The following is a 133700-nucleotide window of genomic DNA, read 5'->3' on the forward strand; positions in this document are numbered from 1 at the left end:
ATTGGGGACTAGGTTAATTGATAACTCTAATTTGTCCGTAGGTGTGAATGTGAGTGTGAATGGTTGTCTGTCTCTATGTGTCAGCCCTGCGATAGTCTGGCGACCTGTCCAGGGTGTACCCTGCCTCTCGCCCGATGTCAGCTGGGATAGGCTCCAGCCCCCGACCCGACCCTCAAGAGGATGAAGCGGTTAGAAGATGAATGAATGAATGAGTTTATTAAATGGCCATTTAACACAGCTCACTGACAAACAAGAAGCTCTTTTGCTTTTGGCCATACAAGATAAAAACAAAACGTCAATAATTTTAACAGGTTAATTGCAGCAAAGTTTCAGCTGCTTTAAAATGACTACACTAAAACACATACAACACAGCTTTGCAACAAGAACATTTAACAAAAGTGTACAAATTGGCTTAATAATAACTGTCAAGGTTCATATAGAGGAAACAATTGTTTTTTGCTAGTCACCATTGTTAGCTTAAGCACTTTTACAGTACATAAAATAGACTAGCAGTTAGCGGACTTTTCCTCCACTTACAGCTCAACAAATCACATGTATTTGTACATTAATTGTATTATGCTTTTTCTTACTTGCCATTGGTTTGAGTCGATGCATCTCCTGACAAAACCATAAGGTTGAACTTCAGTCTAGATGTAAGTTGTATTTCAGCCTTACGTTGGTAAAACAGAGCAGCAATGTTGCTGTAGCAAGACCAACAAGTTAGCAGAGTGAGATGCCCGACCAGGTTCGTTGTGTTTCTTGAGTACTAATTACAGCATTGTTTGCATGTGGCATGTTCTTTGTCTGTCGACTCGTCTTTTCTCCAAAATCCAAAATATCTCCACACTGCTGATTTATTCCAGAGGGAGGAGCACATATCCTCATTGTCTTTTTCTTGGCTGCATGCCATATCTGCACTGTTTGATGGTGACACAGACGTGTTTCAAAATAAAGTTGTATCTAAAAGATGGTAATGTGGATCAATGTTGTTACTTTGCAATGATGAACAGGATAGCTGATTATTGAATTGATGGATTGACCCTAATGGATGTATAGTTACACCCCGACAAATGACCAAAGGTGTCGTTCTTTAAGGGAAGACAGTTTTGCTCAAAAACAGGTAGAGGGATAAACACAGTTGATTGTTGGCCTGTTTCACAGACAGAAAGAAAGATGTTGGTTCTGATGTTTTTGTGCATCAGGCAGACGGAGACACTTTGAGTGTAGAATGGAAGCTGGAGTCTCACTTGGACTAGGAGGATACACGTGTGTTTCTGTGTGCTCACAGTATTTGGCTGCAGCAGAGAAAATGAACATTGACTGAATGGAAATCATGTGCGCACAAACACACACACACACACACACAGTCACAGTCACAGTCACAGTCACACTAACACACAGCTCTACTGTTGACATCTATCATGTCTGCCCTGTCTGTCCACGTTTGATGAGGTTACACCCCAGTCCAGCCCAAAGCCCTCCCCTTTTCTCTGTCCCTGCTTGATGAGGTCACTCCTTTCACTCTTTGATGAGGTGCGGTCCAGCCAACCTTCAATCTGACCACTGACAGGATGGTGACCGCAACTGACCCAGTCCCGTAGCAACAGGCAACTTCTTAGGCATAGGATCCCAATTACCCCCTCTTTTACAATGGGCCCAACTGACCTAGTGTATGTGCGAGTGTTATTGTTTTGTGAAATAAATCTTCTGTCCTTTTTGTAATTAATTAAATTTGATGTGAGTTGTACCACATACCACATTTACCTGTAACATAATTTCTGAAGGACACAGAAAATATGGTGTATGTACAGTATATACCGGTGCTTTTCTGTAAGTCTAAATACATTTCTATGTAACACTCAAATAGTGAAACGATATGATAGTTTAGAGGAAGTTAATGATTCCTTTCTATAAACGCCAAGGTCACCTTCTCCATATGACTCTTCCTCACCCTCTTTTTGTCACCTTATTATACACACATCTCTGTCTTCCGCCCTCTCTGTATAGTATCTGTCTGTATCTCCGGGTGTCGCACATACCTCTGTGTCTTCGAAGCTGTGAATCCTGCCTGACCTTTGTATGGAATAACTGGGCTGTCACACGGCACTCTGTTCTAAAGAAATCACAACATACATCCCCTAAGACTATAAGCATCTGAGTGCACGTGTGCTAGTGTGTGCCAGATCGCTTGTCTATGCAGTTAAATAGTGTTTACATTCATTTCTTTAACTGCATCTGCCTTTTTATAAAACTGCACACACACACCGCAACATGAATCTGTCACACTGCACTGTATACAGTGCGTCGTGAAATGAGATTTGATTGTTGATGCGTGATTGCATAAGCTTTGGTTTGCTATGCAAGCGTGTGTGTGTGTGTGTGTGTGTGTGTGTGTGTGTGTAACTTCCATGTACCCTCCTGCAAAGGTTACCCAGACAGAGTTTTGGTGACAGGCTCCAGAAAGCCCCCTAAACCCAGCAGCTTTTCCCAGCAGCTGGTGTTCTCTCCTTGGCCTGGATCACCATCACTGCCCCCTCCCTCCCTCGAGGTTCCTGGGTGGACACACACGCACACTTGCACACACGCACACAAACACATGCACAGATTTAAGTAGGTAGGTGTAGCAATTAAAGCCATGATATCTCAAAATGTTTTCCAGTGTGACCACTCCTCTTTATTGTACCAGCATGTGGCATCTGTATTATGTAGGTGTGTTGTTGTAAGCCTTCAAAATGTTGATAATCTCACCAGACTGAATGGTTCCACCTGTGTTTTATGCTCATTTACCATCTATGCGTACCATCTATAAATATGTTCCGCAATGCAAAACAACAGTCCCCAGCCTCGGAGTCTGTCACTCTCTGTGATTGTGGAAGATAAAACACTCAAAACCTCAATTCAGCTGCTACTTAGCTACTTAGTGTGTGAGCATGTGTTAACTGAGTATATGCATAATGTAAGCTAGCTATGGTTTAATGGACATTATACAGTATACAGTGCCTTCAGGTGTGCAATGTGTGCCTGACTTACGACGTGGCACGATGTGTGAATGTATGTACTCTCATCTTTGTGAGGACCAAATGTCCACAAGTGAGTGTAAAGCAAGGCAAACTCTTCACCCAAGGGTTGTTTTTTTTTTGTTGTTTTTTTATAAAATAATACTTTTAAAATTAAAAGGGTGCCAATACTTACTTATTTAATTTATATAAACAACATTTTTTAATCACAAAGGCAAATTTAAACTTGAAATTGAACATCAGGCCTAACTCTTAACAGTTTACAATATACTTAGATATATAAATATGAATAAACACAAAACACTATTAACAAATTCACCTACTAAAAAAGAAACAACCCAGCCACAGTAATTTAACACTAAATAACAGTTACAGTACTACAAACAGTAGAATGAATTTTGGGTTTGGATGTGAGACATTGCTTCAATATCTGTTTGGAGAATGTTACTAAAATTAGAATAGCTGGTCCACCCTTAGATACATTTAGATACATTTACAACATTTGAAACAGACGTATCTTGTTTTGTACATAAAGGGTACTTGAGTGTAAATGTAAATGTAAGTGTAAGTGTAAATGAGCCATAACAGTTCACCTTAAGAAAGCCTGGTCAGGTTCTGATGGGGGATGAGATTATAATTTAGAAATCTAATTCTAAATTTGGAAATTTAGAATTGTTTGCTTGTTTGTTTTTAGTATTGAAAATGGGTGAAATCTTGTTTCAACACGCTTAGAGTATTGCTTCACTTAGCGCCTCCTTGCCCCTATTGCGCTCTGTCTGTCTCTCTCTGTGACACTACTGCTACGGGAGTGTAAGCTCTCCGTTGGGGATGTTGAGAGTCCCCCCCGCCCTGTATACACGCACACATGGTGACTGGGTTAACTGTTAGCATCACACGGCTAATGTTACCCAACGGATTTAACAACACAACAATGGAGTCAAGCCCTTTCATTGTTGGTGCGAGTCTGTTGGGACTGTTTAACTGCTTGGTGTTTATGTTAGCCACTGTGGTTGTGTTATCCTGTGCTAACTGGGCAGAAGTTGAACTGGCCGCTCTCATATAAGTGTCCACCTCTGCCTCAGGGTCATAAGCTTGTTGAGGGGTGCTTGTCTCCCAGGAGCAACATCATGGTGTTGACCTGGCGGCGGTGTACGACTCCAGCCTGGGCAGCAGCACTCTGCTATCATTATCTACCCCCATAGCACCAGTATATTATATTTAAAAAAAAACATTTTTGAGCTGTTTAACTGATAGTATTAATTGGTCAAAATTCTTATTATTGGTTAACAGTTAAAAAGTTAATTATTAACAGCCCCAAGTCCTAATGTTGCAATGTGACATACTCTAAAACATAGACATACACACTCTCTGGCTAAGTCACACACAGCCTGAAATGAACTGCAGCTAAAGTGTAGTGTTTACCTAATAACAGCTTGTGACTGTAAAGCCTCTCACTGCCATTACCCCAATTGGACAGTTTGGTGACAGAGATGCCTCTTCAGGTCTCTATCTCACTTTCTCCTCCCTGCTTTGAGATTCTTGCTATGTCCTGCTCTCTCTCCCACACACACACACACACACACACTCTGTTTCCCTTTTTACCTTCTTTTTGTCTTTCTGGGTTCAGTGGGGAGCTGGTTGGAGGGCCGGGTGGGGGGTCTGTGGTAAAATTGGCCGTTTCCACACTGTGTTCTGCTGTACCTGCTGACAGAGCTATCAGATAACTTAGCTCCATCTCTTCCGTTCCTGCTGGCAATGTAACTGTGTGTGTGTGTGTGTGTGTGTGTGTGTGTGTGTTTAGGTGGGTGGGTGGGTGGGTAGGTGGATGTGTAAGTGTGAGTATGTGAGAGGATTTTAGTTTTTATGATGTAATTGGATGCTATATGTGATTTTTTTTATTAGTATGATTTTTTAAATTTATGATGATTTAATCTTACACGCTATGTAAAAACACACACTCCTGCACACACACAACTATGTGTCTGTGTGCTGCAGTTGGCTGTAAAGTGACCAGAGTCCATAGCTCCCTCTGTTGGCTAGTAGTGAACTATAATCCCTCCCCCTCTCTGTCTTTCCCTCCTGCGTTGGCAGCTCTCTTTCCCTTTCCAAAAGCCAAGTTCAGCATTATGTGCTTTGTTACATTTCCAAATGGCTCCTTTTTAGTTTTCTTTCAGCTTTACTTTGTTGAAATGATTTATTGTAACCTAATTATCATTAAATGTCAGGAAGAAAAAACACCAGGTGCAATTTAATTTTCAGCATCATATTTCTATTAGTCAGTCCAGGAGCTTTGTTTACAGTTGTGGCCTCGGTCAAGTGATGTGTGTGTGTGTGTAACTGGCATTCATGTCGATGGGTGGCCTAAGGTCGGCTGCTTAAGTGACCGCCTCCTGAATTTGTTAAAGACTGTTTTGACCAGAACAGACACACACATGCACACACACATAAACGTGCACACACTGCCCTGAATGAACTTGCTGTGGCCTATCGAGTGCTGTGATTGATGTCAGTGAGAGTTGCAATGGATAATTCTTCCACAGATGTCAACAGGCTGCCACCACAGGGTCAAAACAGACACACACACACACACACACACACACACACAATCACAGACAATAGACAAGAGTGAGAGATCAGTGGTGTACAACAGCCTTCAAATAGTAATTGAGTGGGAAGACGGTGCAAACAAGCCTGTTCACACGCACGTATAACGTAATAATTATGATTGTATTCTGCATTTTGACTGGGTTGATATTTTATCCACAGTTGTACAAATCATGGGAACCTGATTGCAAGGTAGCCGGCACACACGAGTACACACACACACACGAACACACAGGGTATTTCCCTGGCCTTTACTGTAATAGCTTTGTCTTTAAGAGGTTTGCGTGGCACTCAGGTTTGTCCAGCGAGACAGAGCAGTGGCCTAAAGGGGTCACTGTCAACATACACACTGACTGAGAACCAATCAATAGTCACGGGGGTGGGGTGGGTGGCGATGGGGGTCAGAGAGGAAAAAGAGGAGGCAGAAGGAGAGATGGAGCTAAGGTTGTTTGAGGCTTCGGATAAAATAGCTGAGATTTTGGGACAGTATCGATTTCAAATAGAAAATTCAGACGCCTCAGGAACATATGTGGAACATATGTGTTGACAAGTTTTAAAGAGCACAGTCTCGGACTCTAGTGTCTCCATAACAATGCCTCCCCATTTACATAACAGAGAAAAGCTTTTTAAAGCATCTCTCAGCACACGTATGCAGAGTGAAACCTGATCCTTAGATTTCACTTTAATGCCTTTGTTTTATCAAACACACTGCTGCTTGTACTTAAACTGGTGTCCTGGTCGGTGTCCTAAAAATCATTTTCTAACAGACTGCATACATTCATAAATTACAAAATTCTACTAAGAAAAGTGTTATTGAATATTTTCTAAAGTAAACTGCAACAAAGACTCATCGCATTTTTTTTTTAGATATTTTTGTTTGTAGTGCAGTCGCCGAAATGTGTGAATTTGGATTTGCATCTCTGCTGAAACTCCTGTCATTGTTTAACAATTTTTTATGTGATAGTTTTTGTGTATTTCATAATTAATTTCCCACAAGCAGATTCACTATTTTTCAATACATATTATGTTGAGCATTACATCTATGCATCTTTCTACACAGATATAGAGATTGCAGATGTTTGTGTTTCTATCTGTGTGTGTGTGTGTGTGTGTGTGTGTGTGTGTGTGTGTGTGGGTGTGTTAGAGACAGAGGTTTTGGTAAAGGATTTGTTTGCCCAGTAGTGACGGCAGCATTGATTCACACTCATCTTTGTCGATGCTTATAAGCCCCTGGATACATCATAAGTCTGTGTGTGTGTGTGTGTGCGTGCGCTTGTGGACATGAACCTCATAGCATCTGTGTATACATGTGTTTGAATACATGCACCTCTGTACAAATGGCAAATGTACGTATGCCCAAGTAGAGCTCGTCAGTGAGTGTGTGTTTTGTGTGCTTGCAAATGTCACATAAGCCCCTGTCTTTGTCGTCTGCATCGCTCCTAAAAAGGATTTCCTGTATTGTGCATATTTGTAAACTGCTGCAAAGACCCTAAAAAGCAAGTCATCATCCTCTTATGATGCACACGCTAAAACAAGTTCTAGTATCACAGCTGGTTTGAATTAATATAGCAACTTAAATGTGCAGTAAAGTTATTAGCCCTGGTTATGTTGTCATCGATACATGTCTATCTATGTTATCAGTGTATTTCAGTGCTGCACACTCTCTGAGTCAAAACCATTAGGTAATAACCACACTCACTGACATGTGTGGAACGTGACATTGGAGGAAAGAGCCTTTTGACTTCTCCATGTAGCTCCACATGGATGCTTTATCAGCATACAACACCAATATGAATATCCTCATTTTGCGTTGTTGCGTCATTAGAGAACAAGGGGTATTTTAGCGAAGTAATATAGAGGTGTGAAACATTTGACTTGTTTGTGGATGTGTGTGTGAGGGAAAGAGAGAGCAAGGAAGAGGGAAAGAGGTTGTAGTTACTGTTGTACACACACACACACACACACACACACACACACACGCGTACATCAAAGCAGAGATTGGTTTCAGGAAATGTTTTATTATCTGTTCTCTTCCAAAGCTGCTAATCACAACCACTCTCTTTCATCTTTGCATCCCCCCTTTCCACCCCTCCGATTTCTTTCTATCTCCCTCTCTCCTCCACACTTCTCTCTCCCCCCTCCATCCTGTGTGGAGGGGTCTCTGAGCATTGGAAAAGTCAGGTTGAAAAAATGGACATTTTGGAAAGAAAGAAAGAAAGAACGAAAGAGGCGAAGCCGATCTGAGTCTCCCTGTGGGTTTCCCATTTTCCCCCTTTTTCGAGAAAAGACACTTCCGTCTCTCCTCACGCTCTCTTTTCTCATTCCTCTGTCTCCTCCTCTCTCGGAGACCGCGGAGCGGTGAGATAATTCTCCTGGAGAATCCTTCTCGCACTGACAATACCCCACATTCCAAGTTGTTAGAAATATCGGAAATACTGGGAACGCACAACCTGCAGGTGACAAGACGGCGGGGAGCTCGACAAAACAGCGAGCACCAGGGGAAACCTCGTCCCAATCATTCCCAAATCATTCCACAACAAAGGACAAGGGCCTCGGAATTGCCATAATCCCGTATTTTACTGCTGAGCTGTGATGGGCTCGGCTGTACCGTGTGTGTGTGTGTGTGTGAGTGTGTGTGTGTGTGTGTGTGACACATTATTTAGGGTTTAGGGTCAAGCTTACACTTTTTCCTTTGATCTTGCAATTCTCTCGATTTGATTCGGTCAATTTTGTGTTTTACGGCTGAGCTAACACACATCTGTGATTTCTATGTGAAATATGCTTTGAAACATGATATAACTCAAATGTTTAGCCTTTGCTTGACAGATTTGTATTTCTTAAACTTTGTTCAAAAAAAGAAATAATGTTTTTATCCCCCTTTTCTTTCCTTAACGTGGCAGGTGCATGATGAGAGAAACAGAGGCCAGTGGAGAAAGACTTTAGAGGAAGACTTGATGTGAGAGGCAGAAACAGAAAGGCTGGCTGATAAAGAGACAAAGAATGAAAGAAAGAAAGAAAGCGGGATGTCTTGCTTTAAATCTTTCCCTCACCTGTCTCTTTCTCCTCTCCTCTCCACTCCCTCCTTTCCTTCCTCCCTCCCTCTCTCTTCGCTTCTATCGCTCTTTGTCTGATCCCTCCCTCTCCACCTGCTCTTCTCCCTCTCTCCCTTGCTCTCCCTCCTTGTCTCCACCCCTTACTCCGCCTCTCCCCGCAGCCATTGGCCAAGCGTCCACCAATCACAGCAGAAGCGGGGCCTGAGGGACTGCATATGCAAAGCGCTGCTTAATATTCATGAGCTGCTATCGGGGCTTTAAGTCGTTGATTAGGACAGCAGCACAGCTTTCCGTCCCAACTGCCTGGCTGGCTGGCTGTGTGTGTACCTATAGCCCCCTCTCCCTGGCGCACACACACACACACACGCTTCCTCACATCTACACACACACACGCAGAGCTGATCAGTGCAGGCAGCGCAGAGCCTGGTAATTGTATTGCTCCCTCCAAGCGGAAGGAAGGACCGAGAGAGAGGGACACCGGAGAAAGAAGAGGAGGAGAGAGAGGAGAGATATAAAAACTTTGATTTTTTAATTTTTTTTAATTTTCTTGTTTTTTCCCTGGAGGAGGTTGACATGACAATGACCCGGTATCGCCGATGGAGTCGGTAGGACACCCGTTATCCGAGTGTTTTTTAATGCACTCTGAACAAGAGTAGGTAAATTTTACCTTTTAATCTTATCCTGCTCTCCATCCTTCAACTTGTCATCTTCATTGTCTGTCATTGTGTGTGAGTGTGTGTGTGTGAGTGTTTGTGTGTTAGTGTGCTGGTATGCAGCGGAGGTGGCCGGCACCATGTCAAGGTTGTTTCTGCTGTCAGGTAGCACGCGTTCACTGTCTGTGTGAGTGTGTGAGTGTGTTTGTGTTTGTGTTTATGTGTGGCTGCAGTATCCGGACAGCAGCTCTTACTCAGTGGGTAGAAGAGCGGAATTTCTGTCCCTCCACCTGAGAGCGAGACATACACACACACTGACACACCTGCACGCACACACACACTTGCACACACACTCACACACACACTCATTGATAACATAGAGATACAGTTTCTCCTTCACTTTCTCTCTTTTTAAGACATTGTTTTACTTTTAGTCAAATTCTTCTCAGGACAAATCAGCACCTCAGTCAGAGTTGGTCTACTTGTGTGTACCCCTGTGCACGTGTTTATGCTTGTGTGCTTGTGTTTTTTATGTGTGTGTTCATCCAAGCAGAGAATCAGAGAGGTAACAGGGCATTGAGGTTACAGGAATAACGTGGAGAGACGGGAGGACAAGGGCCCATAAGAGAGGAGGGAGGAGGAAAGGGGGAGAGCTGCGCTCTTAAATGCCAGAGGAGGTAGAATTTCAGACAGGCAGCTCAGCGTGTGGCCCCGCACAGGAATTAGAGACAGTTACACACACACGCACACACACACAAACAAGCGAGTGCCACTGAGCTGCTCCTTTAGCCAGCGCTTTGCTCTTTTAGGTGAATGTTGAAGACGCTGTTCAAAATGCAGATTAACTGATTGGCGGAACGGACAGCGGTGTGTGTGTGTGTGTGTGTGTGTTATTGTGCGCGTACCGTGAAAGGTGCGTTTCATGAAAATGCACAAAAGGACAAACAAAGTCTTAGATTAAACTGTAGTAAATATACACGTTACCCCTTTTCAAACAGTACAATGACATGGATTTTTCTAAAGTGAAGAGTGTAATCCAGCAGATGGACTGCACTCTCTCTGCATGTAGGTATGAATTCACTAATGGCATTCATACTGTCAGATCTGCATTGCTGTTAATTAATCCCAGGATTTTATGTGAATATATATAGAAATAAATACAACATGTTGAGTGTATTTTTGTTCTAAGCGGTCTTGGCTTTATAGTAAATAAATCAAAATGAGTTACACCGAATCACAGCCTCAGTTAAAGTGTCCTCACAGTAGAAAGTCGGAGATAGGAAACTGAAAGGACAAAGTCAAAGCAGGAGCTGATGCAGGATGATTTTCTGATGTGTTTTCTCAAACACATTATTGACATTTTTAAAGAAAACATGACATTTTTTTGGTGTACTTTGAAGCCGTCTTACCTTTGTATCTCTGTATATGTGTGTGTTACATGCAGACTCTCACCTACACAGTGTGTGGAATAGAGAGGAACATTTTTAAGTAAAGACGGCAGCTGTTGAAATAACACCACTTTAACTTGTCTTTCATCATTTAAAGAAACTGATTTTTGATAGTTTGTTTCAGTTATGATTGAATTTGTTACAGATAATTTGCGAATGCCTAAAGAGCGATTCCTTTTGCACAATTTTACATTTATTGAAACATTAATAATAATTTTAAAACCAACACCGTAACGTTTTTTAATCATTATTTTTGGAAGAGAAATGCAATGTCGTAAATCAGGCTTTTGGTGAGGTTTGGTGAGTCTTCAGAGCAGCCTTTCATATTGAGCATTTCTTCTTGTGAATCAAATGACTGGATTTCCAGAGCAAACTCTGGATTCAGAACATTTTAGACTGGACTCAACCCTGCACACTGTATCTGAGCAGAGTCTGTGCGCTGGTCTTTCAACTGCAGAACAGTGTGGTGTATTTTAAGAACTTACAGCAATTCAGGTTAGAAACATTTAACTCTTGTTTTTGATTCTGAATTAGACAGTAATAAAAGTGACCACTTTTGACCAGGTTTTGGTGAAGAGCTGCAAAGCATGAGAGCAAACACACAGACGGAAAAACACACTTTCATGTCAGACAATCAGCAGTGGAATGTGCTGCTTTACCTGTGTGTGTTTTCCTCAAGTGCACGTAAGCTGGAACCGCACTCACATATTTTAGAAATCCTCTAGATCCATTCATGCAACTGTCCGTCTGTGCGCTCCTTCATCCATCCACCGTTCTCTTTCCTCTGCTCAGACATCCTTTCCTTTGCTCTCAGGCTCTGCTTTCCTGCACTAATTAAAATATTAGGGATAATGATCATACCGATAATAATAATAACAACAAGTACCGCTTAAGCTGTTAACATAATTGCATTCCCCTCATGCCACCATATACATACCATTTGCATATCATTAAGATATATTTCCTGCAGTGACTTTAGTGAATTTGGTGGTTTTTGTCAGTGGGTGTGAAGGAGACGGGTGGTGGGAACTGCACAGCGGCCGTGCTGATCGTTCAGTCAAAGGCTTGCAGTGTGAGAGATAGCAGCACAAATTATTTCGGTCAGTTATTTTCAATCCTGATTTTTTTTTCTTTTTTTTTAAGTACACGGAAAAGTCATGCAAATAAATTATTTGTGATCGTGAGTAAATCTAAATTTAAATTTCTGTTCAGTCAGAAGAAGGCTGAATAAAACAGTTTGGTGCATGTTTGAAACTGCACGCTGCCAAGGTGTGCCCTTGACAAGAAATTTAAATTCATCACACTAAATTCATACATGCCAGAAAAAATGTAATCAAAATCATTTAGTTCTAGGGAATTATTTTTGCCTTTTGTACAGATTTAACGATTAATCGGGTGAAAACGATGACGCTCAATTTCCACCCTTCAAGAGTGTTTCATCTTGTAGAGTCAAGACAGCAGTGAAAGCATTGTTTAATTTTTGGAGCTATACCATGACCTTAAAGATATAATAATATTTAGGGGTTTTTCTGTTTATCCTGGTGACATAGCGTAATTTAGATAAATTAACGGGCAAATATGAAATTCCTCAAACTTAAAGGCCGACCGTTCTGCTTGTACTCTGTTAGTTCAAAATATCAGCAACTGCTGTTTAACTCAAACTGAAATAGTGCTGCTTTGTACTGATGTCGTAGTGTTAAAAAAAGGTAATGATCATATGCCTCTGCAGCTGTTTAAAATTGTGGTGAGGAAAAGATCAGCAAAGGATTAATGAGAGTAAAAAGAAAACGTCTAAGAAAATTAAGAAAATGTGTTAATGTGTTGTATTTTTTCTTTTAGTCAGTCTCTTGTGCACTCCTCTTCTCAGGCCATGAGGGAGAGAAAGCAGTAGGGAGGAAGAGAGAGAAAGAGGGAGAGAGGTAAAGCTGACTGGAGGGAGGGACGGGGGGGGACCAAAGAGAGATTGCGTAAATTAAAATCCTTTTAATCTCCTTATAAAATCATTTACTTAATTCATCTGTCAAAGCATGTCAATATGTGCCGCACTGATTTGTTGGCTGTGTGTGTGTGTGTGTGTTTGAGTGTGTGAGCGTGTGTGTGTGTGTGTGTGTGTGTGCGTGTGTGTGTGCATTTGCATCTGTTTGTTGTCATGCATGGGTTCGTGCATGCCTGCGTGATTGTGTGTTTGTATGTGTAAGTGTGTGTGTGACCTATTGGTGGCCTGTATGAGGAGGTGTTCTTCTTTTTGTGTGTCTGTTTGCCTGTCCGTCTGTCCCTACGGCACTCGTTGTCTGTCAGTTTTAGCATTGTCTCAGCCTACACACACGTGCACACGCACTAACACAGCAGAAACCCCCACACGCACGCACACACTCATGCATACGGCCGCCTCTCTCTCATGTGAAGGGTCCCGGGCATTCCAGTGGTAATTCAGTCCCGTAAAGAGAGAGAGATGCAATGAGAGGGACAGACCGAGTGAGAGGTGGGAAGGAGGGGGGTTGCTTTTGTCTGACACCAGCACTTAGGGGTCCGCTGGACACACATGTACGCATGAACGCACACATGCATGCACACACGTGCAAAGAAACACACCCTCACACACATATTTTTTGTGCATTTGTAGCTGAAAAGTAACCAAACTGTGGCAAAAATGCAATTACACATTCATGTAGATGTTGAAGACACACCATCACACACATTGGTAAAGCCTTGATGATGTGAAAGTCTCTGATTTATGCTCAGTCCATCACTTCTCTCTCTCCCCCCTATGCATGTGTGTGTGTGTATGTGTGTGTGAGAGAGAGTCTGTCATGGGTCAGTGCCGGCCTTTATGTGTTGAAAGAGCAGTAAGAGAGACTGTACCAGCTGTGACACACACACACACTTACTGCAATTAGCCATTACACCACACTGGCCGTGAAGCTAAACGTGTGTGTGTGTATGTGTGTGTGTGATTGAATGCCAAAGCGCTGATTGAAAGAAGAGAGGGAGTGATATATAGTGAGGGGCAACGCCGCTCATCTCTTCTCATCTCTTATCCTTCCCTCTCTCCTCACACTGCTCATCCGCTCATTCCTTTAGTTCCGTCATCCATACATCAAAATGTGCATTCATTTATTATTACTCTTATCACAATCTATCAAATTATTTATGCTTTGACTGAGAATTACTCGTCTTACTGCTGCGTACTGACTTTTTCTGTCTCATTCAGTCTTTGCCACTGAGCAGATTTGAGCTTTTAGTGTCCAAAGTATGTGGTATTTTCCCTCTTTAGTGAAATTTTAGCTTGTGTTTTTACAGATCTGTCTGTTTTGATATTAGGGGTTATTAACTTTTCATATTTAATGTCTTATGTAGGGTTCTTATCATCACTGCTGTGGAATTATTAGTTTTAGAGAAGGAGTTACTAAAATGTGATTTCAGCTGTTCACTGGGTAAATTATTGAGCTGCGCTTCAGAACAGGACACCGGCGTATGTATACGCATCCGTGTGTGTGTGTGTGTGTGTGTGTGTGTGTGTGTGTGTGTGTGTGTGTGTGTGTGTGTGTGTGAATGATGCAGGTTCAAACGTCTTGTCTGTTTTTTTGCACTTTTTTTCTGTCTTGCTGTTCCTGGCTCTCTTCCTGTGTGTCCGTGGGGAGAGCCCTATAGATTGGCTGCTTGGATAGTTCTCCCCCTCTACATGCCCAGGCCGTGTATAGTATGATTAAATTGTCATTGTTTCGACAGTGTGTGTAAGGGGGGTTCAAAAACACAAAAGGGGAAAGATACAGTAGAAAGGGACATGGATAGAGACTCGTGGAGGGAGAGGGAGAGAAATGAATGACCATGCCGCCTTCCGACTGACAGTGAAATATTCCTCCTCTCATCCTCCCATCATGCTTCATGTGTGTGCCTGATGGGGAGAGAATGACAAGCCAGCCCACCACCCCACCTCTCTCTTTAGTATTTTTTTAGTCTGCCTCTCTCTTCCTTTATTTATTTATTTTTTTCATCTTTTTTGTCTTGTCCATACACTTGGCAATCGTTTGGTGTCATTTACAAACTTTATCAAGTGCACATGACAAATAAAGCCAACTCTAGTTATAAATCCTAACTAAATTTACTGTATATTCAGACATCCTGGCGCTTAACAAAGCACATCTATTCTAAATCGGAGAATTGTGATTCTGTAACACATGAGAGGCCTTCAGCATATAGTGTATGAGTTTTGTGATAAAGGAAAAGAAGAAGAATTCTTAAAAAAAAAAGGGGTTTTAGATTTTCCTCTAGTTGCTCTGTGACAACTTATAGCCCCCGAACTTTATTTTTTTCAACACTAGTTTATCAACATAAGATGGAAACAGTCAAAAGGACATGTAAACTTTAAACAGCAATACATATTTTATCGTAGTAGTGATTGCAAGACTGAATTTTTCTCAACCTTGGTAAACGATTTTGTTTTTTTCTTTCTTGTCTGATGTTATAAAGTAGTGTGTGAGCGAAACTTACCCACTCAATATAAAATAAATTAAGACATACTGTGAGCCTATTTGTGTAATGCACAATAAGAAGTGTATAAATAAAAGTTTATTGTATCATTCATATTCCGTGGTTGTGTGTTTTAGGAAAAGAAACGTTCCCTTACAAATCTTTTTAGGATACAAACAGACTCTGCAGATTTGTTTCGACACAATAGAACGAACAGCCAGACAGTGTTCCTGTTTCTTTGCCCCTCAAATTGTCATAGCGATTAACGTCAGTCACATGTCCAGATGCATTGTTTTGCACATGTGCAACACGGCGTCTGTATGTGACCGTAAAAGGAAAATACGTCTATGGGTATGTTTTGTTGTGTGTTTTGACTCTGTGTCTGCACATGTGCGGACTTAAATGACTTGATTTGTTCTTATGAGATTGTCAAAACTAGCAGCGCATTTCAATTTCATACGTTAATACAAGTTGAATTTAATAATTTACAGAAGTCTTCCATTTTTAGAAATATACTGGTTTCAGATAGGTGCGCCACATTTGGCCTTTACGGTAAACAAACTAAAGAATATATCCAACATGATGAAACAGAACAAACATTTTATATATTTAAAAGTGCGGAAATGCACATAGCTTCTTTAACTGTTTTCAAACCTTTTCAGGTGTTTCGTGGCACTTCTCTTCCTCAGTAGGTGCGTTCCTCTACGCAGCTGATACGCACTTTTCCTGACCTCTGCAGATAATTCATTTCCCCTTTATCCCCATCTTCCTCCACCATTCACCCCACACACACACACACACACACACACACACACACTCACTCTCCTCCTCTCCCTCCCCACACACCCCTCCCTCGTGGAGCTGTCACCTTTCTGCACCCGCTCAGTCCCTATTAAGGCCGACAGCCCATCTGCCGCCTGCCCCGCTAACAGCTCCCGTCGCTAACGCTAACGCGCACACACATCCACATCCACTCAGACACACAAAGGGCTGCAGCTCCGAACCCCACCTGCCCCGATGCACGTGCAGACCCGCGCAGAGAAGCATAGTCACACACATTTGTATATGAATATGTTTATGCACTCAGTATTGGTGATTATCTAATGATGATTTTAATGTCACGCTGACACACACACACACACACACACACACACACACACACACACAAATACATGTCCTTGTAAGACTATTTATGAGACAAATTTGTCATTATTATATCACACATGCAGATATTAGATTTACATTTTTATCTCTTATTTGACAATATGATCAGGAGTCACTAACGGTATATTGTGTGCAGTCAAATCTCAACACCTTCAACCACCTGGAGCCAAGTAGCGAGTAAAAGAGCCACAGTTTTGTTGTCAAGATGCAAGAAAGTGAACAGAATAAAAGACAGTTTGGTTTTCATATATTTTTCTATTTCACTTTGCTTTTTGTTTTTTGTTATTTGATATTATTGTAGGTGAAAGTGTGTATTTATGGTTTGAATTTCCGTGTTCTTTTGCGTTATCCTGCAAATAAATTTGTCATTTTAGTTTTTTGTTCGGGCATATATCAGTGTCCACACGTGTTTATGTCACCTACGCAACTGCGTTTGTTTATTAAACTATGTTTATGTGGATATTTATGGTATATGTGACTGGAAGACATCACACTGCCCTGACTAGAGGGGTAATTAGGTTGGGCAGTTGCAGCCCCAGTGTGTGTGTGTGTGTGTGTGTGTGTGTTGTGGCATTTGCTCCCTTCAGGGATAGGTGCGTTTTGCATTAGCAAGAATGGCAACTGTCTCATCAATCACTGCATCACCATGTCACACACACACAGGCGCACACACACCCACGTACGCACACACGCATACATCGCACACGCACACATACTGTGTCATGGTCATTCTGTTCACAGATGGGCCAGCAACACATGAGCGAGTCACTGAGCATCAGAAAGACACCCACGATCTCCCTACTTTTACACACACACACCTCACATCCACAATGTGAGCGCGTGTGTTTGTGTGTGTGTGTGTGTATGTGTGTGTGTGTGTGTGTGTGCTGGTGCCGCTTACATGTAGTGACAGGAGCGTGAAATAGGTCAGGTAGAATCACATAGGTTAATACTCTTCCTTTTTATTCTCTCCTTTTATTTTGTACACACATATAAACATTTATGACCTGAGCTGTTTATTTTGTTGAATTTTAAATACTTTTATGGTTTGAATGCCTAAAACTAAAGCTTTAAATAATCTGAATCCATTTAGGTAGAGATTAAAGTTGATTTTAATTTCTATTTTATATTTAGTACCGTACCAATAGATTTCCCCGCAATGAATAGAATAACAAAGCGCTGTTGGCGTCTGATTTAAATCATTGTCTGCTGATTTTAAGACGCCTTTTAGCCCAAATTTAATCTTCTGAGATGAATAAAGACATGAAAAAATATCCGATTACCTTGCCATAAGGTATAATGTAATACAACAGAACCTGCCTTTGTAATCCCTCACAGTTTTAGTGTGTGGGTTAATGCAAGTGGCAGACTGGAGGAGATTTGCTGTTTTGCTAAAACATTGTAATCGTGATTTATCCCAGAAATGGTAAACTCAGATGCTCTTTCTAAAACTGCATTCCAGTGTTTGTGGTAATGAGGATGTAAAGCCAAATAAGTAAGTTACTTCACACTTCCAGGGTTAATTGAATCCCTCCCTTTTTTCTGTCTCTTTATTAATCTCTACTTCACATTTACTTTGTAATGTTGGCCGGTGGAAGGTTGCACAATTCACCTAACAGCTTGTATGCGACTGGAAAGGGCAGGGAGAGGGGTTCAAACTAACAGCACCATGTATACACGGTACTGGGTGTACCTTAGTCCAGTGTGACACCGGGACACTCCCCCAATAAAAAAAGAAGTATTAAGTGTTGCCTGTCTATATAGCATTGTGACACCGCAACCAAAGCCAATAAGTGTCTGAAGCAGCAGCAGCAGCAGCGAGATATCGATTCCTCCTATTCACCAGAGTGGAACTAAAACCTACATATTACACACCCTGGCCCCTCCACCTCTCGCTGAGCCGACCCAGCTCTGCATGGAGGGAGAGGTGGCTGTCAGACGAGTGATTGGTCTGTCTACCTGTCTGCCTACGTGGCCCTCACCTAAACAGCAACCCGCAGCAGGACGGCACACACACATGTACACACAAATGTCTGGTGTGTGTTTGTGTGGTAAACATGTGTCTATCAGTTTGTGACACATACCGACATCCTGCTCTGTTTACTGATACACAACGGCAGAGACAACACACACAAGCAGGAGGGTGGTAATGACAGGACAAATCCAGCAAAACCAAAACAACAGTAACTGAAAATAAATAAGTTTATTTTGTGTAATATCTATTTAGCGCCTTGCTTTGCTTAAAGAGCTGCGGGCGTGTTTTGATTTGACGTATTTGCCTTGAAAAGAATAGTTCGTATATCATAAACCAATATAAGTTTTAACTTCTAGACATTTTTCAGTAAAAAGTTTCAAAATTAAATAGAAATAATAAAGGTTTTTCCTCTTTTTAGGCCCATTTTTGAATGAGCTAGCATAATTATTTTGCAAAAAAAGATACAAATGCTCAAAATGCAAAGCACAGGGAGGCCTCAGGCGTCGCCAGCAGGCACCTCTTATGCATTATTTTAGAAGGATCACTTTATTACCAGCTGTGTTTTGACATCTGTTCTCCACTCTGAATTGGTCTTTGTATTTTCTATATTTTTTTCCACCTGTAATAAAGTGCTTTTCTTCCCAGCAGCCCCGCTCCACTCTCCCCTGATAGTTATGTTTAAATGTAGGCCACCCAGCCAATTTTATTATCAACTCTGCCCTCTCTCCTCCTCTTTGACGTCAGCTATAAGCACTGTCCCTCTTTCCTGGCACTGCGTGTTGTTTAATTTATTTATTTTTTGCAGTGGATGATTTTGATTCTGTTGCCCGCGGTGACCTTATCACCCCAGCGACAGCTCCTCCCCTGACGACAGTGCTGAGTTTGATTGACGGATAGCGGTCCCTCCTCCGGTGCTTTTTACTTTTATGCTCCCTCAGACTGAAAGCCTTTTCGCAAGGCTAAAACTGGTAAAACTCCTCTGACGTTGGACGCAGCCGGGGTGTGCTTCAGTTAGCAGCCTGACCCGTCCGCCGATGTGCGCACAGACGGACATATCTGACAGAAATTTGTTAACACGTTCCAAGACAAAAGTCTCATGTACAGGTTTAAAGTCACAACCCTTCGTCTGTACATCTGTCTGTCTGGCTGACAGCTGTCTGTCTGTCTGCCTCTTGGTGCTCTCAGCGTGTCAGCCTGTGCGTCAGTCGTCTTCGAACATGACCGTCCACATTACTACCCGTCTCTGTCCTGCCTGTGCTAAGTAGTTGCATACTCGTATAACTTTTTTCATCTCCCATAGCTGTTTGATAAATCTTCTGCAGACACACAGACTAGCAGATAGTGTATGTTTGAATGTGTGTGTGTTGTGTGCATTACTGCAGTTGTAACACGACATTGTCCCCAGTCCATTTGCCTCACACTGCATTTACTCAACTTTTTGTTTTGTTTTCCTGTCTATGAGCTTTTTTTCTGCATTTTCTATTCATGTTGCTGTCCATACCTGTTGTAAAGAAAATTCTCTATGTTTATTCAAGTTGCATTACATGATTTGCATTATTTTAACGTCTCCTGTTTACATTTTAATAATTTTATAGTGTTTTTTTAACAGATTTTGTATCTTTAAGACGATAGTAAAATATTTTGCTAGGAATTTAAACACTGCAAAGTGATATTAGAGAGGCCATGTCTCAGCTGCTCTTTCTCATCTCATCTTTTTTCCTGCTGCACTGGCTGTATTTTCACCCCTCCTTCTCTCACTTTGTTCCCGCCTACAGAATGAACTTATCGAAGGGGCCATTGGTGAACAGCAGCAGTGACGATAACTCCAAGTCAACCTATAGTAAATGCGGTGCTGGCGCCTGGAGGATGCACCAGAGCTACGATCCACTAGAGGCCAACCACATGAGAGACGCACATGCCCTCTACAACCCCAGGTAAGACAAAACGACGAGCGGACTGAAGACGCACGGAAAGAAAGGGAAAGAGCGACAAGCGTAAAAGGAGAAGAATCTATGAATCAGTTAGGTTCAGTTTTTACACAAAAGCCACACTTGACCTCTATAAACCGCAGATGAAAGAGAAAGAAAAGGCAAGCACTTTGAGACATCAAAAGACAGTTTTTAGTGGCTCATGTGTGTGTGTGTGAGAGAGAGAGAGAGAGAGAGAGGAGAGAGGCATAGCGCTAAGAGAGCTAGCTCCTCTCCACAATTTCTCAAAAAGGGGGTTTTACATTTGTCTCCTCCTAATTTTCATCAATTTATTTTATTTTATTCATTTACGTCAGATATTTATCTATTTTTCCTTATTCCATGACAGCAGGCTGTAGTTTTTATGAGAACAGTATTTGAAATATGCTGCTTTGCTTTTGTGTCACCACATGCAAAAGGCAAAATTACTTTATGTAATAAGCAGATTTATCTCCTTAAAGGTAAAGCCAGGAGCAAAGCAGGTTCAGCAGTCTGTATTTTATTAGATTTTTTAAAAATTAATTTATGTATTCAGTTTTAAAAATCCCCGACCACGAGTTCCAAGAGTGACCGCTAAGTTTCCACATTATTACACACCCTAATCAGTTATTTCTGGTGTGGAGATGGGGTTGTCCATGAAGTGGCCCAGTCTAAAATTTAAGGCTCCCCTCTATGTTTGATTCACTTTTTGAAAAACATTTGATGAGACTAAAAAGATTTCAAAAACACATGGGAAACAAAGTGAGGAGAAAGGGCTTTTTTTTGTTGCCTTATTATAATAGTTTCCTTGTGAGTGTGCGTGTGTGTACGCGAGATACGTTCGCTACCATTTCTTTCTAACATGTTTCCCTGAGTGTCCAAAGGCAAGTATTTTATTTTTAAAATAATGCACTGATACTGCTGCATGTGTTTTTTCTTTACCTGCAGCGCTTTCTTTGTTTTGCCATATTTTACAGTATATATGGAATATCACAAGAAAGTGGGATTCAACTTCTGGCTCAAGGACACTTCAGTAGTGCAAATGCGTCGCAGCACAGAGGCTTTAAATCATATCATTCAGTTGAAGGACAGTCACTGTTACCATTACAGTAATCCCCCATGCCATCTGCATGTGCAATAAAGCATGAAACGCTTTAACCAAAGTGAAATTTTACTTTAAAGCTCTCCAGCGGAAACCAGTTCTGGGTTTGTGTTGACTGAGGCAGGTGAAACTGAGGGCTGCTGTGGTCCATTTTTAGAACATAAACTGTAAATATGCTGCTTGTTTCATGTTAAAACACAGCAAGTGTGTGACGCATGAGACACAGACAGACTTTGTCTCTCTTCGTATTCGTTCTCCCTCTCTGCCACTTCCTCTGTCTGTCTTTTAATCAGTCAGTTTCTCCGGATAAGAGACACAGCCACATGCCCAGATTGCAAAACTGTAATTGTAAGTGTGTTTTGTACATAATGAGCATGATGCCGGCTTATTGCACATTATATGCAAATGAGTATGTGACAGTTGAGCTTACAGCTAATTGTTTGTATTTTATTATATATTTTCTCTCTTGAGAACGTCGTGACCGAGCACTGCCAATGATATGACAATATTAGATGCCATTGGAGCTCAAATAAGCCTTCCAAAAACTTTCTCTATCGATCTGTGCTGATGAGTTTCAAATTATTTGGTGTGTTTAGACAGTCACTCTGTTTGTTTGTGACCAAACAACATTATGCTGCATGATGTCACATGATCACCTTAATGAACATTACTATCATATTGTGTTGTTGTTGTTGTTGTTGTGTTATTGTAGCCCATTAGAACACTATTGATTTGTGCATTGTTAGGCTTTTGCAGAACCCTGTGATTTTACGTGTGTGTGTGTGTGTGTGTGTGTGTGTGTGTGTGTGTGTGTGTGCGCGCACAATAGACTGGGGAGTCTTAGTCCAATAGGATTTCAGGGTTAGTCTGGGTCAAGCCAATTAGAGGTCTGGCAAGCCATTCTCACGCAGTCTCTCAACCAATCACCAAGAGGAGTTTACTAGCACAATGTGAGTGTGTGTGTGTGTATGTTGGCAAACAGTGAAGTCTGGTGATGAGAGGTGTAAAGGTTTGCCAGGGGCTAGGGAGTCACGCCATGGCTTGAAGTCACACAGTTCCATTTGCACACACAAACACACACACACTCCACTCCACATTGGGGAACATGATTTGAGCTGCTGAGTTAAAACAAACTACAGTTGGTATTGTAATAGCGAATTCAACTGCCAAAATTAGACCTGACCTCAGATGTGACACGACATCACTCAATTTAAGAATTTATGTGGTTCAGGTGAAACCCTGAATGGCTCTGTCCCATTCAGGTGACAGAGAAACAGTATGCAGTGTACCAGGAACCTGAAACCAAACCAGCTAAATGGAATTCAGACATCACCGATTTAATTTATTTACACCAGATCTTTTCCTACTGTGACATGACAACATGTCATAATCAATAAAAAAGGGCCCATACTATTAAAAAACTACTAAAAAGGGCATAAAAACAAAATAGATAATCAGGCACTAAATGATAAAGATGAAGGTAAATACCAGTCACCTCATCTCAACTCACCGTCTCACACAAATACGCACACACACGCACACACACACACACACACACACACACACACACACACACACACACACACACACACACACACAGTTTAAGATCACATGAACATCCCTTCCAGGATATCTGATCTCAGACTGTGTTGATTGGATTTGGTCACATAATAAACATAAACACTCTGTCACACACATGCACGCACTCAAAGGAAAAACTCCCAACATCAGTATTAATGTAATCGACAGGAAGGCAATCCAGACGCTCCGAAAAAAATCTAGAAAAACAACCAAGGAATTATTAAAAAAGCTTTTATTGTAGTGGCTAAATCATTAAAAGAGCCAACATGTTTCCACCACTACAGGTCTTCAGGGCTTTCAAAACATACAACACAGGAATGGCCCCACCTGTATAGTGGCAGGAACCAAACAAAGGCCGTCACATGACCTATATAACGACATGACAGGTGAAACAAAGAGACAATAATGAAAAAACAATTAACAGAACCCAGGAAAAAAAAAAAAAAAAATATATATATATATATATATATAGATAGATAGCTATCTTAAAAAGCCTTTTGAATATTTCCTTCCTCGTTTTTCTGTATTTTTTCGGAGTGCCTGGATTGCCTTCCTGTTGATCGTGTTGTTACCCGTTCTCCATGAGCACCTGACACAAGAATTTGATCTACATTTGTATATACAGAGCAACCAGTCGTCTCTCTCTTTTGACAGTATTTATGTACTTACGGACAAAATATTAAGATATTTAAAAATGCAGCTAAGCTAATATTTTTTAATAACCATATTTTAATTTTAAATTTTTACCATTGAAAATGGCATTGTCTTGTAACATCCAACAAAAAGTTGAATTGTTTTACATAAGAAATAATATAAAAAGCTTTTTTTCTGGAGCTTTTGCTCAAATTAAAACTTTTTTTTTTTTTTTTTTTTTTTTCCCAGTTCTGAAGAAATTCCTAATTTGTTTTTGGAGATCTGCAGTTTTCATTGGACAGCAACAATATTATTCCTCTTTTTATTTAGGCCATCAAACCATGGGAATGTGATTAATGTCGGGCAGCCAGGGTGCGCTTGAAACACACACACACACACACACACACACACACTCACACATTGCTGTAAACTGAGCCCAATGTAATCATAATGATAAAGCAGATTGCCTTAACACACAGATGGGCCTCCCAACAGCTCTGTGTGTGTGTGTGTGTGTGTGTGTGTAAGTGTGGACAACGCTGATTGGATTGCAGATTTATAGAAGAGGATTACTGCTGGAGCAGGGAGAGAGAGCGAAAGAGAAAAAGAGAGAGAGAGAGAGAGAGGGTTTCAGACACTCACCTCTCATTAACTTCCACCCCCTTCGCCTTAACTCGCCTTATTCTCAGTCATGGATAAACACACACACACACACACACTCAAACATGTACAGTGGAGATGCTGTGTCGATACACCTCCTTATTTTCCATGCAATGTCAAGTTGATGCTTATAATTCAGTTTTGCCATTAAATGCTGACGGGGTATTTAAATTCATGTAATTTGCGATTGTGACTTTTTAGGAAAGAAGAAATTAAAACCAGTGAACAGTTCATGTCAGTGGGTTAAACTATAATAAACCAAATTCTTTTAACAATTCACTCAATGGCAAGATGAGATACATTTGGTATATCATTGTCACAAGTTCATGCACTGGTGCCATTTTTTTTAACTGTGTGCAAAGAGAGGAAAATAAAGAGGAAAATGTAATGTCCAAATACACTTTATTGAATTAAGACAGGCTGATGTCGACGCTGTTGACAATGGAAAGAAAGACAGACAGTCAAAACCAGAATGTAAAATAGACAGGAAGAAGCAGGTAGGCGAGAAAGAGACAGAGACAGACAGAGAGGGAGAGACAGTGGGCACTCCAGCAAACCTGATTATGACTGGATGTGAATTAGATTCCCTAACAGATGGTCCAGGAGCGAGGCTGTAAGGTGCATCAGCCAGCAGTGAGGGGAGGGAGAGGGGGAGGAAGGAGGGCAGGAGGAAGGAGAGGGAAGATCAGGCGACGAGGCAGAGGGGACGAGTGTCAACAGCAGCTGGTGACAATACAGATCAATTCAGCTTGTTTTTTAATACATTTGTGTAACGTGGGAGGAAATTTAGTATTTCAAGACATCATTCACGACATTCACTTTGTTCTTTTGACCCACAGTACCTGACTGACACATGATGTCATCGTACAGTAAAGTAATGAGCTGCACTTTTATCAGTAATTCCCAAATGTTAAGTTTTTTCTTTGTGTTTTTAAATGTGTTATATACAGAGTATTGTAGCCTGAATTGAAAAGTAAGCTGTGAACTCAGCCCTCTTAGGATGGATTTCCTCCATTTTTACAGATGCCGTGCATTATTGTACATACTCGGGCTCTGCTTCTCCCCCTCTCCTCCTGTGATGGATAGGTGTAAATCATCACAATCCTGTAGTGACAGCCCAATTTCCCCAAATCTGATCTGCTTAAAGAATGCAGCTTTGACGCTCTGCTCGCTTATGTCTCCTCTCCTCTCCTCTGCTACATTTCTTTCTCTCCTTTATTCCACTTTTCCCCTCATTTTCTCAGATCCAACATTACTTCACCCTCTCTCTCTATCTCTCCCTTTCTGTCTCTCCTCTCTTTTGCAGTATTGCGCTCTCTGTTTCCATTCCTTCCTTGTCTGTTTCCCTCTTCCTCCCCTCCCCTCGCTCTCTGCCTCCGTCCCGTGTCACATTTGAAAGCCCTGTCATATTTACTAGAGTGGAAATCCTCTTTCACCATCTGCTTAATAAAATGTGTTTTTAATCCGTTGGGGGGTTATTTTGTTTTTTTAAACACTTTTTTTTTTTATTATACTTCTGCGCAATTTCATTTGATGCAGCACCTTGCCCAGGTCTCTATCAGTCTGAGTGTGAGAGAGAGGAGCATAGGAGAGCTCTCACTGTACACGTATGGATGAATGTGTGCGTTTCGGTGTGTGTGTGAATGCATGTGTGTCAGCCACAATGGCACACAAAAGTGTCAGTAAGTGTTTGGAAGGGCTGTTGCACCCCTAATGCTTAGCGATAACACTGCTAATCCACACACACACACACACACACACACACACGTAGAAAGAGAGACGAACACTAACCTTGATCAATGACCTTTCTTTTATAAAGGAAGCAGCCTACACAGTGTATATCCCTTATACCCCTGCACACACGCTACCTGCCAACGTCATGTGAATACACAGCGGGAATGTGTTCAGTCACATCAAATTTATCGTTCATAACAAATTAAATATTTATGATTAATTTGTTCGTCATGTTTTCATAAAAAGGAGGATTGGTAATTTCACATTTGCCACATGCTTCTATAAAAGGTTTACCTAACAAGAGGATGCATTCAATAATTTCATTGATTTCCACTCTTCAGCCTTTTACAGTAAAAGGCTCGAGGTCACGACAAGTACATGGTGTGCAATTTAGTCTGCCAAGTCCCAAAATAGAGCCGAATTAGACCTCTAATTTGCGGTAATTTATTTATTTGATTATTCAGTGGATAAATACCTGAGCACAGCCAACAGACTGACTGTACTTGTGATGTGCAGGGTGCCGGACGGTGCTGTTTTAGAGGTTTGAAGCACTGTTCTTACAGTAGACACCCACCCTTACAAACACAATGACACACGGCAGATAAAGGAGACAGAAAGAGAGAGGGGGCAAAGAGAGAGGGAGACAAAGAGAGAGGTAAGGAGAGAGAGAGACATGGTGACAAAGATAGTGCCTGGCAGCAACACACTTATCAGCTACTGCTCCGCAAGAAAATGACCTAAATCATCAAGATTCCCATCTGACACACACACTCACACACCTACACGCACACACACACAGGGTTAGCAGTGCACTGCCTTCACGTTTTTTCCCTGAACAAGCTCAACCTCTTCATATCTTTCCACTTAAATAACTACACAAACGCAGTCAGACTCTCAAATCTAAATCATCCTTTATACAGACCAGGGGAGACTTTGAGAGGAATTCCCTTAAAAATTTGGGATATAATCACCTTTTATGAGAAGAAAAAAGACTGACGGGAAAAAAGGAACGAGAAGAAGATGAAACAGTTTTAGCAGCAGCACTGTGTGATGATTGAAGACATATGAAATGTATTGATGTCACCAGACTCAACATGATATTCCTGAATACTTTGCAGTCTGCAGTTTGGAAAGCACATAATTCTTAATCAATCGTGTTTGGCCGAGCCTGCCCTGTGTGTGCCATCTCCCACTGTTTATCCATTCACATCTAGAGAGTGTGTGGTTGTGTTCCTGTGTGTGTGCGTGTGTGTGTGTGTGTGTGTGTGTGTGTGTGTGTGTTAACTTTAGAAACCCCAGGATGCATCATAACAGCTTTAGCCCCACTGGTGTGTCTCTGTTAGTCCTACCCAATTCATTTCACACCTGTGTATGTGTTTGCGGATAGTTGTGCACAGCGAAGGTGTGCGCAGGTCTGTTTGTTACATTCAAATTCATACCTAGAAGGAGTCGTAGTGTCTAAACACACACACAGACACACACACTCAGGAATATAGACACACACGCTCACGTTTCCTCTCCTCTGCCGGTCTTTACAGCCCGACAGCCCATTGGGCAGAATGTGTTTTAGCCATTATCACATTGATTGTATGTAATCAGGGGTTTATTCTGCAGCCAATGAAGTGAATTACAGGTTTCCTGCCCGACTAACACTGTAACAATTGATCTGCTCCCTGGTGTGTGTGTGTGCGTGTGTGTGTGTATTTGTGCGGGGTGTAAGGTGTGTGTGTGACAGGGTGCGGATGCACGAGAAAAGAGGGAGAAGCAATGATAGAGTGTGTTTGTGTGTGTGAGAAGTAGAAACGGCGAGAGAGAAAGAGAGACTGAGACCCAAAGAGAGCAGGAAAGAGGGCGAGAGGGAGCTCAGTAGGAGGGAGAGTGGTTTAGATTGACTGTCGCTGCGTGAGTTTTTATTTTTTATTTTATTCATTTTTGTCCCTGAAAACAACTATAATCATCGACACACTGTGAGTTTATGGAGCTCAACTCGAACACACACACTTCCACAAACACATGGCAGCACACAGATTGTTTTCCCTGTGTTTCTCAGGCTTTAGCTGCGCAAACACCTTACAGAGTGCACATTTAAAAACACAGATTCAATTACTACTTACTCAGGAAATGGCACACATAATGACACACATGAAAAAGATTTTTTTAACGTGCATTTTTACACGTTTGTTTGAGTTTTTCTCTGCTCTGATCCAACACTTCAGCCCCCAGGAAACAGTATATGTGTCCCCACTGTTATTCTTAAACAAAACCAGCTTTAAATTACTCATTTTGAACCTACGTGTGTAACGTGTTAGTGTTTTCGTGCGTGTGTGCACACTCACCAGTGCATGTATCGAACTAACAAGCTGACAAGCAGTTCAACAACCCTCCACAGATAGCAGCATGTTGAAAGCGGAGTAGAATAGAGAGAGAACTAGAGCAAAGAAAGAAAAATAAACACACGAGTGTGAGGGCCTGAAAAAGCAATTCAGTCTATTGATGAAATCGTTCTATTCATTTGACTATGGAAATGTAAATGCATTTTTTGCCTCCTGTTCCCCCTCTTACCCCATTCTGTAATTCAATGTATTTTCCTTTCTGTCTTCCATCCTTCCTTTACTTTCCCTCCCTCCCTCCCCAAAGCACTGCCGGTATCATCTAGATAGAATTGTGTAAGGTTTTCACTCTCTCTCTTTCTCCTTTTTTTTTTTTCTTTTTTCTTTTTGCTTATTGGACTGTGTGTTCTTATCAGCATCGAGAGCACAATGCTCGGTGTGATAGAAAGGTATTAGCCAACCCGTGGTAGCTACATTGTCAGCATTTCTCTCTTCTCTGTCTCTATTGCTACCACTTCTCTTTCCTCTCTGTTTTTCCTCTCACCTCGTATTCTTCTCTACTCATTTTTATCGCTTTTCTCCATGGGAATTTTTGGTTTTAAAATATTGTCGGGGCAGTGAGATGCTTCATTCCTCCACACCTACATTCACTTGAGTTTGTCAGGGTGTAGTCAGATGCATTTTGTTTGCTCTTAATATGCATTCACATATATTTTAAAAGCAGTTTTTATTATATGGATAACATTTAAAGGTCCCATATTGTAAAAATATCAGATATCCATGTCTTTATTTTTTTTACTCTGAAGTAGGTTAAGGTCTTTTATATAAATACTGTGAAAGTATCACAACAAGAAATAGAGTCCGTTTTCACAAACTGCCTTTAAAGGAATCGTCCGTGAAGTTGTGATGTCACAACTATGCTATATAAAGTTAAAAACTGCTGCTACAGCGACGTTACAGTCATTCCCCGGCTGCAATGATGGTGCAGAGATGACGACAGTGCAGACGTGGAAGACCTGGAAACACTGACCAATCAGAGTAGACTGGGATTTTTCCGGATGGGGCCTTAAACGGAGTGTTTCAGACAGAGGGTAAATACAGGTTATCTTGTAGATAAATGTAGATTTTCAGTCATCTTATGATTGTTCGACCATTATTTTTTATTTTTTTATGATAAAATTCTATTCGTACAATCAAACAGTTACTAAGAAACCAAGTGTTATCTAAACCTCTGATTTGGTAGTGAAAGGTGAATATTAAAATGACACCCAGACTGTCCGTTGTAAACCTGTTCAACACGGAGCTACTTACACTGCTTCTCTTCTTTAACCCGGGGCGGGACAAAAACAGTTTGGAGTTGTTTGAGGATCAGTTTGTGTTTACGGCTTCCATCTAGTAAGGCAGTCGTACAAAGATTGTATATAATAAAAGGGTGCAAGCGCACACAGAAAGTAAAGGAGCACAGAGACACAGAGTGAGGCAGAGAGTAGTTGCTCTAATACGATGATTGTATGTTTGTCCCTGCCAGTTGTCAGGGTGCCGCATCAGCCCACTGCTCTAATGACAGCTTGTCATACCAAAGTGGCCCACCTTCCTTCAAAACACACAGAAAAAAAAAGATTCTTCTTCCTCTTTTCTTTTTCTTTCCTTTCTTTTTTAGACATCGTTCTGTTCTTTCTGTTGCTCTCTCACCATGCGTCCACATATTTATCTCTCTGTCATGAGTCACTGTGACTTCAGGAAGTGAGAAAAGAAAAAAAAGAAATAGAAAAGAAGAGAAAGCGAAAATGACAGGGATCGAGCTGGAAATGGAGACAAGGGAAGGTGGTAATCTTTCTGGTGTGTGTGTGTGTGTTCTGTGACAGGTAAATAGGCCTGCTGAATATTTGATGTCTGCAGGAACTAAACAGCCACTTTTGTCCCCTTGCTCTGGCTGTTTGTGAAACAGTCTCATATCTAGTTGGTGTCACAAACACTGTATGTGTGGTCAATTCTATCAAGGGCACTAATCCTAAAATATAAACCTTGGGGAATTAACTATCAGTCCTCACTGGAATAGGCTCATGGTGGTCTGCTATAAAGTTGTGTACTTCAAAAAGTAAAACAAAACAACTTTACTACAGAAAAATTACATGTGATGAAAGTGTCCACCAGTTTGCCTTCTTTTTGTAAGACATCGTACACGTGAAACTAAAATTACTTACATTATTAAAACAACTTTTTTAAGTCAGAATGTTTCGGTCTAAAGAAAATAAAAATTCAAAACCCATCTTCTCTACCAAAATTAAGCAAACATCTAAAACTAAAATCTGATATCTGCTCTTATTTGTGTTTGACTGCCATCATCTCATAACACCCTGTTCACGTCTTTGAGCCCCATGTGGATAAAGAAAAAGAAACACATTCAAGCCTTTCCCTCGTTATATAAACCTCTTTAAACACCTAAAAACATAAAGAATTGGTAAAAAAAAAAAAGAGACCCAACCCCTTCCCTCTCTTTCCACACTCATCTGAAGAGCAGACAGGCACAATAAGACTGCTCTTTCAGCACTGAGCCGTCGTTACATAGCGCCATAATTATACTGATAACATACATACATAAATGCATTCAACCTCTTGCTCGGTGCAGCGCACTGGCTGTGATTTCTTAATCTTCTTTCCTCTTCTCCTCTCCTCTGCACGCATGTCTTCTTTTTTATTCTTTTTATTCCTCCCCCTTCGACTGCCATTATTTTTCATTTATAAGCAGAGAGAGAGAGAGAGCGAGCGAGAGAGAGAGAGAGCACATAGAAAAGATGTGAGCAGGAGAAAAAGATATTAGAGGAAGAAAGACGGAGGAATGTAAAGGGAGAAGGAAAGAGAGATAGATGAGAATTTGAGAGAGAGAGAAAGAGGTAAAAGCGCCTGAGATCTTTTGGCACTTAAACTCTTTCACTTAATGGTACTCAGAGGGATTGACGGTCGAAGGGAGGGGGCACAAAAGAGCATAAAGAGTGAAAAAGGAGAGATTAAATCATCACCATCACATCATCTACTTAAATGGCTCTACTCTCTTTTTCTGTCACCACTGTATTTCTCTCCCTCCGCTGGAACATAGGCAACCCTGTGCGATCTCTCCTCATCCCATCACTCTTCCCCACATTTACATTTATTTCTTATTGCTTATTCTAGCACCTTATATGTGTTTCTGTCTCTACTCCTGTATCCCTTCATCGACTCTCCATCCCTCTTTTTTTTTTACCTCCGTCTTCTTTCTTGACTTGTGTCCAAACCTTTTTCGACGTTGCGCCCTCTTTCCAAACTGAAGGCCAACCTTAGTATCAGATAAACAGATTTATAAGCATTGGTGAACACTACAAAGCCACGATTAATGGAGGAATTAGGGGAACTTATAGGGAAGGGAAGGGAGAAGTAGTGGTGAGAATAAAATATCTGATGAAGTACTTTATATTATTAATGTCACTTTATTAAAGGGAAAATTGACTCAAAAAAGCACTGAATTTCTTGGAAAGGGGTCTTTGCCTCAAAGTACCTGTGAAGGTTTAGCTCAAAAAAGACGATAGCTTTGCGTCATTTTCCTACTCATCAAACAAATTAAAGGGGACCTATTGTGCATTTCCTTATTGTCTATCATATTTCTAATGTTATAGTGGTCAATATTCATGATAAACATGGCCAAAGTTGCAAATAATGAGGTAAACGAATGTGAAAGTTATCCCTGGGAGCAAAAGCCTTAGGTTTCGGACAGTTCGGAATACTCTGTTTCCAGTGTGTTGTTGGTGAAGATTCTCAGTCATCCAGGTCATGATAATCATAAGTGCTGTATCGTAGTCAACTGGACTTGCTAGAGTTTCTTGAAGATGTTTCATTTCTCATCCAAGAGGCTCGGAACTAAAGAAGCGTCTTGGTTGAGAGGTGAAACATCTTTAAGAAACTCAAGCAAGTCCAGTTGCCTACGATATAGCACTTATGATTTCCAACGTGTTTTTCTACTTTCGCGACCAGCTGTGGTCAGCTCATGACAGATTTCTTTATATGGTCATCTGTTCCGAGTAGCTATATGCTAGCATCAGGGAAACATAATCTGGGTTGACATTGTTAATTTCTCCCCAGTTCTGTATCATATTCTTGCTGTCTTATGTCCTGCTGTGAAGATGTTTGGCTTAGAAGCTGTTGCTGATGATTTTTCTCTATAGAAAATGCTGCTATACTCTGCTACAGTCTTTTTCCCTGGCTGCAGTGACGGTGCAAAGGCAGAAGACCCTGACATGCTGACTAGTCAGAGCAGACTAGTTTTAGTGCCTGTCTCTTTAGGCCCCCTGCCGAAAAGCCCAGAGTCTCAGACAGAGGTTGAATACAGGTGCTCCAGAACAGACAGTATTAGGAAAGCAAAAATGTGTTTTAAAAATTAAAGCATTAGGTTATGTTCTTTTAGAAACCGAAAATACAAGTATGAACCTGAAAGTGAGCAGAATAGGTGCGCTTTAAAAACCAAACTGTTCCGAAACAGGTGTCTGTCATTTGGTTATCCTCACTCACTGCAGCCAATTCCTCTTTCTCTCTTTTTCCATTCTGTCCATCTGTCTGCTTTGGCTGTTTGTCTGTCTGCCTACCTGTTTTCCTGTCTATATCCACTCCCCATTCCCCCACCCTTTCCTCTCTCCCGCCTGGCTCTTCATTCCCCGTCAAGGCGCTGTCTGTGTTTTATGGGTCCCTGTAGAACAGGGATCTTTTACAGGCCGACTGGACTTTAGAAGCCCCTCGTTTAGCAGCATCCTGCCTTAATTAAAAACCCCTTTTGTGCTTTCTGCCTTTAACAATGAAAAGGGAGAGAAGGGAGGGAGGGCAGGGTTAGAGGAATAGAGAGTGGTAATGCAAAGAGAAAGAGAGAATGGGCAGGGACAGAGGAAGAGAGGGAGAGAGAGATGGCAGTGAATAGGAAGTGATAGGGAGACAGGCAGATAGATAGTAAGGTAGACAAAGGGAGGGATGGAGAGATATGGACAGAGAGAAGATAGCTGTTAATTACAGCTGCCATTAACAAGACACCAGTCAGCCTCCTTAGGGAGTGGAAGAAGGAAACGCAGGAGAGGAGAGAGGGAGACAGGAAGGGAAGCAGAGTGGAGGAAAGGAAGGGAAGCAGAGAAGAGCAGGAGATGAGGAGAGGACTACAGTAATACTTCAGCACTGATAAGAAGAGACTTTTAGTTTTTTTTAAACACAGTTTTGTATTGCATGGCTTCCCCTAACTTCTTAAACTGTATCCGTCAGTGTGTGCTCAAATATGACCATGAATGAGTCTGTGTGTGTGTGTGTGTGTGTGTGTGGGGGTGTGTGTGTGGGGGTGTGGGTGTGTGTGAGAGGTGTGTATGTGAGTATCATGTATGTGTGAGGCTGTCTTTGGGATGATTGAGCAGCAGAGAGGCTGCTTACTGATTACCTTCATGTAGAACAAGCTGCTATTGACTGGAAAGTGACGGATGACCGTCGGCCCCGAGAATGTGTGTGTGTGTTTGTGCGACTGTGTGGAACTATAGATGCATTTCTGCTTCTCTTATTTTGCTCATGGTTCCCCTAATGAACCAAAATCTATTTAGTTTTGTGTTTAAGTCTCTTACTGTCTTCTGTCACCTCGTCCCTTCTTTCTCCCTCTGCTCAGCTCTGTCCGTCATTTCTCTTAAGAAAAGAATAACAAATGTGATGGATGGATTGTGTGTGTACATGTATGTGTGTCATTTATAGAACTTGCCCGGCTCAGTGAAAAAATACAAATCCATCATTGAAAGTGACAGTGAGGAAATACAACAACATTAGAACAAATGATTGCTATAATTGGACTTTGAAACATTGCCTTAACTGTGTCTATTTTTCTTCTCTTCTTGCTCTGCCTTTCTGGGTTTTCTTTCTTTTCTCTACAAGTATCCATCATTTTACCGACATTTTACACATGACATTTTCTTGTAATACTTTCCTCTTCTTCTTCTATTTGTTCCTGTCTCACTCCCTCAGGCTTCTCTGCAGAATGTCCAGTAAGGAGCGCCACCTTGAGTCCAACTGTCCGTCCTCTTATATAAAGACTGAGCCGTCTAGTCCTGCCTCCCTGACTGACAGCCTAAACCATCACTCCCCTGGTGGCTCCAGTGACGCCTCAGGCTCCTATTCGTCCACAATGAACGGCCACCCCAACGGCTTAGACTCCCCGAGCCTTTACGGCTCCAACGCAGGGCCCCTGGGTCCCGCTGGTGGCCCCGGATCAAAGCGTTACGAGGACTGTTCGTCAACTATTGGGGAAGATTCGCAGATTAAGTGCGAGTACATGTTGAATTCGATGCCCAAGAGGCTGTGTCTGGTGTGCGGGGACATTGCGTCAGGGTACCACTATGGAGTGGCATCCTGTGAGGCCTGCAAGGCCTTCTTCAAACGCACCATCCAAGGTTGGCTTCTACTTTGACTTTCTATCTATACCTATCTCCCTATGTGTGTACCTTTCTGCCTCTGTGTGAATCTAGATTAATATTTGTTTAAAGTTGCAGACATTACTATAAGGTGTGATTGATTTTGTGTTAAAGTCTCTTGATGTCAGCCCTAAAAGACTGTCAAGAAGATTTTTTGTAGTTATTTTATTTGATTTCTTCCAAATATGCATTATGAAGCTACATGAAAGGCCATAAACCACTCACAACAAAAGAACACATTATAGGCTCAGCTGCAGGGGACAAAAGGTCAGAAGTTAATGGTGAAGAGTGTTTTTCATACTGAACTAAATATGCTCCTTAAAAAGGCATGACCTTTCTGCAGATATAGCACACATAGTACCTTAAACATAAACTGTATTTTCTTCAGATAAAAGATGCACATGAAATGCACTCAGTCTCACATGCCCATACACCTGAGCCATTATACTAGAACCAGGACATATGATAAAAGCCCCAGGCCAGATGTGAACCCAGATTTTTATGTGGTACATGTCCCTGCTAAGTGAGCCACCAGGCCACCCACCACAGTCTATATTTCTCTCTCCTTCACCAGTTCTCTTTCTGTCATGCACGCACATACACACACTCACATATAAGCATCCAATCAGCTTCATGTATACAGACCAACTCCTGGACACGCCCTCCTTTCACCCTCAACCTTGACCTCTTCTTCATCAGTAGCAAAGAGTAATTTCGAGGTAATGTTTGTATTTCCAGATCAGGCTGCTTATGCTTGACAGGAAGCGTGTTAGCTATAAGCCTGTTGTCTAGAAGATAGCGTAGTGTCAGAAGAAGGTCAGGGGTTATGTCTGGGGGTCAGGAGTTCAGGTTAGGGGTTAGAGGAGAGAAGGGGTAGAACAGTAATCCACAGGATGAGAAGAGTACCAGGAATTAGGCTCAGTAATCCTTTGCTCATCTCTTGTTAGGGCTAGAAGTAGTCCATGAAATGCTCAGGTATTTAGGCTATCCTCTCCAGTTTTGTGGATATTATATTCATACTCAGCTCTTGATTAGCAGTGTATCCTTCATTCACCCTTGTAAGCACAGTATAGGTCAGTCTCACAGACAACCAATTAGCTGTAAGGCAAGACGGTAAGTCAGCCATTTGTTTATTAATCAACCCAGCTCAAAAACCAACCTAGTTTCACATGACTTATTCAATACGTGGAAAATCATCCAATATATGGTGCATAGAATTTCACCAATATATCTTTTGCACAACTTCGCTGATGAGTTTCATGAGCATAGAGTTTCATGGTGTTTTTTCATGTTTCTTTCCACAGCAAGCACAACTAAAGCAGATACATATTATACTGTTTACCTCTATAATCAGACAACACTATAGAACAAAGCTAATCATATTCTGATCTTTTGTGAGTGCAAACAATTCCCATGAAAGGACAAAAACCAACAGTGTCTTAATCCATTTCTCAGTACTTCCCGACTCTCACAGTCTGTCTGTGGCACTCAGCCACAAGTCCATTTGCTCCCTCTGAAGATGTAATTCTTCAGAAACAGGTCATGAATATATGTCTCTTTATTTTATTAAAATACTAAGTACTGTAGGTTTTGGCTGCAGATATTTTCAGACACTGCTTCTATGCACTCGTATTTCCAGCAGCAGGATGTTACAGTTTAAGTACTGTAGGATCAACTCTCTTTCTTCTTCCAGAAAGAACTCGTCACCAAGTGCAACAGTGTGGTCAGCCCACTCTCCTAGAAATTACATTTATATACAATTATTTTGAAACAGTAAATTTGTTTAAGGAAAACATAATGTCAAACAACTTCTGTTTCAATTAACATTATGAAGATAACTTGCGAGTGAACATACCTGGTGTGTTGCAAAAATGTCAATACTGAAATTATCTGCAAAATGTTCACTAAGAACATATTTCAGTTCTTTTCCCCGAAATAGGCAATCTTGCGATACAGTATCCCCTCAAAATACACAATTTTTTATTACATTTTTTTAACATTTAACCCAAATCACAATCTGTCCCTTACATTACCCAACTTCTGTTTCCTAAACCACAGACAGGAGTCTGAATGCAATCTCAGGGTTCTGGTGTCAAGGTCCTGTACTTTCTATGCCCACCATCCTCCCCACCAGCCACCTCCTTTGCAGTAGATGAATGCAGTGTTTTTGTACCTGAAAGACTGAGGACATCTAAACATAATCCAGGCAACGATTACATTGGTGCAACATTTACAAACCCATTTCGTAACATACAAACGTTACTTCAAGGAGACAGGGTTGGTATGGATAACCAATTTGTTTTGAGGCTTTGGGTGCGCAGACAATACTTTATAGTGAGATCAGTTCATTGATTGATTAAGTCTTTTCATGGGACTTGATGGCAATAACAAAAGTATACAATATCACCAGACTTTGATAACCCATTAAAGATAGATCCATGGAGCATTTTTATGTATGGGAAATCAGGGAAAAGTCATAGAATTTAATATTATGACCACCATGGTGGTTAACCCAGTGAGCAAGATGGTCAGCAAGTGATAAACCTTTGAAGACTCTGTGTTTGAGTAATAATCTTTAATGATTTGTTCCCATTAGTCAGCAGGACAGCCCTCTTGTCAGTCAGTATGCCACTGCAATAACCAAGCTACCAGTCAGCCAGCCAGCCAGCCAGCCGTCATCGATCCATCGAGTCAGTCAGTCCGTCAGTCATATCAGACAGGATTCATCTATCTGCCTTTCCATCCATCCACCTATCTGTCTCTGCTTTCTTTTGCCTCCGATAAGCAGCTTTCCCAGTAAAGCCCCAGAGAGGGAGAGAGAGAGACAGGGAAATGTGAGGGGGAGGTGGAAGTCTAACATCCAGTAGATGGTCACCACTACCTGGAGATGACCTGTATGTGTTTATTATGGCATGAGATCAGGACACAGTCCAATCCTGACAAAGAGATTGGAACACATACAGAGATAAAGGCAGAGGCACGCACACACAAGCTCAGAGAAGCACATTCACACATAGACACCAGCACACATGAAGGCACAGCCACACACATGACCTTGTAATCACTCTGTGTATAGGTTTAACCCTTAATTCGTCTGCCATCCCTGTCGTGTGTAGCAGTTTACCAGTCCACATGTCTCATTTCATTTAAGGACTTGTTAAAGGTTACATAGGTGAGGGTACAGTCCGGGATTAAATACAGAGAGCCCAGCAAACATATAGATACTGTGCTGTGTTGACATCTGAGCCTCTTCAGATTTTGACCTTGAATAGATTTAAAGCAATGACCCGGCCCCTCTCGCTCTCTCACATCCTCATTTTCACTGTATTTGTAATCTTCCCTTCTCCTGTAGTGGACATGTTGCAGCTCAGGAAGGCCAGAATTAGAGGTTATGGGTCAAGACTTTGGCAAAGCTAGTGGCAGGACTGCTGTCACGAAAGGTTGTGACCAAATACAACAGTTTGGTGGGCAAATGGACAGGAAGCCATATTAAAACTGGAGCCACCAGGAGATATACTGGAAAAATGAGCTGGAAGAGAAGTCGTACTCAATTCAATGACATTCTAATATATTTCTTATTGGCCGAGTGGACTAAATCGCAATCGTTAGTTTGCATCTTTGCCCAGAATTAACACATGTCCTGTATTTCTTATTAAGAGATATGTAATTGTCCACTCATAATAATCTTACACTAGTAATTTTCCAAACATGACACAACTTGATAATGAAATCTACAAATGCAATTTCATAAACAAATTTCATTTGTTTCATCAATGTGCTTCAGTATTACTGTTAATGTTTGTTTGGATGCAGACTGAGCAGTCTTGGATCCAGTGGAACAAATGGGTCATGACATTATCTTTGGCTACCACGCAAGCCAAACTCATCCACAGATAGCGTGGGTGTGTGTTACCCCGTGCATCTATGTGTGGGCTTGTGCTCATCCATGTAAATGAGCGCAGGTTTATGTGTGCGCCCGTGCACATATGCCTGTGTTTATGCAGGGTTGTGTGTTAGTGTATGTGTCTTGGCTGGAAAGCAGGGCCAGCCTCAGATGGGCAGCGGCAGACATATTGGTATGTTTCAACCCATTAGCCAATAAAACCGCAGGTAATCACCAAAAAAACACCTCCAGCTGGACAGGGAGGAGTGCATGGGGTGGAAGAGGAGAGGAGAGGAGAGGAGAGGAGAGGAGAGGAGAGGAGAGGAGAGGAAAGGAGAGGAGAGGAGAGGAGAGGAGAGGAGTATACACCAGTTTGGATAAACAACAAGTTGAAACAAGGAATGGAAGAAAGAGAGGAGGAGAAGGGGGAGGGTGGACTGGGCACATGGATGTAGGAAGGAATTAGTGGTATGTGTGTGTGTGTGTGTGTGTGTGTGTGTGTGTGTGTGTCTGTGTGTCTGTGTGTGTGTCGCAGCATGGAGGAAGTGGCTCTGGCAGCTGCTGTTTCTGTGGCGTCAGTCCAGCGACACCTGACAACCTGCATCTATCACTCCCTTATTGAGAGAGAGGGATAAAGGGGAGTGAGGAGGAGGGCAAAGTGTGGGATAGGGAGGGATAGAGCGATGAAATGGGAAGATAAAGAGAGAGGGAAGAAGAGAGGTAGATAAGAGCAGGAAAGAGGAAGATGAGAAAGGTGATCAGTGCAGTGAAAATGGAAGGTGGGACCATCTAATAACGGAGCAAATAAATCCTTCAATAAATATACAATTTTGAATATACAAATTGGGGCTGTACCCTCCTCAGAATTGTGTGAGTCAAATCGAATTTGGCTGTTTAAGAATACTCGACTATTAGTTCCTTTTTTTTCCCCATACAGAGTGTTGGAGTTTGAACAGGATTCAGCGGGACGTCACATAGTGTAGCAGACAAGCCAAGTTAGCCCTCAAAGCTAATGTGGGCTAACTATGCTAACAACGGATGAGAGATATGCAACAACATATTTTGCTGACACTAGATATCAAACAAAAGCCAGAGACTGTATCGTATGAAGTTGCTGTGAGTTGTAAATTCGCCACTTCTAAGCAGAAGGTAGAGGATAATGTCTCGGAGCCTCCCTTCTTTCGGGCAGCTGCCTTCATCTCACCCAGGATCTGGGTCCGCAGCTGCTAGTACTGCTTGTAGAGCAGCGGGAAAACAAGGAGCATTCACTCTGCAGCAAAATATGGGGACCAAAACATCACCAGAAGTACACTGCACACTGACTTGAGGAATCTCAGATGATTTGAATATTTTACTGATAAGGAACAGCCCTAATACAGCTACACATTTGTTTGTATATCTTCATATAGAATGGTGAGGGGTGTCTCAGTGAATGACTTGGCTAAGAGCATGCCATTGTAACTGCATTGTTGAATTTCAAGTCTGGCCCAGAGACCTCTACCTTTGTCTTCTGTTCAGGTAAAACTATCTTATAAAAAACTGAGGTACTGAGACAAGAAAGCTAACAGAAGGGATAGGCTGAACTTGTCTCAAGACCAAGTTAGATGTGTAACTTTAGGGAGAGGTGACAGAAAAGACAGCTCAGAGAGTATTGCAGGCAAAAACACACACTAACATTCATATTACACAGCCTGTACAATGGTGGTCAATTGTCATGCAGCAGGTGGACATACACACACACATCTCAAAGGAGATTGCAGGGGATTTGAGGCCCTCATATATCCCCCCCTCACTCACACCAACACACACATACAAACTAACACATGGTTATACATAGGAGCCTCCAAGACCCTCTCTGCACTAAGCCTACCTCAGTGCACAATAAGACACAAAAAGACAGAAATAAAGACAGAGAGAGGGAGAGATATGACATTCTGATGTAAAACCCTTCATTTCTAATTCCTACCCTCGACCCCCACTCTGAAGCAGGATGACACATAGGTTACATAGTCCTATATCACACCTTTGTATGGATCTCTAGTGTTAGCCAGCAGTGCCTACCTATCTTTCAAATCGTGCACAATCTGTAATATCAAATAGTATTTAAGTCCTCTGCACTTTCAGGTAAGATACTAAATACTGTCAAGTTTTACAAACATTTTTACTTGTACCATAGCTGTCACTTTAATGAACAAATGCCATGCATTATCATTATGGTCTATTGACTCCCACTTCCACATTAGCACTCTACGTGGATAACTTTTTTCCTGAGTGAGAGGTTTAACACATTTAGCCTTTCAGCCTTATAAGTGGCTCTTTACAGCAGTTATCCATTTAGCAGCCCTTGCCTGTTTAGCCTCGCACTAACAACTGACCGCCCATTAACCTACGCAGATTCTGTGTCATTAGCACATTTAGCCCTGGTGCTAAGTAAGTGTCCCTCTTAATTGCTGAATTATTCTGCACCTCCTGTATCATCCACATGTACAGGTTGGGTGTGAGCTAACTAGTCCCATTAGCAGTGTCCATTAGACTACAAGGGTTCCCTCCACATTTAGCGTGTTTAGCCTTTACTTTAACTAACAAAGCCGATTAATGAGCATCTTGTTACCCATTAGGAAGTGTTCGTGCATTTAGCCTTTTCCCAAGCTAACTAGCCCCCTTAATCAGCCCAGTAATGAGAAAACATCCTCTCCACAGCAGCAGTCAATAGTAATCACTGTTTACTCTCTTTCAGTGGGAGATGCATTGGCTTGCTGAGGTACTGTAGTCGTCAGGTGGGCACGGGAGGAAGGAAACAAAGTCTTCCCTGGTTCACATCTCAACACAGTTACACATAATATAGATAAATAAACCTTCCTGAACAAAGACGCCCGTTTCAGCAATTCTGCAAAAGTCCAGACTGTCCGAACAAATCCATAACTCTGCTTCGCTTTGTAGTGGGTGGAAGCAAATTACTAAGTGGGGGAAATGAGCAGAACTGGAGGGAGAGTGAAGGTGAAAATGAGAAAACAAAACAACAATATGAAACGGGAGGAAATTAGGAGGCACAGCAGATGATTGGAAATAGGTCTCATTTAGACATGTACTGAAATACAAAGTGTTGAGAACAGCAAGGACAGAAAACATGACAGCACAGAGGTGGTAAGATGTAGCAAATGACACATGAAATAGTGACACTGCAGACAATTATAAGTAAAAGTGCTCTCAGCCTCTAACACACTTTAAGTGTTGTTGTTTTCGTTGGCAAGGGTTGTGAAGTTAATAGACTTACTTTGTCTAATAATCTTAACCTCGGCTCTGCATCAGTGCTACTGTGAGTGAACTGCAGCTTGTCACGCAACGTCAGTTGGCTCCAGCCAAGGAGCATGCACATACTCTATCTACCAATCTAACACATTCATACATGCACAAATACATAAAACAGTGCGCGCACACACACACAAACTCAAATCAGAAGACAGCAGATTCGTTTAGTAGAGTTTAGTATCAGTGCTTGCTGTCGCTCAAAGGGCCGTCTTAAAGTCAAAGGTCAAAACCAGTCAGCTTTCATTAACATTTATAGTATTATGTGTCTCTAGATTTTTGTCTCTCATTTACTCTGTGCTGCATGATGTGTCTAAAAGTTTGTCTGCCTGCCTGTCTGTTGATGTATCCGTCTGAAATATAGCCCTTTTTCTGTCTTCCTCCAACATGTCTACATACAGGCAACATAGAGTACAGCTGTCCAGCCACCAACGAGTGCGAGATCACCAAGAGGAGACGCAAGTCGTGCCAGGCCTGCCGCTTCATGAAGTGTCTGACTGTGGGCATGCTGAGGGAGGGTAAGGGAAAAGGTCTCTTACTTATCTTTCTCTGTTAACTGTGCTACATGTAGCATTTAAAGACCTATTAGGAGATAATGATATCCAGAGATTTCCATAGAACAAAACATAAAACAAATCCTGCAGCTTCACTCAATGGCACATGGTGAAGTAAATCTTAAAGCTACGGAAGAAAACTTTTTAATTCTAGCTAAAGATAAAGTGAAAACATGCAGATGATCACTATCACGTTTGGGGCGGGAAGCAGAGGGGTTCATGTGGTCTTAAGTTTGTGGAACACAAAAAGAACAAATGCCACCAATGTTGAACAGTGCTACATGTAACACTAATAAGACATTGTTGATACTCCTTTTAAATGCAGTATGTTGTAATCTGTTCCACATTTTGTATCCACATATGTGTTTACATCTTATTTTCTTATCTGTCTTTTTATCTCACCATCACTTGAAATATATCTACATTCTTCTCTTATTTCCTCTTTGTATGTTCACCTTTAAGTTCCTTATACACAAGTTCCTGAGGGCATGTGCACACACAAAGTCCCACGTCCAGACAACATCCTTATCTTACCTAAATGAGATGAACATTAAAGGATTATTGCAACACTCACACACACTCAGCGGTTCAGTGGCGAAGAAAGGTAAAAAACAAAACCAGATATTATCAGCTCCCAAACCACTTTGATTAAATACACTCACTCTCTCATTTTCACACTCCCTCATTGCCTCTGCCTTTTCCTCTCCCTCTCGTCTGCCCACCTCTGACCTTTTTACTCCCACTGCACTCCCAACGATGAAAAGAGGGAGAGGAGTGGCAAGGGATGAAGAGGAGGGCCGATGGAGAGAGTGAGACGCATAGTGGGAGGGGGGAGGTGGGAGAAAAGCTGGGGGGGGGGATTGATTTATAGGAGCAGAGGAGAGGGACCAGGGGAGGATGAGAGGCAGGGGGAGGATGGTTGAATGAAGCAGAAAGTGTGTGAGAGGGAGAAAGGAGAAGAGAGGAGGGTCAAGGTTGTAATTGATGGGAGACCTGGCCTACGCCCCCTTCCTTACAGTGGTCAGGGAGCGTGCCTCTGCCGACGCCTGCCAGCCCTCCCTCCATCCATTCCTGTCTTCTTCTCTCTCTCCACTTCTCCCACTCAGTATTACTGTTGTGTTTCTGTTGCTTCTCTCATGCCTTTTTTCCATCCATTCTCCTCTTGGCTCAGTGTTCTCTCCATCCTGTTTGCACCATGACACTCATACTCGTACCTGCAGCTTCTCACCCACTCAGACATAGTTATGTCTAACAATTTGAGGTAGACAGTTGTATTAAGAAATAAAATATAGATATTTTATTAACTTAGCAAGCTTTTGGTAAAAATATTTACTTAGTTGACAACTTCACATGCCTGATGTCACACTTCCCATGATTAAAATGAAATGATAGCATAAACATTATCCACAAAAACAAAAAAATGTAGTGACAAAACATGACACAGACACTACATAAAAATGTAATTTCCATGGCATAATTTCTGATGAAGCTGGAGCTTTTTCAGAATATTCTCTTTCCATTTTGCAAACACAAAAATGTTATAAGGGAAGTAAACATTAAGATTTAGACCTATTAAGTCACACGAAATTCAGTAAAACCACCTCCAACATCCCCATTTTTACCTCAGTGCAAAAGCATGCTCATCCCTCTCCTCTGTCTTTCTCTCTTTCTCTTTTGCACACACACACCCGCACACACACACACACACACTCCCAACAAGCTGCTGTCGTAGCGTTTGTTCTCCCAGTTGATCTGACATAGGCAGAACCCATGTCTCATCTCCTGTTTTGTCTCGCGTATGTGTGTGCGGCCACAAATACCCACACACATGTGTAAGTGCATGTATTATTGGCAGCTCCGACAGTCTCACAGCTCAGACTGCATCCTCCTACTGGACACGGAAACCACATCGCCCCAGTCGATAAACAAGCCGTCATTTACAAGCGAATGTTTTTTAGTAATCATTTCCTTTTAACACTTTGAAATACTTTTTTTTTTCTTACCTAGATTTTGTTTTTCTAGGTAGACATGCTATTGATTTTAACTCTTAAGCATGTGCGTCAGCCAGTAAAAGAGCAGAACTATGCTGCCTTTTGTTGCCACTGCTCCCCTGCTCCACACACATATATCATGCACACACACACACACACACACAGCCAGGCCTACATATATATACATCAACATGACAGACCACAGCCACCTCATTTGTTGTGGTGGGTGTGAATTTAATACAGGAGGTCCCGCTCTACATATGAATAAGGGTCATTTGGAAAATTGATACATCCATTTTCTTATATTTTCCCTTTTTCGTTCTTTTTGAACTGGGAAAGATCAAGAACTATAGAAAGGAGCTAAATGTAGCCCCTCACCTTTGCTTTATTCTGCTGAGGATATTAGTTTATAATCATAGTTCATAATTCATTGTCATTTTTAAAGTAATAGTGCATGCTGCAGACACACTAAAAACCTCCCCTTGAGTTGTTATTCTAAAATAGAAAGCCCCAACTCCAGCCCATTATAATATCACTGGAAAAGATTCAGCTGAACTAAAACAACTATAAAAAAAAAAAAAATTCACAATGCTAACATGTAAAAGAAGACCCAGTCTGGACTAATAATAACATACAGTACACGTTTATAAAGGCCAGTGTACACAATCAACAAGACGTTGTTATACTTCCTGGTTTAACATTTGATTTCTTTCAACTAAAAATCATTTGCACACACAATATTTAAAAAACATCGCCTACTGTGTTTCATGCAGCCCTTCCAGGTGTACGCATTGTTGTAACAGATTGCATAGATGATAATGGTAAGTGGCTAGATCAGTTAGCATCAGAGCTAACCATGGTTGTCAGGGGCTAGCTCGCGGGAGAAAGGTGAAGATAAAGTGGTAAGGGTGGAGCGGGAGCGGGGTGGAGGACACAGAGCACAGTGTGTGCATTTGTGTGTGTGTGCGTGCGTGTGTGTGGATGCTGTGGTGTACCCCTTAGGGCAAGATCTGCCTCAAATTAGCTTTGTCGCCCTGGGAGACAGAGAGGGTGAGATGAAGAGCAAGAGCAAGCGAGGCAGCGAGGAGGTATGTGTGTGATGGAAAGAGAGGGGAGAACAAGAGGCCAGAGGGTCAGTAAACCAACTCAGAGTGGAGCCTTTTCTTTACATGTTCTCTTAAACACACACCTGATCATGTGAATACACACACAACCCTGTCTGTGTGGTATATTGAATGTTTCGAGACGAGAGGAGGAGAGGAGAGGAGTAAGCGAGCAGGGGGTAAACTGAAGGAACGAACATGGGGCACCCACCCACCAATATGTAGCAGCTAATTTCTGGAGCAAGGCAATTAAAAGGCCTGACTATATTATGGGAACTTCCCCTCTGGCAATGGCTGTCTGTCCATTTTTAATGAGGTCATAATGATGCGTCAGCTGAAGACCGAAAGGTCACAGGGGCGGGGCTTAAATCTGCCTAGAGAGAGAGGAGGGGGGCAGTGAGAGAACGTGGGTATTATTGCAGGTAGAAGATCTGATGGAAAAAATGAGACAGGAAAAGGTTGAAAGTGATTTTTAACCGACTCTAACCTCAGAAAATACATTTAAATTGAACCGTATTTATTTGACAAGTTAAAAAAACAAGCAAACATAATAATGCTGTAGCTGTCACAGTTATTTCTATTTGTACACAATTGGCAAAGCAAGACAGACATAATGCATTCAAATTCAGCGGTAATGCGTACAATTGTCATGAACAGAATACAAAACACAGATCAGACATTTGAACATGAAAGGCTTTGGCAGAGGCACACAGACCCAGAGCCAGCGATATTCAGTATGCATGTACATTGTACATATGGTCATATTGACAGATTTGCTCCCTTACAACATCGAAGCTTTGATGATAGCACGTCTGATGAATCATAGTTAAACAGACAGAAAGGGATGAATCCAAAACCAAAGCCTCCGTCTCTATATTGCTGTAAACGGCCAGCTGGATTCAGATGGTAGACGACTAGAGAGACAAGTCCACGGACTGCAAATATAAACCTTGGCACACTGCCCCCCGCACGCACACACACACACATGCACACGCACACGCTAACAGCTCGTGCCAACTTTGGCCGCGCTCCCCACGGCCTCTAAGACCTAATGAGTGAGATCGGGTGGAAGGCCCCAGTCTGTGTGAGTGTTGGTGCTTGTGTGTGTGTGTTTGGTGTGTGTATATACAGCTGGCAGTGTGCGTCATAACTCTCTTCATAGCTCAACAGTCCTGACCGCTGCTATCCAATCTCATTGCTACACACACATGCAGTCATACACACCACAATCCCGACGACCGGCCGACACATGTTCACATACACGACACACAAATACAATTACATTTCCTAGAAGATATCAGTGATTAAAAAGGTCAAATTAAAAGAGAGAGAAGATAGAATGATGAGGAAAACACAGTTTGTGGGTCAATAAATGAGGAGGATACAAGAAGAATAGAGGAAAGAAGGAAGAGAGCAAGTGATGGGGAGATGGGAGGAGACAAGAGAAGAGGACGGGGAAACAGAGGAGGGGAGCGCCAGACAACTGGTGGCGTCTGGTGTTCCCCCATGGGAAACTTGTAGCTAAATCTGGCCCTGTAGCGTCTGTCCTGAGTGAGTGTGTGTGAGTGTTTGTGTGTGTGACTGGCATCTGGTTGCATCCCAGCTAGAAAGGAGCGATAATGGAAATACTGTGACGAGAGATCTGCCTAAGTGGTCCGCTCTCTTTCACATACACTTTCTTTCTGTTTGTCTGGAGAGGAGAGGAGAGGAGAGGAGAGGAGAGGAGAGGAGAGGAGAGGAGAGGTGGCAGGGGGACTGTTTGGAAATAGCAATTTATTTAAGAGAGGATGTCAGCAAATGTAGATGTTGTAATTGTTTTCAGTTGTATCTGACAGCTCACAATAATAGGGTTGTTGTTAACCAAAGAAAACCTTGGTTGACCAAAATTCGAACTATTCTTTAACCAATCAATTTGTCGATGGGGGAAAAATCTACACGTTTTCTCCAGATTAACTATATTGGCCACAGGATGTCGTATGTCCACAAAGGCTTTTTCCTGAGGTCAGCGTATTTTTGTAATTCTTAACGATGGGAGTGTCGCTCATTTATACCATGCACCCCAGTAGCATGATGAGTAACTGAGTGCCTGAACACTGTGCTCAACAGACCAATCCTAGTGGAGGAGGGGCGGGATAAATACCACAAAGACCAGCCACCACCTTTTTGTTACCTTACAATAAGTTGTTTATATCTACATAGGGAGCAAGTCCTTTTCTACGGAGATAACTATGTTGCGCTGCTATGTTTCAATAATAGCGAGAACGAACAATTCAAACACTGACTCAATAGCGCAATTTTCTTTTGTTATTTCAATTTTTACGTCAGTCACTGTAGTTAGAGGTCCTTCTGAGATGAGAGCACTGGAAAAACAGTTTTTTTACTATGAAACTGCTTAATTCAGTGTTATTACTGGTCTAAATCAATGGATTTGGAGCTCATGGTAAAAACCTTCTGAATCTTTGGATCGGAAATAAGGTGAGCACACTTTGAGCTATCAGAGAAAATAGGTGAGCGCACATTTGCAGGTGCTGGGCTAACGGCCCGTCTGAGACATGCCAAACAGCGTAGGGGAAACATTGATTTGTAATGTGAAACTGCTTTATTCAGTGTTTTTACTGGTTTAAATCACCTGGTCTGATTGTTTCAGACAGAAAGCGACCTTTGCAAATAGTTCAGCTCTTGGTACAAACCTTCAGAACAAAGAAAACTGAAGGAATTCCTAAGTGGGAGAAGTTTCAGCTGGTTGCAATCTGCAGTTCTCACCGTTAGATGCCACTAAATCCCCCTAAACCTTACACACTGTTCCTTTAAAAGAAAAACAGCTATTAATGTGGATAAAGGAAAGATTTTTTAGAGACCTCACATGGTCTCACACACATGCCCACATTTACACAAACGCACACACATATTCACACACCAGTGACAGCCACCTGCCCGCTGCCTCAGGCAGTGTTGTTCTGATCTGTTCTGGTCTAAACAAACGTCACTGCATGACACTACACACACTTTCCTCTTAACCTCCCCTCCACCCTATGCTCTCTTTATTCTTCTTTCTTCCCTTAAGCTCTCTTGTGACGATTTTTAAAAATTTGTGCATAAAAACTTCTGCTGACATGACGCTGATCTGAACCAACCAGTTACACGAGAACATCACAAAATATTCTGGTGTTCCTGACGCTACATATGCACCTGTGTTGTGTGTTTCTTTATCTTGTTATATCTGCTTCCTCACATGCAGACAATTCATAGATACACCCCCACACACACACATTAGATTTAAATGGGTGTGTTGTCTTACCCAATCCACTTGCCCATCAGTTGTTAAACCCACATAGGAAAACCCTTTATGTTATTACATCAACACTGGGGTTTCACACACACACACACACACACACAAATACACACAGAGAAACATAAGGTGATAACCTGGTCTAAGGTGGAAGAGAGACTTCAACCCTGTTACAACTTCAATTACCATAAAACACTCTGTCTTTCTTCCTCCCTCCCTCCCCATGTCTCTGCCTCTTTAAATGCTCTCTTCCTCTCGTGCTTTTTGTCATCCTTTCTTTCCTTTACTGTGATCAACAGAAATCAATCATTTTATTTGTCTTCCTACTCCTCTCTCCACTTGATCCCTCACTCCTGTCCTCGCCCTCTTTCATCCTCCCATTCTCTTATCATATCATTGACCATCTGAAATCAATCCATTTTGTGTCTTTCTCTCATCTCTCCTCTCCTCCTCGCGCTCCTCTATCTTTCTCTTGCCACGCTTGCCGGTTCTCTCTTCAGAAGCACTTAGGTGTCAAAGGCATTTCACTCGCAATCCCTCAACTGTTCACACACACACGTGCGCTGACACAGAGTGACGCCAGTGCAGTGTAAAATCTATGCTGATGTGATCAGTGCAGATCGTGCTATTGACAGACAGCAATATTCCCACGATAGGAAAGATTCACCTTCATCACTGTCACCGTGTGTGTGTGGAGGAGTGTGTGTACAGCATATGAAAAAAGTGGTACAAAACTTGTCTATGAAAATGTTAATGTAAAATAGGTGTTATTAATTACATGATATCGAGTACAGTTTATACACACTCTGCACTGTGTAACACAGAAAATGGGGGCAGGTTGTGTTATGTGTTTCTGTGTGTGTGTAGAAGTAGGAGCAGCAGACTGAGTAGAGGTGTACTGTTAGTTGACATAATAATTAAAGGGTATAATTAAGGGGTATAACCTCTGTGGATTTCGTTTTTTTCTCTCATGCATCTTTCCCTTTCTGTCATTATTCTGTCCCTATCTCATGTCCTTTTATTAGCCCTCATTTCATCCCTTCTTTTCTCTCTCATTTCATTTTTTTCTCACTCTCCTTTCTTCTTTTGTTTACTAGCCCATCCATTACTTACGCCTCCCCTTCTCTTCTTATTTCACAACCGGTGCTCTACTCCTCTCTCCTCTGTTCTCTTTTTTCTACTTCTTTCTTTTATCATAATCTCCCATTAATGCTTTTTATCACTTTTATCTAAATTTTATTTCTTTTCTCTCGCCTTCTCATGCCATTTTCTAACCCATTCCCTGTTCATTTATTCTGTTCTTCCCTTGCCTTTCTCTTATCCTGAAATTTACTCTTTTCCTCCTCTCCTCTCCTCTCCTCTCCTCTCCTCTCCTCTCCTCTCCTCTCCTCTCTTTACGGCTTGAAGGCTCATTTGTTAAGAGGAGGTAGAGCACTCTCGCTCTCCCCCTAGCCTCCTCCTGTCTCTTTTTTGTGGGCTTTGGAAATATAATTTTCAATTTTTAATTTGATTCATTTAGATTTGATCATTAATCAGTGCTGAGAGAGAGTTAATTTGGTGGAAAATAGATGAGGTAGTTAGAGAGGGCTCTTTATAAAGTGAGCTCGGCACAGCGCTGGGTCTTTTAGGTATAAGGAAAAGAGAAAGTGAAAAATTGGGAGTCTGCGTGTGAGAGTTTGTGTGTGCCTGGTTAAAAGTGTGCATGCAATAGACAGCAATATAAGGGAATGTGTCTTAAGACTGACTGCATTCATTTTTGTGTAAATTTAGAGTAAATAAGACTGACTGAAAATCTATTGATATATGGCACAAAGGCAAAGCACTGCCCCTAACCAGGAGGGCAGTAGCTCACAGCAAGAGTGCTCCGGAAGCAGCATTAGTTGCAGATGCTTGCATTGCTTCAGGTTAACTGCTCCCTCTACTAACATTACAGGCAGTGTTGGTTTCCTCTGTTCTGATACCATGCTGCCTCCTTAAATGAGAGTGCCAGGCTGGTGGTGCCACCCATATATTTGATCGTATACTTTGTATGTTACAGTTTTTGTGTGGGTTTTTCTTTAGAAGTGGCGCAAAGTACATATGTGATTGGAGGCTGTAGCAGGAGGTGTAGGCGTATCATAAATAGATGCACAAGCAGTCCTACATGGGAAACAGATGTTTGCCCAAAAATCCCTTTTTGATAGCTGCATCAAATTTTAATTAATTTCTCGCTGAGTTTAATTTGAGTCTGTGGTTTGAATATGTGCAGCCATATTACTGAGACACACTTACCTACTGATTTAAGCTCTTCCTCAAACCCTTCCTTTCATTTAGACTGTATTTGTCCATCCTATCCAAACTTCCACCTTCTCTAACTTCCTCTCTCAGTCTCCTTCTCCTCCTCTGACCAACCACTGACCCAGGTAGTGACTGAGCAAGCTGCTTGTCGGGGGCTTACCCAAAGACAACGCGGGGGTGTGGGTTAGAGAAACATAGACATTGTGTGAATGTGTGTGTGTGAGAGAAAGTAGAGGGTGGGTGTGTGAGTGGGTTTGTACCCCCTGGTGTTAAGAGTTTCTTGACCGTTTGCTGACACTGTCCCCCCCACTGTACCTGGACTGTCAGCCCTTCTGTCTACCTATTTTCGTCTCAAGCTCGCGCACACACATACACACACACACACACTGATGCACGTCATGTTCAGTTCACTGAGTTGACTGCTGCCTGGGCCAGTTAGAGGTTTCTAAATGACTACATTTCCATAGAAAAAATGTGCATCAGTGTAAGATGGCTTTAATGAAATGTACACATGTACAAAACACAAATAAAACAGGGAAGCATGTGCACTTACAAGCACTTACAAATGCCAACGAATGGACAGACACGCTCCCTGACTTTTTTTTTTTTGCTGGCAATAGAAAGTCTTTCTGTTAAATCTCTAAGGTGTGTTGTCTTGGTTGTGGTCAGCACATTTTTCAGAGGATTTAAATCTCTGTGTGTTAGCAAATCTCTTTCTTGCTTTCTCACTCTTTTTGGCTCCTCTTTCCCTCTTCTTCTCTCTCTGTCTATACATTTAAATCCTCACTGTTTTAAATGCACCTTGCATCAGAAAACCCTTAAAATCAGTGGAGTGTAAAGCACTACGCAGGAATTGTGGTATCATTTTCGGTGTTTGCAACATTAGGATAACTTTCTCCCCCTCTGGACCATCTGTTGATGAAGTTTCTGTGGACGGTGTTCTTCTCTGTTGAGCGTCGTTTTGTTTCTGAATGGTATAAACAGAATTCCAGATTCCTCCTCTCCTCTCTTCCTCCAGGGTACATGACACCTCTGTCTTCCTTATCCATCTTTAAGTGGTAACCACGGTAACATCCAATCCCCTGAGAGATAGGCCTAATTAAATTAGGACTCCTTTGTGTCAATTAATTAACGAGACAGAGAGAGAGAGAGACGGCAACAGAGAGACAGAGATTGGGTAAGAGACAGGAAAAGAGTAAGTCAGAAAGCCAGAGAGACGACATGAGAGAGACAGAAGCGCCTTTTACTCAAATGGTGTCTCTATAAATTAGGCTTGTTGCAGAATAAAAGAGGCAAGTGAGTTTAGCAAGCTTGACAATAACATAAAAGTGCCTGCGTGCATACCAGACACACACACACACACACACACACACACACGTATGCACTGCAGAAACAGCACAGCTATCACCGCTTCACTCCCAGACATCATATGTGATCTTGTTCCAGTCCACACATTTTCATCTTATTTCCACTCTCTCTTTTTATATTCTTTTTTTATATTCCTTGTCTTTATGTTAAATAATCAAAAGAGCTCAAAAGTCTCTTTGACTTTCTCTTGAAGCGAGGGTCATGCAGTGTATTGATACACTTCCTCTGTCATTTCTTACAGGTGTTCGTCTGGACAGGGTTCGTGGTGGGAGACAGAAGTACAAACGCCGGATAGATGCAGACAACAGTCCATACCTGAACCCACAGCTGGCTCTGCCTCCCAAGAAGCCATGTAAGAACACACACACACTAACTGGTTACAGTACATAATAGCCCTTTTCTCTGCGAGGTTGAGCAGTGATTCTCAAGGACAAGATTTGCATACTGTCCTCGGTGCACAGTAACTCTACAAATTGACATATGTGCCACAGTGACAACAGCATCTGACATGGCGTGCACAGGGAACAATGAAGGGCATACTGTGTTCAGTGCACGAGGAACACCCTCCCTGGAAATGAGCAGAAAACGTTCAGATTCCAGCATATTGTATCATGATGTGCAGGCAGTGTTCATGTAATACACAGGAGTCATTCAAAGATCAGAAGTACATGGAACTGCCATCAGTTCATGGAGTTAATGGAGACAGTTGGAGAGTAAAAAAAATTAAACACACACACACACACACACACATAAATAGACACAGGGTAGTGAGAAGCCCATCTGTTTGGGACCAAGTTTATCTCCCTGCCTCTACTGCTACCAGTTTGGGGTCATAACATTTTATGTGTGTAATATTTCACTATAAAGGTATTCATTTAGCTCCGGCTGGATTGGCTGCGTTTTTTAAAGAATAAAACCATCGCCAAAGACTGATGATTGAAAAATTAACAAGGGAGAGAGTGAGTGAGAGTGATAGAGAGACAGGTGGAATCGGAGGGAGAGACTGAGTCTAAATCAGAGGGTTTCTCAGAGAGAGAGAGAGAGAGCGCGAGGGAGAAGAGGAGGGGAAGGGAGACAGAGGAAGGGAGGGGGAACAGCCAGAACCCTAATCCGGATTAAATCCAATCTGGCAACCACATCAAACTAGAGTTAGCTCTTTAGCTAAGCGTCTGCTCGCACACATGACACACACACACACACACACACACACACACACACACACACACATGCAGTGCAGATTGAGTGTTTAGCAGCTTGGTCCCCAAAGCCCATTTTGCTTAAAGCTGGAGCATATTCTGCTTTAGGCCAATATGCTGAATGGCTGCACGGCAGCTTACCAGGACTTCTGCACTACTAATCATTGAAATGATGGGATAATATGAATGCGTGTACAATATGTGTGTGTGTGCCTGTGTGTTTCTAATGTTGGTGTTTGCATACACAGAGCATGTGTGTGTTCCAGCTAACTGAATGTCTTTACTGAGGGGCTATTGATCAGCTTTCTTGGTTTGTTATATTTAACTCTTTAGTCCCGACATTAGTCATTTACAGTAATCACAACTGACAACTTTAGATCGTCCTTATTCAAACCTCTTCCTTAATATATGTATCAACACAGATCTCTCTCTGAACTAAAAACAAACTATAGCGTTGATATAGACTTCCTGGGTCTCTCTTGTTCTTTTTCTCTCACACACGGTCAATACGCACAAAAAAAAATCTTTCTGTCCCTCTGTCTCGCTCTCAGATACACGCACACAGCCTATCTATCTGTAGCCCAATCCCTAGCCTCGGCGTCCCCATTGATTGTGTGAGAACAGAACAATAGCCCAGGGTTTGGAAATGGGCTTCCATTGATTCTAATTAGGGAAACATTAAATAAGATTTACCCACAGATACTGCAGTGTGACTGGGATTGGTTTGGCTCAAACGACCCTGGAGCTGGAGCTAGAGGGAAGAGGATGGAAAGAATATATCTATGTACAAGTGTGTGTGTGTTTGTGTGTGTGTGTGTGTGTGACAGAATTGGGGGTGGAGAGTGTTAGATCAATACACAACTCATCCCCCCAACTCTGTTTCACTCTCTCTTGCTGTTTATCTCTATCTAGCTGTCGCTCTCTCGACTCTTCCTGTCTGTCTTTTACAATCTGTCCACGGCTCTATTTCTACCTGTCTGTCTTCCCCCATTTTTTTCTTTGCTTATCTCCCTCTCTCTTTTCCTCTATCCCTCGCTCCGGTCTTGCTCTTCTATCCTCTGTTATTATTCCCATGCTTGATTAGTCAGTGGATTAATTTGGAAGCAGGGTATCAGTCTGTTACTAATGGGCCATAGAGATCTCATCACCACATGTCACCATTACCAGCTGAGCTGTTTGGCTTTCAGTATTATCTTTCCCTCCTGTATGTATCAGCGAAGCTTCTTAAGGCCCGCGATACAAAAGACAACGTTTTTTAAGCAACCTGAATCACCAGCAGTAATCGCCTTTAATCACACCTTGAAGCATCTCCTAAACTGGAAACATTTCAATATTTTTTTTGATCCTTTGTCATCTTTAGTCCTGCCAAATTACTGTAATCAAATCAATTATCTGCTGCTTGATTGTTGGAAAATTCCACAGCACATTACAGGGCCTTGTAGTCAAGCATCCTCTGATTTAATCTTGTTTTTCTTTCTTTTTTCTGAACTGCAAAAGGAACTATATTATACCATACTCTATCACTATTTTACAGTAAAAATGACTGTTCAGATAATGTCAAAAATTGACCTACACTTACATCCATTCTTTTAAGTATGTGTGACGATTTTAAAGGTTTTAATATATTTCAGTTTTTTTCAGTACCAAACAAGTTTTATATTCTTCCGTATTCATGTTTGTATACAAACCATGCACACATATGTACTGTATATAAACTAAGCACAAAAAGTCAACAGCAAAATAAAAAAAAAAAAGCTGTTTAGCTCAAATTTACTTACTTGTGCTTAGTTTATTAGAGGTCAACCTGGATTTGTAAAGGCCGATATAATGACGATACTTTGTAACAGAGAAAAGCAGATTGACTGTTAATCGGCCAATGTCACTCCACCCTCATCAGCACCTGTTGATTATATTTGTCGCCATGTGACTGTTGGAGGTTGCACGGCCATTGGCCCACTGTCAGAGTCAAGTTCCGCCAGAACGACAGTTTATAAAACCTCCTTTCGGCGCCAATTAATCGGCCAAACCGATGAATCAGTCGGCCTCTAATATATACAGTATTATGTATAAATGCTCTATGTGTATTATCTTAACTCGAGAATACTGAAATGAATTATGTGTTGATTTGTTGTGACATGTTTCTTTTTCCTTCTCCAGTCTAATGGTCATGTCAGCTACTTTTTTTTACCACATATGGAAACACCTTTAGACACGTGTTATCTAGCAAGCCATGTTATAAGGGACTTTGCATATGACCTTTCACTTTTTTTGCACCGGATTGGTGTGGAACAGCTTGCAGCCTAATACGGCAAACATTCACCATCTCTCTGTCTCTGTGTCTTTCTCCTTGTCTGGTGGTCATGTCAGTTGCCTTTGGCTGCCTTGCAGATAACAAAATCGTCTCTCACCTGCTGGTGGCCGAGCCAGAGAAGATTTACGCCATGCCTGACCCAACAGTACCAGACAGCGACATCAAGGCCCTGACTACGCTGTGTGACCTGGCGGACAGAGAGCTGGTGGTCAACATCGGCTGGGCCAAACATATCCCAGGTAGGAGAAAAAAAAACTGCTGAACCCTGACTTTCACACTGAACCCAGCCTGACTCCATGTTGTGACACAATCACACACATACGTATGTCCATTTTTTTTCCCAGCTCCAGAGTATAGGAGATTTCATACACACACCATCGCACATATACAGGTTGGAAACACATGCTGTGTGAATTGGCCGAGTACAAGGTTGGAATCAGCTGCTCCAGATGCAGTTCGGGCACAGTTACATACACACAAGTACACCAGGTGCTAAGACATGACCTTTCACCCTAATCCTTGCACTCAGACAGTCTGAACTGTTGACTCCTCCACCTGATCAACCAAATGCCCTTTCTGGTATCACACCTTTGCCACACGCACACTCGGGTATTCTGAACTTTTGAACCAAACAGTCCAATCCCCTTATATGTGATGTGTGTGTGGGTGGATGTGTTTGTGAGTCACTGTGCAATATATATGACAATGCCCTTTGAAACCACAGTTTTACCCTACTGGTGAACTATTTATGTGCTGGTATTACAAGTCAAAAACTTCATACAAAAACACGACAAGACTAATATGACTTTTTTTAGGTTTTGTTTTGTTGAATGAGAGACAGAACGTGTATTTGAGGTCATTTGTGTTTGAAGTGATGAACATTAACTCAAATTTCTGTGTGGTAACAATCTTAATATAGGATTTAAAACAACATTGTAGAGAGTTTTTAAACAGCAGGTGATGTAAATCAAATGCAAAAGATTAGAAAAGACAGTAAATCAAACTAATAAAGTGCAATGAAAATGTCACATTTTAATGATATAGCAGTGAATAGCTTTTGATACAGTAGAATGTCTGTTTCTTCTTTTAGTGTATATGTTTCGCTCTACAGGTCCATCACTAAAACAGAAGAATCTAATATAATCTGTTCACACTGACTCCTTCTCTCAATATTGGTTCTCAACTACAAGATGAGAACATTTATAAAATGGCAGTAACAAGAAAGAGCCCAAAAACAAGAAAATAGGAACACAAAACATAGGACAGACTGATGAAGATGAATGCAACTGTCCGTGGACGCTAAAATGAAGAGGAAGACAGGGAGCAAGACGTATGAGATTAAAACAATAATCTGGTTTTGGTTTAAGTGACAGTACCTGCTGTGACGGCAGAAAGGAGGGAAGAGCAGTGGCTCAGATTAACACAGATTAGCACAAAGATTAGTCCCATTGTCGACCGGGAATATGGTTATAGAATAGAACAGAATAAAATAGAATTACCCCCTGCTGCCACGGCTCAAACAGTATAGGGGGGTTTGTGGGAGTATAGAGGGAAGCACCAGATTAGAGGCATAAATACCACTCAGTCATGCTGCGTAAATCTATAACAATAAAGTCAATGGCGTTGGATAACAGGGTCTCCAAATGATATGTATTATATCTTATCAATAAATGTGAAAATAACAGAGAGAAAGAGGAAAAAGAGATGAAGAGCGAGAGGGAGAGAGGTAGGGAGATGGGAATATGCATTGCTTCTTGTTAGTGTATTGATCTATGTGCTGCTATATGGGCAGTAAGCAGACATATACATCGATCCATATACCAAGTATAGCCCGTTGAATATTTATTTTTCTCAAAACAACATATAGCCTCATTCCAATCCTATCTCCTTTCCTGTAATCTCCCCATCCCGCGTTTTACTCTTTTTATGCTTTCTATTTTAATCCATTTATCTCTCTTGCCTGCTCTCTCTGTCTCTCCTTCACATACCTCTGGGATGCACCTGCTGTATATATAACATACACACACACAGAGAACTCACAGACCTCTATAGACACACTAATGTACACATGATGTATATTTAATGTATTGTTTTGCATTGGGATTGCCTTTTCCTTTGCTCACTACTTTTACAAGTGAATGGACTGAGTTGGCCAGGTTATGTGCTGGGCTGAGCGTGTGTGTGTGTGTGTATGTATGTGTGTGTGTGTGTGCAGCTTTCTGTGTGGAGGGAGCGAAGCGCAACGATTGCTTGGCGGAGGAGAGAAGATGGCGTGATTAGATGAACGAGAAAGGCAATCCACTGCTCACAGAGAAAGATAGAACTCTTCATCTTCCAAGTGTGTGTGTGTGTGTGTGTGTGTGTGTGTGTGTGTGTGTGTGTGTGTGTGTGTGATGTGAACACCTTATGAAATCCTCATTGTTTACAACACTGAACACTGATCTAATACTCTCTCTAAAACACACACGCACACATACATGCGTACATGTACACACAGAAAGTGATCTACTGTTCACTCAGGGTGGAAAGGATTGTCAGAAAGAAATACGCTGCCTCAACATTCTTTATCAGACTCTTACACAAACACACACACACACACACACACATAAGGCAAACAATAAAGAGTCTACAATGACTAGAATAGAATAGAACATAATAGAATAGATCTGTTAACCTTTTGCAGCCTACTTGTTCCACATTTTGTCAAGTGTGTGTGTGTGTGTGTGTGTGTGTGTGTATCTGTGTGTGTGACTGACTGACTACGTGCACGGTGTACATGTGAACACACACATGCACACGTTTCTGCTCGCCATGGTACAGTAATTTTTTTAATCAAATTGATGGAGAGACACAGAGAAACAAAGAGAAAAAAGACAGAGGCAGAGAGAGGAGAGTTGAAGCCAATTTATGCTTCATGATATGGCTGCGCAGCCCCACATACACACACACATACGCACACACAGGCTGCTAACAGTGGTAACAACGTGTCAAGGCGAGCGCCAGGCAGCTAATTTGAAGTCATTAGATGTCTGCCGTACTGGCAACAATTTGTTACGCTCACACACGCACAAACACACACACAAAAACACATCGCATACACACACTGAGTTAAGAGCCGTCTGCGGATAGCGAGGAGGCTAAATTGTAAACTAATTTAAACATCACTCAGCGTTAGAGAGGCTGCCTGCAAGACAGGCCCCGGGATAACAAGGCTAGGGTACGTGTGTGTGTGCGTGTGTGTGTGTGTGTGTGTGTGTGTGTGTGTGTGTGTGTGTGTGTGTGTGTGTTGCTAGTCATGTTTGACACACAGACTCACCCAACCTTAGAGACTTGTGACAACACACACACATATACACACACATATCTCTTTGATTGGTTCTTTTATTCTAAAGCTGCGTGTGTATGTGTGTGTGCACGCTCATTTCCATACTGATATGGCCTATATGCAAACATTTGATATGTCATTAGGAGAGGAAAATGAGGTTTCAGACCCAGTGTGTGTCTCTTGTTATCCCGAAAGGAACGGGACACGATCACACGTGCGCACCTCACACATGCACATGTGTGTGTGAGTCAGAGCGAGAGATGAAATGCATGCAAACACATAAACACAGACAAGTGTTAGAAGTCTTTTTGCTGATTCAAACGAGTGGCCTCTCACACACACACACACACACACACACACACATATACACATACGCACATTTATTAGAATATAACTATATGAGCTGTATCCTGTCACTCTCAGGAAACTGTGGGTATGTGGAAATATTGTCAGAGTTATTATTCAGCGGGCGTGAAAGGTTTTGGCGTCCAATAATATGGATTAGTGAAGAGAAGATCTCATTTTAATAGCTCTCATAGAGACAACTCCAGTTGCATATTAGGCTGCATGTCATAGTCAAGTGTGTGTGTATGTATGTATGTATGTGTGTGTGTGTGTGTGTGTGTGTGTGTGTGTGTGTGTGTGTGTGTGTGTGTGTGTGTGTGTGTTGCTAGTCATGTTTGACAAACAGACTCACCCAACCTTAGAGACTTGTGACAACACACACACATATACACACACATATCTCTTTGATTGGTTCTTTTATTCTAAAGCTGCGTGTGTATGTGTGTGTGCACGCTCATTTCCATACTGATATGGCCTATATGCAAACATTTGATATGTCATTAGGAGAGGAAAATGAGGTTTCAGACCCAGTGTGTGTCTCTTGTTATCCCGAAAGGAACGGGACACGATCACACGTGCGCACCTCACACATGCACATGTGTGTGTGAGTCAGAGCGAGAGATGAAATGCATGCAAACACATAAACACAGACAAGTGTTAGAAGTCTTTTTGCTGATTCAAACGAGTGGCCTCTCACACACACACACACACACACACACACACATATACACATACGCACATTTATTAGAATATAAGTATATGAGCTGTATCCTGTCACTCTCAGGAAACTGTGGGTATGTGGAAATATTGTCAGAGTTATTATTCAGCGGGCGTGAAAGGTTTTGGCGTCCAATAATATGGATTAGTGAAGAGAAGATCTCATTTTAATAGCTCTCATAGAGACAACTCCAGTTGCATATTAGGCTGCATGTCATAGTCAAGTGTGTGTGTGTGTATGTATGTATGTGTGTGTGTGTGTGTGTGTGTGTGTGTGTGTGTGTGTGTGTGTGTGTGTGTGTGTGTGTGTGTGTGTTGAAGGAGGAATGTGGAGCGGTCAGGTGAGAGAAGGAGGCAAATATTTAAACAGGAACGAATGAGAGAGTGAATTAAAAGAAAGAAAGGCCATTCAAAATGAGCCATTTATCTGTCTGTAGAATTAGTCTTTTCATCCTCTCTTTTCTCTTCTCTTACTCCCTCATCCTCCCTCTCTTTCCCTCACTCTCTGTAATAACTAAATGACTACCGGGCAGTCATGCCAGCAGCTCTTATCTGGACTCGTGGACACAAAAGAGAAAGACAGACAGGCGAGCACTTGACTTGACGAAAGAGCAAGGAACGAACAAATGAATGAATCAACGAACGAAAGCCAGAACCTATAACACAGTCTATTTTACCAGAACCAGAGGCCTTGCCATTAGTGTTTTTTTTTTTTTTTACAACCCCCCCTCCCCCATTCTTTCTTTATTCAAGGAAGAAATTGCTCTCGGGCCGCCCCCCACTTCCCCTCCACTATTCTCCTGCTTCCCTATCTCCTCTTACTTGCTCTTTCTTTTCTTTACAGTCTTTCTCCCTCTCTTTCTTTCATTCCCTTTTCAATTTTGACACTCAGGATAAGCGGTCTATGTGTCGGCAGTAACGCAGTATGATTGAGCTGTAAAATCGGGGGATGGGAGGTGGAGGGGGGGGGGGGGTTGCTGTCTGTCTATTCATTTAATCGGCCTTTATGGAGATATGGGAGAAGGGGTTTGGGTGGTGGTGGTGATGGGATAGGAAGGGAAGAGGGAAGTCCTCTTGCCTCTTGCATGCGTCTCTCCATCATTCTGTCTCTTTTGGCCATTTATTGGCCTCTCCTTATCATTTCTTCTTTCTCTTTCTTCCTCTTACCCCATGTGTGGACTTGGAGATGGGTGTTGAAATACCCAACGGTGAAGAGGAGGTTTGAAATAAAACATACAAGGCTGAGGTGAAAGAGGGAAAGTGTAGGAAATGGGAAGAGAATGGGAAGCAGGGAGGTCACATACATTACCTCGGTATAACCTAGATACTCCCAAAGAGCCTTTAACACAATACTATTCTGACCCGGTGGCTAAATATCCCCCACCTCTTCAACCTCTCATGTGACCTCCCTCTTTTTCTCTTTCTCTACTTCTGTCTCTTTCTGGTGCTCCCTCCTTTTCTCCCTCTCTCTGACCTGACCTCCCACCCTCTCTCTCCATGGTATCCTTAACCTCTTCATTATCAAGTCAACCTCATCTCTCAGCCCTATCCCCTCCCATGCCTCCCACCTCCCCTCTTTTCTCTCATCCCCCTAGCCAGCCATTCTGTCTGCGTGTAACCCCTTTTACATTGCCTGTTCGTGGCGGGAATTTTGCGCTGATATTCTGCCTTGCCGTTATGTATAGGTAAAATCCAGAATGGGGGGCAGAGTTGTCTCACCTGTAAGAGGTAGGAGCGGTGCCAAATCAACAGCTGTAAAAGGGACAGACTGGGACAGGTGTGACGTTTTGAAGACGTGTTATGTGTGCGACCCACCACATGTAGATTTAAAAAGCAGCTAACAACAGTTGGCAGCTAGCTCAAAGAAAAAGAACAGCAACTACAGATGCCACAAATGTCCGGGAGCTCCTGACCCTATGAGCAGAGGACAAGATCAGCCGCCAAATATCGTCGTTGCCATGTTGTGCCATTGTTATTGTTTAAAAAGCGCTGCCCCATGCATATACTGTATGTCACATCAGACACCAAGGCTGCTGTGCTACACATCATGCACGTCAATGCCTGCATGCTATTGTAAACCACACACTGAGGGGTCTGTGTTGCAGCCCTGTCTGTGTGACAAGAGGGCGTGTATGTCTCTACAGATGCGGTGATCAGGGTTTATCGCCTTATTTTTTGATAGGATAGCTGTAGATAAACCGGAAAGGTGGGAGACAGAGGGGGGTTGACATGCAGCAAAGGGCCGTGGGTCGGAGTCAAACCTGGTCTGCTGCAAAGCACTCAGCCTAAATGGCGCATACACTCCAGCAGGTGAGCTAGAGGTCGGGTAATCTGGGTTTATTGAGTCCAAGTTCAGCTCTAGATTTTAAAACGATGCTCAGCTGCTCATCAATCAGATCACTCATTCAAATATGTCTTTGTGTCTAGCATTGGTACATCACAGCATTCTCAGTGAGGCACCCAATGAGCAAAGCCCTCCTTCATCTTTGCCTCTGCTGTTGTGCGTCTCTGCTCTTTCTCTCTTGGTCATGTTATAAATGGTTTTCACTTAGAGATTTAGTCAGCCAGTTGAGCAGTTGGTCATTCAGACTGCCAGACAGACAGTCCGTCCGTTAGTTAGCTAATCAGTCAGTCAAGTAACTGCACGGCCAGTCAATCAGCCAGAAAGACACCCAGTCAGTCAGCAAATATTGATTAATAGAAGTGTCCTGCTCCTTTTAGCAAATCAAATGTTGAGTCTCGGCAGCCAAGGGGAACCTCTGCACACACACATATACAGACGTATACACATGGATACACACGTCCTCGACTCTGAAAGTGCAGCTCTGTAAATTAACACTGACACACATTATAACACTTCACAATGAGATCCAAGAGATGCAGAACAGCACCATGTGGGTGTGTGCATGTGTGTGTGTGTGCGTCCGTGTGTGTGATGACAGACGAATGTTAAAGCCCAGACTAGTGATGATGTCACTCTCTGGCCCTCCTTATTATGTCTGGTGTTGTCATCAATCAGCAAAGAGGTTTTGCTGAGGAGTGGTAAATCAGATGAGAAACATCCCTCCATCACCACCACACACACACACACACACACACACACACACACACTCTTTATTCTTTCCCAACTGTTAAATCAATGAGTTTTAATGGCATGAAACTTTTAAAACAATATTGCCTCCTCTATCCCTAATTTCTCCCCTCCCTCCGTGGTCTTCACTGTTCTTCCCCCACTTCATCTTACATTCTGTCTGCTCCTCTCAGTGCCATTACCCTCTGCAGTAAAGAGGCTGGTCCAGGAGCACATATGCACGTAAACTCATGAAATCGCATACACGGAAATACACATGGACACACACAGACAAACGCACAAGCAGATTTGCCCCCATTCTGTCGGCTAAGGCTAGTTCACCTTGACAGTCACAGCATGCTGGGTGCCTTCTTAACACACAGACGCGACACGCAAACATACAGTCCATTCACATAGACACACACATTCAGAGCAGTAAAGAGATAAAAACATTTCCATGGCAGTGTCCAAGCAAAGACATAAAAACAGGTCTTTATAAGCACAACATGCAGAGGTGAAAGATTTGTGGGTAAAAGGTTGAAGGTTTAAAACCAGGTTTAAAAGAGCTTAGTCATATAGCAGAACATTCCAGTGAAATTGCAGAGAAATTTCAAATATATTGGCATCTCTTTTCTAAAAAATTATCGCGTTCGTAACAAACCAGTCAGTTCAGGTAGAGAATATAAGAAACATAACTGACAGCAGTGCATCTTCTTTGAAACAATATAACTGAATCTGCCTTTTCCATATTCTAATGAGATTCAGCTCATAAATAGGACTTTATCAGGATCTGATTTACGCTTAGAATCAGAATTTGATTTACTTAATTGCCTTGGTCAATTTTGTTTCTTTTGTGCTCTCTAGTACATATCTTCATGTTTGTGTTTCCAGTCGCTGTTGATTTTCTCTGAGCTCTGCTGGGCGTGTTTGATTTCCATTTCTGCTCATCCCTGAGCTACATAACACATTTAGAGGTTGATGTCTTCAACTGTGTGTGTTTGCTTATGTGTGTGTGTGTTTGTGTGTGTCTGTTTCATTGTCCACATTCGTGCATCAGAGACATCTTATTTTCCAGTGCACCACCACCACGGTTTCCTCTTGCAGCCCCATACAAACAAACACACTCCTGTTTGCAGATGAAAACAAATATTGATGAAATCAAATTAGGGAAAGAATATTTGATATCTGAGCTTAATGTTTGGATTAAGTTGGACTTTCTTTATTGGATTAAGCCTGGGGGCATTGGAAGCATATCATCAGTATGAGAAAACAGAGGAGAGAAAACATTTTCCTTTTTCTGTGCATTGCTTTTCTTCTGTCTTAACTGCTTTACTTTTTCTTTCTGTTTTTTTTTATAATAAGGTGAGATCAGTCTGAGGGTTTTAATTAGTGATGAAGATGGTTTGTTTTTCTAAACTAGGAAACAGGAAGGAGTGTTTTTAGCATGAAAATCAACAAAAAATGCCCCCTATATACAGTAATAGAACCTACATTTTGTTAAAATGAATGCATCATATTAGAGGGTGAGTCTGGATAAATGCTGTAAACAGTCTTAGACATTTTCCTCCCTTGGGACTATCTGCAGTAAGATTTAGAAAAGAGAGACTATCCGTTTCTTAGCTTTATGTTGTGAAGAATAACTTATTTGTGCCCTATTTGATGTTTTGATGAATACACACATACACACACACACTCCAGTTCTCGCACACATTAATAAGTCTCTGAGGGCACGTTCAGTCTGTGTTGACTCTCCTGTCTGTCCGATGCCCTGTGTTTGTTTTGTCATCACCATGTTGACAGTGTTTCCATGACGATGTGCTTATGATGACACTCACAGCTTTAGGTGCCTGCTTTAAAAACACACATTGTTTAACACACGCACACACACACGCACACAGTATAAATATTCACACACACACACACACACACACACACACACTGGTATTCCCTCTATCAGGTCACACCTTGGTGGTGACACACACCTTATGCCTTCAGAGTCGGGCAACCTGACACATCATACGGACACACACTCACACGTGAAAACACAGCGAGACTCACACATCATACCAGCTGTCGCTGTCGCTGTACCCGTGTGTGTCAGACCATATCAGACCTGGATTCAAAATGAAAAGTAACACACACAGAAGTCACTTTAAGAGTAGTGGCAGCCTGTGGTAGTGCAGCAGTGAGCCTAAAGACAATACAATCCCATCAGCGACAGTATCTTTACTAACTTCAGCACTATTATTAAGTAAGTAAATACCTGTATGTTAAGAATTACACTGATTTTAAAAGTGGTATCTCACGGCGATCTGTTTTTTTCTGACTGTTTAAGATTACGGCTTCTCATTGAAAGTAATTTTAATCATTTTAATTCTAATTTCTTAGGAAAAAAATAAAGTCATGAAAGGCATGCAGTGGATAAATGTTCAAGTAAAAGTGAGAAAAAAAACACAAATATTGAAGTCATGAGATTTGCGCTCAGCAGCCCATTGCTGTTTTTCTTATTAGTTTGATTACATTAGCAAATCAAATTCATTTGTCTATCAGCCTTTGAGACACAGCCTGCAATCTGAGTACACTGACTAATCTGCATCAAATAATGTCTGTCACACACGCGCACACAAAACACACACACACCAGAGAGAAGCCGCATACATCAGCATGCGCACAAGCATGCGTACACAAGCGCATACATCATAAACGCACCCGTGAACACACAAACGTACACTCCTAAAGTAGCACTAATACACAGTGAATGTGCACTAATGCACACACACACACACACACACACACAGACGTGCACAGTTTTATAATATGTGACATCAGACGAGCAGTAACAAATAAATCAGCACACCATCTGAGCCCATCATCATCTAAGTCATCACTAGCAAACAGTCAGCTTTTACCACTTTCAATTTGCTTTTGTGTGTGTGTGTGTGTGTGTGTGTGTGTGTGTGTGTGTGTGTGTGGTGTGTGTGTGTGTGTGTGTGTGTGTGTGTGTGTGTGTGTGTGTGTGTGTGTGTGCCTGAGGAAGAGAGAGAGAGATGATGTGATGTGATATGATATGATATGCTGGCGGGGCATAAAGATAGATGATCATAATTACGCACAGGCCAAACTCCATTTCAAATCATCATCATCCTATTCTATCTGTTGGGGCACACATGTACGCACACACACACCAAAAGCAATATAAAGAGTTCACACACATACAGGGATTCGCAGACAATCGCACACACACATATCACACACCTATGCATGCAGCAAATCTAGTGGAAGGAAGGACAGGCTTGTCATGGCATCACATTATTTCTGTCGGTTCATGCAAAGTTCACAGACAGCCACGAAATAGTTATTCTCTATCTCTCTTTCCACGTCCTCCCTCTTTCTACTTATCTACTTTCCTCACTGTTTCTGTCTCTATTTCTCTTTTCTCCTCCTTATCTATATCTATTCTATTCTTGTTATTCGCTCTGCTCAGTCTTTCTGTTCCTCCTCCCACCGTCGCCTTCATCTACCTCTCTTACCCTCGTCATTGATCCTCACCTCCTTCCCCCCCTCCCTCCTTTTTCTTCCCTCTCTTCCTTGTTTTGTGTTTTTGTTTATTCCCCACTCCCCCTTTGTTTTGCTTTCCCCCTCTCACTTGTCCTTTATGGCTGATACTCCTCCTGCTACCTCTTCCACCTTCCCCCTTTCTTCCACCTCTCCCCTTCCCATCCTCCACTCATCATTCTTAAATAACAGTCCGGAGGATTCATCCTTTCCATCAGGGAATAAGCAGGTGGGAAAATAGGATTGGAGCGTGCCTGTCACCAGCTGGGGACGACTTATGGTCTGTGCACACAACACACACACAGAGGCAAATTAGATATACAGTATAGGTAAAAACACACAAAGACAGGTACACCTCGTGCACATACACAAGAAAACACCTGCAGATAAGCAACAGTTTGGGGCTGCCCCTGTGCCTCTGTGTAGCCCAGTGGTGAAAGGTAAAATGAAATAACCATGTCAAATGTTTTTTTTAAATATAACCATCCACTAGCCTGTTGGTTCTTTATTTTAAGGTACCTACATTTCGTATGATTGCTGGCAATAAGTGCAACTCATAGATGGGCAACCAGTTAGAGGCTGTGTCCACCAAAGTGTTTTTTCCTGAGGCCAGCGCATTTTTTTAATTCGTTGCAATTGCAGCACAGCGACAAATTTACGCCACAGACTTTAGCAGCGTACAATTCATTTAGTATCTAATCTGCATTGAGCGCTGCGCATTTGGTGTTAGGCATTTCTGAAGGCCCAGAGTTAGGAAAAAATAAAAAAGGTTAAACTTTGTAATTTTTTATACAACCGTCCGCTTACAGTGGAGGAGGAGCAGGACAAATACCACATGTACAAGTGCTGAGCAACAGTGGAGCAGAAATATATTAATGTACTGTATATATATATATTTATATTAATATACTGTATGTTTACTCTCATGAACCCACACAATCTGGCCTCTCTCCCTCCATGTTTTGGCTGTCCCCTCATCCAGAGCAGGTACTTTACCTTGTGCTGACATTTTTACTTCTGTGGATATTTTGTATCACAGCCACCAGACGCAACCAAAGCGTCTCTGCTAAATAAACACTGCACTTTCAAAGCGCTCTCAAGTGCTCCCAGCAGGGTGTTTCCTGAGGAGTGCCTGGCGTGTTCAGAGGTGACATGATTGATATATAAAGTCATTGCAAAGATTTAATGAGAGCAAACAGACACATTTGCAGACTTTTGGGGTCTAGGCAGTGTGAATTTAGATGAAGCTGAAGCTGAGAATTCTTTGGACTTGAGCAGAATATTTATGCTTATTTAGAAGCTCTGTGACCAACACATTCTCACTCCAATCTAGTCACGTATTGACGTTAAGTCATGGACTTTCCACGTCCACATACGTCATGCAAGGTACCCTGGGTGGGTTGGTTGTTGACATTCTGGGACACCGTGTCAAGTTCAGCCTGTTTGATGCATTTTCTTCTTTCAAAATACACCTCCGTTTTCACAGGAAATTTACTGTTTACCTACAGTTTCTTTCAAAAATAAACGCACGACATCAGTACAACACAGCAAATTGATGTTTTTTTTTCCTTCAACAACAAACACACATGGTTGGGTTTAGGCAACAAAAGCACATAGTTAGGTTTAGGAAAAACGGACAAGGTTTGGCTTTAGAATCTTACGGGACGCGAACACCACTCTCTCAGGTGAAAGTTGGTGTTTGTTGGACCCATCCACCACCACTCCCACCCGCCTCAGTCAGACTTTCATGCTGATGTTAAAGGACGCCTTTTTTCGTTGGTTTCTGACGCCACAAGTCACTGCCCATGCGCTGGATTTCGTCGACTTCGGAACGAGACCGTTCTCCCATGACACCACTTTTCAGAGACAAGGAGAAAGCAGAGAAACAATAGAAAGAACACGGGCTGTTTTATGAACTAACATGCAGCCACTATTCACACACATGGTTGATAGCTATGCTTATAAATAATAACGCAAGGCATACGTTTGCTTTGTGTTCAGTGTGAACATACTTTTAGGGATGCTGTTCGTCCAACACAGAATTTCCAACCAGATGCTGTATGATCAAAACTACAACCAAAAGTCCTCACGGCAACAGGCCCTTCTTACAGCATACTGTCTTACTGCTGTTTTATTTAATTTGAAACACCATTTTATCTTTTTAGTTCTTTGTTCTCAGTTCCAACGTCCAGTTTCATTTAAATGCATTTTTATGGTTTTTGTTACTTTGGTTGTTTTTTCAGTAATGTGCCTTGTGTCGTGTGCATGTGTTTGTACACAGCACTTCATCCTTATACAAGTGTGTCACTTCCCACCTGGTACATGGCGCAGGACCATGTCTGTGGTCCCAGTGTTTCACCGCACGTTCACACACAAAGCACACACACACACACACACACACACACACACACACACACACACACACACACACACACACAGCAGTAATAATGTGTGTATTTTTGTGTCTATTTAATCTTGATGGGATGTTTCATCTGCAGGCTGCTATCACAGCTGGCTGCCTTATTGTCTGGGTCAGACTGATGGGTATGTGTGCGAGTGTGTGTGCTTCTCTGTGTGTGTTCTCTTTCAGTTTGTGTTCCCCTGTTAGTCTCATGCATGCATATGTATTTACCTACAACTGTTTGTTTGCCTATACAAGAGCAAAAACATTTCTCTCTGATATATCTAAACACTGTATACCTATATGAACTATATGTATATATGCAATTGTGTGCATTGTGCACATGTGTGTGCTGTCCATCAAGCCACACACACAGCCGTACCAAACCATTGGCTTGGTTGCTGATGATGACATATGAGTTCCTGGCCTTGGTAATGGCTGTTAAATCTCATAATTACACGCTTCTTTATTGCAATGCATAATGACCCCGCAGCACTATTGGACAATTAATTAAGATTTTCAGCCCAGGCTTTTTCAGGCCCAGATGAGGAGGTGGAATGAGGTCTAATGTTCGTGTCTTCGAGCTAGGACATTAAGGCATGATGCTGTAGGAGAGAAGGCTGTCTCTCTGCGTGCATTCGTTTTCATCTCTGTCTTTCTTTCCGTCTGTGTGTGTCGTCGTCTTTCTCTCTGTTCTCTCTCCTCTCATTGCTCCATTGTTGAGCCCTTCCTCTCAATGCTTGTCCTGGATGATGATATTGGAGACCATATCTCTAATCTGTGAATAGTAAATTAATCCCTGTGGAGTTTCTGTGGTCCTCTCTCTATGGAAAGCTACGGGGGATTAGGAAGATAGAATCAACACAGCCTTATAATCTCATATACAGACACCGGGCTCGGACAGGGACCATTGGGTTCTGTTTTAAAGTCACAATCAGCAAGTTTCTATTCATACATCAATATCGCTTCACAAAAGAAAATCTCTCCGATGTCCACTCCACAATTTACTTCTTTTGAACTACTATATTTATACCATTCACATTTATTTTTACTTTGGTATCCCTTTCTAATGCAAAATGTTGTTTGTGACAGTGACAAAATAAACATGAGAGCAAATAATTTTATGTAATCCTCTTTGAAAACAAAAACGTCTCCTGCCCAGCGGGTTTGGATAGCAGGGCAGCTCATTTGCTGATGCTTGGACTATGGATTTTTTCTTTTCAGGAGAATATGTTATGGCAGGATATTGTTCTGAAAAAGTAATCCACCAAGAGATCAATAGACTGTCACAACCAAGTTAATTGAACAAGCTGGGAAAATGAATTCATTACAAGATAGATAGATAGATAGATAGATAGATAGATAGATAGATAGATAGATAGATAGATAGATAGACTGATTTAAAACCCCTGTTTGATCTTAATCTTGATCATGACCCAGTTGTCCTTCACATCATTTCCACATAATTTAATCACTGCCTATGTATTCTCTGCTGATTAAACCTGTTTAAAGTTGGTATTGTTGCCAACTGACAAAGCTTGTGGTAACATGCTTGGCAATATTGTGTGCCACTGAGTGAATGGTGGCGATGGCCTGAGAGGGACTCACTCTTTGTGTGGAGTCTCAACAGACACGGGGTGACTTTCCCTGGGGTATGAATTTTGATGTTCGGTCCAATCAGTGTCTTAGTGTGTTTCCTAATGACACTTTTGAGTAAGTGGCAAGACGTCATCAAAACAAAACAGTGCGTCCAGCTGTCTTTTACTTTGTACGTTATTGTTTTAACTGGACAACAGATGAAGGCGTACAAATATTCACATTGTCCTCGTTATTATTTTACCTTTTTCATTTTCAACTGTTTTTTATCTTCGAAACTGTCTGTCAGCAGTATCCGTGTGTGTGTGTGTGTGTGTGTGTGTGTGTGTGTGTGTACGCTCCTCAGTTTTGTGTACACATGGTTAATTCCCCTGACAGATTTGTGCACACATGCCCACATACTCACAGAGTGGTCAGCCCTGCCTGCATTAGCATTGTATCGAAGGAAGGAGAGACAGGATTTAGAGATAGAGGACGAGAGGAAGATAGGATGGATTGAGTAAAAGAAAAAGTAAAAATAGGAAGGTATGACAAATAACGTTGGTAAACAGAAATTGTGTAGAAATTAGTTACTTTACACGTGTAATCCCCTTCATCAAGACATTCTCAAGCAGAGCAGATCATTGTCACTTGAGCAGAACTCTTGACTCCATATAGAGACAAGAAAACATGGCCCCGGTGGAACTGGCTGTGGCACATGCCCACACGCACACTCACACACACTCCCCCACACACTCCTTGACATGGCCCTGGCGGAGCTAGAAGTGGGTAATTAAAATGTAAATATTGATATTTTATTATTTGAAATGCCTCCACTGCAATGCTCTTAATGTCACTCCATCTGTCGTCTCCACAGAGACTCGGGGTTGCCCTCGACGACCGGCTGCCCCCACCCGAGCAACCCCGCCATGGCAAAAGCTATAACACTCGACACACATCTCTGTGTTGCCGCGTCTCCATTTTGGCTCTAATTAAGTGTTAAATATTAGCACCCGCAACCACAGAGGCAGCACACACCACACATGCACACACAGAGAATAGAGCACACAACCCTCCTCTCCACCTCTGTCTCTCTCCCCCTGACTCCCTCCATCACACACACACACACACACACACACACACACACACACACACACACACACACACACACTCTGAGCACTCATCCCCACTACAGCAATGGGAAGATTTTAAGTGTTAATCTTGCAGTGCTGCTGATGGTGTCTAATGTATGCAATTAACAGTCAGCCAGGGCTGAGGGTTTGGTAATTAGCTTGCTGTTCACACTGATTAGAGGCTACTGCAACCCTATGACTGCTCTACTCTCCCCGAGGCCGCACAGAGAAAAAAGGGGGGATGTGGTGGAAGGAGAGGGGGAGGGTGGAAGGGGAAAGAAATAGAAAAAAGATATTTTAGCCAACAATATGAGAGGGGATGAAGGTGAAGGTGATGACGCATACTTGTGTGTGCTATGTGTGTACTAGAAAAGTAACTGATAGTGTACTGAATTCATTCATTTGTTTGTAGGAAAATGTGTCAGCTCTATATTTTTCATTCACAGTATGTGCAACTCAAACAAAGAGTCAACCAGGAATGTTTTTCCTGTAAACTGAGATTAATCATCATCAAAACCTGATCCTGATCTTAACCAGTCTTCAGCAAGACCTAAAATTAAACCAACAATTAGTGCTGGTCATGTCACAGTGCAAACAAAGGCTCCCCTCGAGACATGTTTCAAGACCTCAAACAATAATATGTTTTTAGCAATACTTTCTGTCAGATAATTGTTTTTCCACAAGAAGGTTTAAAATTACATTTACTCCTTCTGCGTCATTACAAAATCCAGAATTTATGAGTACTAGTTCTTTACACACCAGCTCTGATGTCACAAAATCCTGATTCTACGTACACATCCTAAACTGATGTTTGAGGTTAGCACAGAGAAACTTTCCACCCTCAGCAGACGGATGTGAAAACAGCCTTCTAGCATCAAACTCTGCACATATATCACTCTGCACAGTGAAGGTCAAACATCCAAGTGAAGCACCAACAAGCAAAACACACTTTTGAGTGGAGGGAGACCTTAGATGTTTTGTTCTATTACAGCAAAGTAGTGTGACTTGAAGTGTTTGGAGATTCCATTCTCTTATTTTTTTTTTGTACATAAGCAAAATAATTCAACCCTGATGCATAAAAAATCTTCCCAAACATCTGAACAGATAGGAGTGACAACAACAATAGAAAACAGATTTGGTGTCAAGTAACGTAACCGCGGGTTCAGTGGCCTCGGTGTCTTCAGTCTTTACACACTCACTGGAGTTAGATGTGTTTAAAAGAATAACAAACTTAAAGCATGATCACATAAATGTGCATGCAGGAGACGTGCATATAGATATATTTCCAATAATGACGAGGAGAATTGAGGAAAAAAGGGGAAAAGAAATAGAGTGTAATTCTGTTTCATTCTTGTCATCTCATCACACACACACACTTTTGATACACTGACAGGATTTCTGTAGAGCAACTTGATTTTAGATTCGATAACACTTAATTTGTGATTTGCACTTTTTTATCATCTCAACTCCACTTGACACATGATGTCTTTTATAATCTAAGAGACGATACACGTGTGTGTGTGTATGTGTGTACGTGGATGTGTGCCCTGTGTGTGAGTGTGTCTTTAAGCCCCTCTAAATTAGCTGGTTCTCTGGGTAGATTTGTTTCCATTTCGTTGCGCATCTCTGTGTAATTGGGTCAGCTGGTGGATGTGTGTGTGCATGTGTGTGTGTGTACGTGAGTGTGTGACAGCATTTGCCAGCATGCTTGTCGTGTGCGTATATCTTGTGTGTGTTGTTTCAGCTTGGCCAAAGCCATCACAGGGGGTCCGTGTTCATTTGGGCCGGCGTCTGGCCGTATGGTACAAAACAGTTTGAAATGTGCGCACACACACACACAAACACACACACTCAAAAAGCATCACAAGGGAGCACTCGCATTGCACAGCATGCAACAATGTGCACACTAACACAAATTTAAACGCGTGCAGAAAGTGGCATGAGAGAGAGCACTGGAGCCACGTAAGACAGGGTGCACACAGAACATACACACATACACACACATACACACACATGCAGGGCAGCGATGTGCTGGTAACTGTTGGACACTTCCCGTGTTCTAATGCAATCTCTCTCTCAGTGGGCCAGAAGACTTAAATCTGTCCCCTGCAGAACACAATACGTGTACATGCTGCACATAGGCAATCCACTATTCTCCTCGCACCTTCACTGAGCAGCTAGATGATCAGAAAACGGTGTACATCACAGCTCTTAATACCTCTTTTAAAATGCCCCCTAACAAAATAAATTAGCTACACTACATCAAGGCTTTAAGCGGACAGTGGCTGTAGATTTTGTGAGATAATTGCCATCAACCCAATCACAAGAAAAAAATGTTGGCAAAGTGCCTTTCTGCAAACCATTACTTTGTTGAGGATACATTGAAACGTTGCATTAAATCGACACTGTGGTTAACGCGTGGTTATGTTTAGGCACAAAAAACACTTGGTTGTGGTCAGTAAAAGATTGTGTTTGTGCTTAAAAACTTGGTTTTGGACTTAGAACCCTGGCAGGAAAAAGCAGAGATGTCTCAATAAAAAAATAACTGCTTTTCAATTCACTATTCGAACGGGTCACTACAAAACACCCACGTTTGGAGCCTAAAAAGCTGACTGAAACACAGCAGAGACTTTCTAAAACACAACCAGTTTTGTTGTTTGTTGGACCAAACAGTGGTCTGCAGTAGTCTGCAGCTGTCTCGTCTAATTGACGCACCATTCACCATCCCCTCCACCTCCCGATGACAAAGTCAGCTCATATACGGCACTTTAGAAAGATTTCCTTAGATTAAAATTTGTATGAAACATACACATGTAACATATTCTTGGTTTGCAGAAACATATAATGACTGCATTTTCTTCTGGCGACTGGACTATTGTCACATGGCAAGTGTCTACTACATGTCTATTGCATTTGCTTATTACAATATTTTACCTTGTTTTAAACTACGTGTGCTTTTTACTCACATTTGTAATGCAAAGCTCCAGGCCAGGATGCCCCTCTTACAGTACACATCCAGTTTCCTTAACTGTGCTCAGTGTGAATTTATTTTTGCTGTATAGTGTTACATTTCTATGACAATGTGCGAAGCTTCGTCTTACAACTTCAAGGCTGATAACTCCTGATAAGTGTGTGAGTCTCTGCTGTTTAATTGTTGAGACAGACTGAGAAGTTTCCTGTTAAACGTGTCCTGGGGCCATGATCAAATAGGACAGAGCACAGTGTCGCTGGTAACAGAGCAAGCAGGTGCTCCAAGAGTGCAGGGTCTGCTGCAAGAGTGCAGATGGACCAATATTTTACAACCAGTTAATATTCAGACAGTCAGCTTTATACACAGGTAAAATGTACTTTATTAAAACTGAGGATTAAAAGGCATATTTTGATCAGTTCAAATGGCCACTAAGACAGCCTCTCTTATATACAGAAGCTGTCATCTATAGCCAAGATGCAAAACCACTAAACATTTGGAAGGCAAAGGACCCAAATGTGCTTGAGGGAACATAAAATCTGACAAATAAGCCAAACCATTTAAATGCCTGTTAAATCATGTCATTCCAAAAGGAAACCAGTATGTGATGTAAAATTGCAAGCTAACCACAATGTCCCTGATACGATTCCAGCTGGGGACTTCATTTGCATTTCATTACCCTTCTTATGCCTCCATATTTGCCAATGCCCAAAAAAAGGCAAAAATGCCAGAGAAAATCTATTTTTAATTTCAAAAGCCTCTGAAATCTGACTATAATTTTTCAGAGCAATATTTTTTTGCTAATTATGTGGCGATGTTGTATGTAAAAGCTTTGGAGGTTAGAATTTTGGAGATAGCCACACGATGCGAGACACACTGCCCAAGTGCTATTGGCCTATTCTGTCCAAGCCACGGTCTCACACTGGGGGTTAAGTTGGTAGTTGGCTCATTTATATCAAATGTGGTCCAGCAACACTGAGCTGACCTGTTTCTCTGCTGGCAGCACCCTGGCCATGTTCACACACATAATCACCGGGACCCACTCCTTCTCTTGACATTGTGAGCTGTCAGTTTTGAAGCAACATATTATATTGAGCTGATACAACAATTAAACTTTTGAAGTCATGCTTGTTACCAGAAATGGCTTTTGGCTTCAGAAATGCAACAACACAGCTACCGTAGGTGCCCAGAAATGAATGACATTAAGGATTAAGCTTAAATGTTCAAGAGAAAGACATTTCTGTATTTGTTATTGAAGTAAAGGACGAGGTCTTGAAATCACAAATGTCACATTTGTAAAATTGAGACACTTTCTACTTGCAGCTAGAAATGTAACAATTTATCACCATAAAATTGCTCTCAATGCCGTTATGGGACTGTAAAGAAATCTGTCGCAATATTTGAAAGTTATTTTGCCACTTCAGCTACGTTCTGTCATCTCTGTTTGTCAAAAATTGGCACGGCCCAACAGTAACACTTGCCATGGGGCAAATTCTATGTTCAGACAAGTAGAATGATTCATGCTGCCGTCCAGTTTGGCAAGTGAAAAATAAATGTATGTAATGTTATTTGAAAATATACTACGTAATTAAGTTCTTGAGTTCTTCCAGCTGAGCTGCGCGTGTGAGTCTGTCTCACCAGCAAGCGTTGAACAGGACTGATAAGAAAAATCTGACATGCTGGACGTGACAGAAGTTAACTCTGGGGTAAACAGTGTCGTTCACGACGTAACATTACTAACATTTAGTATCATTGAAATCCTGCATGCAAGAGACTTACTCCTTTTTGCCCTGAAGGTAACTGATATGCTGTTCCAGCAAGAGCTCTAGTGCAATTGTATCTCTTACAGAAGCTTTTTGGAGACTATTTACACTGACAAGACATTATCTTCTATGATTATTTATCAATTTTACTTTGATGAAAACAGTTATGTTGCTGTTAGCCATCCATGATGCCTAGTCTGTTGACCCATCAAAGGTTATGTTCCTGACTTATTGACCAATCAAAAGCTCTGTTTCTGATAGTGTGGCAGCTCTGATTTCAAAGGCGCTGCACAATGGAACAAAGAGCAGCCATCTTGTTTTTGGCTTAAAAGGTCTCGCCAACCATGTTAAACTGGCCAGGTGCCAGGCAAAATAGGCAATTAAATGATGGTAAAGTGAGAATCATCCCAGCCATGTAATTGTTACCTGTTAATTATATATTCTATATGTTAAGAAAATAGAACGATTGTCAAAAATCCCTTTTGATTTTATTGTTTTTTCAAAAGCTTAATCTCTCGCCCTGATTGTATTGTCTTTGGCTGAGCAGTAAAGGGCACAGTCAAGAGACAAGCTCAGACCCAATTTTGATATTGGGATGAATATGTATCTTAGACTTTTTGTCAGGGTAATATCGTACCACAGGTTTTTGGTATTGTTACACCCTTACTTGCAGCACACAGGTGTGAGAAAATATTGCAGAAGAAACAAATGATTTAGTTCAGTGTGTAGTTTTTGCAAAAAGTCCTGTTTTTTACCACAGTGACAGAATATGAAGACTAGTCATGTGTTAATAACGCGGACCAGATCAGAGATGCAACCAGTTTTCACACTTGTCACATTAATACACACACACACACACACACAGACACACAGACATAGAATAGCTTTCTTTAATGCATCAGTTATTGTAGGCGTACATGGGCACCATCGTACAAACACACAGAGACTCGTATGCACATACAAGCAGCTTCTAAAACGCCACAAACTGTACTCACACAAGTGCACGGGTACTCATAAGCATCACGATCAGTTCTCACTGGTTCCCATTTGCCCTGTAACCACAAGAAAACAAATATAGGCCTCCTGGATATGTGTGTTGGTGTGTGTCTGTGTAGCAACTGGGGCGTGAGAGAGGGCTATCCTGTGTGTGTGTGTGTGTGTGTGTGTGTGTGTGTCTGTGCCAGACTGTTGTGCGGTCTCGGGTGTAAACGTGCAGTCAGGACTCATTTGGCAGACAAACAGGCCGCAGGGTGGCTGGGGAATCGACGTGTGTTTGTGTGTGTGTTTGTCTTTATGTGTGTGTCTGATAGAGCAAAGGGAAGAGAAAAAAGAAAGAGCGCGAGAGCAAGCAGTAGAGGTTAAGTCTGCATGACTGCACTGCAGCCTCTTTCTGTCAGACCAATGTATGGCACACACACACATACCTACACACACCACACGCTCGCTTTCTCTCTCTGTACCTTCATAGATAAAGGAGAATGTCCTAATATTTTAGCAGACACGGCCAAACAAAAGCACACACACACATATCCAACCAAGTTTTGATCATTAAGTTGACCCTATGCACCTCTTAGCTTATCCAAATCATTATGTACACACTCAGGGTCCGGAATTAACACCCAGCAAGCGACAAATGTGGGTAGATTTTCCATTTGGTGGGAAATCTCAGAGGGGCTATCCACCACGCTGGCAGGTAAATGTTTGTCCCAAAATAGCCACGTAATAAAAAACTGCTGAGAGTCTTTACCGCATTTTGGCGTCATTAACTGGTGTGCTGCTCAGCTGCTTCTCTTCTGTCACGTGTGGTTTTACGTGCATCTTGCAGTGAAACTGACCATCTCGAGGGCTCCTAGTTTTGCACCAGGAGGCACTGTTAACCGTACGAGACATTAGCTGATCCGCTAAACCATCCCTTGCCACTGGTCTGCTACTACTGTGGGTACAAAGGGTTATGACTTGTGCCCATTTGCATGGGGGTATTAAATAATAATAATACAGAAGCTCTGAAGTCTGAACCAAGACAGAACACTCTTTATTCCTCCCACAGTGTCAACAACAGCATTTTACAGCGCCACTTCTTCTGTTCTTACCTTTCACAATAAAAGCCGGTGATGAATTGTTCACTGTACTGAAAAATTTTGCGTACCATAACACCCATTATCACAATGAAATGTACTTAAACAAATGCATCTGTGGCAAAAAGGCAATTTATTATGTTGGCCAGTGAAAATGTGCTTGGACGGTCTACAAGTCCTCTTGGCCAGGGAGACAAAAAATTAATTTCTTCACCCCTAGCTTACCTGGTAGATCGGGCACCCCTGTACAAAGGCTACGTTCTTGCTGCAGCAGCTGCGAGTTCGATTCCAGACCCTTGCACTGTGCTGCATGTCATCCCCGCTCCCTCCCGCCAACACTCTAAAGCTTCCCTGTCTAATAAAGGCAATATGCCAAAAAAAAAATCTTTAAAGAAAAAATAATATTCAACCCTGTCTCCTAAAAATGAAGTTTATATACTACTAAATGGTTTTGCTGGAAATGCTTAACAGGAAACATAAATCCTGCCCAATGTTCGAATACAGCAAGATGTAGCATGTACTGGAGATATAAGCATATATCCAATAATGGTGTCCAGGGGGCACATGGCTTTACTTGCAGGTCATGTCCTTAAGCAATTTTCTCTCCTTTAAAGTGTATATTAATATGTTTATGCCAAGCTTTGAACTTTATTTTCATTGTGCATTACTGTACATTTAGCTCAGCCCACCACCACCACTGCCACCACAGTAAACACTGGCTGTTCAACATCCACACATACACAAACACACTCCCACACATAGTATGAGATGCCTTATCAACAATGGGCAGAAAGGAAATGTAATTAGAGCCAAATAGGGAACCTTCTTTTGTCAAGTGAAATCACAGGTATGAAAGAAAGGTCTCCACCCCTCCCACCAGCATCACCATCTCTCCCTCTAACACCTCTCCCGCTTTTTACTTTCTTCTCCCCTCCGCCTCACTCGTTCTCGTGCTCTCTCTCTCTCCATCAATACCTCTCTCTCTCCATCATCAGCACTAAATTCCCATTGATGTTTCTTTTCTTCTGCTGTATCGATCGCTTCATGAGAAGGAGGGGAGGAAGGGAAGAAGGGAGAGATGGCGTTATCTGTTAATTAATTTGTCCTGAAGCTGGCCGCCTATTAATCAGACAGATAAGAGGCATTGGATGGCTGAACAGCGCAGACAGGCTGGTGGGGAGGGGAGGGGGGTCGGGGCACACACACACACAAACAGGGAAATACACACAGATGAAGAGGCACATGCAGGGACTCACAGAAACATAAATATATATAGGAATGTATGCATACACAAAGGACATAAACATGCTGATGAAACAACAAACCAGCACACTTACAGTGCAATTATGTATATTATGATCAAGGACACATTATAGGTGTATACATATTCACACACCACACACACACACACACACACACACACAAACCACGTCCTGATAAAAATCATTGATGTACCTCAATAAGAAAAGCTGCACTTTCAGCTCAATAAATTAATCACAGGGGTTTTAATTATTGGTGTGTGTGTGTGTGTGTGTGTGTGTGTGTGTGTGTGTGTGTGCATATAACTGTGCATTTTAAGTGTAATTAGGAGGGAGATTATTTTTGATGCATCAGGGAAGTGTAAACTATATTATCAACATATAGCTAATCATTCAGGAGTGTTTTGGACGACTCTTACAATTTTTTTTACCTTGTGTGTACTTGTGTATTTTTGTTCCCATGACTCCGTGTATATGTATGCATATGTGTGTGTGTGCCCACTTTTTGAGCCTTGTGTGCCCCCACTGCCCCCGGATCAAATTCCACCAGAGGGATGTGTGCGAATTGATTGAACCCTGCGTGCTGCTCCCAACGCCAAAGCACTGAAAACACACACACACACACAGACAGGTTAAAACGCACAACCAGTGACACCATTAAATGATATTAACCCCTCACTCATGTCTTCCTCTCTTCACTTGACCCCAGGGTTTAAACACATTCAATAAGTGTGTGGGTTAATTTTAGCAGTGCCCATGCTTATTTCCCCTGCCCACGATGAGTGGTGAAGTCCTAAGGACCCCCTAAAGACATCTGTGAAAGGGATGTGTGCGTGCATGTGGGTGTGTGCATGAAGACCCCCTTAAGAAATTCACCTCTAATCCCTTCTGATGATTTCATTAAGTAGAAGAAGACACTGCCAGTTGGCAACAGTACTGCTCGCTTCACTGTGCCCTGTGTGTGTGAATGTGTGTGTATCAATCATACGCAATTGGATTCATTCCAGTGTGTTCCTATGCTTTTTTGTATACTGTGTGTGTGCGCAGCAGTGTCTGTCTACTGTACATAAGTGTGCGTGCGTGTGTGTGTGTGTGCGTGTTGGAGCTGTTAACAGTTGTAGATAGAATGAATTAGAGCACATTACAAACAACAATAGCCTGCAACCTGGACATAATGAGACGCCTGCCATTACCCATCAACACACTGTGAGATAAGAGCCCCTAACGCACATGCACACACACTAACACACACACACACACACATAGTCTTGCACACCTACCATCTCAAGAGGAGGCACATGGCAGCAGATGTTGTTGAGGAAATATCTTCCTTCTCATCTGCCTGCTTCTCCTGGCAGGATGCTCCTCTCAAACACACACACACACGTCCACACACACACACACACACACACACTGGATGGCTGCGGTGAGGTCTGACAGGTGTGCTCACATGGGCCACTGTCTTTGCCTTTCCTATGAAGGCTTGCACACACACCAAAACACACACACATGGGTAGGCAGGCAGGTGTGAATGGGCAGGTGTGTGAGGAGAGGACAGCTGTGAGGAAAGGTGTGAGTGGGCAGGTGTTCCATTAAAGAGATAGACAGACAGGAAGCGAAAGACAAGAGAGGGAGAGACAACAGGCGTTAGTCTGCTGCACTTAAGTAAGAATGTAAGATATGAAATGAAGAAGTGGAAATATTACAAACAAAATGAGAGTGGAATAAAGGAGACATTGAGCACAGGAAGTGCAGACAAAAAGCAGTAGACAAAAAAATGTGAAACAGAGAGAGACCGAAAACAGACACGACATGGAGACTGAAATGTATCAAGATGGATGGGGGAAAAAAATGGGTGACGGCAGAATCAGACACACAGATGGTCAGTCGTAGATAGACACTGACAGATAAAACGGCATGGATTGCGATTGGAGAGACAGACAGGTATAGACGTAGGCAAATAGAAAGACATGGATTGACACCGGAGAAAGCAGGAGTTTTGAGGCCATAGCAGCAATTAGTCTGTGTGTTTGAGCGGTGCAGCAGCGATGGCCAGCATTGATCCATGGAGGCTGTGTCAGGGGGAGATAAGGCCTGCCTTTCCCCAGAGAACGGCCCTGGGCACAGGGGAGAGGGGAAGAGGAGGAGGAGGAGGAGGAGGAGGAGGAGGAGGACTGTGGTCAACTGGATGGATGGAGGGTGGGCAGGGAGAGAAGAAAGGAGAGCCGATCTTGACCCTCTCACCAGCTTCAAAACAAGCTTTACTCTCTCCTTTTCACTCTCTTTGCTCCTCTTAAGTTTTACTTTTAAAAGCCAATTAACTTACTTTACTTCCTGCACAGCAAAACAGTATTTAAAAAAAAAAAAAAACAACTTAACTGTTCGCACACTAAATTTACAACACTCTCTCTGTCTCTGTCTCTGTCTCTGTCTCTGTCTCTGTCTCAATCGTCCCCAGGGTTCTCTACGCTGTCTTTGGCAGACCAGATGAGTCTACTGCAGAGTGCATGGATGGAGATCTTGATCCTACGTGTTGTCTACCGCTCACTGTCCTTTGAAGACAAGGTCAGCATCTTTCACTTCAGGTTTGCTTCTTGTTCTAATGACATATAAAAGTACATGTTTATCTGCAACCTCTCTGTGTGTTTCTCTTTAGTTGGTGTATGCCGAGGACTACATAATGGACGAGGACCAGTCGAAGCTAGCCGGACTTCTGGACCTGAACAATGCCATCCTCCAGCTGGTGAAGAAATACAAGACTATGAAGCTAGAGAAGGAGGAATTTGTCGCTCTCAAGGCCATCGCTTTGGCTAACTCAGGTATGAAACTGCTCATGTTTTTGTCTCTGTGTGTGTATGTGTGTGTGTCTGTGTGTTTGAGTTTGTGAGCACGCGACTCCTGGAGAAAGAGTTAATCCTAGGGATCTCCATTCCCATGGGACTCATTTAAACTGAATCATCAAAGGACTGATTTCAATACTCCACATCCAAACACACACGACTGCGACACCTGACGCATACTTTCGCACACTGCACCTGCAGTTGTCAAACCTTCTACTTTCACTGTTAAAGCCATTTGTCTCATCATACTCCTAACCGTCACACATGCCCACAATTAATTATTTTACACACACAAAGGTATAAAAACACACACACACTCTTCAACCTGAAGCCCACCTCCCACCCCCAAACAAAGTGGCGAGCCCTTTTACAATTAGCATAGTCGTCTCTTCAGATGCCTGTTAAATAAGCTGAAATCATTAGAACCCAAAGTCTGTCGATAAAGCCCCCTCTCTGATGTGTCCAGCTGCATCGACAGCTGACTGACACACGCACGCACACACACACACGCTCCTCCTCACACACATACACACACGTACGCCTTCTTCCTCCCATGACCCGTCTTTTGAACTTTGTCTTGGAAGCCGGCCAGCTCTTCAGTACTCTTTAATTACAAGGGGGGAGCTGTCAATACAATGTGTTTAAATGGGAGAATGCAACGGGAGAGCTTTGAATAGGGAGGGAGGTGCCTTTTGTTCTGATTCTGCCACCATCAACACACGCGCACATACGCCGACACATTCACACACACAAACATACTCAAGCTCTTTTTCTCAAATATCATCTCTCTGGCACATGAACACATGCATATAACATTAGTGTGTGCTTATATATGAGACACTAGAAATGTTTGCTCACACACACACACAGCACATGCTGTCATGCACATGCAGAAAGTATTGACATGTTGTTTTCCTGTGGGCTATGTGACAATCAATCTCTTGGCTCTGCCTGTTTGTGTGTTTGTGTGTGTGCCCATGTGTGCGTGTGTTGGTCTATAAATGTTGCTGACTGAAAGTTGAGAAAGCCGTCTGGTTCTGCAGGCTGGACAGCAGTGGTGATGATCATGATGATGGTTATGATGACTTATTTGGCAAACAGGTGTTACATAGTCCTCTTTGCCCCTGAGATTTACAGTGGTCTGGATGAGTTGACGGGTCTGGTAGAGAGAGAAGGAGTGGTTTAAACCAAGCAGCAACCTCTGTGGCTGAAAAATAAATCCAATGTGGAAGTGTCCAAACCTGCAGTTCCTCTAATGGCCACTTGAGGCTGGCTCCATAAGCAAATCAGTCCCAATAGACACCCATGTTAAAATGATTAACTTTACAGCAGAAATAAACATGTTTACAGCCTGCTGCAAAAAAATTTTTGATCTCTGTAGCAAATTTCAACATTCATGACAACCTTACAGGTGGTAGATGCTTATATAACTTACCCGTTTACATTTTATGAAGGCTTAAAGTTGTGCATAATTAAAATCGAGGCCACTTTGAGTGACTACGAGGCATCACCACAGAGTCAGGTGCACCCCTCACTGCTCCACAGCTCCATCCTGTCGTCCATATTTGGTCACTTCTTTCTCCAAAACACCAAGGTGGCGAGTGCCTACTTGAGGCTTTAAAACAGAAGTCCACAAACCAATGGTTGACGTCGTGGTAGCTGTGTCCAATATTTTATACAGTCAGTAGTTTAAACATAAAAGGTAACATACTCAGATTTATTAGATACACCCATTTAACGTGCTGCCACTCAAAATGTTGTGAATCTTATAATATTCAATTATTGCTGTTACTGCTTCAGATTATTTTCCTTATCTATTAATGTGGTAATACATTTCTTGATTAATCTTTTGGTCCATAACATTTCCTGCCAGGACATCTTCAAATTGTTTTGTCCAATCAGAAACCAAAGATATTAATTTTTGCAAAGATATGAAACAAAAAAGCATCACATCTTTACATTTTGCAAGCTGAAACCAGAGAGTATTTTTGCCTTAGAATTATGTTAAACGATTAAACAATTATTAGATTTTCTGTAGATAAAATTATAAATAAATCAGCTCATTGTTAAAGCTCTAGATCCAACTTCCTGGTAATTTCCAAGTAAGTGGTGACATTGTATTGGTCTGCATTTTTAATGAATGTTTTCAATGCTATACCCGCCCACAGTTACACACATATATTGTTCTATGTCAACACTGCACCTTCATTTTCACTTTTTTGTTTTGTAAATACAGAGTAACATGTCAAAAACCTCCCCATATCAGGAGGGTACTTAGTACAAGAATAAATAATATTGTTCCTGTCAGGCTGTGGCAGATGAAAGCAGAAAACTAATGGGTAAATGTCAAACTACAATATGCATTTTATTTTGCAGGGGGAAATAGCATGCTGTTAACTCATACTGAAGCTGAAATCCATTTGTGAATTTGGCACATGCAACATAAAAAATATCCCGATAAGTCCGGAAAGTAATTATCCATCAAAAGCTTACCTCACTGTTGAGAGAGCTCACATTTGAAATAGTCATTCGTTTAACTGATTGAAATCGAAACAGCTGACGCCCAAATAAGAACTTTGCATCATTGCCCAGACTCTCCAACTGCTCTTCAAGACAACAGAATGCTAGCATTAGCATTTTGAAGGGCACTGACACTAATTAATTCACAGGATGCTAATCGTCTGCATTAATGAAGCCAAGCCTTAAGAAATGTTAGCAAACGTGCCCCACATGTAAAGACAGCTAAACTAGCCATGGGAAACAAGAAGCACGTGTCTGTGTGTGTGTGTGTGTGTGTGTGTGTGTGTGTGTGTGTGTCTGTGTGTGTGTTGTGTGTGTCTGTGCATTCATTTGTGTGTGTGTGTGTGTGTGTGTGCATTGTGAGCTCCGTGTTAACGTGTGTTTTAACAGCCCTGTGTGCTCGTGCTCATTAACGTCTGCTGTTTTACTTGTGAGTGTACTGCGGGTCAGAGCACAGGCAGCAGCCATGTCTACCAGCTTAAATACTAAACACACAGTATTAATCAAAAACAATGTGAAACTCATTAAACTTCATTTTAACTCGTGGTCATTATGGGCTGTACCTCAGGTATCTGCTCATTAGAAATCCAAGTAAGGGATTGTTTTTTAATTGCGACCGGCAGTAACACTCATTGATTTGTACATCACTCATTCTTGAGAGCAGGGACAAAACCTTATTTTGGGTGAGGTTGATTTTTACTCTTCAATTAGGCTGGGAAAATATATTTTAAAACATCAAAGTCTTGACTATTAAACCCTGTAATGGGCCAACCTCCCAATGATTTAATTTCTTCTTGAATAGCAGACATAATAGATGTCAGATCTGACAGTGTACACGTTACAGTGTTGACAAAAAGTTATCTATTTATCAATTCACAGCAGTCGTAGTGAGGAGCAATTTTATTTTCAAAGTTTCTAAAGCTAAGTTCTCTTAAAGCTCATCAAAATACAGATTTTTATACCGTCATTCTTTTTTAGTTTTCATCTAGAAGGGTTAAGGAGTTTTTTATCTTGTTATGGTTGAGACACACCCAAAATTAATATCATTAATCATAAAATAGAAATATTACCAGTACTTGAGCAGCATTCCTGCCTTTTTGGAGACCAAGAAGTGAGACAGGAGTTCTTGGAAAATTGCTAGCCCCTTTTATGCCTCATTAAATTATGTTTTTGTAGAAATCTGACAGATGACAAAAATTGAAGACACATCTTAAAAGCGCTAATATTTCATTAAAAGAAATATGTTTAAAAAATAAGATGACTATAACAGTACATTTTTCCACTGATGTTAACAGTAGATACTGTTAGTTTTACATTTTGAAGGCATTTCACACTTTTTTTAATTGTTTGAAGATGTCAACGCTTGTCTAGGGCAAGGGTGTTTTCACCCATTTCATAAATCATGTTTATACATGTAAATAAATCCTTTAAAAATAATGTTTCACCCCAGAAACAGAGTAAGTGTGCTGATAAGTCAATAAGGCAGGATGTAATTTGTCCCAATTCTCAAGAATGAGGGCTATATTACACATATCGTAGTAGTATAAAGTTTAAATTATGTTTTCATTTAACAAGAGACGCTGCATAGAGGGCAGCTAAATATTTGGCCTGACCATGTTTGCATTGAAAATAACTGAAAAAATATTAAAGACAAGTAAAAGTGACTCATACTGACAAAATAGAGATCTGCAATGCGGAAGCTGAGATTTTATATAGATTGTATTTTATGTGTTTTGTTTTGTTTTGTATGAACACAAATATAAACAATAATCTACCCCATTAACATAATAAATATAACTTATCCCTACCCACTGATGAAAATATCATCAAGCATCAAAGTATGGACAAAGATCAGACTAGTGGACCACCCAGTTTTATTTAAACAGGGGTAAAAGTAGACAATTTGAGAACAGATAGAAGCTGAGTTTTCTATTGATCCCTATAGAATCCAGCCCACTGACTGGTCTGGTCCTGCATACTGATACATGCATTACACTCTATAGATCCAACACTGTGTATTTGATTGTGTTTGTGTATGTGTGTGTGGCTGTGTTCACATATTTTCTGTTGAATTTATTTTGTCTGCACAATGTAATGTATGTTTTACTTACCATTGAATTAATTAATGTGTGAGATCATACTTTATCTGCCATGGTTTGCTCGTATGTAAAAATGCTTCAGCAGGTGTGTTTGTGTGAGGAGTGTGCTGTTAGAAGTACCATAGCATTGTTAGACTCATAGGTCTCATCCCCTCTGCAGATCTAGTTTGTGTGTGTAAGTGTGTGTGTTGGGGTGTGGTGGCCTATCAATAGTTGCCTTGTGATTATTATTTAACATGCATGTAGTCATTGATCGGAGACATTGATCGGAGGTTGGGAGCTAAAGGCCAGCTCACATTAAGACTTTGCCTCCCTAAGGGGCAATATGGAGCATTATTATTGAGGGACAGTCTCAGCCTTTACTGCCACATATGCTGAAATGCACCTTACATGCCAGCTCAAAGGGAGATTACAGATGTGTGCGGCCAAATGGTTATGCACACACACACACACACACACACACACACACACATACAGACTTTCAGGTGTTCCTGCATCTCTCCATCATTCGACAAGTCTATCTCTTTTTTCTCCGCCCACTCGTCTCTTTGTGTGTCTATTTATCACACCCACAGATCCACACTTTAAAGACAGAGCAGGGAGCAGCATCTGATTTTAAAGTCTCCATCCTGGATTTAGTTTCGACTAGAAATTCTGTGTTTTACATCTATGTTACAGAGCAATGGACTGTGTTTAATTCTACAGTACTACATTCATAATTCTACTTTTAAAAGTTGTCCCTGGTCTGCAGTATAAAACACATGTTGGTTTATATTCCAGTGCAAATGCAGAGAGGTGTTTTGCACGTTTTTAAATATACATCAAAATTACATTTCTCTACAGCGTAAAGAATTTCCATGCGTGAGTTTATGGCCTTCAGTAGCATCCCTGTGTTCGCCTTGTTTGGATTTCAGATTGAGTCTTTAGCATCGCTCTCCTTTGCAGCACTGATCAATGACACAGCAGACAGAGGGGGCACAGGTACTGACAGAGACACATACTGTTGTAAACATCATCTGAGAGAGCTGTGGGAGCTTTCTGCACTGCAAAACATGCCTGCCTTTATTGCTAGAAAATTCGGAAACACAAGAATTTCAGTCAGCCAAAGAGTTCACTGTCCAAATTACATCATATTCTAATAGTAACAAATAAATCTAACCATTACACCCTATTTTGCTTTATTGATATTTTTAATGTAAGATTTATCTAAATTTCATGTCCAGATATGGCCAAACAGACAACATCTGTGGGAAATTCTATAAATGCCTCATCAAATATCTTTTGCTTACATTTGAATCGTAATCATGTGCTTGTCTTCCTTCGCTCTCCAGACTCCATGCACATTGAGGACGTGGATGCAGTGCAGAAGCTCCAGGATGTGCTCCATGAGGCCCTGCAGGACTACGAGGCTTCCCAGCACCAGGAGGATCCCCGCCGGGCGGGCAAGCTGCTCATGACCCTCCCCCTGCTCCGCCAGACCTCCACCAAGGCCGTGCAACACTTCTACAGCATCAAGCAGGACGGCAAAGTCCCAATGCACAAACTCTTCCTGGAGCTGCTGGAAGCCAAGGTCTGAGGGCGGGAGAATAGACGGAAGGACAGCTAGACGCCAGTCTGAATCTCACTTTGAATGACCTCTTGCTCTTTTACACGCACACACTCTTTACACACATGCGCACACACACACAGAAACATGTCCCTGAAGTATGTCTGCTGACACATCCAACTATGAACAAACAAGTAACCTAAACCTCTTACCTGAACCCCTGAACTTTCGCCGTCTTTGACAGAAGGCCGCTCACTTGACCTTTTGTTTTGGGGAAGAAGCTGACAGACTGACATGACCCCTGTATTACCAAGGCAAGAAGATATTTGGTTTTAAAACTATTAACAATCACTCAACAGTTACTACAGTGGCTCCGAACACTGAAGATGGCAAAACTCTTATGCATTTAATAACAGTTAAGATGTTATTAAAGACAAACACTTAAATGAGGACACATTTAAAAGAAACTGAAAACTCTTCATTTTAGTTCAGAGAGACTGTAAGACTGCACTCGTGTCTCTTTTTCCCTCCCTATTTCCCCCAACAGAGTTTTTTAAGTGTTCAAGAAGAAGACGAGTGGAGAAAAAAAAAAGAACACTAAAGAAGTATTAATGACGTTTGTTGTCAAATTACATGTACAATGAAATTTGGAAGGATGGACAGAAAGAAAAGAAGAGGAGATTTGCCCTGCCAAAGAATGGAGCTCATCCATTCAGAGGATGCCAGCAAACTTTACTGTCATAACCCAAAACTGTTTCTGGTTTGATCAGCCGGTGGCTTTCAATGCTGGGCCTCAGGCTGGTTTTCTGCTCCACCCAGAAAATGTTTCTGGTTGTTATGAAAGCCAGCAGGGCCAGGACCAGGATTGGAAACCACTGCTGTAAACACTCTCTGGTTCTCCCTAAATTCAGTTCCTGGTTTCCCATGACTCCCGTACGTCAACTACAATTTTACTATTTGTTGTATATGTTGAGGATCAGTGACCCTGGCCTCCCAAACCTGTCAGTATAACCATAGAATAAGTGTTTGCACACTTAATGTGGCTGAAAATGTTTCCAAATATTCAAACCACTTGAGGTGTGATCGACTGACAGAGTCAAAGACTACTCAACACAATAAGACGATCTATACTGTCAAGAATGGATTCCTGCTTGTCCGACTGGTAAACGTAGGCTGAGTCCACATTCATTCTGTCAGACACTCCTCTTGTGTTTGGACGTCTGTTTAAAACCTTTTCAGCCGCTCAGTGGCCCAGGTTTGTAGCTCTCCACACATAAGTCAGTAGAGATTTCAGTCTGTCAATGTGCCATTAAGAATAGTCCAGCCCGTGCTCTTTACCCAAACTCCAAAAACTGCAAAGTGTCACTTCAGTACTCCCCTCGTTGCTCCGTTACATTCACAACTTCCATCTCATCTCTCGTGTCAGCACGGAGATATATTTGTGATCCATTCAGGGAGTGACGGGGGCGCTTCAGTCACTCAACGCAATACGAACCAGAAGGAAAATGTGTGCTGACAAAACTGACTGAAGAACAACTATTGTTGCTTTCAAACTCCTTTTTTTTTATTTCTATCTTGAAAATAATCTTAGCGATGATACCAGTATTAGGGTTGTAAATAACTGTCATCCTGTATATGACATATAACACGGCTTTGTTTTTGTTAATAATATTGTCTTCTTAAAACTGAATCAATCAATATGTCTTTCCTTTTTTCTATCAGCTTGACCACTTTCAGCAGTTATCATATATATATAAATATAACAAGTAATAATGTATTAACAAATCAGCGTTTATCTTAGAGAAACTCTGAGCAATAGTGGTTTTTAAAGGAGGGGTTTGTGCATATGGACTAAGTCTGCAATATAAACATAACGTGCCAGTCTTAAATTTGGGAGAGAGAGGACGGGGATTTGAGGAGAGTTTGTAGCTTCTCTTTCTCTCTGTGTAACTTGCCATACGCTATTAGATAACAGTCAATATTTCCTTTGTTAGAGAAAGTTAGACAGGAACAAATGTGGACCAGAAATGTGAGGATGAGCTGTTAATGCCACCGTCACATAAAAGCTGTGTGAGGAACGGTTATGGTGAGGGCCGAAGAAGTAACACAAGCAGCTAAGAAAATTAAAATATCCATAATCCAGTTTGCAGTTATCACAGGGCTCTGATGTTTGACCAGGCTCTTTTTGCTGTCACTTTTAATCTGATGAAAAACAAAAGTTCTTTGTTTATAATCAGCTGTTTAGTCATGTTTCTTCAGCCATGTGGCCGAGTGTGGTGACCATTAGAACAACTTAAACCTGGATCTGTGCAGAGGGAGACGGTGCTCACAAAAACACAAAAAATCATCAATAAAAAAACATCATGTTGACAGTTTCATGTTAGCTCACTTTTCCACTTCTTATTGTTAGACACACATCTGTAATATAGCCTGCATTTCAGGTGAACAAAGAGAAGTCTCATCAAAAAGCATTTTTTTTAAAATGTGAATTTAATGACATTAATTAAATAAACTCGTAACGATAAGGACTTTAGGTGGTCAGTTTTATAGTAATTTACAGGCGTTTTTTTAGGCCCTGTCTACACATAAAAAGATATTTTTTTCAAATGGAAATCTTTCCCCCTACGCGTAAAAAATAATTCTGTCCACACAACCTTCATTTTACAAAATATCTCTTTATGCACTAGAACGCAAAAATGACTCCAAACACTCGCCAGCATTAGCTGTCTTCTGCAGTCTCCCTTCATTGCCAAGGCAGTAAAGTCTACAAGCTAACGTTACTTTTTACCAAACACCGACTGGAGGTCTCATTACTGTTGATTACTCTTCTCTTTAAGAACCATCTGCTGGTTCAGATCCAAAGCCTTTGTTTCTGGTGGACTCTAACCACAAACACTGAAGTGGACCAAATAACACTGGGCGCAGCAAGTTTAAGTGTAAAGTAGTCATTACACCAAGCATGCTAACAAAACATAAACAAAAAGTCCAGTGTCGTTATTGTTTCTGGCTCATGGTCATTACACTGAGAAGATGACATCATTATTTCCCCAACGCTCCATTTTAAATGTCCACAAGTACAAAGTAACTGGAGCTTTTGAAAATTGGCACCTTATTAGACATTTTTTGAAAACTTTGTGGGCGAGAAGCCGAAACAGAGAGGGAAAAATACTTTTTTTTTCTGAATGTGTGTAGACAGGGCCTGAAAGTCGAAGTGGCCTGTTAAATTTAAAGGAGCAGTGTGCGACATTCAGAGCATATCTGGGATTCAGAGTCTTTGGCGGGATTGTGTGCTCATGGTTCTCCACATGGAGGTGACTGAGCAGGCAGCTAGCAGCAAACACTGCTAACTCAGTATATAGTGCTAACAACAGCAACTGTGCTTACAGATCTAATGGTGTTAATCGGGGGGAAACCGGAGGGTGAGCGCTACACTTCCACGAAGATTCACTTACAAGGACTCACATGAACTAACATGCACGCGTGGCAGGTATGGCTCCCACAACAGAGGCTCAGATTACAACACTCAAAGGCAGCAAGACTTCATTCTCTGCTCACGACATCATTACTCCACTATATCTTTCCATAGCAGATAGTGGTCTGCTGCTATATTAAGTGTTGCAAACAGTGACTTAATGTGCATTGTGTAGTGGCAAGAAATGGAAAGCTGAGCTTACGGGAAGCTGTCTGACATTTTACAATCAAATAAAAAAACAATTTCATTGTTACAGCAGGATCGCATGGCTGACTGATCACAGCTTTAACAGGTGGAGACAGTCGAGGGATTTTTTTTTTTTATATCATTGTTTATGTAATTTCTAAAGCCGAATAAGAATGCCAAAATGTGTAATGTAGATGAGGGTGTAATCTAATATAAAATGGCAACTTGTCACAGCTGAGGAGTGCTGCAGTTTAAGTGTAGTTGATCTCTAACATCACACGCTCTGTATCAAACATCAGTATTATAAGTAAGGGGTATTTTCTCAGCCTTCTTAAACATTGTATATTGTAAATTATACAGATTATAATTCTAACATAAGACATTTTATTGGAAACAAAATCGAGAAAAAAAAAGGAAAAAAAATGTAGTTCAGCCTCGATGTGTGTTTCATGTTCGCTGTTTTTTCTATCAAGAAAAAACCCTGTTTCTTTAGTTTTATCTGTTTCTTTGTTTTCAAGTCTTTCTGTTTGATCCTTTCCTCCTTTGTTGAGTCTTCTAAGGCGTTGCTGTGTACTTTTTCTTGTGGTGATTCCCGTTCTTGTGCCGTGTGCTTCTTCTTTAGACAACACAGAGTAGAGTAGAGGCCATGTTGTCTGTCTGTCGGATCAGTCCGCTGGGGGTCTGGGCACCGGATTCTCTCTCAATGAACCGAACCGGATATAAGGCTCTTCTTCTAGAAACTTAACTAGACCACCAAGATCAAATTACAGTACTCATCTTTACCAAACTATACATAAATAATTAAATATTTAGTATCTAAATGAAGAAACACCATACAAGTATTTAAAAAGGGATCATTTGTGTAACTTTCCTGTAGAATAAACAATATACTGTATATCTTTAGGTTTAAATAACGATGAAATGAAAAGGACATTTGAGTAATTCAGAACTGTAGGTGACTCTTTTTTGATAAACTCGCTGTACATAACTGCCTTCCATACAGCTCGGCTCAATCATCTTTACTGTTTCAGCAGTCAAAAAGAGAAAATACGAAGATGAAAAACTTTTTCTTTCCCTCCATCGTTGTGTCCTGTTTTCAGCTCATTTCCAGGAAGATATCTTGTTTTACCACAAAGAGTAATGATCGGACAGGTGAAGGTTAGGATTAAAGGTTTTTGTGGGTTGATGGGAAATGTAAAAAAAAAAGAAAAAAAAGAAAAAGAAAAAAAAAAGCTCGACATGTTTAGTTTGCACTTGCTGTTTCTCTTCTTCTCTTCACCATGCACTCATTACATTGTGGGACACGTTTCTGCTTCGGCCCCAGAATTAAGAACTCAAGATTTAAAACTCAAAGTCTCCTTTAATGAACGCGTTACTGTGCTTGTGGTACCTCTTTATACACAGATTTCTAGATTTTCTGCTACAAATAGCATCAATTCAACAGCACATCAAAGGTCTTAAACATTAACATGTCATTTTTTTTTCTTAAAAAGAAATATACACACTAATTATTTCACAGGTGCAGAAAATAAATTTGCAGGTAAAGTCCCTGATGACAGTTGCTTTTCCTGTTTTGATTGTACCTTAAAACACCGTCTCATGGTCAGAACGATGGTATTTCTTATCATCCACTGTACAATGATCGACAAATAACCTATGGAAGAAAAGTGCTCTTTTCTCACTATTATTTTTCTTTCTTATGTTACTGTTTTTATTTATTTGTAAGTTGTCAAACCAAACCTGTGTACTTCTGAGCAATTTGACGCAATGAAAGATGTTACACGTCTCCCTGAGGTGATTAAGGCTGAGCTGGATTTGGTTAATAGCCTTTTTTTCAAAGAATCAAGTTTCTAAATTAGCAAATGCTGATATGTCTTTCTGAATTTTCCTAAATAACAAATTACCAGTGTCAAACGAGTAATTTATTGTAAATGATGGTCCTGGCAGGAAATGGTTCGCCGTATGCCATCTTGTTTTGCTAGTAAAAAAAAACAATAAATCTACCAGCTATAATCAGGAGGGAGATTGTGTGATTCTTTCGGAGGTTTTGATATAACTTGCTGCTCATAGTTATTATGTAGATGTACAAAACGAAGGTGTTTTCATACATTTTTTTTGCTAGTTAAAAGGCAATATTTGGATGACTGTGCAATGATGAGACAAGAGTTGCACTTGTTTGTTTTGTGTTACACGTCTAAATGGTGTTGAAGCTTTTAAAATGATTCTGCAGTTAGTGTTAAAACCACATAAGAGACAACAAACCAAACTGGTATTTTCTAAGAGGAGCGTTGAAAGAAGGACTGACTGGGTTTTTACAGAGCCATCGATAGAAAGAGTTTGACCTGGTTGCACTTTAGGCACCATGTTACCGCCCTCATCTGGAACTTAGATCCATTAGCTGCGAATACTCTATGTAACAATAGTTTAGCTGGAACAGAGGGATGAGTTATTTAGGCGTAGGGACAAAGCGGGATTGTCCATCTTCCATGGCTGCCCCTGAAATCTGCTAAGGCCAAACTGTGTCTATCTACAGCTCTACAGTGTTTAGTCATTTAGTTGTATTTAATCCCCAAATGTAACTGCCACTTGTGCTGCAGCTAACCCTGCAGTCTGAATTTGCAAATGTGAAGAAAATATTTAAGGGAGAGAGAACGATGACACGTTTGGATACGAAGGATATTTAAAGGTTAAAAAGACCCCGTCGTGGTGGAGAAGAGTTGTGTACGAGAGAAGACCCTGTAGTGTTAATTAAAAAACATGTCCGTAGATTTTAGATGTGCTTCACATCAGTAAATGAAAAAAAGAAAAAAAGAAACAATAACCTGTATATTTTTGTGACGTGTATCATACAAGTGTGCTCCAACAATAATGTCCATTTGTGTAAATGTATTTATTTCACATTGTATATATTGTTCAATGCAAAAAGAGAGACCTATGATTCTGTAACTTAAACTACTATGGGTTGAAACATTACATGTGTTACTCCAGACTATGCCTTTCAGGATTATTACAGTAGAGCAATATCAATTAAAACCAGGCTTCCAGTTTTGACACCTGTCTTTTGTCTCTGATTTACACACACATTTCTTTTAGATTGGTACCAAACAATACGCACGTAATTTACGAGATAGTTCACAGAGCATGCATGCTAGTTTCCAGCAGTGCTGTACTTCGCAAGATTATGTTTACAACGTGTTCAGACAGACAACAGTCCTGAAAAAAACACATGACCCCAATTATTTGAATGAGGCCAACTCAGAGGGCTCCAGCAGGAAAAGTTGAAGCTCAACTTTTGCAGCAACATCCAGCATTGGGGAGGTCATTCTAACACATGCAAGCATAATTAGATTACTTTGTAACTCTAGCCTTCAAACTCATGGAGCTGTTATTCAAACTGAACTTCCTACATCATATTTCATGTCTCACTGGCATGGATGAATTACTGAATGGGCCTACCAGGCACAGGCCAAGGTGCCCTACATTTCAGGCCTGGCCTTCACCTTCAACATATCACTCAAAATAAAACATAATGACCACAAAGAGACACAAACAGACCACAAAGAGATGCAAAGAAACTGCGAAGAGATCAAAATTACTACAAAAAATGAGCAAATAACCACAAAGACACACAAAATAACCAAAAATTACACAAAATGACCTCACAGAGACCAAAAAAGACCAAAAAAGTCACAAAACTACAAAAAGATGCGAGAACTAAAAGAGACACAAACATAAAGTCTGTGTATCTTGCTATATGTAGTAGAGGTGGTGGGACATGTTGGTTAATCTAATCTCATAGTCCGCCCGTGCTCAAAGATCCCTGAAGCAACACACCCTCACAAACGTAGCCTCTTACATTGTTTTAACGCAGCTGTACCGCATGGCCTTTGTGCTCGCCAACCCATACATCAGGGGTGTCAAAGATATGGCATCTGGCCCTTCAGATCACTGTACTGTACTAAGAGATGATTGTACCGACAACATTATGATCCATCAATTTAGTCAGCCGTCTAGTGGGTATTGTAATATTCTCACAGACCTTTATTTCATGCAGACTTGGAAAACCATTGCTGGAAAGTTAAACAATGATTCCATTTCATTAAAAGTCTAATATAATTGTGCCGCTGACAGCTGTCATGTCACTCATGCTTATTATATCTGTTTGCAGTGTTAGCAAGGTAGCTACCCAGCTATCGCTAGTCAGTACAGTTAGTAATGTAGCAGAATGAACTGCGGTCAAGCCGGCAGTCATTCTTATCTCCATGGTCACATCACCTAATGCAGCAACTGTAGTGCATCCATATACTGACATTAATATGTGTTACATGGAATAATGCCTTCAAATGGCCCAGATTGAGCTGACGGGGGGACCTAGAGACAGACTTAGCAAAGTTTGCAGAAGGATTCAAAATAAAAATATGATTAATTGGATTGTAGAAGAAGTAAATACCACTAACTTGTGAGGGAAATGTCTTTATTCAATGATTTCTGGGTTGCTGGAAATAACAATTAAAAAGTTTATTCCTGATGTTGAGGACATGTCTGACAACATACCGACACAAAACTAGTATTTAGTCTGGTTATAATGCAGTGGTCGATGGGTTTACAGGTCTGGCCCAGTTGTTATCAAACTGGGCTGTATGTGGCCCCCAAACTAATATGAGTTATAAATGCATAAATTGTCTTTGTGTTATCTGAAGCACACTCGGTATACAATGCCTGTCTCAATATTGGCCAGAGTGAGAGTTCATTTAGTCCAAACAATCCAAGTGGAGGACAAAAATATTAAACATGCTGAAGCAGTTGGGACAGTCCAAACAAGGTCAGCAGCACAGGAGAGAAGTCAAACAGGGGGATCGCAACCACACCATGCTCAATTCCATCCCAAGTGACCCTATTGATAAGGCCAAGAAATGAACCACACACAGCCAGTCATTATTGTAACACTGTTCAAGTGCTTTTTAACGTATGTTAGCGACTTACTAAATGGTACTCCTGCTGTTGTCAAGGCAGGGGAGCAGCTTTATTGTTTATTTACCAAATGCAAATTGATCCAACACTTAAGAGCATTCAGACATGGCCTTAACGGTGAACTCTAGGCTACTGTCACAACCTTTTTGTTCCCTTAACTACCACGTTTGCATCAAAATGAAAGAGAACAGTGAGGAATGAGTGGAAAGAGGGAGAGGGGGGAGGAAGAGAGGGGGGCAATGGGAGGAGGAGGGAAAAGGAAGTGGTAACAGCTTGCTCCAGTGGGTGGCTAACTACTGTCCATTCTGAATGGCCAGATCTCCTGCTCTTGCCAAGGGCACTAAACACACACACACACACACACACACACACACACACACAAAACAAAACAATAGAAGCTTTTTAGACTCCATCTCTCTCGTTCTGTCTCTGATTCTCTTACTGCTGTGTTTTAAATGCTTTTTTCCTTCAGACATCCCTCTTTCTTTCCATCTCCACATTCTTCCCTTTTTTTACTTATTCTCTCTTGCTCTGTCAACCTCACACACTCCCTTATTTCTCTCTCTCTCTCTCTCTGTCCTAATAGCCAGCAGCAGTAAATGGGATGCAGAGGCCAGATATTTAATGTAGCAGAGAGCCGTGAAGAAGCCTTTTCCTAACAGGGGGAGCCCTGACCCGAAGGCAAATATTTTTCAACCAGATGACATAAGAAGATATTAGCGTAAAGAGAGCAAAGATTTTTACTCCTTTTTCTCCCTTCACTCGTTCCACAGTTTCTCTCTCTCTCTTCTCTATTTGGGCTGCTGCCTGGTCACCCGGCTCTCTGCACATACGTTTTATTTTACTTGCTCGCCTTTTGGAGTTCATTTATTTTATTTTATCTTTGATTCATTATTATGATACGATAAAAGCTACTTGAGCATTTCAGCTGCTGAGGGGCTCTTATCGTTAACCTTGTGGAACGCATGTAAGAGTGGGCTCCACACGCCGCATCGCTAATGGCCAACTTAACTCCTCTCTTCTCCTCCTCCACCTTCTGGCTTCATCTACATCTCTCCTTCTATCTCTGTCTCTCTCTCTCTCAATGTCTTTTATCCTTTTATCTTGCTCCTATGCTATCTCCTCTCTCATAATCCCCTCCTACTATATATTTTTTTCCTTATTTTTCAGTTTCTCAATTCAGTATTTAAATTGGTTGTATTTCTTTTGTATACAAGAACAAAAGACAGAGCAGGTCTATTCTGCTCTACTCAGCAAAACTGACTAATGAATGACACAGCGTTTTGCACTTAAAAGAGGATATAACCCCGATCTGTCGCTGCTGATAACTGTGATGAGCTGGGTTTTCAGTGGTTTAAAACTCAGCCATCTGATGAGGCATTCTTAGTCACCACAGCCAATTCATTCATGGCAGATATTATTTTGGGGGTCCCACAGGGTAAATTTTTCGGCCCCATTTCATTCGTATAAAGTTTCACTGTTATGCCAGTGACACACAATTATAGCTTCCCATAACACCTAATGGCACCATTATTCTGGACAGTCGCAGAGGCGATGAATCCATAAGCATTAGATCATTTTCAAATAACTCCATTACATAATTTATAATAAAGGAGATACACTTTTAAAGACAAATCATTAACAAGGGAGGTGAACAATATGATAGACATTTCAGTTTTGATGAACAAGTAGACAGCATTTGTGGTGACAATTGTTAATTCAAGCTACTTTGTATGGATGTGTGGGTTGAAATCCCTTCATATGATAAGGAATCCTTCATTTTTGGATTAGGGGATTTAGTGGCAGAAGTGGAATATCATATACTAAGCATGTTTTCTTGAGTGTTTATCATCACCTTCAGAATCATTGTGTTTTTGTTAGAATAAGCCATTTATATCTACAAAGAGAGCAGGTCTTCATCTAAGAAGATTCCCATGTTTCTATAATGGGCCAGAATGAGCAAACCAAACACTGGCTCTTGATAGGGCCATTCATGTTTTTGCATTGGCTGTCATGCAAGATGAATGGCATTGGTGAAACACTGATATTAAACTTGCTTTATTCAGTGTTTTTACCAGTTGAAATCAACGGGTCCTTTTGTTTTTGAGAGACCTCAGTGGGAACCCTGCGCTTAATTAAAACCCAAGGAACACTGGACAGCCTTAGAGAAACCATGATTTGTAATGTCAAACTGCTTTATTCAGTGTTTTTCCTATTTTTAATCATCTGGTATGTTTGGTTTGGAGAGGAAGAGATGTCTTTGGATAATTTGGCTCCTGGTAAAAACCTACTGAACAATGAATGCTGAATGAATTCTAACCAGGAGCAACCTCATCGTCAGACCCCTATACAGCCTACAAACTGCTCCAGCATTGTTCAACCCCAGCTACTTTCTTGGTATTTTAACATGTGTGATGGGGTGACATTCAAGGACCAAACAACATGTTACATGTAGCACCAAGCAACACAGTATTTGTAAGTGGAGAAAGAAGGACTGAAACCTTTGTCTATTGTGGACTTACAATATGAATTCTTAGGAGTGGCAAAGGCAAGCAACAACCTCCAGGGCTGAAAAATGTAGCCAACATGGAAGTGCCAAAAATGGCAGTTCCTTGAATGGCCACTTAGGGCTGGCTCCAGAAGCAAGTCAGTCACCATTGACCCCCATGTTAAAATTCCAAACCTTAAAGCAGAAATACACATGTTTAAAGCCTGGTATGAAAATAGGTTTGGTCTCTGTAGCTAATTTCAGCAACCAAATATGATCACTTCTGGCTGGCTCCAAAAAAACAAGATGGTGACAGCTGAAGGGACAAAGTGAAGGCTTTTTTTTGTTTGTTTGTTTGTTTATTTTGTTTTTGTTTTTTAGAAAAGGCATTGCAATTATTTTCTACTCCTGGGGAAAGATCTTGCAGTTTTATTCAGAAACTATGATTTCATTCATGTGGTACACATAGTGAAACAAACTGATTCATTCTGACCTCATACTTGAGTCTGATTTCATTTTAGAGTGAATCTTACTGGGTATGTGGGGGAGTCTGGATGTGATTTTCTCCTCCTAATACGGTGCCAAACAGGGTCAGTCTCCAAGGGTGACCATATCTGTTTTAGGCGCTGTGACCTGTAAAGTGCTAATGTGTGGCAGCTTCACACTGATGGTGTTTCAAAGGCCTGTTTTGGGGCTATTTAACCCCCCTTGTGTGTGGCTATAAATGTATATATATTTATAACTATTAGTGTGTGTATGTGTGTGTGTGTGTGTGTGTGTGTGTGTGTGTGTGTGTGTGGGTGGGTGTGTGGGTGGGTGTGTGTTATCCCCATATCCCTTTGTATCAGTGGTGGGGTTCCCTTGGGTTTCACAGGCCTAGTGACATGGACTCACGGTGGTAATGGCCTTTCACAGCATCCGGCTCCCCTGACACACACACACACACACACACACTAAAACACACACACACACTAAAACACAGATAAGGAGAGTAACGGAGTGCACAGTGGCAAGCAAACTAGTGCACAAATATGGGCATAGATGGGAAAAAAAAGACAAGAAATATATAGTATATACTGTATATTGGAGTGTAAGTGATAAATATGACAGAAAAATACAGGAAATATATATGTTTTATATATGATAAAACAGTAACGTAGCTGCTGTGAGTCCAAATCCCTCTGATGACTTTGACAATAAATCATGCTCTGGTCTTCGTTTCCTTTCCCACCTTTTCCTATTTCAATCACCTGATTTATTTCTATGAAGACGCAACAATGCAATGTTGAAAAGCAGGAAGACAGTAGAAAGCATGACAGAAGAATTGAGAAATTATGGAAATGAAGAGTAACTCTCCTTTCTCCCATGTCCCTCTCCTTGTTTTTCTTTGTCTCTTCTATACATTTCTGTCTTCTCTCCTTGTCCCGTGCTCTCCAACGACCCTCTCTCCATCAAATCATATGGCCTACTTAACTTACATGCTAACTAGCCGACCACTCTGCGTTTAATTTACGGCCCCTCGTTCGTAAAAAACCTTCAATGATTTACATGTTCTGTGTTCTCTCCCTCTTTCACTCTGTCTCTTTCTCTCATTTTACACTCTGTCTCTTTCTAATTCATTCTTTGATCTTTCCTTCATTCATTTTTGTCATTCTCTTTTTTAAAATCGTATTCACTATAACTATAAATCACCTGTGTTCGCTTGCCTCACTTCCATCTGTCGCCTCTTTCCATTTCTCCAACATCCCATCCTCTTGTGTCATCCAATTCTCCATCCTCTCCTCTCTCTTTTCCCATTCTGTCCCCCATCCCTCTATCTCGCGGGGTGTAAAGTGGCTTAGGTGGCTGCGCGTGTCGGAGCTGCATGTGCAAGCTATAAGAGGGTCAGCTGTCTATTTGCACTTTTAACGTCTTAACTCTATACGATGGGCCATTTATTCTCACTCTCTTCTCTCTCGTTCCCTCTCTCTCTCCCCCTTCCCATCCTCTTTCTGTGTCTATTGCTCTCTATCTCTCTCTTAGGACAGTAAATGTTTTAACTCTCCATTCTATGGGCCATTCATTAAGTTAGTGTACTTTAATAAATAGTCTGATGTGTCACTGGCCAGTGAATTAGTGGCACTTAAAATCACCCACTAGTGGCCAATAGATAGCTGGAAGGTTTGATATGCAGCAGCCACTTTTCCCCAGAAAACCAATTAGAGCTTATCAGATATGTACGTTAATAACGCATGTGTCTGTATTTAAAGCACAAGCAGTTTCACTAACTCACTGCTGTTTACAGTGTCAGGACACAAGAGAGAGCTCTGAAAGGAATGCATTTTTATAAATATTGTTCCAAATACAGAACACGTTTTTATTTAAACACATGTATTAAAATACTAACAAAAATGGAGTAGTACTGGTGTAACAGTGAAACACAATAACTCCATCGCACATGGTATGTTTCAGTACTCATGGATTACCTCATGGTAAACATGAACAAAATGATTCTCATTCTTTCTCACTTTAGTTTTAAACAAACTAATATGTAAAACATCTAAACTAACATTTGCCTCAAATCCAGCAGGTTCTAGTTTGCAGCCCACAGCCAGTTTTGCAGCACACAATCGACATCCAATATCAACCTTCAGTGTCAATACAGGAAACAGTGTTCCCTTATTTTAAAAGGTTTAAAGGAGTGTAGTGTATCAGGTTTGAGGGAGACTGTCCCATGACAGACCAATCGTCAGTGGCGATATCTGCCATAGAGATGTCTGCCTTCTCTTGAATATTATGTAGCCATAGACTAATAAACCATAACAGCTCCCAAAAGTGAAAAAGTGAAGCCAAAACATCTTAATTGCCCCCTGTTGGCTGGCTGCAGTATTGGTCATCAACCCTGCACCCTCCATGTTAGTGAAATGATTTTGTTCCTAAAGATAGTTTTAGGTAGTTCTTATCAAGCTGATGCAGTTCAAGTGCTCATTTTTCTGATACATTTTTTAATTAGTTATTTCATGCTATAAAACAAAAAGGGTTTGACATCATGACTGACTGTGTGTCAATCAGTGTGCTCACGATCAATGGTGCTGCTTCTGATTGATTCGATGGATGCATGGGTGGGAACTTGACACTGCAGAGATCACTACTGTGCAGACTCTGGCTCCAAATACACCGCCAGTGCAAGATGGCAGTAGCCGTATTTGGGATGATTTGGCCTCATTTTTGTATGGTTGGAGTAAGTGGCGATGTGTCATCCATTTTTGTATACAGTTTATGAATTTAACTAGATGGCACTCAGCTTGTGGAGCTTACAGTGCCAAAAATACATTTAAAAAAACTCAACAGTAATGTCTCTTTCCAAGAATTATGGCCCAGTTACGCAACTACACCATCCAACTGTATCAATGTGCAGAAGGAAGCATGCATCTACTCACTGATGAGAGGCTAGAGCTTGTGACAGCGCAAGATGTAAACATTAATGGCATCCTCCTCAGCTGAGCTGTAACGTTAGCTAGCTCAGTGGTGCTAGTTGAGCTAGCAGTAGATGCACACTTACTTCTGCATGGTGATGTACTTGAAACTGATGACAGCAAGGTCTGTGGATTATCTTGAGTAAGCGGGTCATGATTTCTGAAAATAGACATTTCTGTTGAGTTTTTCAGATGTATTTTTGGTGCTTTGAGCTCCACAAACCTGGTGCCATTTAGTTCCAATGTATTCAAGAGAAGGCAGACATCTCTACAGCTGGTATCTCCAGCACTCAGCAACTCACACCAAAACAAACAAGTTTTATAAATAGCAATACAGGGAAGATTAAAAATATGTAGTTTTGATACTGGCGTGAACTGTCCCTTAAAGGTAGGATCTGGAGGATTTTCAAACAAAACAAAATATAGACATATACAAATGAAATCCTGCTTAATCATCACCTATGGGCTTCTACTCATGTGTGGTGGTGACTCTGTTTGCAGAGCTCCTGCCCTTTAACTGTATTTTGATGTTTTTGTGAGCTTGGACCGCTTCTGGGCGGAGATTTCCCCAGCCAATGAGAGAGCGCAGGTGCCTTGCCAGCGTGTCCGAGCGTGTCCGAGTGTGCACCAGCACGAGCCTTGCCTGAACCTCTTCTGTGAAGCCTTCTTCCGTACCTCCGGGCTCCGTACACCCAGGAGAGTTGAGCCTGATAGGAGGGGCCAAATTTGAATGTATGTTTACAAACAGCAACTGGAAAATCCTCCAGACCCTACCTTTAAACTGCACCTTAACCATGGTGTCGTTGTGTTACCATGGAGGAAAAAAAGTGCAAGTGTATTTGTTTACAGTCAGAGGTTTACGGAAAGACAGTTAATGTGTCATTCACAGGTTAAACCCAACTAATGTTAATATATTAGTATGTTGATTGATTTAAAATCAATAATTGATTGATAAAAACGTGTTTAAAAGCATAAAATCTCATTAAAGTGATATTTGTTTAGTGATGACTGTCTGAGAAGCCACACAGAAAATGGCTTTCTAAGTGGGAACATAACTTTAAGGGACAGTTTAATTAACTCCCTCAACTCAAAGTAGTGATTCAACTTATAAGTGAATGCAGAATTACAAAGCAAAGTCTTCACTGTAAGACAGTGGCTTAGCTATAAGTCTGTTTTCAAGTGTGTTTTGCAGTCTCTGTTTCTCTACATTCTGCCTCTCATGGTCAAAAATCAATCAGTGCAGCAGTAAGTTTTACAGCCAGCAAAACTTTTAATGTTTCATTCTACACTAAATCTACAGCACTGTTATTCCTATGCAGCTAGTGACGTGCACTTTATACTGTGACTCTTTTAAGAAAATGAATGAACAAGTTCTGTGCATTTAGTAGGTTGATTCCCATAGGTAAATCTGAGTGATAATAGTTGCAGAAGTGCCCCGAGCTAATAATACAGCCTTGACAGGGGAGAGGTGATTGGCATAGACAAAGTGTGTGAGTGAGACTGGATGGTTTTGTGTATGTGCATTGTCAAGAGAGGCAGGAGGTTAATTCAATCCTATAGAAACGCAGCATGGAGGGGATTGGACAGCACAGCCCTGAGGGTGTCACTGGCCTCAACCCCAATAGGGGGCAGACACACACACACACACACACACACACACACACACACACACACACAATATGGACCCTGTGACTTAAGGATATAAAATCTGAAAAGCCTAGGAAAAGCCAAATTGTTTTTATATCTAGTTTCTGGTGCATTTCATTTAGAGCCAGGGAGGATAAATGATGAACGTGGATTAAAATATATATCTATTTATAGAAAATGCTGCATAAAACAAGGACAAGAAAGAAGAGGACATTTAGAGAGGAGTGGTGATGGAGGACGGTAAGAGGGATTGAGGGCATGGGGAGGGGAGAACAGAATAGAGTGAATGAAGGGAAGAATGAGTGGTGCCTGTGGAGAGTGGGGTGTGTGGGAAAGGTGTATGAGTGGAGGACAGAAGTGACCAAAATAGAGAATAGACAGCAGGATGACGCAAGTGGCAGAGGAAAATAGAAGAGATAGCCTAAATAAACCTTACACCAGCACAGCAGGGTGCATTTTCAGGCAGACCAGCATAGTTGCCAACTAAGCATGCTGCTGTGGTGTTTCTGAGATTTGATGTATATGCATATTTGATGCAAGCTAAATTGAATTTGAAAGATGGAGTACAAAAACAGATGTGGAAATGTTTTCCTTTCCCCCTTTTTATCCCCTCTCATAATGTCTTGTGAAAAAACATAGACATTTTTTATGCCAGCACCCAGCAGCTATAGTGATGGAGCATCCTGAGGCACTGTCAAACTATAGCTTCAGCTTTCAGTCACGGTGTTGGTCTCTTGATCATCAACATGGTCCTATGATAAATAGATAGATAAATATAAGTATGTCTAAATATAAATAGATATAAGTTTGCAGAGTACAACTTCTCTTTATGCCATTTTGTGGGTGAATATCTACCTATTACACCTTACAGCTTACTAAATCCATATCCAACAGGGAAGTAATCTGCTTCATCACTAAATCTACCTCATCTTGTGTAGTACATTTTTGCGCACAAAAATCATTAAAAAACAATTGTGGAGAATGTTGGTGTTTATTGTTATTTAAAGGAATACATTACCCACCATATGATCATCTATATATTAATTATTCACCTGGTGTTATGTTGAATTTGTGAAGAAACCTTTGTTTTTCTTGCACGCGTACAGCAAACAAAGAATCGGAAAATTGAGAACATTCTTGCTGTGTTGAAGTCATAGGGGTCCAAATCTCAAACAAAGTGGGACACACTAAAAACATTTATCCATTGTGTCAATAGTTGTTCGCAAGAAAGCTGCTCTTGATTGGTCAGAATTTCAATACAGGAAAAATCCAGGAAGTAAACAAAACGTTGGAGAAGAGTACATTTGCAAGATGAATGCAACACTTTCTAATGTCACAATGGAGGGACAACTACGCAGGTTGATTTTAGCGCTGGTCATTGTGTACCACATTGCTTGCATCGTTCATTTTAGGCAAACCATACAGTTTCAAAACGAGGCGTGGCTCCAACTGGAAAACAATGTTTTGATGCATTGGATGTGCTGAATGTGCATTAATAATCCTCCAGGACTGTAACATGCTCATGTTTAACCCAAACAATAAGTAATGCGATTGCAGCTGGTTCAGATCGAGGTCGGAACACGTTCTCACCACAAACGAACCGCACCAGAGTTCGTTTGTAATCAGACCGAGACTACCTCTTCAAGAAGGTCTTGATCCCGTTGTTTTGGTGCGCTCCCAAGTGCGATTCCTGTGTTCACACCTGCCCAAAAGAACTGCACTTAGGGGGCAAATGAACTTGAGTTCTATTGAACTGAACCAAACAGGGCAGGTGTGAAAGTACCCTTAATTGATTTACAAATGGTCATTTGGGGTGAAGTATTCCTTTAAAGTTACACTGTGAAGGTTTCGACCACTAGAAGCTTCTGGAGGAATGTTTTCATTTATTGTGTCCTATTTTGTTTGCATTGAACACACCAATAAGAACATAAATGTGTCAGCATGTATAGAGGTTTTTTTTGTCCTCAGGGGTATATGCAAAACATTTTGGTGAGAAAGAATGAATTTAAACAAAAAGTATGTTAATTTACACCAGTGAAAAGACTCCACAATGCACCTTTAACCTATACACTCATGCACATACTTTTTTTCACATGCTAATATATATGCATACAAACATACAGGCACACACACTGAAAGAAATCTAAAATCAATGGCATCCAAATGATGAGCTTGCAGTCACCAACGTGCTATTATTCAGATAAAATTGTTCTTGAACGCATTAGGCCTAAAATAGTAATGTGTACGCATCTGTGTGTAACATTTCCATATGGACAACATAATATTGTATTTTGCTAAAAAACACACCGCCCGACCATCAATTTATTCCACTTTTCCTAATCAGCAGCGAGGCCAAGGATGTCTCCATACATATTCATGCTGCTCTGGAGACTCAGAGAGACGATACATTTACAGCCCACATTTACCATATTACCCTTAATGTTATTAGACCAGCAAACACAATTTAGCCAAATATAAGTCATACATAAGTAATTTAGAAAATGAGACAATATTAATTGTGCGATCGTCATCCGGTTTTAATCCCGTTTGTGTGATAGCACTTCAATCTCTGGAATTGAATGCGCCTGGCTGAATAAATTAGCACAATCAATGTATGACTAGATTCTCTGTCATGTGGACACACTCTGTGCAAATCTATGCAAATGTCTTATGAGGAGAGGATAAGAGAAACTCTTCTTGGCTAACAAAGCTCTTGATAATCATAGCCTCTCTGACTCAGTGGTGTGATGTCATTTTCAGCCTCTCAGAGGAGAGGGAAGAAGCAAAACAAGGGAAATATGGCTAGGAATGAATAAGAGAGGGCTCCAAATTCTTTCTGGGTAAATGGTCACACTATGTATGTGAGTGTTTGCTTAAATGCACAGGCTGTCCCTCTCTGTCACTAGCCACGTTTTCTTGATGCCTTTAAGCATTAAAAACATATTATCATTTTGTTGGCCACTGAAGAAAGCCAGGTAACTCCCCGGTCTGCCATCATGACTCAGTTTCTTATTTTCAAATGTATATGCAGGCTGTAAGATTGACCTTGAGACTATTTTTTTTAGTTCATGGTTTCCTTTCTCCACTTTCCTTTTTAATGTCCTCCCTCCACCACCTCCCACTTCATCTTCTCTCCTTCCCTCTTTTGCTTTCTCCTTTTTTCCCTTCTCCACCCCTTTCCTCCCTACCTCTATCCTAGCCCCTAGCCACCTCCCCTCTCCTCCTCTCCCCTCCCTTTGCTCCTCTCTGCCTGGTATTGATTAGAAGGCGAACCTCTAATCTCCTTAAGGTCATTAGGAACACTTAATTAAAACCTAGTTAGAATGCCTTTGTTCAACCAAAGCAAATTGCAGCTGTTCAAACGCGATTAGTATGATAACGTAAAAACTTGTCGGCAGGGAAAAATATAAGAGAGGCTCTTTTTTTGGTAGAAATGTTTACACAATTTAAATGCAGAGCGCTTAAGCACACAGTGGAAGTCTAAAGTACTGTACACTTGAGCTACTGCTGCTGCTCTATGTGTGTGTGTGTGTGTGTGTGTGTGTGTGTGTGTTGATGGGATTGTTTATGTTTTGCTAGTGGATGTTCAGCTTTTTGAAACCAGAGGATTAATGCATTTAACTGGCTTAGGTTAGCAGCAAAATAATAATTCATAACAATTGTTTTGCAGGCCTGAAATAAAACAAAGAAAGATGGAATAGAGTAAATATAAATAATATAAATAAATAAAATTTGATGGTGCCAGTTTTCTGTCTTCATTTACTCATCAACTCAGATTTTCACGCACATGCACATGCACACATTTAAATACTTATAACAGAAATATATACATTTTTAATGTCTGCATTATCAACCATGTATCATAGGACATTCACAGCACCTATATCGTTTGGACACGTTTGCATACAGGGCTTCTGTAATTATAACTCATGTTTAATTGTCACTAAGGCCCAATTAATAGCACACATCAGGCCATCCCTGGTGACTGCTATTAAACTGCTGACAGGGAAAGACACCTTGCCAGCTCCTCCTTTGCCGCTCATTCAGGCATCTTGCAAATTAAAGGCCCTAATTTTAAATATTCCTACAAAATAGCTCAAATTGACTGATTTCAGATCTGCTGTCCTATTCTCCTTTTGAAAATTGATGTTTTACTGACTTGTGGTGATTTCACGGACATTATTAAGGGAAATGTTCAGTTGTAAATGTAAATGTTTTATCGATCATGCTTTTGATTAATGCATTAACTATTGACTATCCATCTATCAACTTTTGCATTATGCATCATATTAATTGGGTATTCACTTTATATGAGAAAGTTTTTTAGTCTGTTTTGTCAATGTTTTATTGTAAATTCAGGGTATGTCATGTAGACATATTGTTTCTTGAGCTACTTCATAAATTTGGATAGTTTGAGTTGTGATGAGGGATGCAATGCAAAATAAATATGCAATGTGTTTTGAAGCATCACTTTATTCATTGATATGGGTTAACCAGTCATGAAAAATAAATACTCTTCGTTTTTTTTGTTGAAAAAAAAGGTCTGTTAAGACCAGTTGTGTAGTGGAGGGTATACGCAGGTACACAGGGTATACCCACTTCGTTGTCTGGCAGTTTACACCTTTCAGCCAAAAAGCCACTAAAATATATAGGAGGGTATATCCATGTCCTCCTTGGTAACCTACCCATCTACATTGTAGTAACACTCACCTCATCAACTACAACCACACCACTGAATAAGATCATTTATTGTCATTTTTACTAATTTCAGCATTAAGAATCTTTGTCCATTGGAATGGACACAAAAACCCCTAGTAATTTAAGGGGAACACTACCTTAGTTAGGAATTCCAACATGCTATTTCCATGGCTTGGGAACATTCAATCAACATTTGTAAACATAAGCTACTCGAAGCCAGAAACCAGAGAAGTAAGTCTCAAACTTGTGATGTCATAGGGTATAAAGTCTGGAGCTGCTCCACTGACAATAAATGGGTGTCTGATTTTGTGGAGCCAGATAATGTTTGTTTTCTGTTTTTACATCCAAATGAGCTTTATTCTATCATAGTGTTCCCAGTTTAAAAACAGAAAATGTTCCCACATACGCAGCGCATTTCCCTGGGTGCCCAACTGGTGGGTCATGGTCCAAAAGTGGGTCGCAGGTCCATTCTAAATGAACTGCAAGTGACTCCCATACTGTCAAGCTTGTAAAAAACACACTTTATTCATAAGTACAGTGAATTTCAGGCACAGAGCTTTTGTTTTGAAGTGCTGTTTCCCATTGTAGAGGGAGAGACTAACAGAGAGCTACTTGAGGAAGACAACAAACTGGCTCGACAACATAACCAAATGCACGTATGGTGCTGAAGGTATTAAACTGTGTGGACCTTGAACTAATGACTGGGGAGAAATCTGGATGCTGTGGCTGGACCATTTGGGAGCCACCGATCTATAAGATCTTTCTCAGTTCATTTTCTATGAAGCAACCTCAGACTTTATACTTGACATCACAAATTTGAGTTTATCACTGTACCTTTTGGATTTAGAGTTGTTTATGTTTATTAATACTTTTGGACATTCTTAGATGAAGTTTGAAAGTGGGCGTAGTTCTCCTTTAAGTATCCTAACTTTTTTTTTTTTTTTTTTGGCTTATTATTATTTATGGATGCATTCAGAGTTGAAATCCACCATGACACTATGTTCCTTTTTTGTGTGTATTTGGAACATAATTGGTTTAATATGTGTTTAAAGCATTTTGAAAAGCACTATAAGTAGTGTCAGTGTTTGAAAGCCCAAGTTAATGGTAGATGTTCCCTTCAGGAATTACAAATGAATGAATGACCTCAGTCTATCCATGCAGCAATTTAAACAAATTCAGTTTTTTGTTTGTTTGTTTTCTCTCATCAGTGCCATAATGCATCACCCCCTAAATGCTGATGTACTATTTAAGTAAAAAATAAATTTGACAGAGAGTCCATTAAATGATTTCCTGCCCACACTCTCTCTGGCTGGAGCGGATCACCGTTGCCTAGCAACGGCAGTAGCGTTCCTCTTGTCTCTGAGAGCCACTTGTCTGAAACCCAGACGCATCCCACGTAGGTGGGGGTAAAGCATTACTAGCAGGCAGGGGGTAATTAGGCTTTTTATACCGCATATTAATGCCTCGCTGTCATGGACAATCTTTAGTATTCTGTAACAGATGCAAAACGGATGTGTCGCAGTGTTTGTTCTCACGCCACCCCCGGGGCTCTCAAGTTTCCGTTACTTGGCTCTCAGCAGTGTAACGCTGCCTCACCGTTACTTTGCGCCCAGTATCCTGCCGCCTCGAGCGCTGCTGGCCAGATGGCAGCTCGCGGTAATCTCCTTAGCACCGCGTGCCGCATGTTCTGAATGAGAGAGGTACGACACAGGGAGAAGAAACAGGAGCTTTGTCAAGTTCAGCTGTACTGTCATTCAGTTTTTCTGTCACAGTGTGTGGCACAACGACGGACCAAACAACTCAAGTCATGTTTGAAGAGGACTATTTTTTCTTCTGGAGCGACGTGTTGCTGCTGTTGACGGACAGGTGTGTGGAGAAATACAGGTAGTTAGCTTGTTTTGTTCGAGCCGTGCCAGAGCAACAAGTTGAGTGTTTGTTGACGCTGCACTTGTGATGGGGATAGAGCTTTGTGCTGGGACTCCACAGCGACAGGTAACCACATATTTTAGCATGTCACAATATCTGCATAGATTTACAAATTTGTTCGGCATATAGGAGACGTTATTAGATACACTGTTAGCTTTCCTATTTTCAAACGGGAACCGTGGACAGGGGGGTCCAGGTAATTCAACACTGGAGATGAGAGCACTGCTGGCTTCTTTTTGTGTGTCAAAATGTGAAATTGAAGCTGATAAGTATTGTAATGAAGAGAGCTTTGACCTAAGCTTCAATTTCCAACAAACTTATGTGAAAACCCGTTCAGTTGGATAAAAATCTGGAGGCCAGGTGCCAGAGGAAAAAGGGCATGTTTAATTCAATGGAAAATGAAGAAAAGGGGGAAAGCAATGTAGCACTATCACTTGAGCTGTGCCTCCATCAAGCTGTACATGATAGTGTAGGCTTTGGCTAGGGAATAGCCTGCATGGCATTTCACTCTCCTCAGATTTGTCTCATGTTGGATTTTGGTCTGACCACGTTCCTCTTTCCTTCTCTCCTCCTCTCTTTTCCCTCTCTAGATTGTGAAATCCTACCTATCATGTGAAGGCTTTGGTTGTGGTTTGTGTGTGGGGGTGTGTGTGCGAGGGACGGTGTCAGTGTAACAGAGAGCTAAGCTTCGTAGCCTCACCCTAGGGGCACTGGCCTGTAAAAAATGTCCCTGTAACCCTGTAACCATGAAACCATGACAGTCATCACTTATTCAAGCGCTGCTGGAAGGCTTCCGAAAAAAATCCAGGTTCTGGAGCATCCCTCTGCCCCGGGGAATGTTGCAGAACCCCTGTCCGAGCTTCTCGAACCTCGGACCATGCTGGAACCCTCCGAAAACCCGATTCTGGATACCTGTGGGGTCAAAGGCCAGGGATGGACCGAACAGAGAGACGACCAGGGAGGAGCAAAGGGAGAGAAAGTGAAAAGGAAGAGACAAACATGGGGCAGAGGAGTCAGAACAGAGGAGATGGACGGAGGACGGAGAGGGGAGCAGTTTAACTTAAGGAAAAAATGCAACAGGAAAGTTGGAGAAGACCTAAAGAGTGGGGAGAAATGCGTGGTAGGAAAGCACAAGAGCAAAGCTGATGTGTCTGGGATTCTGTCAGCTGCAGAAACAGAAGGTGTAATCAAGCAAAGGGACAAAAGGATGGGGAAAAGGAAGAAGTGGCCTGTTTTTCCTTGGACGCTACACCTGAAAAGCTTCACTGAAGGAGAAGAGAAGAGAGAGAAGAAGATGATGAAAGGGATAAGGTGGCATCGTGTCATTCTCTGGTTAATTCTCCTCCTCTTCAGCCTGTGTGCAACACCTGCTTCATCACAGGTAAGTGTGCAGCTGTAATTTCTGATCCAAAGACTGTGGAAAAGTAACTGTTAATAGACAGTATACTGTGTATGGGTTATTTAATGACTATTTAAACAAACCCTGCTGACAGCCATTTAGACATTTTATCTTGTTATGGTAGGAAAAGCACAGGTGTTACTAATAACATAATGACTGATGGTGGCTCTGTTCTATTCAGGTGTCCCAGTAACTCATGACTGTGTGACAGTAAGCCTGTATGCACAATAACAGGACCCTGAAACTGAAGCAACTAAATGGAATTTAGCCATATCAAAAGATCTCCATTGAAAATGGCCTATTGGAAGCTACGAATGAATTCATGTCCATGCAACAAATATGTCAAAAAATTTCCGTGATCTTATCTTTCTCTCTTTTCATTGATAGTTTTATTAAGAACACCTGTCCAAATAAATTTTAAACATTCAGTATATAAAAGGTATGTGTGACAGCAAGAAATTGGCCCACAAAAACACACTCAACTCAGTTCTTTAACCCATTGATTGTTGAATTTTATAGAACTTTGAAATAGATTCTCCAAGTTGCTGAATGGTATTTAAAATTAGTATTGTATCCAAATGTTTCAGGTTGCTGCCGACACAAACAGGATTGATTGATATTCATTTTTTAATCGTTTTTATTCTTAGGGACATTTTCCACGGATGGAAAACATCGCTGCCTTCAAACCTGTGTCCACTTCTCCCGCTCGTTCCACCTGTGGGGTTCCAGAGCGGAGCAGCTACTGTCAGTCAGTGTCCACCCAGACTGAGCTGATGATGTGTTATCAGGCCTTCTGTGTCCAGGAGTGTCCCTACAGATCCTCCACACCTCCGTATGCCCCACTGCTGCTGCCTGCACACAGGTAGGTAGATCAAAGTCATAGTAAGGTCATCAAGGTATTTCACATGACCTCTGACCTTTCAGAACATGTAAAATTAGAAAAACAGAAAAAATATTAACACATTCAAACCTTATCCTACCAGGGGTTCCTGTGTGACTGAAGACGATGTTGACACTCGTCCTGGGACTCAGACAGAGGCTGGAACCACGTCCAGTTCAGAGGGGGTTTCTGGTGGATCCAGTAGTGTGCTGTTTCGGCAAGTCCAGGATGGATGTCTGGTCTCTCCCCCCTCACAGAAACTAGGAGCATTAGGTTCCCTCACCCTGGCACTGTGGATAAAACCGAGCTCTTCTGGAGAGATGTGAGTTTAATTTTTGTAATTTCAGAGAGCCATCAGTCAGTTGTGTAGCGGGATATATGAGACCTATTTGAGAAGCAGCTGTTCACTGCCGCTGAATTTTAAATTGTATTTATTACGGATGTCACCCTACAGTACAAACAGTATACTGTGCGTGGATCTTATGTCTGTGTCTAAATTATATATTTTTCTCCTTCAATTCCCTGTACAAAGAAGCAAAGTCCAGATATATAATAGCTCTGTGTGAGTGTGCATGACAGCCAGATGTGGTTTTCTGTGTATGACAGTTCATGCAGTGATTTTAAAATGCTGAAAAATCACATTTGTTATAAGTCAATGCTCTCAAACTGTCCTAATGTTATTGTGTCGTACGTATGAGTCACAATTACTGATGTATCATATCAGAGTAGTCCAACATAATCCTGTGCTACTGATGAAATATATCTCCCGGCTGAAACCACACTGCTGCTTTGATGTATAGTCAATGTCTGCTCTGATATGATATCTAATATGATTTTCAAACATTGGAAGTGCATTGAAGTGAAAGCACTGTGATATTGATCTAATAACAAGGAGCAATCAGGTCAGCTCTGGTCAGGTCAGTATCACTGTCAGGAAATGTTGGCCAACAACTGGCTGTCATGTCCTACTGTGACATGTTGTGTGTGAGAGACAGAGTGTGTGTGAGAGTGTGCTGGTATTTTGCAGGCAGGGCTGGGATGGTGCAGAGTTACACACACTCGGATCAGCTTACACTCACACACGCACACACAAGGCACAAGGACTCACAAAGAGATCAGTTGGCTGTAGTTGGCAACCCCATCTCCTCCTCCAGCATACAGCATCACTTAAAGTGGATTATTCAGACAACATTGAATGCTTTGTCATGAAACTAAACATAGGGTAGACATACATGAGGTCTTGCTCTTTTTTTGCCGATTGAGTATTGTTAGTTAAACGTAAAATGATTTTATGAATGCACTTCTATAACATTGTTGGACTTACAATGGACACTTAAACAAACATGAATTAGCAATAGCTAAGGCCACATACATGCATGCATCCACATGTTTCTCCTTTTTGCCAGTTGGCATGAACAGTTAGTTTGCTGTCCTTCTGCTTGTGACCAGTCTTTCCACAAAATCTTGGGCAATCCATTTGGAAGTTGATTGGCGAGTTAATTGGCTATATTTCAGTCAACAAAAATTCTAAATGTTTTAGTTGATGAACATTCACGACATTTTAGTTAACTTTTAGTTAGTACTTAAATCAATATGTTTTCTATGTTTTCTATCTGTAAACTAACCCAGTAGTCTAAATAATTTATCAGAAATTAGAATCACAGTGTCAGGTTGTCTCAAAAACTTCAACAGCACAAGTAACTAATATGAGATAACCAGGATTTGTACCAGATTTATTGTTCATTTTTACTTTTCGATCTCACTGTGAAGAAGCAGAAATTTGTTCTTAATCAGCAACATGTTAGTCCAAGGTTTAAACTTGTGTCTTCTCTCAGAGTCGGTGATTAAAACTAAACTAAGATAAACTGCTAAGTTCAGACTGTTTACTTACAGCTCAAACTGAGCCTCCTACCTGCCTGTCAAACAGCATCAACACATAAATCTTTTTGAGTTCGCTTCTGAATTGAATCCTATGAGGAACAGCTGTGACGTCTGATGGCTACTTGCTCCGCTGCCACTCTGTGGCTAAAAAGCAGAGCTAACTGCAAACAGCGACTGCTGCAACGAACAAACTCCACAAATTCATTCAACAGCTCCAGCATCCACAGTCAAACACACAGCTCCTTATTTACTGCTAAATACAGTTCACAAGTAGCACCAACGTAGCATGACATTGCTTTGGTGTGTGTGTTTTTGCTGGCTAGCGAAACACTCTGGTGCAGACTATCTACTGGAATTTACCAGCTCATCACTCATGCACCACTAACATTTTTGTCAGGTCTCGTTTTGCCAATGAAAATGAAACCTAGATTTTATTTAGTCTTAGTTTTGACTATCAAGATCTATTTTGAGCTTGTCATCATCTCGTTTTCATCACAGTAAAAAGGTTGTTGACGCAATATTTTCGTCATAGTTTTTGTCAACACAGTTAACACTTGCCTTTAAAAATTGTTCAGCCTCTAATAAATACTAATACTACACTTTTGATGGATTAATTTTGTAGTAAAATGTTGTGGTGGAATTTTACCAGGCTGTCTTTTAATATGATTAGAAATATTTGGCTACATGTGGACACAAAGAAAGGCACTGCTGAGTCAGAAAATAATTGCATCTTTGTAGATTAAACCAATATTTAAGTCAGCTGTTGTGGTTTTGTTGAGCTTTCATGAGATAAAAGTCTGTCAACATGCACATATTCCACATCGTGCTGCAACGATTAATGTGACTGATAACTTTGCAGTGGTGACAGGTCTGAAGAAAGCCCTAGAGCAACACTAGACAGGTTTCACATGTATTCTAGTAATGGACTGGATTTTCAGTTTAAATGTTGCTGTCAGTTAAATTCAACTCTGAGAAGGAGAATCAGACAGAGATCAAGTCACTCCTTTAAATTCCATGCTGTGATTTTGTTTGTGAAGTTGTCTGTCTGGGGATTCAGATGACAGACAACTCTTGTTGTCTTGGTTTGCCGAACATGACACCTGTATGGCTGAATGCATCTGAATGGAAGTAATATCTCTCCCCTCTCACTCTCCCTCTCTCTCTTTCTGTTGCTGTCGTTGGCCATCAGTCTTTTGTTGTAGAGACGATCATGGCTGCCATCAAAGAAGCCAGATGAAAGGAGGCCTCTATCCTCACCTCTGTCCATCTCTCCTCACCCCTCTCGCTTTGTCTCTTCCCCTCTCTGTGATTTCACATCCCTCCCCTCATCTGAACAATGAACAGAGCCAGCCACCTGTTTTTACAAATCATAGTTTTTACTACAGCATGGCCATACTTCCACATTATGACTGTGAAGTTATGTTTGTATCGTTTGAGGATTCTCATTTTGAGTTTATATTTATTTTTAGTTTGGCCACAAATGTACATGCAATGATTATTGCAGATGAATCAGTATTTGTTGTCATGCTTTATTCGAAAAACAACAAAAGGTCAAATTTTTCCTTGGCAACTTGTATTTTCCCTATCCATCACCTTACCTTGCCTCAATTGCTGAAACAGATAAGCGAAAATAGAATTAAACGACCACCATTTTTACAATCCATCAAAGCATATGATTTTCAAGATGCTCAAAGTTTGTTGGTTTTAGCCTCTCAAATTTTGATATTTACTGGTTTTCCATGACAGAAAATTGAATATCTTTGGCCTCTAGACTGTTGGTTGGACAAGAACTTCACATTTGTTAACTTGGGCTCTTTAATTGGCATTTTCACTGTTTTCTGAAATTTTAAAAACCAAATGGTTAGTAAATCATGAAATATAATATGCAGCTTAATCAATAATGACATTAATGCTAAGTTGAATCAGGATTTTAACCTATACGTCAAAGTTTAAAGGTCCAGTGTGTAGGATTTAGAGGCAGAAATGGAACATGATATAATGAGTATGATTTAGTTTTAGTTTAGTTTTATTATTTGCACACATAATAAAAACTACATAGAATCCAGATAAATAATAGAAAAAAAATAAGGATGTGACAGGAGAGGTCAAGNATAAGCAACAAAAAATAAAAAGACAAAAAAGAACTTAAACATTGTGGATCAAATGTAACAACAATTTCAAATTAATCAAAGACAACGAGCTCTCCACTATATGTACCTTGGAGTTCCATATCTGTACACCACGATATCTAAGAGAGTACTGGCCATGTTTTGCTTTATAAAAAAGAAGATGAAGATGGTCAGCTTGTCTGGTATTATATGAATGAAACTGAGGTGATGATGGTAAAGAAATAGGTAGAAACATATATTTATATATAAACACACATATCTGATGAGTGTTTATGTCATATATTGACAAAATGTTCAATTTTCTAAACAGGGGGGCAGACGCCTCAATAGAGTTTGAATAAGTTGCCAACCTAACAAAACGTTTTTGTAATATGTAAAGTTTATGAAGATTAGAAGGATATGTGTTTGCCCAAACAATATTACCATAAATCAAATAGGGATAAATCAAAGAATAATATAAAGTCAGTAAACAAGTGACATTTATAACTTTATCTCCATTTTGAAACTGAGAGACTGAAACCGATGAGGGTTTTCTTTCTTTTATTTAGTAATTGATTAATAATATTCCATGTAGATTTTATATCATTTGTTGATTCTTGGAGTTTCTTTGAGAAATATGTTTTTTTTTTTGCTGAGCGTAAAATATGCACAAATTTGTTTTTATATGTTTTATATTCTTTAGAATTTAAAGGAGTTGGATTTAGAATATATATTCTTTAGAATTTAAAGGAGTTGGATTTAGAATATATTTTTTGTATAATTTATTTTTTGTCATGGAAGATTTTTTAAGGCCTGGCGTAAACCAAGGTTTATGGAGATCGTCATTCCTCTTTTCTTCCGTGTATATTCATCTGAAAAATAATATTTGTCAGGTTTACTTTACCATAGAATGAGCCATTTATATCTACATAGGGAGGAGGTCCTTTTCTACGGCGATTGCCATGTTTCACCGCCTTGTTTCTACAATAGCCCAGAACGGACAAACCAAACACTGGCTCTAGATGGGGCCATTTGCGTTTTTGCATCGGCCACCGTAGTTAGCAGCCCCTCTTTGACCAGAAGTGTGTGAAAAACACTGTTTTTTTAATGTGAGACTGCTTTATTCAGTGTTTTTACTGGTTTAAATCATCTGGTCCATTTGTTTTGAAGAGGAAGAGACCTCTGTGGATAATTCGGCTTCCGATAAAAGCCTCCTGAACAATGAAGGAAATCTAAGTTTAGTAAAGGAGCTTGTTAGTTGTTATTTACTTTCTTCTTGCATTTATTATCTCTGTCTGGCATTCTATCTCATTGTCTTTCCCCACAGGCACACACACACACACACACACACACACATGCATGTGCAGACATACATACATACGGTCTCTTTCTCATGCATATGTCTATCTGTGATTTATAGGGTATGTGTCTCTGGGTTCATAAAAGTCACGATTTCCCATAAAATGTCAGTGATGGTGGTTAATATGACACTGTGGGTGTGTGTGTCCGTGCCTACACCCAGTGTAGCAGCTCAAACCTAGCAGTCATGTAAAATATTGATATTCCATGTGTAAATGTCAGAATGAGAGACTGTGTGTGTGAATGTGTGTAGTGGCGCTCAGCTCCATGGGTTTTAGAGTCCACTCTTCCGTCCTCCTTCCTTCTGGGTTAAGTTATAACAGCTTATCAATGCCAGATATTTAAAATGGACTGTCTGAACTGTCTGTTGCTGCTGTAATAATTGTGTTGCGTGTGTTTTTGTTGCCCTCAGGATGCTGCTGGAGAAGAGCTCAGGGGAGCAGTTGTTCTTTTCTGTGACAGTGTCCGAGCAGACAGTCACCCTGCGGTATGGTCAGTCCAGCAGTCAGACTCCTCTGACCGTCAGCTTCAGAACAGAGGGAAGGCTTACACTGGAAAGGTGGACACACCTTGTTTTGCAGGTAAAAAAAAATCTGAAAACAAACATGATGCCATAGCCGGTCACTATGATTATGAGCATGAATGTTAATGTGCATCTGTAGGTGAGTTTGTGTGCATGAAATTCAATCAGTCTGCCTTAGAAGCACCATCAGGTTTGTGTTTAACGGTCTTCATAAGGGTTGTGAAAGCAAAATGGTCTTTTTTTTCCCCCACACACATGCTGCCTCTATCTTCTTCACTGTCTGTGTTTCTCTTTCATTCTCTGTCCATCTTTTTCTCTTCCTCTCTACGAGTTTGTGGTAATTATACTGGCAAACATCTGCTTTGGCACAGCTGCTGGGGTCAGGGGCACACACATTACATCAGACACACATACACAGACAGACGATGCCGCACACTTTTAACACAACATTTCAAAACGTCTGTGTCCTGTATGGAAAACTAACTTCAAAACCTCTGGAATTCTTTAGCTTTCACTTATTTAATTTATTTATTTATAGGTCTGTGGTTATTTTCTATGGTTTACTACATATGTAAAACATGGAAATGGGTGTTGTACATGTGAAGTTGTTTAATTTGTTGCTGGATATTTTTTAACATCTTAGTGTGGAACGCCATCTTGTTCAGTTCAGGAGTTGTTGTGTTAGACTGGGGATCCTATAAATACAGTTTGGTACATTCAGTTTCAGTATTATAATGTAAGTATGATAATTGAATACTTGTTTACATATTACATTTTTTACAGATAAACTTTGCATCCTTCTTTGTTATTATGGAGAGCCTTGTTGAGGGTTTGAATAAGTGCTAAACACAAAGATGAAAGTTGTGCAGTGAAAAATGGAAAAGTTTCAATGGGAAAACCTTTGTATTTACCATAAGCACAAAACCTCAGGAAACTGCAGATGTGTGGGAGACTTAAATTTCCTTATTGTATTACATACACTACTTGTACTTTCTGCAGTTTAACAATGTATGCATTTATTTTCTCTCTTTGGGGTTAGTGCTTTCTTTTTTCCTTCATTTCTCCAGAGTCAATTGACCTAAGTGGTTCATGGACTAGAAATTTTAGAAGGCATCAGAAGTTAGAAATACAAGGCTGTCATGGACCAAAAAAAGGCTTTCAAAAGCTCTGATCATTCTGAAATGGCAGCTAGTGAAGTGGAGAGAGTCTCGAGGCCCCAGATGAATCCCTGTTTGTGTGCGTGTGTGTGTTTCTGGTCTGTTGAAGAGTATCGTTTTACAGATTACTCCACTGGACAGTATTTCTCTTTCAGCATCTCTGAATAACACCAGGGCTACTTGGGGAGAAAACACGGTCCCCATGACAAGCCTTATCACTATACGTGTCTGTTACTTAAGTTGTTTGTTTGTTTGCTTTTTTATCTGTGTAATCTTTTGGCCCACTTTTATTTGACCTGGCATGATGTTTAATAGGCTTTATTGCATTTTGTCTGCAACACATTTTGTTAACCTCTTTTATTGCCCTTCTCTGGTACTTACGGTGCCATGACATTATACAACCCTGATATTTTATATCATGAAATCTCAAATAAAGTCCATCTTAAATAGTCAAACAACAATAAGGCTCAGGCACCAGTTGGCTGTTATGCACAGACCAACATCTTTTCTAGCAACACCTGATCATAAATAAACTCTCCTTTGCTGTTGTTCTAGTGTTGAGCAGCTGTTTATGCATTAGAATTTGTTACAGCACATCACTCCCTGTTAAACCACAACTTGTCACTTTGACATTTCTATTTGCTTTTTGATCAAACAAACTTGTTACAACAGATTTATTTAAAAACATTAACTAGAAGGATACTATTCCTTAAATATATATACAGAGAGGATGTAATAAAGCTAAACCTAAGGGACATTTGGGTTTACAAACATATGTTGATAAATTAACAAATGGATCAGAAATGATCAGAGTCGGGAAAGAAAAATGAAGTTGTTCAGAATCAACAACCCCCCACACCCCCTCTAGCTTCATCCTTAAAGCTACAGTTGGTAACTTTTCATATGTGACTGAAACTGTCACTATATTACCACAGCACTAAGACACAGCACTGAGGAAGATAATGTAAAAAAATCATACTCCTCTGCCTACTCTTTTACCTTGTAGCATTTCTGATGGCCTTACTGCATGTGAATGAAATCAATCAATCAATCAAAACTTAAAAGTCTCTAATGCAGCTGTCAATCACAGCTTGCAAACTTCAGGGTGACTGTCAAACTAGGCAGTGCTGTTCAAATATGAATCAAGATTTCATAACCCATTGGCTATTTCTCACCACCAATGTTTTTCAGAAACATTTTAGTGTACTGTTTAGCTGTAAAATGAGAAAGTTTGTGACCCCATCAGCATGTTGGACAGTTGGACGGGCGTACCAAGCACTGCCCACCAGCTGGACCAACTTTCACATTTTACAACAAAACAGTACACTAAAATATGTGTCTGAAAACACTGAAGGTGAGAAATAGGTAATGCAGTTACAGAATCGTGATTCGTATGTAATCAGCGCTGCTTATTTTTACAGTTTGACCGCAGTTCATGGAACGATTGATATGACTGACCGATGTGTTTGAGACTCTTTGGCTGCATTAAAGACTGCTTGGCTCTGATTGGTTGTGGTCATGATCTGATTCTTGCAAATGCCATTAGAGGCAGTGGTTGGGGGAGGAGGGGCATGATTTATTTGCAGACTATCTGTCTCGTACTTCTTTCAGAATACAGTGACAGTTTCAACAAATATGACAATAATTATTTTTTTACAAAAGTTACCAACACCTAACAGATATGAGAGTGGTATCGGTCTTTTCATCTCACTTTCAACAAGAAAGCACAGAAGCGATTTTTACCAAAATGTCAAACTAAGAAAAGACACTAAAATATAAACATATTCATAAGAAGGAACACATCCTAAAAAGTGGCCTTTCTTGACTTATGTTTTGTTGTAAATAGATAATAATCTTGGCATCATAAAGCAATTTTTCTATTCTTATTCCGTTATGATTAGAAGTCAGAATTAAAACCTCAAGTTACATTTTTAAAAAATGAGACTGGAGGTGCCCAACAGCAGGCAGATTAAAGAATGTACTGCAAACTGCAGTTTGATTTAAAGCACAATTAAAGGCCAGAGGGGTGCTCCAGGAATGAGGAAGTTATACATGTTGACCAGTACTTTAAATCATTGTACCCAGCCAGAAAACCTAATGTGACAGTTTAGTTTACTGGTTAGCTGACTGGTGTTGATGCCTGGTACAGTAATTTGGCAGTCTACTGTTATGCTGGCTAAATGTAGTGTTGCTTATGGCTCAATTGCTAGCAAGTTGTGTGTGTGTGTGTGTGTGTGTGTGTGTGTGTGTGTGTTTGTGTGTACAGCATGTGTGAATGCCCTGTAGGGATCAGGTTTTTATATGTCTACGGTACAGTATCTGTGTTTGCTGTACTCGTCCATGTAGGCATGGAAAAGTGTTAGGCTTGCAGGTATTTTGCTAAAAGTGTGTTTCAGTGGTGTGGCTTGGAGGTATTTTGAAACTTTGTGTGTGTGTGTGTGTGTGTGTGTGTGTGTGTGTGTGTGTGTGTGTGTGTGTGTGTGTGTGTTTGTGTGTGTTTGTGTGTGCATTCTTGTGAATCAGTTGGCTTTTCATTTAATGGTATGGTGATGTAATCTGTTTTGACCAGTCAGAAGAATAACATAATCATCCCTGACACTCAAACACCATTCGCATACTCCCATTCTTGTGCATGCACACACTCTTATCAACTCACACACTCACTCCTACACACAGATACACACTCACAGTTCAGCTGTAATTTGTAGCAGACTTCTCAGGCACAATACAGACATTACCCTATGAAGGAGCTGGGCAATTTAGAAACCTTTCCTGCACACATACAGTACACACACACACACGCACGCATGCACACGCACACGCACACGCACACACCAGTCATCTGTCGGTTTGAAAAGATCAAAACACCAAAAAGACAGTCAAAAGGAATACGGGTTTCCAAGTGCCAGGAGCAATTCACACACACTGACACACACACACGCACACATGTATACACATGGTGCCAGGAGCAAGGTGCTGTAGGGATGCTGGTGCTCCCTAGGTAGTTGTCTTATCTGATTATGGTAACGATGTCGAGAATAGTGGAGGAAAAGGTAGCCTGGGGGAGGGAGGGACTGAGTGAGGAGATGGGTAAAGTGAGGGAGGTGGCTCTGTGTTGTTAAGGGATGTTTATGAAGTCAGTTTACGGAGGGATTCACTTTCCTGTACATTTCTGCAGAATTTATTACCAATCTGTAGTTGTCCAGAAAATTACCTCTCTTACTGCTGTGGTTGAAGGAGGGATGGGTACAACACATTAACATAACTTGTTCTCTTGATGGGTGTTTTTTATTTTTTATCTCAAGTGCCTCATATACTGTGTTTGCATGAGGACAACATTGGGCACTGACACCTTGGACTCCTGTTTTATAGTATAAAGACATCGTCAGCATTTAGACTGATTCTGTATATGCCTCACTGTTACCATGCAGTTCTGTCAACCACAATCTCCTGGGAAAATAAAGGCTCTATTTACGGCACAAAGGAAGTGCGTCAACCATTGCGTACCAAATCAGGAAGAGGACAGTGAGTTGGTTTTCCCCATGGATGTATAAAGGGACTGGATACAGCGTTGGGGGCAGTGACAGGATCATATCTGTGAAGGTTACTCAGTGGCGCATGAGGCCAAAAAAGACATATTTCTGTATTTTGAAATCACCTGGATCTTTCGCATCATGGGGCTCATAGAGCAAGCAAACTACAGGCCTTCAGCAGCCAAGCAGCATACTTTCACCGATCAAGCGGCTAACTTTTGCATAAGCACTCTGCTAACTTAAATAGGAATTGAAAAGATTGAATTGTGCAGCTCTTCTAGACTTTCTCAATGTTATTGGACTGAAAGGATCAAATCCTGATAGTGAAACAAATCATTTCGAGGGAGCTGTGACACTCATAAAATGTATCCACTGATATACAGACATCTTTTTCACAGTATAACTCTGTGGGAAACAGTCTTTTTGGGCCCCATGGCATCACATGATGGACCCCGATATTGTAATTTATTATGTAAAATTGTCTTCAAAGCTGGACACTGTTCCTAGGGACTTGGTTTTTCCCCAGTGCCTATCAGTAGCTTTCCAGTTATCAAAGAGTATCCCTGTAAGTTCTTTGCAGCTACTATCCCCAGTACTGATAATGGTGGAAGGTGAAACAACCGAAGTAACTGTGGAAAACAAATTGCAGTGTGTCCTTTGTTGTTCGTGGTTGCTAGGCTCTGAGGAAAGAGAAAAGTGATCAGGTTGTCTTTGGGGGCAGTGCAACAACAATAACACCACTTGAAAACACTCGAGGAGAAAAGTAAAAAGGTGTTTGTTTCCACTTTAAGACAAAGAGTAGGTGAAATATTCATAGCACTCCCATTAGGAACACCACACCCAATGAAGTGGTACAGGCCAGGCCAAATGGAGGGCTGGTTTAAGACTGCAAAGTTATTGCCTGTTTTTGTTTATCGTCATGAAAGTAGAGGGTCTTGTTATTGTCATACCATTATATGACCATTCCAGTGCAAATGCTGCACTATTGAGAGGCACAGGCCTTTGTAGAGTAAGCGAGCTAATGAGGGAGGGACAGGTTTGGCTGGTTGATTCTTATTTAATTTATTTATTTTATTTTGATCCCCCCTATGTTCATCACTCATTGATGCTGTTTTTGAAGTATGAATAAGTCAATAAGTAATTTATTCCATTGAAATATCATTGATGTATTATAGAAAAGTGATTTATCTTTTCATAAATGACAAAAGGCACATCTGCCTCATTTTTGCTGTGGTATCCTGATACTACTCAGAACCATGATATTTTCATTGGTATCGTACAGTGGGTCCCAATTTTGGTACCGTGACAACACTAATCTGAAGGGGGTTCATCTGCAAAAACTAATGAAAAACTAAACTTCGGTATTCGGTACTCGGTATTCGGCCAAGCGCTTAATATTATTCGGCTTCGGCCACAAATTTTTATTTCGGTGCATCCCTAATTCTTGGTGACAAGAAAATAATGTCAAACATATGGCATAGAAGCTCAGCGCCTTGTTACGCTGCTGCCGTTTTCTTTGTATAGTGTAAATACGCAGCACTCCTATTGCAAACAATTAAAAAAATAACAAAAGCTGGCATCTGGAAAAAACACTTTGATGGACATGGCCTCTCTACAAGAGACAAAAATACCACAAAGAGAGAAAGAGAAATAGAAGTCCTGTTATTTGGGTCTCAACGTTAACATCCTCTTCTCACCTAATCAACATGACATTTCTTTAGTATTGTGCCAGTAGAATAGTTGTTGTGGTTCTGCGAAGGAGAGGGCAGGAGAGCAACAATGTGAGACAATAAAGTCAGAGGGCAGGGACAAAATTTTGCATTGGTTTACATGATCTTTTGTGCTTACTCTAAATAATTTTTAAAACAACTTGAGGATATTTCCTTTTTGTGTGTGCATCTTCTTTCACTTTGTGCAATTGTGTTATTTTAGTGAAATGGGAAGAAACAAAAATATATATACATAAAAAGGTGAGAGTTGAAGATATATGTTAAGTCAGGGGTTAGGGGAAATGTTAAAAGATGGTTTCAGTGTAAAGAGAAATGGAGAGATGAAGAGAAAGAAGTGGCAAAGAGAGACCGCAAAAGATGGAAAGAAGAGAATGGAAGGGAGTTCACAATTTAAATAGCTTTGGAGTACTATCTTTTGGAGTACCAGTGATTGACTGTGTGCCTGGAGGACCCCCAGAGGGGTCCGTCTGTTAGTGCCTGAGCAAATCAGCATTATCGGATGAGGCAGTGGCAGGGACAGCCAGTCATACTGGTCCCATCACGACTCACCACGGCCGTATGAATGTTTAACACTTGTGCATACGTACATTTACACACACTCTCTGTCTTACTGTTAAAGACACAAACACACAGCACCACACAGAGAAACAGCTGGTGATGTCTTCTTTCAGAGGGCTCTTAACTGTTGCTTAAGGCTGAGAAAAAAATGAGAAACAGAATTGTAAAGAAAAGATGCAAAAAGAGGGCAAGTGGGTCAATGTGTGAGTGTCATCGGGAGTTAAGGTCAAGTCAAGATTACAAAGACACACACACAACCGTTTTTGTGTTTATTGGAAGGAGTGAACTAGCTGTTCCTATCTAATCTACAATTTGTTCTCTAGACCCTGACAGCTCATCTGCTCCACTACTCTGCTCTCAGACACTTTGGCTGCTAAAACTTCGACTGAATGCCATAATAAGCTTAATGAATGTTTTCACGCACAATTACACTGTAAGACTCTGGCCCGTGTGTATGTCTGTGTAAGGACTGGTCTGGTCTCGGCAGAGGACGACTAATTTGCACCGACTATTCTCGTACAGTCTTTCCTTCTCTCGCCCTCTTTCTTGCATAGATGCATGTGCACATGCCTCATCGCCCCACTCTATCTGAGACGGGTTTTGTCTTTCTTTCTCATTCTTCTGCCTTTCTCTTCTCTCTTCTTGGTCTGTCTCTACTGTGTCCTTTAATTTCTCTCTCATTCCCACTCTCCTCTGCCCCCCTCTGCATCTGTTCATTCATTCTGCTTATCTACCTTGATCCTAATCTAGGTTTAGCATGACTCTGACACTGTGGCGGAACACGAGTTACCAGTGCCTTTAGTTAAACCTGTAGTCACTATTAACATAGATATAGACAGGGTCTGAAATTAGCACCGCCACCCGCTAAATGTGGGTAAATTGTTGGCAGTGGCGGGTAGAATCGTCAGGACATCTGCCAATTTGGCAATAGGGGAAAACGCGCAACAGAAAGACACGTTTAGTTTGGTTAGCATATTATTGGATAGAGCTACACATTTGAAAGTGCTCCCTACTGCTGTATGACAGCAACACTATGGGCTGTAGAACTATTTGTTTTGACTGACAGATGAATTTCACCAAATTCTAAGCAACAATCCTCAATAAAAAGGTGTGCACACATCCATACATGCCCACTTGTTACTGTATTAGCTTCACTACCTCACATTTCAGTTTCATCTGAAAGATTTGCTCAGTGCGTAGTGAGTTTGTATTCAAACAAGAGGGAGAGAGTGATGTTGGATGAGCTCAGATTGGGCCGGGGAGTACTTGGCATAGTTAATAAGTGGTCTGTATGAACTGAAATGTATTTATAATATAGTTTTGCACATAGGAGGACACTTTCATGTATGTACATACAGAAACCTTCAACCCCCAAAAGCCATGGTGTAATTCAAACACTGGAATTTACCATACATGTAATGATTTTATTGTGTAAAAAATACTTGCCTGCCACAGTAGTAGGTGCTGAAAAAGGTTAATTTCAGACTGTGGATATACATGTAGACAATTTCTTGCCCTCTCAGCCATAAGTTCTACTTTACTCCAGGACCAAAATACTTGAACCTGACTAAGTTGCTGCATCAGTTTGAGCCTTAAAATTTGCTTTGCAGAAATGGAAGCTAGGGGCAGAGGTCTTCTGTTGATAGCCACTCTTATACATGTGACCAGTAGTCCTCTATGAGTGGCACAGTGTGCACGGTGCCCCGTCTCATGCATAGGTATGTTATTGTAGTAGGAAAATAATTATTCCTTTTTTTTTTATCTCACTTCTCCTTTCTTTAATTTATACACAGCCACATGACAGCTTCTAATTTTGGTGCTCATACATACATGCTTTCCCTCAATATATCCTCTAATTTCAATATTTGAACCTTCCTAAGTAGTGGTAGTGGGTACTGCTGCTTGATGACTGTAAAGAAACCATAAGACATGTGTAAGTATTTGCTCGAAGAGAATGAAGTAACACAGAAATTTGACATGAAGAGAAGAAATCAGTGTAAGAATTCAAAAAGATAAGATAGACCTTCTGGCTAAAAGGTAAAATTGTGACAGACAAACACACATACAGACTCACAGCACACTGTCTCATGGAGTTATCCTAATGCTTTTCTCTCTGTCCCACCTAGAGTGACAGAGACAGATTGTGAGACAGACTGAAAGTTAATGTGTGTGTGTGTGTGTGTGTGTGTGTGTGTGTGTGTGTGTGTGTGTGTTTTATACACTGTATGTGCATACACTATGTGTGCATGGAGGCACTTTCTGTGCATGTTTCCGCAGGCTCTATGTGTGTGTTTGCATCCATGTACGTGCACTAAATACAGTATATTCATGTGTGTGTATTTGCGATTGTGTGCATGTGTGTGAAGGTGAGGCAAGGTTGTTATGTAGGGGTGAAGCAGACACCTCTATGGTAGCCCTCTGCCCGCTGGCACAGGAGGCGAAAGGGCACGAGACTGGCATCAATTACATAGCGAGAGAGAGGGAGAGAAAGGTGTGTGTGTGTGTGTGCGGCAGGGTTTGAGATTTTCTGTTGTAAAATCCATTTATTTATTTATTTTACATCAGCGTTCCATGCCAGTGTGCAGTCTGGTCCAGCTTAATAGAGAGAGCAAGGCACTAACACGGCTAGGGTTAGGGGTTTCATTCCCACTGGAGCTGTGAGATATGAGTGCTAAAAATGTATGCGTCAAGGGTGCTGCAAGGTGCTTTGGATGAAATGATCCACCTAAGAGCATATGTTATGTTAACCTGCCCTTTCTAGATATATCCACGCTAAAGTAGAAGTTGCACGGCATAGGTTAGTAACCCTATTAAGAGCAAAAGAATCTTAGAAAAAAATATTCTTATAAAAAGAAGATGCTCAGCAGTGGATATCAAAGTAATGTTGCTGTCTGGTGGTAGAATTCTGCACGCACCTGCTGAGACTGGAACCCGGCCCGTACTTGTGTGTTTCAGACCAGATCAGACTGAACCTGACTTGTACTTCCTCAGTGATAGTGATACATTTTCTTTTTTTTGTCTTCCCTACAATTATAAGCATTTTTTCCAGTTCTTAAGCTGAATGAGCAGAAAAAACTATGCTGCTATGTTTTGGTGTCATTTAGGGAAACACTGCTTCTGTCCTCTGCTCTCTGTGTTGGTGTTTTTACAGAGGGCGGGGCTCAGCTCCTCCACACACACTGGGTCTAAAAAGTTATGTCGGGCCAGTAAATTATATCAGCTATCTACTAGCTGAGACTTTGCTCTGCTCTGCCCGTGTTTGTCTCCAACTTGAACACTGGCTGGTTTGACTGCAAGGTGAAATCTAACGCGAGCTTGACCACAGTCTTTGTCTTGGTCAGCCAAGCTAGGTCATATCCTGCCGTCCTGTGCTTCTTGTGTGGTTGAGAGGGAGTGTCTGATGTTTCTATATCAAGCCAGCTGTCAATTGCATCTTTGTGGTCAAACCACCTGTAAATGCATCGAAACGGCCCAGGTTACATGTAGGCCTACATGTATGCCTACATGTAACCAGTGGACTCTAGTGTTGTCTGCGCTGTGTTGATGTAACAGGCCCAGACTGTGGATATCTTGGGAGGCGATCTCTGTTTATTCCTGACAACAAGAGATAAAAACAACCAAAATCCTATGTCAAATACAACCATATAAACTCAAGCCCCTACACAAGTTAAGTGACACAGTAATATGTGAACATAAAACTTAAAAACATAGCTTAACAGCGAAATTACGGCAAGAGCAATGTTGCTTACCTCTCCCACGGAGTACAACAGCAAAAGGGGAGAGGCAAGGCAGGAGACACCCCTTTATAGGTTGGGTACCCCCAAAGGTGAATGTAGGGGTACAGAAATGGAGTATCAGACACTCCACATATTGACTATGGAGGCCTAAGTGTGACAAATTTTGTGTAATTATGATACTTAATATTACAAATGTCCATTTGACTTTGTTACACATATTACTGCTGTATAATTGACCCTGTTACATCCATCTGCAGTAAATATGCATGAAGATAAGTGACAAGTATATATGAAGATAAAATTAATTGAATTATAATCACAGGTGGTTACAACACCTGTGTTCCCTATAAGTTAAGAAATCCCACTAAATTGTGAGGAAAATAACATTTTTCTTTGATGTTGGGTTGACAGTGAACATTATTGTTGGACCCTGCAAAAAAAACTGAGGAATTTGACACTTACAGCTAAATTTAGAGCAGAGCAATCTCAGATGCTCAGATGTGAAACACTTATTTTAAAAAAAGGATGCATTGTTTTGTTTTGTAACTGTTGTGATAAAAAAAATAGCACAATGTTTCATTACATTAAATTCAATGATAATCATTATTTTATTTTTTTTTCTCTTTCTTTTTTATTTTTTATTTTCTCATTGAATTGTTGGATATTATTCACCTACCACATGATTACACACTCGTAATGATGACAAAATATGCTTAAATCATTCAAAATAGCATCCAGAAAAATTAAAAAGGAAAATACGGATTTGGGGTAAAAATAAAATAATATATGAAAAAATTAAAACAGATTTCATAAGGCCTACATGAAGGAACACCATGGGCCAAAACCAACACAAAACCTGATCCTCTGTCAGGACCCATCAGTAGCAGAAGTCTGTTTGGTGCATCTAAACCTTGTCACTAAGTCTTATTTCTGCATGTCTCTCCTTTTGCAGCATGATACTGTATGTGCTCCTCCTTCCTTGTATGCTCTCATAGATGTCTCTGTTTTGTTAAATGGGACCCTTCTTTGCTTTCTGCTCAGAAAGAAAAAGTCTTAGAGACTTATGGTCTTTATTAAAAGGTTGATGTGTCACCTTATAAATGTCCCCTCTCTCTCTTTTTCTCTCTTTATCTTTTCTCGCTGCTTTTTTCCTCGAGAATGATTCTGTCTCTCTCTTCCTCTCTCTCTGCCTCATCTATCTCTCATTCTCTCCCCCCTTTCATTGTCTCTCCCCCTCCACCTTCTTTGTCCTTCCCTCTTTCTCTCTCATTCTCCTTACACACACACACACACACACACACACGCTCCCCCTCTCTCCCTCTCCATCTCCCTGGGGACAATTTTCTTTTCTTAAATAAACTGTCATAGCTAGTGTTAAAATATGGGCCTTACATGAGGTGAGCGCGGCAAGGCAAAGGCATGGGGCCCTGGGCTGGTATAAAACATGGATAATATGCTGTGAGAGGTAATTGTATCTTTTAGCGCTGAGATGAGTAGAACAAATGTGTCTCCTCTCCATCCTCTCCCTCTCTCTCTTCCTCTCCCTTTATTCCCTTTCCTCCTCTCCTCCTCTTCCTATCTCTTTCTTTACACACTGCAGCCGTGCTAATATGATAGAGAGAATATTGGCTGTACATCAGAGCTGCTAACAGTTCACAGTGGGTAAGGGCAAGTATATAGGGGGGAGAGAGGAGTAAAGAGGGTGGGAGAGGCTTGGAGGGTGAATAACAAGGATAGAGATAACAGGAGGGAGAGTTAGAGGAAGCGAGAGGGAAAGGTGACAATATGCCTGGGGACGCAAAAGTGGAGAGCTGCAGATGCATAAAGTCACATTACACTTTTTGATTTTACTCACTTTGGTTTGTATTTGGAGGACAGGAATATCTGTGAATGTTCAGTATACTGTTTTCCAGAAATCATTTTTAGATGAAGATGATCTTAGTCCAATTGTAAGTCTGTCAAGCTGAGATAATCTCAACCTTGAATGAATAACTTCATTTCAAACCAAAACAATAAAAAAAACAAAAAAACAAAACAAACAAGACAAAGATAACAGTGTAAGAAAAGGAGCAGGTAGAAGTATATATTTTCAACAAATCCCCAAATTTATTTACAATTAATGTGCAACTATCCCAAGTCTATTTACCACCCAGTTAAATAAAAAAACAGTTAATTTACAGTTCAAGTACGACCTGGTGTTACAAAATGAACATGCACTCCCCTAACACAACCTTTTCTCATTTATATATCTGCCAGAAATTTAAATTGATTTATATTTGTGCTTTGTTTCAACTCATCACGCTGCCCATTTCATAAGTCCGCCCCATACACTGAAATACACAATCTCTAAATAAAAACTAAATTTAAATTATTGCCCCCTGGAAGTGAATTATTTCATGCCTTAAACATGCTTATTGCAGTTTTAGATTTTACCAGATCTAAAAATTTCAATGCATGTGACTTTAAAAACTGTGTGTTCATGTGTTCCCTGTACCCCACATTGTGTACTGTCCTGATCAGGGTCCGACATTAACGGTTGCCCGAATGCCCGGGGCAAGTAAAAATAGCCGGCGGGCCAGCAGACCCTGCGCAGACATGCCCGATTGGGCAAGCAGCACCGACTCGGACACACACACATACCGGACAGCCTCTCAGTCCTTACCCGCTAACGTTAGCTCATGTACAACACAGGTACCAC

General features: G+C 41.1%; 2 protein-coding genes across 6 annotated transcripts in view; both read left to right on the top strand.

Annotated features, from left to right (window-relative positions):
• The first annotated feature begins 9006 nt into the window (after nucleotides 1-9006).
• Nucleotides 9007-95999, top strand: esrrga (estrogen-related receptor gamma a). Of its 5 annotated transcripts, none has more exons than XM_050050731.1 (9): nucleotides 9007-9330; nucleotides 20160-20318; nucleotides 34380-34804; nucleotides 42416-42544; nucleotides 52838-52948; nucleotides 56160-56342; nucleotides 82748-82854; nucleotides 82946-83108; nucleotides 89080-95999. In XM_050050731.1, exons 2-9 carry the CDS (start codon nucleotides 20161-20163, stop codon nucleotides 89322-89324), a joined length of 1521 nt encoding a protein of 506 aa, XP_049906688.1. In that variant the 5' UTR covers nucleotides 9007-9330; nucleotide 20160; the 3' UTR covers nucleotides 89325-95999. The 5 variants fall into 5 exon arrangements, with proteins under 5 accessions (XP_049906688.1, XP_049906656.1, XP_049906673.1 ...); XM_050050699.1 differs by having other exon boundaries at nucleotides 9007-9326; XM_050050716.1 differs by having other exon boundaries at nucleotides 9007-9326; nucleotides 56181-56342.
• Nucleotides 96000-111986: 15987 nt separating this feature from the next.
• ush2a (Usher syndrome 2A (autosomal recessive, mild)) overlaps nucleotides 111987-133700 on the top strand; it is a 256530-nt gene continuing 234816 nt past the window's right edge. The window contains exons 1-5 of the mRNA XM_050054481.1: nucleotides 111987-112203; nucleotides 112728-113518; nucleotides 114184-114398; nucleotides 114520-114738; nucleotides 120177-120345. Coding sequence (XP_049910438.1) covers nucleotides 112892-113518; nucleotides 114184-114398; nucleotides 114520-114738; nucleotides 120177-120345 — 1230 coding nt within the window. The 5' untranslated portion in view covers nucleotides 111987-112203; nucleotides 112728-112891. The remainder of the gene's footprint in view (nucleotides 112204-112727; nucleotides 113519-114183; nucleotides 114399-114519; nucleotides 114739-120176; nucleotides 120346-133700) is intronic.

This window comes from Epinephelus moara, chromosome 1 (assembly GCF_006386435.1).
Source record: "Epinephelus moara isolate mb chromosome 1, YSFRI_EMoa_1.0, whole genome shotgun sequence".
Classification (NCBI taxonomy): Eukaryota; Metazoa; Chordata; class Actinopteri; order Perciformes; family Serranidae; genus Epinephelus; species Epinephelus moara.

Bases quoted from the DNA above. Each gene is read 5' to 3' on its own strand.
- esrrga (XM_050050699.1), top strand. From the start codon at position 9,271: ATGGAGTCGGTAGGACACCCGTTATCCGAGTGTTTTTTAATGCACTCT. The intron at 9,327-20,159 runs GTAGGTAAATTT...TCCCGCCTACAG, and splicing joins TTAATGCACTCTGAACAAGA to AATGAACTTATCGAAGGGGC. The intron at 82,855-82,945 runs GTCAGCATCTTT...GTTTCTCTTTAG, and splicing joins CACTGTCCTTTGAAGACAAG to TTGGTGTATGCCGAGGACTA.